Source organism: Coregonus lavaretus, assembly GCF_964263955.1.
Source record: "Coregonus lavaretus genome assembly, chromosome: 18".
Classification (NCBI taxonomy): domain Eukaryota; kingdom Metazoa; phylum Chordata; class Actinopteri; order Salmoniformes; family Salmonidae; genus Coregonus; species Coregonus lavaretus.
This window is the reverse complement of record NC_140005.1, coordinates 49,558,085-49,702,263: the sequence shown is the minus strand read 5'-3', so window position 1 is coordinate 49,702,263 and position 144,179 is coordinate 49,558,085. Positions and strand designations below refer to the sequence as shown.

Below are 144,179 nucleotides of genomic sequence, written 5' to 3'. Positions count from 1 at the left end.
AGATACAGAAATATAATTGTTTACCTGCGTGTATCATTGGAGCAGAACTGTATCCTGTGAACTGTATATCTCTCGAGGGATTAGATATTATGCTGGATTTCAAGCAGATGACCCATGAGGAGCTGAATGGCAGTTTGATCATAACCACCTCTCCCATCATCTGGTTGATCACCAGTTCTCTTAGCTACAGATTGTTACACCAGATGTGATTTAACTAAATATTTTTGGTGTCCATTACTAGGAGTTACAGGATATGTACTGTTTGGTGTAGGACAGAGAATTTTCGACCAACCTCAGCAATGCCGTCTTCGTCCTCGACTCCGGGAAACAGGAGTCTCATAAAATGTCTGTGTCCAGTTGCAGGGGGTCAGTTAGAATTTAGAAAATGGTCTTGGCAGGGGAATTTTGTAGACATGTCTTTGTATTGTGTTTTGAGAATCTGCAAAGAGAAGAATAAGGTGGTAGTGTCACTAGTTGTAGTCTTGAGTATATACCTTTCAGTGTCCCTTGCTGGTTTCTGTCCCACAATCTTGTTGTGCTCCATAGCCGCAAGGTGTGTCCGCTCACTCATGCTTGTGTACCCAAAATGCCCCTGCTTTGGGGCATTTTTCAGCAGGGCACTGTGGAATGACTCCAGATAACCTGAGCTTTACGAAAAGAAGAGGTCAAAAGAGGGGTAGACTCAATTGATTGCATGGTCTGGAAGGTACTCTGTGGTCCTCAGGCTTCCTCTAACCACCAATAACACAAACACAAACCATACAAACACTACCCAATTCAAGTTTATACCATGCGTACTGTAAATTGAGCTATCTTAGCCGTCAGCTTGGAAATATTTTGGCCAACTTACCTTCACCTTGTGCAGAGCTAGGGGTTGGAAGCGCATGTTTGTGGAATCAGATTCTGTACCGCCTACAACAAAATACAATTTAACCACTAATTGTATTGATCTCTATTACACTGGCTAGCTAAGCATACCTAACATGGACATTTCAATATTGTCAGGTTGCTGTTAGCTAACTAGCGTCACTAAATTGGCAGCAAGATTGCTAGCCAGCTGAGACTGGCTGAGAACCAACTACCCAACCATAGACGACTTATACACATTCATCATTGCTACCAACACACAAACAGAGAGTGAGTTAGCTATAATCGACAATTCTATTTTTAGTAACAGAGTGTTTTCCAGGCAAGGGTGGAATAGATGGCTACCAAATTAAGATACCAAATAAGAGTAGCATTACCTAGCTTACGTTAGCTAACGTCAGTCAAAGATAGTATAAATAAACAAACATGTTTACTCTAAAGGAAGCTACCAGTCTAGTAGTAACTACCATGGCATAAGGGAAATTGATTGACAGTGTATATACCAAAAGATACGATTTAGCTGATGACTTTCAGAGTTCAATACAGGACTGTAACGTTAGCTAGCTGGCTAACTTTCCCAGCTAGTCCAACTAGGCTAGCAAGCTAGCTAACCTTAGGTTACCTCTAACTGAGAATATTATGTTTTGTTGTGAATGCAAACAAAATGGTATCACATCACTTACATTTTAGTCATTTAGCAGACGCTCTTATCCAGTGAATACATATATATACAGTGAGGGAAAAAAGTATTTGATCCCCTGCTGATTTTGTACGTTTGCCCACTGACAAAGAAATGATCAGTCTATAATTTTAATGGTAGGTTTATTTGAACAGTGAGAGACAGAATAACAACAAAAAAATCCAGAAAAACGCATGTCAAAAATGTTATAAATTGATTAGCATTTTAATGAGGGAAATAAGTATTTGACCACCTCTCAATCAGAAAGATTTCTGTCTCTCAGGTGTCTTTTATACAGGTAACGAGCTGAGATTAGGAGCACACTCTTAAAGGGAGTGCTCCTAATCTCAGCTTGTTACCTGTATAAAAGACATCTGTCCACAGAAGCAATCAATCAATCAGTTTCCAAACTCTCCACCATGGCCAAGACCAAAGAGCTCTCCAAGATGTCAGGGACAAGATTGTAGACCTACACAAGGCTGGAATGGGCTACAAGACCATCGCCAAGCAGCTTGGTGAGAAGGTGACAACAGTTGGTGCGATTATTTGCAAATGGAAGAAACACAAAAGAACTGTCAATCTCCCTCGGCCTGGGGCTCCATGCAAGATCTTACCTCGTGGAGTTCCAATGATCATGAGAACGGTGAGGAATCAGCCCAGAACTACACGGGAGGATCTTGTCAATGATCTCAAGGCAGCTGGGACCATAGTCACCAAGAAAACAATTGGTAACATACTACGCCATGAAGGACTGAAATCCTGCAGCGCCCGCAAGGTCCCCCTGCTCAAGAAAGCACATACACAGGGCCGTCTGAAGTTTGCCAATGAACATCTGAATGATTCAGAGGAGAACTGGGTGAAAGTGTTGTGGTCAGATGAGACCAAAATCGAGCTCTTTGGCACCAACTCAACTCGCCGTGTTTGGAGGAGGAGGAATGCTGCCTATGACCCCAAGAACACCATCCCCACTGTCAAACATGGAGGTGAAAACATTATGCTTTGGGGGTGTTTTTCTGCTAAGGGGACAGGACAACTTCACCGCATCAAAGGGACGATGGACGGGGCCATGTACCATCAAATCTTGGGTGAGAACCTCCTTCCCTCAGCCAGGGCATTGAAAATGGGTCGTGGATGGGTATTCCAGCATGACAATGACCCAAAACACACGGCCAAGGCAACAAAGGAGTGGCTCAAGAAGAAGCACATTAAGGTCCTGGAGTGGCCTAGCCAGTCTCCAGACCTTAATCCCATAGAAAATCTGTGGAGGGAGCTGAAGGTTCGAGTTGCCAAACGTCAGCCTAAAAACCTTAATGACTTGGAGAAGATCTGCAAAGAGGAGTGGAACAAAATCCCTCCTGAGATGTGTGCAAACTTGGTGGCCAACTACAAGAAACGTCTGACCTCTGTGATTGCCAACAAGGGTTTTGCCACCAAGTACTAAGTCATGTTTTGCAGAGGGGTCAAATACTTATTTCCCTCATCAAAATGCAAATACATTTATAGCATTTTCTACATGCGTTTTTCTGGATTTTTTTGTTGTTATTCTGTCTCTCACTGTTCAAATAAACCTACCATTAAAATTATAGACTGATCATGTCTTTGTCAGTGGGCAAACGTCCAAAATCAGCAGGGGATCAAATACTTTTTTCCCTCACTGTATATATTTTTTTATACTGGCCCCCCGTGGGAATCGAACCCACAACCCTGGCGTTGCAAACGCCATGCTCTATCAACTGAGCTACATCCCTGCCGGCCATTCCCTTCCCTACCCTGGACAACTTGTGCGGCGCCCATGAGTCTCCCGGTCGCGGCCGGCTGCGACAGAGCCTGGATTCGAACCAGGATCTCTAGTGGCACAGTTAGCACTGCGATGCAGTGCCTTAGACCACTGCGCCACTCAGGACACTGCTCAGCTGTTTTCGAAATAATGGATTCCCCATTAATTTAGTCTGAAAATCCCTCTGTTAATCTTTGGTCACCGCATCATTCTTCAAGCCACTGGCAGCATCGGGGTGAATCTCTGGTAGGTAGAAAGGTGAAAGGTAATTCATGTTTGTAATTAGCACAGCCAGGCACAGAACACCACATGGGCATGATGACAAACATTAGTGAAAAAGTTGTGAGATTACTGTGTGTTGGTCGTTCGAAGTAAACAACGGCATTATTCAAGTTTGTGGGCATTCCCCTTCTACCTAGCGGACGGTATCAGAGTTCGCTATGAATGCCGGAATCTGTGGTTCACTATGAGCAGACAAATACACAGGGAGTCGAAACATCCCAATTCTACCAGTGAAATGAAAATGTGCGAGTTCTAGATTATGGTTTGGATAATTGTGATGTTTATGATAAAAACCTAATGTTGTTAATATAGTAAAACTATATGCTGTGGCAGAGCCAGGGTGAAATTCCCCTTTAACCCTACCACCCTGAGCCTCTGTGCCCCCTTCTGGTCTAGGGCAGTGACCTCACCCATGTCTCTGCCACACTATATTACCGTAGTGTTTCCCAGAGGCATTTGGCTCTGGTGTTTCCTAAATCATTCATGCAGGAATTGTTTGTCTAGCCCAGCACTAACACACCTAATTGAATAGTTAAATAGTCAAACCAGGTATTCATGCACTGGGCTTGAACCAAATGTGCTTCCACATGGGGCTCTCACGATTGGATTGAGAAACACCATATTATAGTATAATAGAGACATACTAGGGTAAATGTCCTGGTAAACATACTCACTAGCTACAAAGCAACCACCGAATTAAGAAATGCAAATGACAGCCATTCAAGCAATGGATTAAATTTTGTGAGTGGAGTGGCTGGACTCTGTGTATAGAATGTAGGCAACTGAGCTGCTAATAAGTGGACGTGTACATGTGGGTTCCGAAAGCAGACTAATCAACAGGTCACTGAGTCCAACACCCCACATTGCTATTCCCCGCTCGTGCGTGGGTATTATCAAGGATGGTTTACCATGGTAACAGGCTCACACAGACACAAGATCAATGAGTGAGGACAGTGGTAAAGAATAACAAAGTCAAGGAGGCTTTAATATGACTGGTTGCACTCAGCAGAGGTGAACAATGTCGCCTTCACCGACAGGGCCCCAGTGATGTCTGAAGTAGCACACCTATGCATTCATTATGAATAGACTTTCTTTGTAACAAACGGCTGCAGTGGTTGTAGCTTACATTTTCAAGTTACAATCTTGAGGAGCTTGTGTTAGGATAGTTGTGGTATATTGATCATATACCACAAACCGCTGAGGTACATTATTGCTTTTATTTCAGTAAAAACGTTATTTTGTGAAGTAAATCCATACTATTTCATACTTCCACCAGAGGATATAGTCCGACCAAATCTGGTCGCTTATTCCATTGTTGCTATGCAGGCTGGCTTACGTTCTTCTCCCTTGCGAGCTAGCCAACTACACTCTTAGCAAAAAAGGTTTCAATTTGTTCCTAAAGGGGTACAAATACTTGTCACTGGGGTGGTACCCTGTAAGGTACGTCCTTTGTACCTTTAAATCAAATCAAATCAAATGTTATTTGTTACATACATGTGTTTAGCAGATGTTATTGCGGGTGTAGCGAAATGCTTGTGCTTCTAGCTCCGACAGTGCAGTAATATCTAACAAGTAATATCTAACAATTTCAAAACATATACCCAATACACAAAAATCTAAGTAAGGAATGGAATTTAAGAATATATACATATATGGGCAAGCAATGACAGAGCGGCATGGACTAAGATACAGTAGAATATTATAGAATAGAATACAGTATATACATATGAGATGAGTAATGCAAGATATGTAAACATTATTAAAGTGACTAGTGTTCCATTTCTTAAAGTGGCCAGTGATTTCAATAGGCAGCAGCAGCCTCTAATGTGCTAGTGATGGCTATTTAACAGTCTGATGGCCTTGAGATAGAAGCTGTTTTTCATTCTCTCGGTCCCAGCTTTGATGCACCTGTTCTGACCTCGCCTTCTGGATGATAGTGGGGTGAACAGGCAGTGGCTCGGGTGGTTGATGTCCTTGATGATCTTTTTGGCCTTCCTGTGACATCGGGTGCTGTAGGTGTCCTGGAGGGCGGGTAGTTTAACACCGGTAATGCGTTCGGCAGACCGCACCACCCTCTGGAGAGCCCTGAAGTTGCGGGTGGTGCAGTTGTCGTACCAGGCGGTGATACAGCCCAACAGGATGCTGTCAATTGTGCATCTGTAAAAGTTTGTGAAGGTTTTAGGTGCCAAACCAGATTTATTCAGCCTCCTTAGGTTGAAGAGGCTCTGTTGTGCCTTATTCACCACATTGTCTGCGTGGGTGGACCATTTCAGTTTGTCAGTGATGTGTACGCCAAGGAACTTGAAGCTTTCCACCTTCTCCACTGCAGTCCCGTCGATGTGGATAGGGGGGTGCACCCTCTGCTGTTTCCTGAAGTCCACGATCATCTCCTTTGTTTTGTTGACGTTGAGTGAGAGGTTATTTTCCTGGCACCACACTCCCAGAGCCCTAACCTCCTCCCTGTAAACTGTCTCGTCATTGTTGGTAATCAAGCCTACTACTGTTGTGTCATCTGCAAAGTTGATGATTGAGTTGGAGGCGTGCTTGGCCACGCAGTCATGGGTGAATAGGGAGTACAGGATGGGGCTGAGCATGCACCCTTGTGGGGCCCCAGTGTTGAGGATCAGCGAAGTGGAGATGTTGTTTCCTACCTTCGCCCCCTGGGGGCGGATCGTCAGGAAGTCCAGGACCCAGTTGCACAGGGCGGAGTTCAGACCCAGGGCCTTGAGCTTGATGATGGGATTGGAAGCTACTATGGTGTTGAATGCTTAGCTATAGTCAATGAACAGCATTCTTACATAGGTATTCCTCTTGTCCAGATGGGATAGGGCAGTGTGCAGTGTGATGGTGATTGCATCGTCTGTGGATCTATTGGGGTGGTAAGAAAATTGAAGTGGGTCTAGGGTGACAGGTAAGGTAGAGGTGACATGATCCTTGACTAGTCTCTCAAAGCACTTCATGATGACAGAAGTGAGTGCTTGTAGCTCAGCTGGTAGAGCACGGCGCTTGTAACGCTTGTAACGCCAGGGTAGTGGGTTCGATCCCCGGGACCACCCATACACAAAAATATATGCACGCATGACTGTAAGTCGCTTTGGGTAAAAGCGTCTGCTAAAATGGTATACTATTATTTAGTTCAGTTACCTTTGCTTTTTTGGGTACAGGAATAATTCATTTACATTTGAGTAATTTAGCAGACGCTCTTATCCAGAGCGACTTTACAGTTAGTGAGTGCATACAATTTTTTTTTTTTTCATACTGGCCCCCTGTGGGAATCAAACCCACAACCCTGGCGTTGCAAGTGCCATGCTCTACCAACTGAGCTACACAGGGCCTTATGGTGGCCATCTTGAAGCATGTGGGTACAGCAGACTGGGATAATCACATAATCACACATTGCTATTGGGGAACTACCCTGGAGTGGGCCAACGCGGTGTAGAACGAGGGAGGAGCCGCGTTGGAGGATTACGGGGAGTTTGCTCGCCTCTTCAGGGCGGTCTTCGATCACTCGCCCGAGGGTCGAGAGGCGGGCGAGCGGCTGGTCCACCTGAGGCAGGGGACGAGGACCGCGCAGGACTTCGCGTTGGAGTTTCGGACTCTGGCAGCGGGGTCCGGATGGAACGAGTGGGCCCTGATCGGGTCTGACGGGAGCTAGCCTGCCGGGACACCATGTTGTGGTATTAGGTATCCCTTGGCTAGCACTCCACAACCCCACCTTCTCATAGCCACAGAGGGCTCTCACGGGGTGGTCGCGAGAGTGTCAGGGTAGGTGTTTCCGTTGGTGCAACCACGGTGGGAAGTCCAGACGGTACCTCCACCGTGCGCATTCCCCCCGAATACCTCAACTAAATTACCACCTCATTGGGCGGGGGATTGCGCGATAAACCTACGGGTAGACGCTGTACCTCGCAGGAGTCATGTGTACCCCCTGTAGCAGGCTGAAACGAAGGCTATGGAAACATGCGTCACCGAGTCCCTGGGCCAGGGGTATATACATCCCACGAAAGACGGCGGTCTTCGCCTGTGCATTGATTATCGATCACTGAACAAGGAAATGATTAGATTTAGTTATCCTCTCCCCCTCATTCCTTCAGTGATTGAGTCAATGCATGGAGCGTGCTTCTTCACTAAACTAGATCTCAGGAGTGCATACAATCTGGTGCGTGTTCGTGAGGGGGATGAGTGGAAGACAGCATTCAGCACAACCACGGGGCATTATGAATACCTGGTGATGAATGCTCCATCCGTCTTCAAGTCCTTTGTGAACGAGGTGTTTCGGGACATGCTTGGTCGCGGTATGGTGGTCTGCATCGTTGACATCCTGGTGTATTCCGCTACGCGCGCCGAGCATGTGTCCCTGGTTCGCAAAGTGCTGGCCTGACTGTTGGAAAATGACCTTTATGCCAAGGCAGAGAAGTGTATGTTTTCCCAGCAGTCCGTCTACTTCCTCAGATACCGCATTACCACCTCAGGTGTGGAGATGGAGGGAGATAGCATTTCAGCCGTGCGTAATTAGCCAACTCCAACCAGAGTTAAGGAGGTTTATTTATTATTATTTATTTATTGTTATTTAACCTTTATTTAACCAGGTAAGCCAGTTGAGAACAAGTTCTCATTTACAACTGCGACCTGGCCAAGATAAAGCAAAGCAGTGCGATAAAAACAACAACACAGAGTTGTGCAGCGCTTCCTTTGATTTGCCAACTACTATCTGAGGTTTATCCGGGGCTTTGGCGAGGTCGCAGCTCCCATTACCTCCCTGTTGAAGGGTGGGCCGTCCCGGCTCCGCTGGTCTGCTGAGGCTGACCTGGCCTTCAGGAGACTGCGGGGTCTGTTCACCGCAGCCCCGGGACTGGCCCACCCCGATCCTACACTACCGTTCATAGTGGAGGTGGATACGTCCGAGGTAGGGATAAGCACTGTCCTATCCCAACGCTCGGGCACGCCACCCAAGCTCCGCCCCTGTGCCTTCTTCTCTAAGAAGCTCAGCCCGGCGGAGCAGAACTACGACGTTGCTGATCGGGAGATGTTGGCTGTTGTCCGAGATTTGACCGTGTGGAGGAATTGGCTCGAAGGGGCGAAACACCCTTTCCTCGTCTGGACGGACCACCGTAACCTGGAGTACATGCGGGCAGCGAGGAGGCTGAAGAACGTGAGGAGAGGCCCAGAGACAACAACCCCATCCTCCCGGCCTCCTGCATTGTGGCGCCGGTAGTATGGGCGATGGACGCGGATATAGAGCAGGCATTACGCACAGATCCATCTCCACCTCAGTGTCCAGCTGGGATGCGGTACTTGCCTGCTCTTATCCGTGATCGGCTGATCTTCTGGGCACACACGTCACCCTCCTCTGGTCACCCAGATATCGGTCGTACAGTGTGCTGCCTGATCGGAAAGTACTGGTGGCCTACCTTGGCTAAGGACGTGAGGGTGTACGTCTCCTCCTGCTCGGTGTGCACCCAGAGTAATGCACCTAGGCACCTCCCAGCGGGTAAGTTACAACCTTTACCAGTTCCACAACGACCATGGTCTCACCATAGTGTTGATTTCTTGACTGATCTTCCCCTCACCCAAGGTAACACCACCATCCTGGTCGTTGTGGACTGCTTCTTCAAGTCCTGCCGCCTCCTTCCTCTGTCCTGTCTCCCCACGGCCCTGCAGACTGCGGAGGCCCTTACTCACGTTTTCCGGCACTACGGGGTGCCAGAGGATATAGTGTCCGACCGAGGTCCCCAGTTAACGTCCAAGGTTTGGAAGGTGTTCATGGAACGTCTGGGGGTCTCGGTCAGCCTGACCTCTGGGTTCCACCCCGAGTCTAATGGGCAGGTGGAACGGGTAAATAAGGATGTGGGTAGGTTCCTGCGGTCCTAGTGCCAGGACCGGCTGGGGGAGTGGTCGGTGTTCTTGCCATGTGCAGAATATGCCCAGAACTCTCTCCGCCACTCCTCTACTAACCTAACGCCATTCCAATGTGGCACCGTGGCACCAGAGCCAGACCGAGGCTCCTATGGTGGATGACTGGTTTCGGCGCACAGAGGAGACGTGGGGCGCTGCCCACGTTCACCTCCAGCGCGCTGTGTGTCATCAAAGGCCAACACTGACCGTCACCACAGTGAGGCCCCGGTCTTCGTACCGGGGGATCGGGTCTGGCTCTCGACCCGGAATCTGCCCTTCCGCCTGCCCTGCCGGAAGCTGAGCCTGCGGTTTGTGGGGCTGTTCAAAGTCCTGAGGAGAATCAACGAAGTCACGTATAGGTTATTACTTCCCCCTGATTACCGTATTAACCCCTCATTTCATGTGTCTCTCCTCAGGCTGGTGGTGGTTGGTCCTCTCCAGGAGTCTGAGGTGCAGGAGGTTCCTCCACCTCCTCTGGACATCGAGGCCGTCCCCGAGGCCGGGGTCGGCGCGCTGCTGGAGCTGCGCGTCAAGGGGGGGGGGGGGGGGGGTACTGTCACGACTTCCGCCGAGGCTGCCTCCCCTCCTTGTTCGGGCAGTCTTCGGCGTTCGTCGTCACCGGCTTACCATTTTTCATCATTCCATTTGTCTTGTCTTGTCAATCACACACACCTGGTTCTTATCCCCTCATTAGTCCGGGTATGGCCCCCTTGTCCTTGTGGGTGATTGTTGTTTAATTGTGAGAGTAGTGTAGCTCGGGGTGAGCTACTCGTACCATTTTGTTGCCAGGGTAGATATTTCCTGTGCCTATGTATTGTTGGATCTACCGTTACAGTGTATTGCCAGGGATGATAGTTTCCCCTGTGCCTGTTTTGTTTGTCACTATTCCAGTGCATTTGTGTGTAAAGACGGAAAAAACTCTGTATTCGGTGATTACCCTCCTGCGCCTGACTCTTTCCATCACACTCATCACAGCTATTTATTACTGACCAGCAGATATCACTAATGTGCATTGTGAACGTAATGGCGCCGGAGGAGATGGCTGCTGTTATATGGGCTCCTAACCAATTGTGCTATTGTGTGTGTTTTTTCGCGTTATTTGTAATTTATTTTGTACATAATGTTTCTGCCGCCGTCTCTTATGACCGAAAATAACTTCTGGAAATCAGGACAGCGATTACTCACCTCAAACTGGACGAAGATTTTTTCTTTAATGAGCCGGACGCGAAGGATTTACTACAGACACCCGACATGGCCCAAATCCCCGTCATTCACAGGAGAAAGATATCGGGGACGTAGGTCGGGGTGCCTTGTAAGGTTCGGACGGCGAGTGGGTAATCTGCCTCTACCATCAGTCCTATTATCCAATGTACAATCATTGGATAACAAAATAGACGATCATGAATATCCTACCAACGGGACATTTAAAACTGTAATATCTTATGTTTCACCGAGTCGTGGCTGAACGACGACATGGATAACATACAGCTGGCGGGATTTACGCTGCATCGGCAAGATAGAACAGCAGCCTCCGGAAAGACAAGGGGTGGCGGTCTGTGTATATTTGTAAACAACAGCTGGTGCACAAAATCTAATATTAAGGAAGTCTCGAGGTTTTGCTCACCTGAGGTAGAGTATCTCATGATAAACTGTAGACCACATTATTTACCAAGAGAGTTTTCATCTATATTTTTCGAAGCTGACTATTAACCACCACAAACCGATGCAGGCACTAAGTCCGCACTCAATGAGCTGTATAAGGCCATAAGCAAACAGGAAAATGCTCATCCAGAGGCAGCACTCCTAGTGGCCAGGGACTTTAATGCAGGGAAACTTAAATATGTTTTACCTAATTTCTGCCAGCATGTTAACTGTGCAACCAGAGGACAAAAAATTCTAGACCACCTTTACTCCACACACAGAGACCCATACAAAGCTCTCCCTCACCCTCTGACCATAATTATATCCTCCTGATTCCTGCTTACAAGCAAACACTAAAGCAGGAAGCACCAGTGACTCGGTCAATAAAGAAGTGGTCAGATGACGTAGATGCTAAGCTACAGGACTGTTTTTCTAGCACAGACTGGAATATGTTCCGGAATTCTTCCGATGGCTTTGAGGAGTACACCACATCAGTCACTGGCTTCATCAATAAGTGCATCGATGACGTCGTCCCCAAAGGGACCGTACGTACATACCCCAACCAGAAGCCATGGATTACAGTCAACATCCGTACTGAGCTAAAGGGTAGAACTGTCGTTTTCATGGAGAGGGACTCTAACCCGGACACTTATAAGAAATCCCACTATTCCCTCCGACAAACTATCAAACAGGCAAAGCATCAATACAGGACTAAGATTGAATTGTAATACACCGGCTCCGACGCTCGTCGGATGTGGCAGAGCTTGCAAACTATTACAGACTATGAAGAGAAGCACAGCCGTGAGCTGCCCAGTTACACGAGCCTACCAGACGAGCTAAATGACTTCTATGCTCGCTTCGAGGTAAGCACCACTGAAGCATGCATGAGAGCATCAGCTGTTCCGGACGACTGTGTGATCACGCTCTCCCGTTGCCGATGTGAGTAAGACCTTTAAACAGGTCAACATTCACAAGGCCACATGGCCAGACGGATTACCAAGATGTGTACTCCGAGCATGCGCTGATCAACTTGCAAGTGTCTTCACTGACATTTTCAACCTGTCTCTGACTTAGTCTGTAATATCAACATGTTTCAAGAAGACCACCATAGTCCCTGTGCCCAAGAACACTAAGGTGATCTGCCTAAATGACTACAGACCCGTAGCACTCACGTCTGTAGCCATGAAGTACTTTGAAAGGCTGGTCATGGCTCACATCAACACCATTATCCCAGAAACCCTAGACCCACTCCAATTCTCATACCACCCCAACAGATCCACAGATGATGCAATCTCTATTGCATTCCACACTGCCCACCTGGACAAAAGGAACACCTACGTGAGAATGCTATTCATTGACTACAGCTCAGTGTTCAACACCATAGTGCCCTCAAAGCTCATCACAAAGCTAAGGACCCTGGGACTAAACACCTCCCTCTGCAACTGGATCCTGGACTTCCTCACGGACCGCCCCCAGGTGGTAAGGGTAGGCAACAACACATCTGCCACGCTGATCCTCAACACGGGGGCCCCTCAGGGGTGCGTGCTCAGTCCCCTCCTGTACTCCCTGTTCACTCATGACCTCAACACCATCATTAAGTTTACCGACGACACAACAGTGGTAGGCCTGATCACCGATAATGATGAGACAGCCTATAGGGAGGAGGTCAGAGACCTGTCCGTGTGGTGCCAGGATAACAACCTCTCCCTCAACGTGATCAAGACAAAGGAGATAATTGTGGACTACAGGAAAAGGAGGACCGAGCACGCCCCCCATTCTCATCGACGGGGCTGTAGTGGAGCAGGTTGAGAGCTTCAAGTTCCTTGGTGTCCACAACACCAACAAACTATCACGGTCCAAACACACCAAGACAGTCGTGAAGAGAGCACGACAAAGCCTATTCCCCCTCAAGATTTGTCATGGGTCCTCAGATCCTCAAAAAGATCTACTGCTCTACCATTGAGAGCATCCTGACTGGTTTGGCAGCTGCTCGGCCTCCGACTGCAAGGCACTACAGAGGGTAGTGCGTACGACCCAGTACATCACTTGGGCCAAGCTTCCTGCCATCCAAGACCTCTATACCAGGACCTGAAAAAAGACTCCAGCCACCCTAGTCATAGACTGTTCCCTCTGTTACCGCACGGCAAGCGGTACCGGAGCGCCAAGTCTAGGTCAAAAAGGCTTCTTAACAGCTTCTACCCCCAAGCCATAAGACTCCTTAACAGCTAATCAAATGGCTATTTAGATTGTCCCCCCCTACCCACCCCCTCTTTTCCGCTGCTGCTACTCTCTGTTTATTATCTATGCATAGTCACTTTAAGAGAGAGGCCTGTAATTTTCATCATAGGTACACGTCAACTATGATAGACAAAATGAGAAAAAAAATCCAGAAAATCACATTGAAAATCCTACAATGTGATTTTCTGGATTTCTTTTTCTCAATTTGTCTGTCATAGTTGACGTGTACCTATGATGAAAATTACAGGCCTCTCTCATCTTTTTAAGTGGGAGAACTTGCACAATTGGTGGCTGACTAAATACTTTTTCCCCCCACTGTATATAGTTGTAGCTGTTTGAGAAGGCATGCAAAATTGAGCAAGACTGGGGAGATTTGATTAACACAAAAACACACACCACACCTTCCATCACAATACACCCACACATACCCACATACTTTGCCTTCTATGTCCTCTGTTTGCTGTGTTTTTATCCCTACTGTAATGAATACTCGGACAGAGTGGTAAGATCCAATCGCAGAATAGCGATGCTTTATTAGAGTACAGACAAGGGAATAGCTTAATCGTGGTCAGGCGGGCTGTGGTCAAAACCGGGCCAGGCAGAGGTACCAAGGGAGTGGGCTTAGTCGTAGTCGAGGGCACATGCACAGGATCAGAGGACGGTAATCACTGGGATAGACAAGCAGAGGATTAAGCAATTCGGGGAGTCAAACAACGAGGCACAGGTCGGGTACACGGGTAATCAAAACAACGAACTCTCTCTCTCTCTCTGAACAAAACGCTTAGCAAGTCACAAAGGAACAATACCTCGCGCCGACTAAGCTTCTGAGCACACCTTAAATCCTACACTAATTACTGACAGGTGTGGTCAGAACTCAGGTGAACCAGATCGAGTCTGATGACTCCCCCTCTCTGTAGATCGGGGAAGTGTCAGACTCTGTCTAGACCCTGCCAACCCCCGATCCCTTACACCTACCATGTTGATTCCTACCTAATGTCGTGGTTTTAAGTACTTTTGTGTTCCAGTTCCTTATATTTGAAGATGTATTATTTCAATAATTATCGTTTCTTCTAATGCTGTCTTTTATCTATTTATAAATACTATGAATACAAAGTAGAAAACTCATTATTTTACAACATTCCCTATCTTGAATGGTATAGTGTATTTGTAGTTTATTTCTTTATCAATTGTTGTACTTTATTGTTTTCCATTAAAAAAAATATTTTTTTACAATACCTACCATGTATAGTTTTGGGTGTTCCATTATTCCACTTCTCTATGGGAACTTTTGCATTATTTAGGATTGCCATGGAGTAGTCTTGGTGTCTCGGAACAGTTGGTTATCAATGTACAGTTTATTGACTACAACAGCTACATGTTTCCCTTTAAGTCTATTCACTTTGAAGAGTGGGAATTGCCGTTCTGCAATTTCCTTCGGGAACTGATCATTCATTCCTATTATCGTGCCAGCAAGTCTTTTGCCCAGGCTTTTAACCATTGTTTTATCTTTAAAGAATGCAAACTTGGCAACGATTGGGCGCTTGTATAGCTGTCCTCTCTGTCTGAAAAGGTGTACACGTTTGAATTAGATTTTGTCGACAGCATCACCTGGGATCTGTAGCGCTTTAAGGAGGAATTCTTTCACCACGCTTTCAGGCTGTTCACCCTCATTTTCTTTAATACCAGTAAATACCAGATTTTCTCACATGGATCTAGTCTGTATTCCATGTAAGGCAAACATGTTCTCCTTTTTAAGTTCATTAACGTCCGCAATTTCTCATGAGGCGTTCTGCACCGCCATCTTCAGTCCGCCATCACATCCACCATCTCCTCGCCTCCTTCTCAAAACCCATTGGATAAGAAGGTGAGAGGGGAGGGACTTCTGACGAGGAGAGAGGATGCAACGAATCAAGGAAATGGAATTGAGGACAGAGGAAGAAAAAAAAAACTGTGACAGACTGACTGTGCTACCATAATAACCATGGCCTGTCCATTAACAACCCCTAGCCCCTACTGCCCAGAGTCTAGACACTTGTGGAGATCTGAGAGGGAATGATAGGTGGTGACATGGTGAGAGCTACACCTTACCCTCTGATAGGGGTATTGCTTACACCTGTCCAATTCTCTCAGATCTCCACAAATGTCTATGGGTAGGGGCTAGGGGTTGTTGCTGGACAGGACCCCACAACTCTTCGGGTTTGTGGTGGACCTACAGCACGACACTTGAGGCATTGGTTGGATGTTTAATTCCATTGTTATACACACAGAGATTTGCACAGCTGGACACACCCACGGCACCCTTTCAAGTTGATCAGACAGATCTGGGTAGCTGAAGACCTGCTTAAAACAGTGAAATAATATATTTACATGTCTACTATTCACACCCTTGCTTCATTCCAGCTAGTTAGATGTGCAACCACTGACTAACTACATATAGGGCCTCTAGTCTAGCAGTAGATACAGTGGGGAAAAAAGTATTTAGTCAGCCACCAATTGTGCAAGTTCTCCCACTTAAAAAGATGAGAGAGGCCTGTAATTTTCATCATAGGTACACGTCAACTATGACAGACAAATTGAGACATTTTCTTCCAGAAAATCACATTGTAGGATTTTTTATGAATTTATTTGCAAATTATGGTGGAAAATAAGTATTTGGTCACCTACAAACAAGCAATATTTCTGGCTCTCACAGACCTGTAACTTCTTCTTTAAGAGGCTCCTCTGTACTCCACTCGTTACCTGTATTAATGGCACCTGTTTGAACTTGTTATTAGTATAAAAGACACCTGTCCACAACCTCAAACAGTCACACTCCAAACTCCACTATGGCCAAGACCAAAGAGCTGTCAAAGGACACCAGAAACAAAATTGTAGACCTGCACCAGGCTGGGAAGACTGAATCTGCAATAGGTAAGCAGCTTGGTTTGAAGAAATCAACTGTGGGAGCAATTATTAGGAAATGGAAGACATACAAGACCACTGATAATCTCCCTCGATCTGGGGCTCCACGCAAGATCTCACCCCGTGGGGTCAAAATGATCACAAGAACGGTGAGCAAAAATCCCAGAACCACACGGGGGGACCTAGTGAATGACCTGCAGAGAGCTGGGACCAAAGTAACAAAGCCTACCATCAGTAACACACTACGCCGCCAGGGACTCAAATCCTGCAGTGTCAGACGTGTCCCCCTGCTTAAGCCAGTACATGTCCAGGCCCGTCTGAAGTTTGCTAGAGTGCATTTGGATGATCCAGAAGAGGATTGGGAGAATGTCATATGGTCAGATGAAACCAAAATAGAACTTTTTGGTAAAAACTCAACTCGTCGTGTTTGGAGGACAAAGAATGCTGAGTTGCATCCAAAGAACACCATACCTACTGTGAAGCATGGGGGTGGAAACATCATGCTTTGGGGCTGTTTTTCTGCAAAGGGACCAGGACGACTGATCCGTGTAAAGGAAAGAATGAATGGGGCCATGTATCGTGAGATTTTGAGTGAAAACCTCCTTCCATCAGCAAGGGCATTGAAGATGAAACATGGCTGGGTCTTTCAGCATGACAATGATCCCAAACACACCGCCCGGGCAACGAAGGAGTGGCTTCGTAAGAAGCATTTCAAGGTCCTGGAGTGGCCTAGCCAGTCTCCAGATCTCAACCCCATAGAAAATCTGTGGAGGGAGTTGAAAGTCCGTGTTGCCCAGCGACAGCCCCAAAACATCACCGCTCTAGAGGAGATCTGCATGGAGGAATGGGCCAAAATACCAGCAACAGTGTGTGAAAACCTTGTGAAGACTTACAGAAAACGTTTGCCCTGTGTCATTGCCAACAAAGGGTATATAACAAAGTATTGAGAAACTTTTGTTATTGACCAAATACTTATTTTCCACCATAATTTGCAAATAAATTCATGAAAAATCCTACAATGTGATTTTCTGGATTTTTTTTCACATTATGTCTGTCATAGTTGACGTGTACCTATGATGAAAATTGCAGGCCTCTCTCATATTTTTAAGTGGGAGAACTTGCACAATTGGTGGCTGACTAAATACTTTTTCCCCCACTGTGCTGTTGTTTTGTCTGTATAGCATCATTTAATAAGATAACCAATAGATAGCTAGGATATATCAGTCAGCTAACCATTTACAGTAACAGCAATTAATTAATAAGTGGAATCACACTAAATCTTATGCAGAAATGGATCAATCTTACCTTATCTTGGCACTGTGGCACTTTATGGGTAGCTATTAATTATTATTATTATTATTATTATTCCAATTTTCTTTTGTGTTACAGCCTAAATTCAAAATTGATTAAATATATTTTTTTCTCAACAATCTAAAACAAAATACCCCATAATGACAAAGTGAAAACATGTTTTTATACATTTTTGCAAATTTATTCACACCTGAGTCAATACTTTGTAGAAGCACGTTTGACAGCAATTACAGCTGTGAGTCTTTCTGGGTAAGTCTCTAAGAGCTTTCCACACCTGGATTGTGCAACATTTGCCAATTATTATTTTAAAAAGACAACTATCTTCAGGTCTTGCCATAGATTTTCAAGCAGATTTAAGTCAAAACTGGAACTCGGCCACTCAGGAACATTCAGTATTTTTGGTAAGCAACTCCAGTGTAGATTTGGCTTTGTGTTTTAGGTTTTTGTCATGCTGAAAGGTGAATACATCTCCCAGTCTCTTGTGGAAAGCAGACTGAATCCGGTTTTCCTCTTGGATTTTGTCTGTGCTTAGCTCCATTCCGTTTCTTTTTGTATCCTGAAAACCTCCCCAGTCGTTAACGATTACAAGCATACCCATAATATGATGCAGCCACCACTATGCTTGAAAATATGGAGAGTGGTGCTCAGTAATGTGTTGTATTGGATTTGCCCCAAACATAACACTTTGTATTCAGGACAAAAGTAAATTGCTTTCCCACATTTTTCTGCAGTATTACTTTAGTGCCTTGTTGCAAACAGGATGCATGTTTTGCCATTTATTTTTGTGGAATATTTTTCACTCTGTCAATTAGGTGAGTATTGTGGAGTGACTACAATGTTGATCCATCCTCAGTTTTCTCAATCCAAATGTATCAGCTATTTATAAGGGGCCCATTAAAAGGTTATTCACGTCGGATAAAAACATAAATAAATACATGCAGTTCATTGTTGGGTCTTCTAGCAGAGCCCATCAAAGGAATTTCGTGCTGGGATTCTTAAATGGAACTATGCACTGATATGGCATAGATTGTCACTCATCAGGCTGAGTCTAATGAAAAGGAATGTGACATCATGGGGCTTGTAAATGTGACGGTTTCAGCAGCTAGTTCATCAACATGGTGTTTGTGGGCTGATAAGTCCTCACTGGGCTCTGCATGCTGTTCTCAATTGTACGCGCACACACACACACAGAAAATGAAATGACAAACATCGTAGAAGGATATAGTACCCAAATGTTCCTCAACGGCAACAAAGCAATAATGGTCAAATATTAATCTCAAGTAAATCTCACAATTGCTTTTTGATGTTTATTTCATACACAGAGGTATAATATAAATATAGATATATTGTGCTATTTATTTCAAAACTGGCAAGACATCATTTGTGTTGAACAGTTCAGGTCGACCTTGACTGGTTAATGCAGTTTTAACAAACACAAAACAGTCAAGATTGGGGGCAATTCCAATTTCAGTCAGTCCGTTTACTGAACACATCAAATTGAAAAGTGCCTATTGTTTTCCATTGGGATATTTCAATTTGTGAATTGAATTTCAATTAATATCTTGGACAGACCGGAAGTGAAATGGAATTGACCCCAACCATACATACAGTGCCCCCATAAATAAGATACTGAGAAAAGAAAACACATCTGCACCAATGCAGAAATTGCATAATATTCCATATCCAACATAGTTATTGTTATTCAAACAAACAAAATAACAAACCGGACAGTTTCACAGTTTATGAATGAACAGAGTCATGGTGTGTTAATGTTTTATTTTTTCACATGCTCTTGGTTGGGCTTCTTCAGTGAGAGTCAGAAAGTAAAGTATTGGGCGAACAGCTCCTTTTGTTCCTCCGATCTGTTTGGTTCCATGGTTGCCTCGTCAGCCTCAGGAAGGCTGCAGGAGAAGGTTGAAACGACAGCTGTTACACAATGCCAAACACAACAACAAAGAGTTTCAAAGAGCCAACACAGAGGTTAATGAACACACTCAACATACAGTACATCCCATAATGCAATGCAGCTACGTAAAGAGGCTGCACAGTCTTCATAACACTAAAAGTGCATTGGCTCAAACCCTTTGGCTCTCTTGATCCTAAAATCAGTTACTTCACCTTTCCACAATATTGTCCTTAAGCATTTTCAAAATCTAGTTTCTTATTTCTCAGTGATGGTGTGAATCAAGGCCAGACAGCATTCCCTCTTTTAATGATAGCTATTAGAGTAGTAAGTTCATTCTGAATACGACGTGTATATACAAGCGAAGTGTCATAGTTATATTCATATAAACGTAACTATGGCTGAGGCAGAGTGAGTGTAATGATGCTGAATAAATGTCAGCCAGCCAGGCAGTGTGCACCCGTGACGCAAGCATCCACTCCCAATGGAAAGCAGCCCCATTTAAGGAGCTTATTCATATTCAAAGCAACATGCTAATGCCCATAAAAGCGTTCGAAATAAACACTGCCATCCATTTCCTCTGGGTCTCCCCTGACAATGAGCCTAATTGAGCACTAGCAACCATCTCTGTGCAGTTACACTAATTACTTTTTGTTATTACAGAGCCTGGATTCGAACCAGGTCTCCCGAATGGCACAGTGGTCTAAGCCACTGCATCGCAGTGCTAGCTGTGCCACTAGAGATCCTGGTTCGAATCCAGGCTCTGTCGTAGCCGGCCGCGACCGGGAGACCCATGGGGCGGCGTGCAATTGGCCCAGCGTCGTCCAGGGTAGGGGAGGGAATGGCCGGCAGGGATGTAGCTCAGTTGATAGAGTTGTGGGTTCGATTCCCACAGGGGGTATGAAAAAAATAATGTATGCACTAACTGTAAGTCGCTCTGGATAAGAGCGTCTGCTAAATGACTAAAATGTAAAATGTCAGTAAAAGGCACATGACAGCCCACTTGGAGTTTGCCAAAAGGCACCTAAAGGACTCTCAGACCATGAGAAACAAGATTATCTGATCTGATGAAACCACAATTGAACTCTTTAGCCTGAATGCCAAGCGTCAAATCTGGAGGAAACCTGGCACCATCCCTACGGTGAAGCATGGTGGTGGCAGCAACATGCTGTGAGGATGTTTTTCAGCGGCAGGGACTGGGAGACTAGTCAGGATCGAGTGAAAGATGAACGGAGCAAAGTACAGAGAGATCCTTGATGAAAACCTGCTCCAGAGTGCTCAGGACCTCAGACTGGGGCGAAGGTTCACCTTCCAACAGGACAACGACCCTAAGCACACAGCCAAGACAACGCAGGAGTGGCTTCGGGATAAGTCTCTGAATGTCCTTGAGTGGCCCAGCCAGAGCCCGGACTTGAACCCGATCTAACATCTCTGGAGAGACCTGAAAATAGCTGTGCAGTGACGCTCCCCATCCAACCTGACAGAGCTTGAGAGGATTTGCAGAGAAGAATGGGAGAAACTCCCCAAATACAGGTGTGCCAAGCTTGTAGCATCATACCCAAGAAGACTCGAGGCTTTAATCACTGCCAAAGGTGCTTCAACAAAGTACAGAGTAAAGGGTCTGAATACTTATGTAAATGTAATGAAACCTGTTTTTGCATTGTAGTTCTGGGGTATTGTGTAGATTGGTGAGGACTTAAAAAAAATAAAAAACATTTTTAGAATAAGGCGTAACAAAATGTGGAAAAAGACAAGGGGTCTGAATACTTTCCGAATGCACTGTATACACACAGCTCAAACTCAACCAAAACCAAACGTCCGCTGCTTTGGATGATCAGGACTTCAGAAGAAAAAACGCAATCAAACCGGTGGCAGACGACAAGTTGTGTGGGGAGGTTTACTTCCTGTTACCATGGTGACGGTATGTGTTGGTTGGACAGTCGGTGGATGACAGGGGGGGGGGGGGGGGGGGGGGGCGAGGGTGGTGTGTCTGGTGCTCTGGCTGTGGAGCACCAGGCCCCGTGTAGCTCAGTTGGTAGAGCATGGCGCTTGCAATGCCAGGGTTGTGGGTTCGTTTCCCACGGGGGGCCAGTACGAAAATGTATGCACTCACTAACTGTAAGTCGCTCTGGATAAGAGCATCTGCTAAATGACTTAAATGTAAATGAGTTGGAGGAGAGCCCGATGGTGGTAGAGGTTTAATACAGTGGGGTACAGCGGTGTGAAGGGGCGAGGGGGGGGGGGGGTGGGGCAGACCTTAAGAGTTAACCAACCCTGTGAACGGGTTTGGTAACTCATGTTTTTATACTTCAACAACAAAGTTAGGTAAATCGGAAGCTTGTGTAGTAGAGCTTTGTAAACAAAAGGGAATAGTGAAGTGATCTGCGGGACTTTAATGAGGACTAGCCAACCTTTTGATACGTATTAAAACTGTCACTTGTGATAAAGCAAAGGGCGCTATAGTAAACAGCATCCAAAGATTTAAGAGTAGTGGCTGTTGCATTCTGGTAAATGGTGTCACCATAGTCAAGAACTGGCAGGAAAGTTGACTATACAATCTGCTTCCTGCTGTTTAGGGAGAGAGGCAAGATATATTTCTAAAAAAGAAGCCCACTTTAAATCTTAGCTTTTTAACTAGCTCATCAGTTTGTTTTCTAAACGTTAAATCCTTGTCAATCCAAATGCACAAATATTTATAGGCGGGAACCCAATCGATGGGAGAATCATTCAATGAATAAATATGTAGTCCATCTGTTATTATGAGTTTCTGGTGTTGAGAAGTTCAGGATGCAAGAGAGCAGTTACACAGATGGAGATTGGATTCAGTCATTATTTAATGGTCACAATATTGGATTCAATGACAGGGGGTACATGCTTTGCCTCTTGTCAAAATCTCTTTATATAATGCCCTTCCAATCTACTTTTATCCCACACAGTTGCTAACCATCATTGAGTGTCACTCATCTACCACCATATCATCCACCTACTTGGTGTCGTGTGGCACCCTAGCCAGGCCATTCCATCACGCACCCATCCTAAGATTAGCAACAGTGGCCCCCAATCTATCTTGGCACACTGACCTTCTGTTACTCACTCGTGACACCAATAACACATGGTGTGTCCTTCTCCTCTGTCCCTCATCTAGCTTAGGAGTTTACACACATTAATGAATCCTATATCAAAACTCGTTATAACACCATCTGAAACAAGTTTTAACCAACCACAGCTTTTGCAGCTCTAACCAGGCATTATCTAAAGTTGGGGCAATGGCATACATTACAGTATCGAATGCATTCAGATCAATATTACAAGTTTTAACAGATGGACCAATATTTATATAAATAGTAAAGAGAAAAGGTCTCAGGTCCCCTGCCATACACCTTTCATAATATCCAGGAAACTTAACACCATCAGAAATCACACTTTGTATCTTGTCTGACAGATAATTCTCACACCACTTGCAAGAAGCCTGATCCAGCAGCTGAAACGGTGCTATGTCCAGGTCTAAATACGGATTGGTGCACATTAAGAATAGAGTTAGAAGTTATTTAAGGTACAATTATGTACAGTGGCTTGCGAAAGTATTCACCCCCTAGACATTTTTCCTATTTTGTTGCCTTACAACCTGGAATTAAAATTGATTTTTGGGGGGTTTGTATCATTTGATTTACACAACATGCCTAACACTTTGAAGATGCAAAATATGTGTTATGGTGAAACAAACAAGAAATAAGACAAAAAAACTGAAAACCTGAGCGTGTATAACCCCCCACCTCCCTCCAAAGTCAATACTTTGTACAGCCACCTTTTGCAGCAATTACAGCTGCAAGTCTCTTGGGGTATGTCTCTATAAGCTTGGCACATCTAGCCACTGGGATCTTTACCCATTTTTCAAGGCAAAACTGCTCCAGCTCCTTCAAGTTGGATGGGTTCCGCTGGTGTACAGCAATCTTTAAGTCATACCACAGATTCTCAATTAGATTGAGGTCTGGGCTTTGACTAGGCCATTCCAAGACATTTAAATGTTTCCCCTTAAACCACTCAAGTGTTGCTTTAGCAGTATGCTTAGGGTCATTGTCCTACTGGAAGGTGAACCTCCGTCCCAGTCTCAAATCTCTGGAAGACTGAAACAGGTTTCCCTCAAGAATTTCACTGTATTTAGCGCCATCCATCATTCCTTCAATTCTGACCAGTCCTTGCCGATGAAAAACATCCCCACAGCATGATGCTGCCACCACCATGCTTCACTGTGGGGAGGATGTTCTCGGGGTGATGAGAGGTGTTGGGTTTGCGCCTGACATTTTCCTTGATTGCCAAAAAGCTCAATTTTAGTCTCATCTGACCAAAGTGGTGCCCCTTGCTTAGTGGTGTTGCAGACTTTCAGAACAGGTGTATACAGTGAGGGAAAAAGTATTTGATCCCCTGCTGATTTTGTAAGTTTGCCCACTGACAAAGAAATGATCAGTCTATCATTTTAATGGTAGGTTTATTTAACAGTGAGAGACAGAATAACAACAAAATAAATCTAGAAAGAACACATGTCAAAAATGTTATAAATTGATTTGCATTTTAATGAGGGAAATAAGTATTTGCCCCCCTCTCAATCAGAAAGATTTCTGGGTCCCAGGAGTATTTTATACAGGTAACGAGCTGAGATTAGGAGCACACTCTTAAAAGGGAGTGCTCCTAATCTTAGCTTGTTCCCTGTATAAAAGGCACCTGTCCACAGAAGCAATCAATCAATCAGATTCCAAACTCTCCACCATGGCCAAGACCAAAGAGCTCTCCAAGGATGTCAGGGACAAGATTGTAGACATACACAAGGCTGGAATGGGCTACAAGACCATCGCCAAGCAGCTTGGTGAGAAGGTGACAACAGTTGGTGCGATTATTCGCAAATGGAAGAAACACAAAATAATAAATCTCCCTCGGCCTGGGGCTCCATGCAAGATCTCACCTCGTGGAGTTGCAATGATCATGAGAACGGTGAGGAATCAGCCCAGAACTACACGGGAGGATTTTGTCAATGATCTCAAGGCAGCTGGGACCATAATCACCAAGAAAACAATTGTTAACACACTTCGCTGTGAATGACTGAAATCCTGCAGCGCCCGAAAGGTCCCCCTGCTCAAGAAAGCACATATACAGGCCTGTCTGAAGTTTGCCAATGAACATCTGAATGATTCAGAGGAGAACTGGGTGAAAGTGTTGTGGTCAGATGAGACCAAAAATCGAGCTCTTTGGCATCAACTCAACTCGCCGTGTTTGGAGGAGGAGGAATGCTGCCTATGACTGTAAAATGCTGCCCTGCCTTGTCTGGACACTCACATTAAAATCATTTTAACTTCTCATCGTTACCATTTTCAAAACAATTATATGCATGAGAGATTCACAAGACTATAACATTGGAATGTTGTTAAGTGCTGCGAGGACACAGGTAAAAATCTTGAATAAAATGAGTAACAAGGAAATAAAGCTTTTTAACATTTAAGCCTGTTTTAAAAATGCTATAGGCCAAAAATGTTTGCCTGTATACAGTGGGGAAAAAAAGTATTTAGTCAGCCACCAATTGTGCAAGTTCTCCCACTTAAAAAGATGAGAGGCCTGTAATTTTCATCATAGGTACACGTCAACTATGACAGACAAAATTAGATTTTTTTTCCTCCAGAAAATCACATTGTAGGATTTTGAATGAATTTATTTGCAAATTATGGTGGAAAATAAGTATTTGGTCAATAACAAAAGTTTCTCAATACTTTGTTATATACCCTTTGTTGGCAATGACACAGGTCAAACGTTTTCTGTAAGTCTTCACAAGGTTTTCACACACTGTTGCTGGTATTTTGGCCCATTCCTCCATGCAGATCTCCTCTAGAGCAGTGATGTTTTGGGGCTGTCGCTGGGCAACACGGACTTCAAAGCAATTCAACTCCCTCCAAAGATTATCTATGGGGTTGAGATCTGGAGACTGGCTAGGCCATTCCAGGACCTTGAAATGCTTCTTACGAAGCCACTCCTTCGTTGCCCGGGCGGTGTGTTTGGGATCATTGTCATGCTGAAAGACCCAGCCACGTTTCATCTTCAATGCCCTTGCTGATGGAAGGAGGTTTTCACTCAAAATCTCACGATACATGGCCCCATTCATTCTTGCCTTTACACGGATCAGTCGTCCTGGTCCCTTTGCAGAAAAACAGCCCCAAAGCATGATGTTTCCACCCCCATGGTTCACAGTAGGTATGGTGTTCTTTGGATGCAACTCAGCATTCTTTGTCCTCCAAACACGACGAGTTGAGTTTTTACCAAAAAGTTCTATTTTGGTTTAATCTGACCATATGACATTCTCCCAATCCTCTTCTGGATCATCCAAATGCACTCTAGCAAACTTCAGACGGGCCTGGACATGTACTGGCTTAAGCAGGGGGACACGTCTGGCACTGCAGGATTTGAGTCCCTGGCGGCGTAGTGTGTTACTGATGGTAGGCTTTGTTACTTTGGTCCCAGCTCTCTGCAGGTCATTCACTAGGTCCCCCTGTGTGGTTCTGGGATTTTTGCTCACCGTTCTTGTGATCATTTTGACACCACGGGGTGAGATCTTGCGTGGAGCCCCAGATCGAGGGAGATTATCAGTGGTCTTGTACGTCTTCCATTTCCTAATAATTGCTCCCACAATTGATTTCTTCAAACCAAGCTGCTTACCTATTGCAGATTCAGTCTTCCCAGCCTGGTGCAGGTCTACAATTTTGTTTCTGGTGTCCTTTGACAGCTCTTTGGTCTTGGCCATAGTGGAGTTTGGAGTGTGACTGTTTGAGGTTGTGGACCGGTGTCTTTTATACTGATAACAAGTTCAAACAGGTGCCATTAATACAGGTAACGAGTGGAGGACAGAGGAGCCTCTTAAAGAAGAAGTTATAGATCTGTGAGAGCCAGATATCTTGCTTGTTTGTAGGTGACCAAATACTTATTTTCCACCATAATTTGCAAATAAATTCATAAAAAATCCTACAATGTGATTTTCTGGATTTTTTTCTTCTCAATTTGTCTGTCATAGTTGACGTGTAACTATGATGAGAATTACAGGCCTCTCTCTTCTTTTTAAGTGGGAGAACTTGCACAACTGGTGGCTGACTAAATACTTTTTTTCCCCACTGTAGTTTGGACTATACTTTTCATAATGTATGAGACATCAAAACATTCTATAAAAAGCTGGCGTGCTATCACAACAACTGTTCACTCTACTGTCATTCTGGAAAAAAAGACAAATCTGAATTAGCTGATTGTTGAAACAGGGTTCAAGTTCAAAGTCTATTTTCAAAATGTCTAATGTCTAATGCTTATTATATTGATAAGTAAACAACACTGCCATTAATACAAGCAATGAAAGGTGTTTTATGTCACAATTTTGGACAAGTAAAATGTTATTAGAATGTATTAAAACGTTACATTCCCATGACGCCCAAAAGACAGTTCTAGTATTGATAACCTTTGACACCAGCCTCTTTGATCTGCTGGATCTGAATAAATTGGTTGGTTGGATGGCTTCAATAGTCCAGAATACGAATTGCAAGTCATTCATATGCTAATCATCCAAATATTCTGCTTAAAATGATCTTGCACTGCTATCCTCAGCATTCATTATTCTTAGAGGAGGTCAGAACAAGCAATGGAACCAAATCTAAAATATCCTGCCACATGAAGGCTACTCCTACAGACCGGAACGACAGATCGCGAATAAGTCCTTATGATGCTTTCATTGGCGTCCCATCATTCAGGGCAGGTGGTGGGGAGTTCCCAGTTGTCTTGAAAGCACCATAAATCCAGAGAATGCCAGACTTTGATGAGAAAGTTTCATGACAAAATTTGCCCACAAGAAGGACCGCCGTGCCACCTTCCTGTTCAAGTGAGCACAGCACAATGGTGAGTCCAAAAATGTATTGTATGCTGCTGCATAAATGATGTAATATGCCAGGAATATATGTATACTGTAGCTAAGAAAGTCATACTAGGTGTATGTTGTGTAGTAAGCTGTTAGTAGCCCATGTGCCTCACCCTAATAATTTAGTCCCTTTCCCCCTTATAACTTACTGTTCTGACTTGGTGGTGCATATCTAGCCTATAGCATGTTTCAGAGAAATGCCATCATCAAATTTTGTAAGAGCTTTCATTGTCTGCTTATATGCCCCCGCTAATGCAAGTAACAGAAGGATCTGAAGTCAGTGGTGGGAAGTACACCACGACTCAATGGCTGGAGCCTTACCTGAGGAATGAATATTCCTAAATTAATCTGAGAAAAATTAGCACCTAGCCTATTTGGACACTTCTTCGTGACACTTATCAATTCCAACCCCTTCAATAACTCCAAAATCCTTATGAGACCAGAACACTAAGCACATTCTTGGACAATTTGTTTGTGAACTTGTTTTTATGGTGCTGCATTGTCATGTAGCCTACTCTTGTATTTTGGTTAATTTGAAATAAATGTTTTAGGCCTACTTATTTTTGCCCCATATTTTTTGTATTTTGTAAGAAACTAGATATAGGCCTAGATATAGTATAGGCTGTTTTTAGCCTTCAGCATTTATATAACCATATGAACTAATTTATATGCAATATTCTGCCCATATGAACAAATGTATATAGACCTAGGCGACGATATTCTGCCCTTATGAACCAATACAATATTTGTAGCCATAGCCTATGTGATTTAATGAAAAGCAGTAAACGTACACATTTAATAACACTCTAATACAATCACGCAATAGTAAACATACACAACATTGTTTCACATTCTTTATTAACACTCATAAACACAATCACGCAATAGGTTACAGCTCGCTTCACAGCTTCCCCGGGAAACTTGACGTATTGTAGCCTCACTTGGATGAAAGAGTAGCAGAGGAAGGAGTTCGCTTCTGCTTTGTATTTGTATTTATTTGTATTTATTAAGGATCCCCATTAGCTGCTGCCAGCAACATTAAGACAGTTGTATACAGTTTAAAATATTACACGACATTACATTTCATAACACTTTACATTTAGTGTGTTCCCTCAGGCCACTACTCCACTATCACATATTTACAATACAACATCCATGTGTACGTGTGTGTAGAGTGCGTGTCTTATCATGTGCATGTGTGTCTGTGCCTGTGTGTGTCTCTTCACAGTCCCGCTGTTCCATATGGTGTATTTTTATCTGTTTTTTTGTAATCCGATTCTACTGCTTGCATCAGTTACCTGATGTGGAAGACAGTCATGGCTCTATGTAGTACTGTGCACCTCCCATAGTCTGTTCTTGACTTGGGGATTGTGAAGAGACCTTTGGTGGCATGTCTTGTGGGGTATGCATGGGTGTGTGCTAGTAGTTTAAACAGACACCCCGGTGCATTCAGCATGTCAACACTTCTTCAAAAAACAAGTAATGATGAAGTCAATCTCTCCTCCACTTTGAGCCATGAGAGATTTCCATGCATATGATTAATGTTAGCTGCTGCAGTGTTCACGGTAGAATATTACGCGGTGCTTCGGGGCCATCATCACCCTTTCTATGACTTGTACTGTTGAGATACTCTTCTCCACTACAGGCTGTTTCAAAACATCGATCAGATCTTGCATGCTGACTGCACGTCTCAACAATTTATCCCTGTTGTCCTTTGAAAGGGAACTCCGTGACTCTTTGGACAATGATGAAATAATCTCCATCTTCAACACCAAGCCTAGGCGTCTACGCCTTGTGCTGTAAAATGTGAAACAAACAAGAAAGGTAAGCCTGAATACTGTTTATTTCTGATTTAGCCGGTTGTCATGCCTGCCTTGGTAGGCCTATACGTGCTTGATTCAAAGTGTGCTACTTTACTCATACCTACTGTGATATTAGGCTATGTATGATGATTTCATGTTTTCATGCCTGCCTTGGTAGGCCAAGTATATGTTTGCTGCTTCAAGTGAGCTATTGTATTCATACCTGCCATGGTATTATGTATAATGATTTTATGTTTTCATGCCTGAATGCCTACAGAGTAGCGTTTGCTTATTCAAAGGGTGCTATTCATTTCATACCCGCCGTAAAGCTCAAGATCGGCCTAAAGTGTTTGTATTGTATTGTGTGTGGCTGTTTTCATATGGCAAAAAGTGTGCACTTTTGGGCTTAATGAAAACACTTTCAGGGCTTTCTATTCTTCCTTGCTTCTTCGTGCAATAATCTGTTTGTTCATATTCCAAACCAGTGCTGGTGTCCGGACGATGCGCTGACCATGGTCCTGAATCCACCTGTTATGTCTGTACTGTAGATCGCTCCTTTGAGTGGGAGTGGTCGATCTGATCTGATAATATGTTGATTATTTCATGAGGTTGGACTGTCGGACTGAACACTTCATCCATTATCAGTATTTTGTGACAGTATAATTTTTCCCATTTTATCACTGCACTTGTCTGCTGGTGTAGACTCGCTCTTGCGCTCTCTGCAAATATGTCCCAAAAATATTTGTGCGTTTTTGTGTAGCTTAATTCGTGTGAAAATATACTTTTTTGTGCGACTTCATTCATATGAAAATACTTTTTTGGGGGGGCAAACTTCGGAACTATCTTTTGAAAGTTATTAGAGCAATGCATGATGGGCAATGGTATTCTACACTGCCTTTTTCTTGTGTCCCACATTTATTTATATATTTAAAAAAGTGTTAACAACCCAATATTGTTAATCAACCATCATGGACATTTTATTAATAGTTTTATTCTGTGTTGTTACAGCATTCAACCCACATAATGCATAGTACAGTTAATAAAAAATAAAAAATTGAAGCGTAATTAGAAAACCATGATTATTTTGTAATAATCGAACCGAAATCGAACCGACCGCAAAAGCTGTTATGTACAGTGCCTTCAGAAAGTATTCATACCACTTGACATTCCATATTTTATTGTGTTACAGCCTGAATTCAAAATGGATAAAAAAAAAAAAATCTTACCCCTCTACACACAATACCCCAAACTCAAAACATGTTTTTAGAAAATGTTGCTAAGTTATTGAAAATGAAATACAGAAATATCTAATTGACATAAATATTCACACCCCTGAGTAAATACATGCTAGAATCACCTTTGGCAGCGATTACAGCTGTGAGTCTTTCTGGGTTAGTCTCGAAGAGCTCTGTCATGTTGGTTGTTGAGTATTGCTAGACAGCCATTTTCAAGTCTTGCCATTGATATTCAAGCCGATTTAAGTCAAAACTGTAACTAGGAAACTCAGGAACATTCAATGTCATCTTGGTAAGCAACTCCAGTGTATATTTGTCCTTGTGTTTTAGGTAATTTTTCTGCTGAAAGATGAATTTGAAAGAGGTAGGCTAGGACATCTACATAAAAGGCTATATATCAATCTAGAACAGGATTATCAATTTTGGATGCAATTTGAATGAGTTGATGGAGAGAGAGAGAAAGACAAATCCGAGCACTCTAAAGCAATGATATTCGAGTGATAGGCTGTTTTAAAACTCTGCAGCTGCAATAATAAAAAAAAAAGGTGATCCAGTAAGCAAGATGGAGATAGGTAAATTATACCGCATTCAGTCTTTATATTACAGTAGCATAGGCTATGCTGCAGCAAATGTAGGCTTACCTGTCACAAGAAAAAAAGTTACCATGATGAGATGATAGGAATACATGCTATGTGAACTACGCTCCATACTGAGACGGGCTATCTGTCCCCACCCTGAGTGTTGATGATTCATCATGCAGAGGCCGTAGAGAAGCCTGATTAGACATTGCATATCATTTAACAGTTCCATTCCACACCATGCTGTTCATATAAATAATGTATTATAATTTACCGGTTTCTAGCAGTTATTTATCCCGGGAAAAGGGAGTGGTTTTGGGTTGTAAATCCCGGTAAATCTTGGTAACCGGGTTCCTGCCATCTAACCCTAGGCTTTTTTTTTTTTTTTACTAGACATTTACACAATCGTATTTATTTCACCTTTCAGGAAAGATTACCCCTGTGATGCAACCTCTCTCCTGGATGACAAAGAATAGAAGTACTACTACTCACCGCAGCTGTGTCCCTGACCAGAGCTCCCATTTGCATGCTGATAAAAACATCCAGGCTTGAAACCCCACCTCTTTAAGGAATACCTGGGGTAGGATAAAGTAATCCTTCTACCCCCCCCCAAAAAAATAAAAAAAATAATACATATTGTAAAGTGGTTGTCCCACTGGCTATAAGGTGAATGCACCAATTTGTAAGTCGCTCTGGATAAGAGCGTCTGCTAAATGACGTAAATGTATCTGTACATCCTCTTTACTGTGACATGAACCCAGGGTAGCTATATTCCCTTTCCTGTCTTTTGTGTATATAGGTCTTTCTTTATAATAGGGCCAATGTGTGACATTGGGATAAACATTTCAAAATGGTTTGAAACAAAAATAAAGAAGATTTTCATGCAGTTCCACATGTGTACTTAGAGGAATATAAGCAAATTGGCCCATAACTCCACTAACAACATAGGCCTAGGACTATACATCCTTTAAGCAGAGTTCAAACAGACATTGGAAAGTCAAATTCAAGGACTGCAAGGAATGTATATAGGGGCCTAATACAGAACCCCCCCCCCTTGCCAATGCATTGATATTTAAATTATTATTACATTCTAAGATATGTGAGAATAATGTGGACTTGCCTGACTAAATACATAGAGCCGATTTTTCTGTAGCCTATGTGGCAGACGCAGGCACACATAATAAAGCCATGAATAGTGGTAGCATTAATCTCACCATCGCTGTTTTTATCATGAGAAAGTGACCAAAAACCAGGTTCCTTTTGTAATGGAAGGATTAGTATGGAAAGCCATGTTGAAGCCAGCATTAGATGTTATTGTCCTCATAATTACCGCACATGGTTTTACTGCAACAGAGCAGCACAACACCCTTCAATTGGCGGGAAACAAACTAAAGTGACCACATCTCTCACAAAAACTGATAGAAAATGAAATCACAGATAATTATAAGGGAGCAGGAAAACGTATAAATTGGCTACAATAATTACAAGGACTTTCAGATTTTCAAGGTAGGCCTATTCCAGTACTTGAATTTCTGAGATCCAAATTATAGTTCAAGTAGGCTACTTCAAGCCCCTTGTACTGTTTAAAATTGCAGGTGTAACATGGACACCAAAATGTATTTGTCATGTTATTTTATTCACAGATCATATTGTGAAGAAGCCCACTAGGCTATGTAATTTGGTGTTATTATATACATTATATACAGCGGTGGGTGTCGCGCAACAGTCTTTCCTACACAATTGCACACAGTAGACTTGGTGTCCAATCCGAAGCACAAAAACATATGAAAACATTAACTCATTAGCTTGATGCTTTCTGACCCTGCTGTAAATCAAGCAGGCAACAACAGATGACCAACATCAATTCGCTAGGGATATTAGATCCAACGTGGATCCATGTACAACTGTCTTCACCGGCGTAACGAATGAGACATCAAAATATTCTATGGATATTAGATCCAACGTGGATCCAAGCAGAATTGTCTTCACCGGCGTAACGAATGAGACAACACCAAAATATTATTGACATTCCTTGCGAACATCTTTTTTTCCAGCACTTGGGATGTTGTTGCATCACATGCACTATCACAACAGCTGTTCGTCACTTGACTGTCATTCAGAAAATTCTTAATTAAAACAGCTCAAAACCAAATGCGCATCCAACAAGTATTATGCATAATTATTGAAGAACCACATTAATGACAGTATCGATTTGGGTTTTAAGTATCAAGGTAAAGTGACTTTCGGTTGGAAGCATTTGATTTTGCAATCGCATATATTTTGGGGGATTTGTGTGCCCATGAAAACGAGTTTCACCCCGTAACAAAGGAGACACGTAATGTTACGTAGTTATACTGCATTTCTGAGATCTAAATACAAAAGACTGTCCGACAGCTAGATCCAGGATTCTTACACGGTTCAAGTTCAATGTCTAATTTAACTGATTAATGCTTAATATATTATAAAACGACAACTTACACTAGAATAAATGCAAAGACAGTTTTTGGACAAATCCGTCAAGACACCAACCCACGAGAAAGGGTTAAACATTAGGTTTTAAATCAACACATGAATTTGATTGAATATAGCTATGTTCCCCCCTTATACAGTATCTTAATGTAATGACATGAAGAAAATTGGCAGATTATTACCAATAAGTTATCAACAGCTGTAACAAGTTGTCCAGTGTAGGAATTCTCACTGGTATCCTAGTTTATAGAAAGACCCATATGTTGAGTGTCGGCAACAAATGGGCTGTGGGCCTGTGTTCGTAACTGCTACTAATAGGTCTTTGTTTCAGGAATATGGATTTGCCTGGCCCGTGCATTGACACCTCTCCAATAGATGGGAGTGATTCACTTTTTGTTGGTGATATAGGTTGATGTGTTCAAGTGGAAACAGAGTGTAATGTCCATATGCTACAGGACTGCTTTGCTAGCGCTGACTGGAATATGTTGAGACTCCGCCGATAACATTGACGAGCTAACCACCTCCATCACCGGCTTCATTAGAAAATGTATTGGCGACGTTGTCCCCACGGTGAGGGTTCCCCAATCAAAAGCCCTGGATTAACACAGAGGTTGGCGCTAAACTAAAGAACAGGGCTACCGTACACAGAGCTATCATAGACAACCCTGAGGCTATGGGCGAGGACAAGAATAAGTACAAGAAGTCCCGCTATGACCTCCGAAGAGTCATCAAACGAGCAAAAGGACAATATAGGAATAAGGTGGAATCATATTACACAGGCCCCGACGCCCGCCGCATGTGGCAGGGGCTACAGTCCATTACGGATTACAAAGGAAGACCCAACCATGATCTGCCCAACGATGCATCTCTACCAGACGAACTCAATGCATTTTATGACACCCTAGACCCACTCCAATTTGCATACCACCCCAACAGATCCATAGATGACGCAATCTCAATTGCTCTCCACACTGCCCTCACCCACCTAGATATGAGGAATACCTCTGAACACCTCCCTCCGCAACTGGATCCTGGACTTCCTGACAGGCCGACCCCAGGTGGTGAGGGTAGGCAACATCACCTCTGGAACGCTGACCCTCAACACAGGGGCCTGTCACGACTTCCGCCGAGGCTGCCTCCCCTCCTTGTTCGGGCAGGTTTCGGCGTTCGTCGTCACCGGCTTACTAGCCACTGCCGCTCCATATATCATCATTCCATTTGTCTTGTCTTGTCAATTACACACACCTGATTCATATTCCCTAATTAGTCTGTGTATAAGTGTTCCCTCTGGCCCCTTGTCCTTGTGGGTGATTGTTTTATGTGAAGATGAGTGTAGCTCGGTTGAGCTACCCGTACTTTGTATTGTCAGGGTCATTTCTCCCCGTGTGCTTGTATTGTGTTCCAGTGCGCCTGTATTACGCCCTGTGCTGTTGACGCTATACAGCTCAACTGTGTACTACAAAATAAACTCTGTATTCAGTGATTTACTCTCCTGCGCCTGACTCCTTCAAATCACACTCTCACAGAATCACCCACCTTGCAATGGAGTCAGCAGGAGAGGAGCGCATGCCTGGAGTCATGGCAAGGGTCCAGGAGCATTCTACGATAATGGCCAGCTTGGGAGAAGTGATGGATCGGGTTCTTCAGGTCGTCCAACGCCTGGAGAGGAGAGGACTCGATCTGTCGAGACCAGCTGGCCAACCGGATCCAGCCACCCACACCCCAGCACCCGGAGGGATCCAGATATCCTGACCACGGGAGTTCGACGGGACGGCGGCTCTCTACCTAGGATTCCTCCTCCAACTGGAGCTCTATTTCTCCAGCACCAGGCCGGCCCCATCGGAGCGGGAGAAGGTGTCCGCCCTCATCTCCTGCCTCTTGGGGAAAGCCCTGGACTGGGCCAACGTGGTGTGAAACAAAGGAGGAGCCACGTTGGAGAACTACGGGGAGTTCGCTCGCCTCTTTCGGGCTGTCTTCGATCACCCGCCCGAAGGGTGAGCGGCTGGTCCACCTGAGGCAGGGGACGAGGACTGCACAGGACTTCGCCTTGGAGTTTCGGACTCTGGCAGCGGGGTCCAGGTGGAACGAGTGGGCCCTTATCGACCATTTCTGGTGCCATCTGCGGGAGGACGTCCAACGGGAGGACGACAGCGACAGTGTCACACTGGTGGCACGAAGGGACAGTACACCACACATTGTTGTCAGCGCTCTTTTGGGTCTGGAGGCGGCAGGCAGGGCATTCTCGCATAACCCCAGGTATCGAACACCCACACTCGTTCAGAGCCCTCTGCTGCGCACTGTTCCCTACCCATCTACTTTCCCGATCACATGGTGGTTCCCCAGTGTAAGGCGCTAGTCGATTCAGGCGCAGCTGGGAACTTTATGGACAGGGCATTCTCACACCGGCTAGGCCTTTCATTGGTTCCCCTATCCATTCCACTCCCCATCAGAGCACTTGATAGTCGACCATTAGGGTCCGGATTTGTTAAGGTGGTTACTGCACCAGTCACCATGATTACCCAGGAGACTCATTGTGAGCAGGTCACTTTTTATATTATTGAGTCTCCTGATTTCCCTGTGGTATTAGGTCTCCCTTGGTTAGCACTCCACAACCCCACCTTCTCATGGCCGCAGAGGGTTCTAACGGGGTGGTCGCGAGAGTGTCAGGGTAGGTGTCTAGGTGTTTCCGTTGGTACAACCATGGTGGAAAGTCCAGACAGTACCTCCACCGTGCGCATTCCCCCAGAATACCTCGATTTGGAGCACACGTTCTCTAAAATGCAGGCTACCAAGTTACCACCTCATCGGGCGGGGGATTGCGCGATAAACCTCCGGGTAGACGCTGTACCACCCAGGAGTCATGTGTACCCTGTCGCAGGCTGAAACGGCGGCTATGGAAACATACGTTGCCGAGTCCCTGCGCCAGGGGTATATACGTCCCTCCACTTCACCTGCCTCCTCGAGTTTCTTCTTTGTGAAGAAGAAAGACGGTGGTCTGCGCCCTTGCATTGATTATTGACCACTGAACAAGGAGACGGTAAGATTTAGTTATCCTCACCCCCTCTTTCCGTCAGTGATCGAGTCAATGCATGGGGCGCACTTCTTCACCAAATTAGATCTCAGGAGTGCGTACAACCTGGTGCGTGTTCTAGAGGGGGGTGAGTGGAAGACAGCATTCAGCACAACCACGGGGCATTATGAATACCTGGTGATGCCCTACGGTTTGATGAATGCTCCATCTGTCTTCCAGTCCTTTGTGAACGAGGTGTTTTGGAAAATGCTTGGTCGCGGTGTAGTGGTCTACATCGATGACATTCTGGTGTATTCCGCTAAGCGCACCGAGCATGTGTCCCTGGTTTGCAAAGTGCTGGCCCAACTGTTGGAAAATGACCTTTATGCCAAGGCAGAGAAGTGTATGTTTTTCCAGCAGTCCGTCTCCTTCCTCGGATACCGCATTACCACCTCAGGTGTAGAGATGGAGGGGGATCGCATTTCAGCTGTGCGTAATTGGCCGACTCCCACCACCTTTAAAGAAGGTGCAGTGCTTTCTGGGCTTCGCCAACTACTATCAGAGGTTTATCCGGGGCTTTTACAAGGTTGCAGCTCCCATGACATCTCTGTTGAAGGGTGGGCCATCCCGGCTCTGCTGGTCTGCTGAGGCTGACCTGGCCTTCAGGAAACTGAGGGGTCTGTTCACCTCAGCCCCGGTACTGGACCACCCCGATCCATCACTACCGTTCATAGTGGAGGTGGATGCGTCTGAGGTAGGGATAGGCGCTGTCCTATCTCAACGCTCGGGCACGCCACCCAAGCTCCGCCCCTATGCCTTCTTCTCTAAGAAGCTCAGCCCGGCGGAGCAGAACTACGACGTTGGTGATCGGGAGCTGTTGGCGGTTGTCCGAGCTTTGACCATGTGGATGCATTGGCTCGAAGGGGTGAAACACCCTTTCCTCATCTGGTCGGACCACCGTAACATGGAGTACATATCCGGGCAGCGAAGTGGCTGAATCCTCGCCAGGCCAGGTGGGCCTTATTCATCACCCGGTTCGATTTTTCACTCTCATACATCCCGGGTACAAAGAACGTGAAGGCAGACGCATTGTCACGGCTGTATGACACAGAGGAGAGGCCCAGAGACAACACCCCCATACTCCCGGCTTCCTGCATTGTGGCGCCGGTAGTATGGGCGATGGACGCGGATATAGAGCATGCATTACGCACAGATCCATCTCCACCTCAGTGTCCAGCTGGGCTGCAGTATGTGCCTGCTCTTATCCGTGATCGTCTGATCTACTGGCACACACGTCACCCTCCTCTGGTCACTCAGGTATCGGTCGTACAGTGTGCTGCCTGACCGGAAAGTACTGGTTGCCTACCTTGGCTAAGGACGTGAGGGTGTATGTCTCCTCCTGCTCGGTGTGCACCCAGAGTAAGGCACCAGGCACCTCCCAGCAGGTAAGTTACTACTTTTACCAATTCCACAGCGACCACGGTCTCATTTAAGTGTTGATTTCCTGACTGATCTTCCCCTCTCCCAAGGTAACACCACCATCCTGGTCATTGTGGACCGCTTTTCAAAGGCCTGCCGCCTCCTTCCTCTGCCCGGTCTCCCCACGGCCCTGCAAACTGTGGAAGCCCTGTTTACACACGTCTTCCGGCACTATGGGGTGCCAGAGGATATAGTGTCTGACCGAGGTCCCCAGTTCACATCCAAAGTCTGGAAGGCGTTCATGGAACATCAGGTGGTCTCGGTCAGCCTGACCTCTGGGTTCCACCCCGAGACTAATGGGCAGGTGGAACGGGTCAATCAGGATGTGGGTAAGTTCCTGCGGTCCTACTGCCAGGACCGGCCGGGGGAGTGGTCGGTGTTCTTGCCATGGGCAGAATATGCCCAGAACTCTCTCCGCCACTCCTCTACTAACCTAACGCCATTCCAATGTGTTTTAGGTTACCAACCGATTCTGCCACCATGGCACCAGAGCCAGACCGAGGTCCCTGCGGTGGATGACTGGTTTCGGCGTGCGGAGGAGACGTGGGATGCTGCACACGTTCACCTCCAACACACTGTGTGTCGTCAGAAGGCCAACGCTGACCGCAACCTGGCCCCTTGTCCTTGTGGGTGATTGTTTTATGTGAAGATGAGTGTAGCTTGGTTGAGCTACCCGTACTTTGTATTGCCGGGGTTATTTCTCCCCGTGTGCTTGTATTGTGTTCCAGTGTATTACGCCCTGTGCTGTTGACGCTATCCAGCGCAACTGTGTACTATGAAACGCGCCTGACTCTCACAGGGCCAAACAGGGGTGTGTGCTTAGTCCCCTCCTGTATTCCCTGTTCACCCACGACTGCATGGCCACGCACGACTCCAACACCATCATCAAGTTTGCTGACGACATGACGGTGGTAGGCCTGATCACCGGTGAAAATGAGTCGGCCTACAGGGAGGAGGTCAGTGACCTGGCAGTGTGGTGCCAGAACAACAACCTCTCCCTCAACATCAGTAAGACCAAGGAGTTGATCATGGACTACAGGAAACAGGGGGGTGAGCACACCCCCATCCACGGGGCTGCAGTGGAGCAGGTCGAGAGCTTCAATTTCCTCAGTGTCCAAATCACTACATTTACATTTTAGTCATTTAGCAGACACTCTTATCCAGAGCGACTTACAGTTTAGTGAGTGTATACATTTTTTATACTGGCCCCCCGTGGGAAACGAACCCACAACACTGCCGTTGCAAGCACCATGCTCTACCAACTGAGCTACAGGGGACTTAAAGACTTAAAATGGTCCAAACACACGCGCACAGTCGTGAAGAAGGAGCGACAGTGCCTTTTCCCCCTCAGGAGGTTGAACAAGTTGGGCATGGGCCCTCCAATCCTCAAAAGGTTCTACAGCTGTACCATTGAGAGCATCTTGACTGGCTCCATCACTGCCTGGTATGGCAATAGCACCGCCCTCGATCACATGGCGCTACAGAGGGTGGTGCAGACAGACCAGTACATCACTGGGGCCGAGCTCCCTGCCATCCAGGAGATCTATATCAGGCGGTGTGGTAGGAAGGCCAGGAAAATCGTTAAAGACCAACCACTCAAGACATAGACTATTCTCTGCCTCTGCACGGCAAGTGGTACCAGTGCATCAAGTCTGGCACCAACAGGCTCTTGAACAGCTTCTATCCCCAAGCAATAAGACTGATAAATAGCTAACAAAATAGCTACACGGACTATCTGAGTTAACCTTGAATCTTTATTGACCTTTTATTTTTATTTTTGCACTCTATGAACACTCACTGGGCCTTACACATTCACACCCACTCCATCATCTGCTTAGTCACAAATAATATGCACATACATTTATACTGACTCCATACACACGCACACCCACTCACACACACACTGCTGCTACTCTGTTTCTCCTGTTGCTTAGTCACCTTATACCTATACATAACTACCGCCATCACTCCAGTATCCCTGCACATTATAAATATGTTATTAGAACTGACCCTGTATATAGTATGCTTACTTACTTACTTACTTATTGTGTTCTTCATATTTATTTCTCGTGTTTTTTCTTCTTCTAGTGAATGAATGAATGAATAAATGAAATTGTGTTATTGTGTCAAATCGCCAGTTGGCAAACCTTCCTTTATGGGATTAATTGACACATAAACAAACATTACAATAATTCACTGTGATAATTCATTGAAAATTCTTCTTCCGGTGTTCTCTGCAGTGCGCATCGCATAAAGAGTGAAGAAATGTAAAGCTAAAAATAAAATGTAAATAATAATAAATAAGGTAATCCAAACAATAATTATATCCCTAGAGCAGCAAAGAATATGCAAAGAATATTCATACACTACCAGTCAAAAGTTTGGACACACCTACTCATTCAAGGGTTTTTCTTTATTTTTACTATTTTCTACATTGTAGAATAATAGTGAAGACATCAAAACTAAGAAATAACACACATGGAATCATGTAGTAACCAAAAAAGTGTTAAGCAAATCAATATATATTTTATATTTGAGATTCTTCAATTAGCCACCCTTTGCCTTGATGAAATCTTTGCACACTCTTGGCATTCTCTCAACCAGCTTCATGAGATAGTCACCTGGAATGCATTTCAATTAACAGGTGTGCCTTGTTAAAAGTTAATTTGTGGAATTGATTTCCTTCTTAATGTGTTTGAGCCAATCAGTTGTGTTGTGACAAGGTAGGGGTGGCGCACCCCTGCGTTCTCGAGTTGCTCTCTTGCGAAGGTGTGAGCCGCTTCTAACCGGTTCTGCAGACGACTAACATAGTTCGGGCCAGGCAAAACGTCAGTTCGGCTGGGGTGCGCAACTCAGTTCGGCTGGGGTGCGCAACTCACGACCTAACATTAGTAGCACTGGGGAGCACGCAGTCGATTCTTGAACAGCCGACGTACATGCCATAAGAATAAACGGTAAGTGGGTGTCCCAATCTCTCTGGTGTTTTGAGTTAACGATGGCCAGCTGCTGCGCAAATGTTCTGTTAAATCTTTCCACCAGCCCATCACTCTGGGGGTGAAGCGGAGTAGTGCGCGTCTTCTCCGCGCCTAACCGTCTACACAACTCTGAGAACACCCGTGACTCGAAGTTTCTCCCCTGGTCGCTGTGAATAGACTGTGGCACCACAAACCGACTGATTATTCCCCCTACCAATGCATCAGCTACTGTTTCTGCCTCCTGGTCTGGGAGAGTGTAAGCCTCTGGCCACTTGGTGAAGTAGTCCATAGCAGTTAGAAACCACCTGTTACCGCTGTCTGTGGTTGGAAACGGCCCCACTATGTCTACCCCCAGTCTCTCCATGGGCTCCCCTACTGGGAATTGTTGTAGGAGGGCGTGTGACTGACCTGGAGGTCCTTTTTTAGCAGCACACTCATCGCAATGCCTACAAAAGTCCTCCACATCCCTCCTGTGCCTGGCCCAATAGAAGCCTTTACGCACGCGCTTTAACGTTTTGGAGACCCCAAAATGCCCTGCGCCTACTCCCCCGTGAAGCTGCTGTAACACGCTCCCCTGCAGCCTTTAGGGCACCACTACCTGCCACGTAATTTCTCCAGTAGCTGGCTTTTTCCATTTCCTCTGGAGCACTCCCTCAGCCATTCTAAAGACTGTAAATTTAGCCCACAGTCCTTTGGTGACTGGTGATATAGGGGCTACTTCCCCCCATGGCGGTCATCTTCTCTCTTCCACCCACCGCAGCACAGGACGCAGCTCTGCGTCCTCCTCCTGGTGACGCCTCCACTCCCCGACGTCCACAGCCTCGAACTCCCGGCACTCTGTCACACTCAGCTGACTCACTGTGGCGGTGACTCCCTCCTCCATGCACAGTTCTCTCTCTCGCTCCACCCGTTTGGCGCAGTACCCACAGCCGTCCTCAGCACACGGGCGGCGGGACAAGGCGTCTGCATTGCTGTGGCGAAGGCCAGCTCTGTGCTCCACCTGGAAGTCGTAGGGTTGCAGCTCCTCCAGCCAGCGGGCGATCTGACCCTCTGGCTCCTTGAAGGAGAGAAGCCACTGCAGGGCGGAGTGATCTGTCCGGACCACAAACGGCAGGCCCCCCAGGTAGTACTTGAAATGGCGTACTGCTGCCACGACAGCCAAAAGCTCTCTCCTTGTCACGCAGCAGCGTTTTTCAGCCTTATCAAAAGTTCTGCTGTAATAAGCTACTACGTGCTCCCCATCAGGACCACGCTGAGCCAGCACAGCCCCCAAACCCTCATTGCTTGCGTCGGTGTCCAGGATGAACGGACGGTTCTGGTCTGGTGAGGCCAGGACAGGGGCCTCCACCAGGGCACGTTCGAGGGCTTCAAATGCACGCTGGTGCTCTTCGGTCCACTGAAAAACAGTGTCCTCCTTGAGAAGGTGGTTTAAAGGAACCGCTACCCCCGCAAACCCCTTCACAAACCTACGATAGTAGGATGCCAGCCCCAGGAAGCTCTTAACCTCGTTTTTTCCCCCTGGAACTGGCCAGCCCCTCACAGCCTCCACTTTGTCTGGAATCGTGCTGATGCCCTCAACACCCACCTCCCTTTGCATGAAATGGCACTTTCCCGGATGTAATTTTTGCCCCGCCCCCGAGATCCTCTCCAACACTCGCCTAAGTGCCCCCAGTGCCCCCTCGAACGATGTGCCATGCACCAATATGTCGTCTAGGTACACGACACACTCGTCTCTAGGAACCTCAGCCAGCACTCTGTCCATGAGCCTCTCAAAGGTGGCAGGAGCATTACATAGCCCGAAGCACAGCACCTTGAACTGCCAATGGCCCCTATCCGTGGAGAAGGCAGTTTTTTCACATGCCCCTGGCGAGAGGGGCACCTGCCAGTAGCCACTGCGCAGATCAAGGGAGGAGAACCACGAGGACCCTCTCACGTGGTCTAGCGACTCATCGATCCTCAGTAGGGGGTAAGTCTTTAGTGGTGACAGAATTTAGGCCCCTGTAGTCAACACAAAACTTAAGTTTACCCCCTTTCTTAGGCACCATGACGACCGGCGCAGACCATGGGCTATCTGATGGCTCAATGAAATCAGCCCGCAACATGTCAACAATAGCTGTGTATGCTGCTTCCCTCCTGGCAAGGGGAATACGACGGGGCCGAATTTTTATGGGTCGGGCGTCCCCAGTGTCTATTTCGTGCTGAACTAGGTGCGTTTGCCCTACCTCATCTTCTCCCCAAGCGAAGCTATCTTTAAAGTCCAACAGCAGCTGCTTTATCCAGACCCTGACAGTTTTTCAGCCACACAGCTTCGACGGTGTGATAGCTTCCTCCTTCCCCCCCATCGGGCTGATGGGGTGAAGAAGCCAGTGTGTTTTGGGCTACTGGGCTGTCTGTGCTTGCACTGTTATGGGGAGTGAAGGCCGTCGCCGCCGGAGACAGCTGCTGGGATGGCACAACGACCAAGGGAGCAGCCGGGACGACCTGTGGAGTTTCGGCAAGCTCCCGAAGGCGACATTCCCACTGTGGGCCCCCCCGACTGCCTCAAAGTGCCCGAAGCTAAGTCCAACTGAGCCCCACAGTTTTTCAAAAAGTCCATTCCCAGCATAAAGGGGGCCTGCACCACTGCTACCCACACCGGACACCCCACAGTTCTCCCCCCCACAGTCACAGACAGCTGACACTTCCCTAACATGGGGGCTAGCTCCCCCGTGACAGTCCGCAGCTGGACAAGGGTCGGCTCCACCCGCACCCCAACAGGTAGTATCTCTGGTCTCACCAGGGTTACTGTAGAGCCTGTGTCGACCAGGGTCAAACATTCCACCCCCTCTACCTTGACGATGACATTGCAGAAGTCCCCAATGGTGGTACGTCCCACCACAACTACCGGACTAGGAAACACGGCGGCAGCTACACCCTGGGGGAGCACCAATGTAATGACCCGGCTGGGTCATAAAGGAAAAAGAGACGGACACCAGGTGTGCATGGGCAGAACACAGGTTTGTTCCTAAACTGGGCTATTGTTCAGGCCACAGCCCACGCCGCTAAATTCCGAATGTACACAAATATACAATGTCAAGTTAAGGGCAGACTCATAGGAGCAGATCAGGATCCCGAATAGAAGAGAGAGAGAGATGAGACAGCAACCCCTATTTATGCATTTCAAAACCCCGCGGGATTACCCATCATACCCCCTCAACCTTTCTGTCTGCCCTCGCATATTTAACCCCTGCTAGCACCCATGAGAACAATAACACACCCACGAACACAGAACACAATACCGGGTCGTTACAATATGTCTCCCTTATTTTGGTTTTCGAACAGATATTCACAGTGATACTGTTGGAAAAGGTCAGACATTTCAGTTGCCCAGGCTCCCCCTATGGATAGCTCTCATTGAAAAACTTTACTAGCTATGCTGGCAGTTGGCATATCCAACAGTCTATTCCAAAGTCTCCCCATACATGCTTTCCATCTCACCTCACAGGGTTCCCAGCCCATGTCCCCAGTTATTGCAAGTATAGGTGCAAACTTGTGGACACCTAAAAAGTAACGTACTACTCTGTTATGGACATGTTCGTTTTTGAGATACCTCTTAGCACCCCACACTCCTTCTGAATAGTCCAGAACAGGACACACACGTCTGATACAGTTTGGAATACGTAGCATAACCAATATCTTTGAGTGTTTTTGTAATTCCCCCAAGAGCTCTACTTGCTGAGTCGGCCAGGGCAGATGTTCCATATAGAAAGATAATATTTATAATTGCTAGTAAACTCAAGAATGTCTTCACCAAAACAAAACTGAAAAACACTTCTCTTAGTACCTGGTTGTCTAAAAGTATTATCTGTGTTTTTGTCTGGTTGATCCTGAGTCTCAATCTTTTACACCAATTGACTGCAAATAATAACATTTTCTGCAGGTCTTGTTCAGTTTCTGCCTGAAGGTAAGGAGGTGCCATTCCCCTCACAGCTCCGTAGGCAAGCACCATGGTCTTGTAGCAGATGCGAGCTTCAACTGGAAGCCAGTGGAGCGTGCGGAGGAGCGGGGTGACGTGAGAGAACTTGGAAAGGTTGAACACCAGACAGGCTGCAGCGTTCTGGATGAGTTGTAGGGGTTTAATGGCACAGGCAGGGAGCTCAGCCAACAGCGAGTTGCAGTAATCCAGACGGGAGATGACAAGTGCCTGGATTAGGACCTGTGCCGCTTCCTGTGTAAGGTAGGGTCGTACTCTGCGAATGTTGTAGAGCATGAACCTACAGGATCGGGTCACCGCTTTGATGTTAGCGGAGAACGACAGGGTGTTGTCCAGGGTCACGCCAAGGTTCTTTGCACTCTGGGAGGAGGACGCAACGGAGTTGTCAACCGTGATGGCGAGATCATGGAGCGGCAGTCCTTCCCCGGGAGGAAGAGCAGCTCCGTCTTGCCGATTACATTGTTATTGATTGTTGTATTGTTGGGTTTTGAGTTTGCAAGAAAGACTGTACTTGTGCATGTGGGGCCCCGTATAGCTCAGTTGGTAGAGCATGGCGCTTGCAACGCCAGGGTTGTGGGTTCGATTCCCACGGGGGGCCAGTATGAAAAATGTATGCACTCACTAACTGTAAGTCGCTCTGGATAAGAGCGTCTGCTAAATGACTAAAATGTAAATGTGATATTAAAATTGAAACTTGAAACTGTCAAGCCTCCTTACTCCTGATTGGTCAGTTCAGTGGAGCCAGATCATTATCACTCCTTCTGGCTGTTGGAGAGGGGAAAAGATATTAAGTGAGTTGGGGCCTTTTTTGGCCCTGCCTCTGGGAGCCTGTCAGCCTTTTGCCTGTCAGCTTTTGACATGATGAGAAAGAGTGAGAGAAGTCCTACATGCAAGATATTTTGTGAGTAGTGCTATAAACGTACTTGAAGAGGTTGTTTTTTTTACCATTCAGGGACCTCATCTCAAACACTCATGAAAACATGACAACATTATTGTCTACACTAAATAATGTGACTTTGGTCATAAAAAATGCATATGCATGAAAACAAAGACTTTTAATTCTGGAGAGAATTCTGGACACTAGGGGACACCTAGGCCTTGTTATGGATAAAAGTCTATAAAAGATAGATTGGTATAAGATACCTGCTCCATTTTTTGGGCACATGTTGATAAGATATTGGGGAATCACTGGAGGGGAATATTGACCCACTGAGCATCTCTGAATAGTCACCTCAGTGTACAGGTAAATAAACACACTAGGCGTTTTGTTATATTTCAGTCTTCTGTGATGTATATAAAGTGTAATATTGTGATGCAAACTCAAAATTGAATACATTTCAACTCTATATCTGATATGGTACAGGTGTCTTATTTTATTATGCCGGCTCTGTGTGACCCTGATTTAGCCCACTGCAGTAAAAGGTTTTAATGAAACGGTGTCCCTTGTAACAATTGTTGTTACCAGGTCCTAGCCTATTTATCAAACCTGGTATTACATGTGGATTCGATGGTTGTGGCACCTTGTAGTTACATATAACAAGGTCATATTTTAGCTTGAGTTATTAACATGGTAATTCACAGGTGACATTCAAATGTGTAATTACATTAGTTACATAGTGGAACAAGAGAATATGTAATAATATCAGTAGTTACACATGTGGAATAACCTTCAGCAAGTGAATAACTGATCCCTCAACAACCCCATTACCATGTAATTACATTATCTATGTAACTGCTATGTTGTTTACATAGTTATTACTGTGTTACTTACATAGTAATAGGGGCAAATTAATGTAAAGTGTTACCAAATATGGTGGTGGATCTTTGATGTGATGGGGCTGTTTTGCTTCCACTGGTTCTGGGGCCTTGTTAAGGTCAATGGCATCATGAACATCACCCAGTACCAGGTTATTTTTGCCAAAAACCTGGTTGCCTCTGCCAGGATGCGGAAACTTGGCCGCATCTCAGTCTCCAGACATGAACCCCATTGGATATCAAGGGTCTGGAAAGATTCTGTATGGAGGAATCCCTCCCAATGTGTTCTCCAATCATAAAACATCTGTGACCGACCGCAAAATTGAAATTGTGTTTTTTCTACATTGGATAAAAGTAGAGACTCAGAGCTAGAAAATGGTATATCATACACTACAATTGAGGAACAATGGGAAAGTAATTCTGCTTTGAAAGTTGATAAACTTGTAACCCCACTTTTGAAAAAATGGCACTTTAATGTTTTGGTACACCTACTGGAGACCTCTTCTTTGTCTACACGCATTCAGCATCGTTCACACCCTCTTAAGCATTAGCCCCACCCATCTCTTTAGGGATTCACATGTGAGGCCATGTGCTAAACAGTGAGTACGGTAGTGTACTAAACAACCAAAGATTTCAAGACTAAAGGCTGGTTTATACTACATCTATCGACATGCCTATACAGTTGTAAAATATATACCTTACGTTAGCCTAACGTTATATCCTAATTTGACTTTGGTGCAGGTCATGTTGTTCTTCATGTTACCGTCTCTGGTAAACACACACTATATCAAATAAAATCGATGTTATTTGTCACATGCACAGGATACACAAGGTGTAAACAGTACAGTGAAATGGTTACTTGCATAGTGGAGTCTTTTGTTTAGACATGTAGCTAGCTAGCTAGCTAAACAATTAACCATAATCCCAACTCATAACGTTACTACCCTGCATGAATCTACAGGTAGCTAAAACTAAACAACTAGATTCAATGTTAGCTAGCTAGCTAACATTAGGCTATAACTAGCAATGCAAATGGCTCTGAGATACGAATAATATTACTACACAGATCATACACATAATGTTAGCTAGGGAGCCAGCCAGCCAGCTAAGGTTAGCTAGGTAGCTAACAGTACGCTTCAACTTGCTAAGAAAACAACTTTCGGACAAAATTAGAAACGTATAATATCAGAGAATTTAGCTAGCTATACTCTCTTACCCGTATACATGGATGAACGCTTCTCCCTCTCTGTCACAGATGCCATGGTTGCCCTTAGTTTGAAGATGTCTTCCGGAGACAGGTCTTATATATAACTGTGTTCTCTTTTCGACTCCCTCCGCATTTGCAATCAAACGCCAGAATTTTCTCCATCTCCTTAGCTATCATACTCTGCTTCCACCGGGCATTCCACTGATTTCAAAACTCAGTCCTCCAGAAAGTGGAGAGCTTTGGCAACACATTTGCAGTTCTTCGTGATATCTTTCAAAAAAAGCTGCGTTAGAAAGGATTACCTACACATACTGAGCAGCTCATGTTATAGACAGAAGCATGCTACATGGCAGACCAATCCGAACTGATCTCTCGGCATGTCCAGCCCTATTTGACCCTATTTGACCAAGAAGGAGAGTGATGGAGTGCTGCATCAGATGACCTGGCCTCCACAATCACCTGACCTCAACCCAATTGAGATGGTTTGGGATGAGTTGGAAGGAAAAGCAGCCAACAAGTGCTCCGCATATGTGGGAACTCCTTCAAGACAGTTGGAAAAGCATTCCTCATGAAGCTGGTTGAGAGAATGCCAAGAGTGTACAAAGCTGTCATCAAGGCAAAGGATGGCTATTTGAAGAATCTCAAATATAAAATCTATTTTGATTTGTTTAACACTTTTTTGGTTACTACATGATTCCATATGTGTTATTTCATAGTTTTGATGTCTTCACTATTATTATACAATGTAGAAAATAGTAAAAATAAAGAAAAATCCTTGAATGAGTAGGTGTGTCCAAACATTTGACTGGTACTGTATGTTCAAATGCCTCTCTTGTGAAGTAGTGACACGCGACATCTGCCTAGTTTCCTGAAACAAGTCACATTTCAGAAAAAAGCTCAGTGCCGTTACCCTTGCAAAGGGAGGGTGCCGTAGTACTGAAAACAGGGGTGCCAATAATTTGGACCCCTATCTTTTTGAGAGAACAAAAATATGACTCTCTTTCTCTAAGTAATTATATAAAATAATTCCCCCCCCCCCTCCCCCTTTTTTTTATACATACAGTATAGCTATTTTTTGCTCATTTTTATCAATGGTGCCAATAATTTTGGACCTGACTGTTTATTATGTACCTATTAAATATCAACCTTAAAGCAAAAAACGTATCAGTTGTGGATCAGTTGTGTACAACAATTTTATGTATGTCTTTTGGTATGCATACCAGATTCAATCAGTATATTGTTGATCAAGTTGATCAGTATATTGGTGTTTCTAATTGAATTAGTATAACCTGAGCAGGTGTTCAGTGGATAACTAACCTTGATGAGAGGGTTAATGACTCCAACATTAGGACTGGCATTGAACACTTTGTTGAAGCCAGTCTCTCTGTTGACCAGCTCCAGCTGATAGAACTTCTTGTCGTCCTACAAAAAAAACAGGAAAGACTGGTCAGTTCATGTCTGTAACAACTTCTTGTTGTCCTACAAACAAAACAGGAAAGACTGGTCAGTTCATGTCTGTAACACAAGGACCACTTTGGAAACAAGCGTTTTAATTACTGCTTTGAAGTGGGGATCCAATGGACATCTTGTTGTATTATTTCATACCCAAATAAATAACATTCTAAATGTTAGTTAGAGGACTGACACGGATAGAATGAGGCCACACTCAGAGCCACATATACCAAGGTCCCAATTTAAGTCAATGAAAGAAACGCCCACTGTAGGTTCACTTAGAATGTTTATGCTGTATTTTATGGTAAAGCTGTTCCTCTGGCATATAATGTCATTGGCTATTGACAGGAATCCACGCCACACCTGTCCTTAAAATACAGTGTTAACATTCTGAGTTAACCCTCAGTGCGGATTTCCTTTACCTGCAACTGATTGAATTGAGTTAGGGCCCTTAAGTGTTTGCATCAGTACAATGTGTTGTATTATTCACAGGGAATGTTGGTAAAATCATTAGAAGTTGTAAGAAGGTAAAATAAACTCCACTAAAAGGAGGAAATCTTAAGGTAAAGTGTATATAAATTTAAAAAGAATTTAATGATTTCAGCTTTTTTTTTGGTTCTAATTTCCCCTTATAGCAGGTGCAAACACTTAAAATAAGACCATCTGATTTGTAGCTAGATGGTAGATATTCAAACTCAAAAACTTTAGTCAAGAAATCCTCTAGTCACATCTTGGCCACAAATGCTGAGTGGGTATTTTTCTATTTGTTTGATGTGTAAATTCAGATATTCCACACATTGAAATAAATCAAGGGTTAATAAAAATCCATGAATCATGGCATACAATCAAAGAATGTCAGTGCTTGTTCACGGTTTGAAGCTCCCATTATGAGTGTCAGTGAGAGGGTATTTGTTTAGTGAGCTTAAAAACCCAGCTAAGTGATGGAGCTAGCTGGGGGGGTTCATGTTGATGCCTCTTACACTTTTGCGCTATCCTTAGTTGGTTCCCAAAATGTTTCTGGTAGGTTCAGAAACTAGTGCTGCAGTCCAATTCTCTCCCTTTCTCCATGGAGTGTGCACTCATTCACTCTCCCTCATTGACTTAATATCATTGGATAGGTGTGTACATGGGCTAGATATGTATTTCTTACACCATGCTTTTAAATCCATGTGGGGGAGTGAACGAGTGTGAGAACTGCCAAGAAAAGGTTTATAAAGATTCTGTCATATACGATTTCAGGAGCATTCATGACTATGGAAATTAGTTTTTCCAGACCATGTGATCTAACCAGGGACCTAGTTACTGCAATAGTTGACTATAACAGTATATACATTTTAGGGCCTATGAGGACATCGTGGACAATTGGGTAATATTTGGTTGAGACGCTGATCAATGAGTTATTCACCCACTCAAGTAAACAGGAAAAAGTTTGTTGAATTCCCAATGTGTTTTCACTATGCTTTCAACCATCTAAAAGCAAAACCAAATTCCAATGGAAAAACATTGTCTGCTCCTGTAAGTCGCTCTGGATACGAGTGTCTGCTAAATGACTCAAATATAAATGTAAATGTAAATGTATGGTTTAGTTGTCACCTAAATGTGTTATCACTGTGCTTTCAACCATTTAAAAGCACAACAAAGTTCAAATGGGAAAACAATGTCAGATGTAGCTCAGTTGGTAGAGCATGGCGCTTGCAACACCAGGGTTGTGGGTTCGATTCCCACGGGGGACCAGTATGAAAAAAAAAGAAGGAAAAAAAAGGAAAAAGGATGCACTCACTAACTGTACAGTGAGGGAAAAAAGTATTTGATCCCCTGCTGATTTTGTACGTTTGCCCACTGACAAAGACATGATCAGTCTATAATTTTAATGGTAGGTTCATTTGAACAGTGAGAGTCAGAATCACAACAAAAAAATCCAGAAAAACACATGTAAAAAATGCTCTAAATTGATTTGCATTTTAATGAGGGAAATAAGTATTTGACCCCCTCTCAATCAGAAAGATTTCTGGCTCCCTGGTGTCTTTTATACAGGTAACGAGCTGAGATTAGGAGCACACTCAGTTTGTTACCTGTATAAAAGACACCTGTCCACAGAAGCAATCAATCAATCAGATTCCAAACTCTCCACCATGGCCAAGACCAAAGAGCTCTCCAAGGATGTTAGGGACAAGATTGTAGACCTACACAAGGCTGGAATGGGCTACAAGACCATCGCCAAGCAGCTTGGTGAGAAGGTGACAACAAGTTGGTGCGATTATTCGCAAATGGAAGAAACACAAAATAACTGTCAATCTCCCTCGGCCTGGGGCTCCATGCAAGATCTCACCTCGTGGAGTTGCAATGATCATGAGAATGGTGAGGAATCAGCTTAGAACTACACAGGATGATCTTGTCAATGATCTCAAGGCAGCTGGGACCATAGTCACCAAGAAAACAATTGGTAACACACTACGCCGTGAAGGACTGAAATCCTGCAGCGCCCGCAAGGTCCCCCTGCTCAAGAAAGCACACATACAGGGCCGTCTGAAGTTTGCCAATGAACATCTGAATGATTCAGAGGAGAACTGGGTGAAAGTGTTGTGGTCAGATGAGACCAAAATCGAGCTCTTTGGCATCAACTCAACTCGCCGTGTTTGGAGGAGGAGGAATGCTGCCTATGACCCCAAAAACACCATCCCCACCGTCAAACATGGAGGTGGAAACATTATTCTTTGCGGGGTGTTTTTCTGCTAAGGGGACAGGACAACCTCACCGCATCAAAGGGACGATGGACGGGGCCATGTACCGTCAAATCTTGGGTGAGAACCTCCTTCCCTCAGCCAGGGCATTGAAAATGGGTCATGGATGGTTATTCCAGCATGACAATGACCCAAAACACAAGGCCAAGGCAACAAAGGAGTGGCTCAAGAAGCAGCACATTAAGGTCCTGGAGTGGCCTAGCCAGTCTCCAGACCTTAATCCCATAGAAAATCTGTGGAGGGAGCTGAAGGTTCGAGTTGCCAAACGTCAGCCTCGAAACCTTAATGACTTGTGCAAACCTGGTGGCCAACTACAAGAAACGTCTTACCTCTGTGATTGCCAACAAGGGTTTTACCACCAAGTACTAAGTCATGTTTTGCAGAGGGGTCAAATACTTATTTCCCTCATTAAAATGCAAATCAATTTATAACATTTTTGACATGCGTTTTTCTGGATTTTTTTGTTGTTATTCTGTCTCTCACTGTTCAAATAAACCTACCATTAAACGTATAGACTGATCATGTCTTTGTCAGTGGGCAAACGTACAAAATCAGCAGGGGATCAAATACTTTTTTCCCTCACTGTAAGTCGCTCTGGATAAGAGCGTCTGCTAAATGACTAAAATGTAAAATGTAAAAAATATTTTATTCATTATACAACAACTGAATGCGTTATCACTGTTCTTCATCTAATAGCACAACCAAATGACCTGTACAAGTAGATGTATCTACTGCTTGGATAGTTCCATCTGTGCTAACTCAACCAAAAATCAAAGTTAAAGAATAGGATTAAGCTAATCCTATTCTTTAACTTCGATCTTTGGTTGAGTTGGAGATATGAATCCAACACATTATTTGTTGACCTGTCATCAAGTTATTAGGCTATTTACTGTATTGAAAAAGTGATACTGAATTGTGTTTGGTTGTCAACAAACCAAATATCAACATTTGAAGGAGATGTATCTACTACTTGGACAGTTTCATCTGTGCCACTGGCTTAGTCCTATTCTTTAACCTTTGATTTTTGGTTGAGTTGGAGACATAAATCCAACATGTTAATTGTTAACTGCTATTTAGGCCGGGACTCAATCTGATACGCATTATAGCGCCCTTGACATTTAAAGGTAATTTCCATTGCATTTACCGTGAATGCGATCTCTGTGAATGTCAGGGAAAATGCCTTTAAAAGCCGAATTGTCTGCTGTCCAGCGCGCTGTGCTGTAAATTAAATCCTGGGCTTACTGTATTGCAAAAGTGATATCTAATTGTATTTGGTTGTCAACAAAACCAAATATTAACATTTGAAGGAGATGTATCTACTACTTGGACAGTTTCATCTGTGCCACTGGCTTAGTCCTATTCTTTAACTTAGATTTTTGGTTGAGATGGAGACGTGAATCCAACATATAGAGTGCCTTTTATATCCCTCAGGCATTATGTGTGTACATTTTGCACATACACTCTAACTCAACTCTGTTTTCATTCAAATTAATTGTGTTTTCACTGAAAATCTAAATGTTGGCATGTCCCAGGTCATGTTTTTCCAACTTCTAGGAAGATTTTAACCCACTTAACCACAATATTTCACCATCATTGGTAAAGCCCTAGTTCTTTGTTGCTTTGGGAAAGTAATTTCTGAAGATTTTTACTTAAGATAATGTGATTCCTAATTAATTGACATTTGTCACTCAGGTTTAAAGATGTAATCGGCAGTAAGGGGAATCAGTGCCACTGGCCACCACCGTTGTTATTGTTTTTGTTGCCGAGCTGAGGAGCATGGTAAAAAAAATTGCTGTTCATATTGTGCTCTTCCATCGCGGATGATACAATGATGTCCAAGGGGTAAAAACGTGTTTGTTGTTGTAATATCGCAAACGGACGTGGCAGTTTCACCATTTAGGGGAAGGGGATACCTAGTCAGTTGCACAACTGTATCCATTCAACTGAAATGTGTCTTCTGCATTTAACCCAACCCCTCTGAATCAGAGAGGTGCGGTGGGCTGCCTTAATCAACGTCCAGGTCATCGGCGCCCGGGGAGCAGTTGTTGTGGGGGTTAACTGCCTTGCTCAAGGGCAGAATGGCAGATTTTTCCACCTTGCCGGCTCAGGGATTCGAATAAGTAACCTTTTGGTTACTGTCCCAACGCTCTAACCACTGGGATTCCAGCTTTAAGGTCAACCCTGTAACGTGAACAGAACTCTCGTATTCCTTTAATATATTATTTTTGTCAAAACAGACATTGAGCTGGTTCTAATATTTTTGGCCATTTTCTGGTGTTTTGTGGTGGAAAACTGGGCCCATCGAGCATAACACGTCAACGCTGTTACCCATAGATAGATAGGCTAGAAATGTTTTAACAATTTCAACAAAAAAGTGCACACAACAAGCTTCTATTTCCTCTGTCACAAGGGGAGATGAAATCTAAGATGAAATCGTCAACCCTGTCACTTTAATAGTCACTTTTCCTGTTCTTCATTTAACCTCTTGAGATGGGAAAACATGTTTGTTATGAAGTTGAACATGTGCTCTTTGTGACAGAATGTTAAAATTAGGTGAAATAGTTATTGTTGACTAAATTAAATGACCAAAAATTCACTCTACTTGTGGAATAACACAATAATGTAAAAATAATGTTCAGGGACAACAGTGCTCAACCAAATGGAAATTACTTTATGTTCTGGGAAGGTTTCTTGTTAGTTGACCGACTACCACCCATTTCCTGAGAATTACTTTTCTACTGAATTCTACTGTGTCAGATCTCAAAAATGGAATTGTGTAATTGCATACAATTATAATGGGATTAATTGAATGGTAGCAATGACAATGTCTCCCCTAGTCAAATTTACTTAAAGTCATGTTTATTGTCCCCCCAATGTTCAAGTGAAACCTACGCCCTTGAGTTGACCACCCACCACCAGTTTCTTGACAAGGGCCTCTCGCTCTGTCACCATGTCCTTGAGCTCAGCAATGACCTGTAGGTCCTCATGACGACTCTCTCTGTTCCGAAACTTATCCTCTGTCCCCTCCAATCTAGACCAGGGTGACACACGAAAACAAAAAATCTGCATTAGTTAACCATAAAAAGTATAAAATTGCCATCTAGATGCCACACAGTACCTTATGTGGCGTCTAGATGGCGCACACATTGAAAGATATCTAAATTAGGTCACCACAGACTGCATTAAGTATGTAAGCAGAACAACGGGAGAGGATTGTACATCTGTGTATCAACATTTCAACAGCGGCATAACATTCTTGCACACATCATCGGACAAAAATTACATTTGAGGAGAGATCACTGGCATTTGATTGCTCACACACGCGCACACACACACACACAGTGCCCTTACAGTATCTGGAGGGCAGAGATCTTGTCCCTCAGTAGCTCCTGGGCTTTGTTGAAGTCTGAGAGCATGATCTGAGTCTCTCTATGGTGAACAGCACTCAGCTCCCCCAGCTCTCTCTCATGTCTCTTTGTCAGGTCCTGTTCATAAGCCCTGAGGCACAGAGAGAGAGACAGAGGTCAGTCACATATTAATACAGTAGTACCACACTGTTAAGTTTAAACCAGGGTTGTGTTCATTTCTATTTCAGCAAATCTGAAATGCCATTTCAGTTCTGTCCTGAGTTTTTGTGTGCAGTCATCAGTCATCGGTTTAAATGCCCACGTAAATGATGCACACATATGTACCCAAAGTGAAGGCATGGCCTTCCACGAAGTGTGAAAACACCATAGAACATCTTAAAAATCTAATCCATTTAATCTGACTAGATCTGAAATTATCCCCAGTGGCTGAACGTAAACAAAGCTTGGCAGCCAAGCCATGTTAAAATGAGCCTCTTTACACTCTCCAGTTAAAGCAAGCTAAAAATAACAATAATGGATTTATATAACAGGCACTGGGAGCTCCACTCCTGTTAGATTTGTACCTCTCTTCCCATATCTAATGATGGAATTTATCCTAACACAACACTGCCTTTCCCCAAATCCTAACTGCAATACAGTCTCTGCTTAACTGGTTGTGGATGTTGTTGAATTCAAGTGGAATAAAAGAGGGATGTGTATGTTAGTCACCTCCAGAAGATACACCTAGCATGTCCTGGGAGATGGGACTTTATTTATATCTTGAGAGGAGGGAGACTTAATACTATAGGATGCGCCACAATCAAGTCTGAATAAATCTAGCCACAGAGCATATCATTGTGCCAGAGATAGAAGTCTTCAGTAATCTCTGGCTACATACAGTGCATTCGGAAAGAATTCAGATCCCTTCCCTTTTTCCACATTTTGTTACGTTACAGACTTATTCTTAAATTGATTTTTTTTTAAATTCCCCCTCATCAATCTATACACAATACCCCATAATGACAAAGCAAAAACAGGTTTTTAGAATTTTTTTGCAAATGTATAAAAAACAGATACCTTATTTACTTAAGTATTCAGACCCTTTGCTATGAGACTCGAAATTGAGCTCAGGTGCATCCTGTTTCCATTGATCATCCTTGAGATGTTTCTAAAACTTCATTGTAGTCCACCTGTGGTAAATGTTTTGGAAAGGCACACACCTGTCTATACAGTTGCAATGCATGTCAGAGCAAAAACCAAGCCATGAGGTAGAAGGAATTGTCTGTAGAACTCTGAGACTGGATTGTGTCGAGGCACAGATCTTGGGAAGGGTCCCAAAAACTGTCTGCAGCATTGAAGGTCTCCATGAACACAGTGGCCTCCATCATTCTTAAATGGAAGAAGTTTGGAACCACCAAGAATCTTCCTAGAGCTGGCCGCATGGCCAAACTGAGCAATCGGGGGAGAAGGGCCTTGGTCAGGGAGGTGACCAAGAACCCGATGGTCACTCTGACAGAGCTCCATAGTTCCTTTGTGGAGATGGGAGAACCTTCCAGAAGGATAACCATCTCTGCAGCACTCAGGCCTTTATGGTAGAGTGGCCAGACGGAAGCCACTCCACAGTAAAAGGCACATGTCAGCCCGCTTGGAGTTTGCCAAAAGGCACCTAAAGGACTCTCAGACCATGAGAAACAAGATTATCTGATCTGATGAAACCAAGATTGAACTCTTTGGCCTGAATGCCAAGCGTCAGTTTGTCAAATTTCTGCCCTGCTAGAGCTGCCCCGGTCAACTGTAAGTGCTGTTATTGTAAAATGGAATTGTCTAGGCGCAACAATGACTTAGCCGCGAAGTGGTAGGTCACACAAGCTCACAGAACGCTGAAGCGCATAAAATCGTGTGTCCTCGGTTGCAACACTCACTACCGAGTTACAAACTGCCTCTTGAAGCAACATCAGCACAATAACTGTTAGTCGGGAACTTCATGAAATTGATTTCCATGACCGAGCAGCCACACAAAAGCCTAAGATCACCACGTGCAATGCCAAGCCAATCACTAAGGACCCTGGGACTAAACACCTCCCTCTGCAACTGGATCCTGGACTTCCTGACGGTCGCCCCCAGGTGGTAAGGGTAGGCAACAACACATCTGCCACACTGATCCTCAACACGGGGGCCCCTCAGGGGTGCGTGCTCAGTCCCCTCCTGTACTCCCTGTTCACCCATGACTGCATGGCCAGGCACGACTCCAACACCATCATTAAGTTTGCCAACAACACAACAGTGGTAGGCCTGATCACCGACAACGATGAGACAGCCTATATGGAGGAGTTCAGAGACCTGGTCGTGTGGGGCCAGGATAACAACCTCTCCCTCAACGTGATCAAGACAAAGGAGATGATTGTGAACTACAGGAAAAAGAAGAGGACCGAGCACGCCCCCATTCTCATCGACGGGGCTGTTGTGGAGCAGGTTGAGAGCTTCAAGTTGTCCACATCACCAACAAACTATCATGGTCCAAACACACCAAGAAAGTCGTGAAGAGGGCACGACAAAGCCTATTCCCCCTCAGGAGACGGGAAAAATGTGGCATGCGTCCTCAGATCCTCAAAAGGTTCTACAGCTGCACCATCGAGAGCATCCTGACTGGTTGCATCACTGCCTGGTATGGCAACTGCTCGGCCTCCGACCGCAAGGAACTACAGAGGGTAGTGCGTACAGCCCAGAACATCACTGGGGCCAAGCTTCCTGCCATCCAGGACCTTTATACCAGGCGGTGTCAGAGGAAGGCCCTAAAAATTGTCAAAGACTCCAGCCCCCCTAGTCATAGACTGTTCTCTCTGCTACTGCACGGCAAGCGATACCGGATCGCCAAGTCTAGGTCCAAAAGGCTTCTTAACAGCTTCTACCCCCAAGCCATAAGACTCATGAACAGGTAATCAACTGGCTACCCAGACTATTTGCATTGTGTGTCCCCAATGGAGAATGCTACCTGCCCCAATGCATAGTGCCAACTGTTATGTTTGGTGGAGGAGGAATAATGGTTTGGGGCTGTTTTTCCATGGTTCGGGCTAGGCCCTTTAGTTCCAGCGAAGGGAAATGTTAACACTACAGCATACAATGACATTCTAGACGATTCTATGCTTCCAACTTTGTGGCAACAGTTTGGGAAAGGCCCTTTCCTGTTTCAGCATGACAATGCCCCCGTGCGCAAAGCGAGGTCCATACAGAAATGATTTGTCGAGATCGGTGTGGAACAACTTCACTGGCCTACACAGAGCCCTGACCTCAACCCTATTGAACACCTTTGGGTTGAATTTGACCTACATCAGTGCCCGACCTCATTAATGCTCTTGTGGCTGAATGGAAGCAAGTCCCCACAGCAATGTTCCAACATCTAGTGGAAAGTCTTCCCAGAAGAGAGGAGGCTGTTGTAGCAGCAAAGTGGGGACCAACCCCATATTATTGCCCATGATTTTGGAATTAGATGTTCGACGAGGAGGTGTCCACATACTTTTGGTCATGTAGTGTAGTTTGAGAACTGCTGAACACTGTACAATTCTATATTTTGACATCTTAAATGTATCAATATACAACAATTTATGTTGGAAGGTAAAACCAAATTATATGTGGATGTGGCTGTAAATACTTAATAATCCTCCTCCATCAGTCAGTGTGCTTCAATAGGACAAAGTGGAAAGAGTCACTCTATGTGATACCATTGGGAATTATAGTGTAATGTACAATGCACTGCTGAAATACCTGGGTTGTACAGTATATAGTAATATATTTCACTAATTATCAGCATTTCATTGATACGCTGTAAGCTGATTAATTTTGTCAAGCAGAGAGACAGGTGATACTATATTAGTTGACAAGTCATATAGAAAAAGTGATATTGTGCAATGTTGCATGGGGCAGAAATGGAATACACTACACTCCCCCAAAATATTTTGGCTGCCCTTAAATTTTGGTAACTTCCATAATTTCTATCCCTTGTGTGATCAAAGGTGTGATCATTGAAGACATATTTCACAATGTAATCGAATGAAATAAATGAAATAAATATCATGTTTAGCAGGCAGTAGTTTCCATCAAGCCTGTCTTGAGCATTTGGCCATAGGTTCTCATCGACATCGCAGTAAATGTCCTCATTGTTCATGCACCTGGGGTAAAGCCTTTTGGCTTGGCGAATTCAAGCCTGACATAGGTCTGGATTGATGTCATTGCATGCCTCATCCATGGCCTGAAGGAGGGTGGTACACTCATGGGGATGGCAATCATACATCTTCCACCTGTATTGCAATTGTGTATTGTTTTTAACAGTCTTGTATTGTACTTATGTATTATAGTTGTCTTGTACGTGGCTTAGTTCATAAGAGCATGGCACTAGCAAGACCAGAGTTGTGGGTTCGATCCAAAATCGCACCAATGCGAAAGAAAAAAGCTAACTTTACCAATTCTTTTTGGGGGGCAGAGCTCATTAGAATAATACCCAGCATACTTTGCAACCTTACATTCGTACATTTACATTTTGGTAATTCAGTCAGTGCATTCAACTAAGGTAGATAAACAACCATATGTAAAAAGTTTATGTAACAATGAGGATGTCATTGTATTTAAACTGGTCTGTTGGTTAGCTGGTGGAGAAGCTCATGGATGAGCAAGAAGCAGATGGGAGCACAAAGCTCCCTACTGAATCTCCACTATACCATTGTTAATCAGAAATAAAACCTTTTAATGTAAAGTGCTTTTTTCATTTAGTAGTTAGGATGAATGCAACTCAAAGAGCTAGAACTGACACAATTGTGTCATTTTGGAGGTACAGTACTTGCTCTAATTGAGTTGAAACATGTTTACCTGAATACATTTAGTCAATCTGACAATCATTTCTAACTATTATTTGTCAATTCAATAGTGTTTCGATAACACAATTCAATTAAGTAGATCTGTATTAATAATTTCATCTAAAAAATTACCTGTTTCCATTAGGTGTAACTACTGACAAAAAATGAATTAAGTAGATCCAAATACACCAATAGCATTTTACTGTAGGCTACTGGTTTACAATACATTCTACCCCTTTATCTGATGATTTATTCTACATTTAAGGATACTGCAACTGTAAGACAGACATGTTTCTCATCATGCTCCAAACCTACCTACGGTAGGATTTTTTATTTAAATTTTTACCATTATTTCAACAGGGAGTCCCATTGAGACCAAGGTCTCTTTTACAAGGGAGCCCTGCATTTTACAATTTACACATTTTATAGAAGACAGGCAACAGTTAAAATACACAAAAATACACAAATCTAAAATACAATCATAGATAACATCTACATCTCTCAGCTACCAGGTTTTCAATCAATACCCTAAACTGCCTGAGCAGCACCAGAACATCCGATTTCAATGAGATCTGCAATTTGTTCCAGCATGTGCGGCGCATCATAACGAAAATGATTACAAATGATTCAAACATTGGTTTGCTGTAAACTTAAATAGGGGTATTGTAAAACAGTTGCCTACTGTAAAAACGTAGCATGGTGTTGTATGCCATTTCTGCCCCATTTCTGCCCCAACATTGTACAAGATCACCTTTTCTACGCAACTTGCCAACTGGTACAGTATCACCGGTCTCTCTGCTTGAAATTCATCAGCTTAAAGTGTATAAATGAAATTCAGATTATGAGTGGAACATATTGTTATATACAACCCATGTATTTTACCAGTGCATTGTACACAACAATTCCAAATGGTAACACATACTGTAGAGTGACTCTTTCCATTTTGTACTATTGAAGCATACTGGCTGATGGAGAATGATGATGTGGTATTTACAGCCACATCCATATATGATTTGGTTTTACCTTTCAAAATACAGGTGTTTTTTTATTGCTTTGGTACTATTTTCACAAGTATAATGTCAAATTTCACAACTCTTAGTACAAAACTCAAAACAGATAATCAAAAAGGCATTTTTTTCTCAACTTTAAGCACATTTTCATTTGACTAAGTACAACACACAACATCACATAGTAACTTTTTCACCAGACCTAATCAGTGTTTCATCTATAAATACCTTTCATATAATGTAATTGCCTTCCACAATGCAATGCTCACAATACTTTTCATATGATTCTCTTCTCATTTGTTTAAATACATTTGACCATCACTTAATCCAACTGCGCTTAATGGTTAATCAGTTAACCATTTGGTAAACCTATAGATGTTAAACTGGTTTGTCTACTATATATGGATTTTGAGAACTACAGAGATAAAATGTGTGTTTGTAAAGTATAAACATCTAAATTACATGTATGACACATGATAACCATACATAATGACTACTCGTTATTTGTAATTGATTTCACATAGTGGTAACCACAATTGGTCACCATATAAAAGAGGATGTGTGAACACTGGAGCAGGATAGACAGAAAGAGAGAGAAAGAAATCGAAGAGCTCGTGGTCTAGGAGCCCGTCAGAGAGGTGGGTATGGGCCCTGTCAAAGAGATGGGCATTGGCCTTGTCAAAGAGGTGGACATCAGAGAAAGGGAGGCAGGCAACTGTTCTGTCTAATGAAGTCCGGGCCATCGTCGTTGACCATGTATTTTTGTATTTGTATTTATTATGCATCCCCATTAGCTGCTGCGAAGGCAGCAGCTACTTCCTGGGGTCCAGCAAAATTAAGGCAGTTATGCAATTTTAAAAACATTGCGATACATTCACAACAGATTTTAAAACACATTAAGTGTGTGCCCTCAGGCCCCTATTCTACTACCACATATCTACAACACAAAATCCATGTGTACGTGTGTGTATAGTGCGTATGTTATTGTGTGTGTGTGTATGCATGTGTCTGTGCCTATGTTTGTGTTTCTTCACAGTCCCCGCTGTTCCATAACGTGTAATGTTATCTGTTTAATATCTGTGGTAAACAGAGGCCTTTTAGTTCACCCCAATCAGAAAAGATCAACTGTCAATTTTATACTGAGGACATTTCGCCAAGAAAACTGGTAAGTCTGCAGGATATGCACTATGCTTTACCATGACATTTACAGTAAATTACATATTGTAATGCATGTAAATTCATAAAACATGTTACAGTATTCTTATAGTATGATCTATTGACAGTATACTCTGTTCTACCCTCAGAATTTACAGACGACCCCATGGTGGTGGCCAAGGCCGTGTGCTGACCGACCAGCAGGAGTGGGCAGTGGTGGAAATGGTGAGGGCCAGGAATGACATACGGCTGTCTGAAATAAAGCAGGCCATTGAGGAGAACGATGAACCCTTTGCCAATGTGGCATCCATCAGCCTACCAACAATCGCCTGCCTTTTGAAGAGGCTCCAGGTATCTATTAACCACATTTACCTGGTGCCTTTTGAGAGAAACAACAACCGGGAGAAACAACTGCGAGCCGAGTATGTTCAGGTAGAGCACTCATTACTGTATTACTGTTACTATTTGATGCACATGCTACTTCACAATATCATATTGAATCTATACTGTAAAAAAAAAAAATCAGCATGGAGGTGGAAGGTGTACGATCGCCATCCCCATGAGCGTGCCACCCTCCCTCTGGCCATGGATGAGGCATGCGACGACATCAATGCAGACCAATGTCAAGCTTGGATTCGCCATGCCAAAAGCTTTTTCCAGTGTGCAGCTACTTTGAAGAACCTCAAATATAAAATATATTTTGATTTGTTTAACACTTTTTTGGTTACTACATGATTCCATATGTGTTATTTCATAGTTTTGATGTCTTCACTATTATTCTACAATGTAGAAAATAGTACAAAATAAAGAAAAACCCTTGAGTGAGTAGGTGTTCTAAAACTTTTGACCAGTAGTGTGTTTTGCATTGTTGCTTTTGGATTAACTGGTAGTTAAAATGACTAAATTGAAACAATATCATTATGTTGTGTTTTAGTGATTAAACCAATGATCTCATTACATTTCACAATAAACATATATTTTTAATCAATGGTTGTGTGGTGAGATATGTTTACAATCCAAATGAATGCACAATGACAGGTTTTGAAAGAAAGACTGGCCAGTTTGGAGTTTTGTACTAAGAGTTGTACCACATAGTGAAAATAGTACCAAAGCGATAGAAGAAAATAGTAAATTGATGTCAAATTGATACATTTATGAAGTAAAAATATTGACTTTAACAGTGTTCAAACTATGACCCCTTATTGATGTCACCTGTTAAATCCACTTCAATCAGTGTAGATGAAGGGGAGGACGCAGGTTAAAGAAGGATTTTTAAGCCTCAACAGATTCCTGTGTGTATCAACAATGGTCCACCACCCAAAGGACATCCAGCCAACTTGACACAACTGTGGGAAGCATTGGAGTCACCATGGGCCAGCATCCCTGTGGAATGCTTTCGACACCTTGTAGAGTCCATGTCCGACAAATTGAGACGGTTCCGAGGGCAAAAGGGGGTGCAACTCCATATTAGGAAGGTGTACATTAACTAGGCACTACATAATTTAGGTTCAGTAGTTATCCGTTTTGAGCAGTTTGATTAAGTGATAGTTCATTGTATTGTTAACAAATGACAAGAAAATCATATCAAAAGTAAAGTGAATATTGCATTTTGAAAAGAAGATACTTTGATTGAATATGTATCCAAATTGAAAGAGTGATTTGGTGCAGTGAACAAGAGACTTTGTGAAATTGTTTGTTGTACTCACTCAATTGATAATGTGCTTAGAGTTTTGAAACATGAGCCATTTTGATGATTTCTTTAGATTTTTGTGCTTAGAGTTTTAAATCTATACCACTTACATCAAAAAAAAAAATGCACCAAAGTGATTGGGGAAAAAACAGTAAAGCACACCTCACATGATAATGTGGGCTCTTGAAAAAGATAAGACTATTTTTCATGTCAATCTAGCATTTCTAAGACCATGACGGTCCACATATACTGAGAGATTTGGACGACCTGGGTACTACCTCACTCCAGGGGTCACTGAAAATAGATGCCAGTTTATGGGTCCCAGTACCTGATCTGCTGGTTGGCCTCGCTGCGGACTCGGAGCACCTCCTTGCCCTTGAGCTCCAGCTCTCTGGTGAGGGTGCTGATAGTCTCATTGAGGGAGTGGATCTCGTGGTCCAGGTCTGTGATACGGTTGGTTCTGCAGGACACCTCCTGCTGCAGGTCTGATATACTACCCAGCAGGTCCTCCTCCTGGTTCCAAGTCAGACAAGATAATAAAGACATAATCATAATTGTTGGGGTGACAATTCCAATCTAATTCAGTCAATTTAGGACGTGAATTGAAATTCCAAATTCCCACATTTTCAGGGACTATTTTTATGACCCCAACTCTAGGGATAGCTATCAATAAGAATATTGTATTTGGTAAGAATACTGCCATCGGTAAGCATCCAATGGCCACCACAAAGTGAATTAATCCTATTGGTACAGAGCTTAGTGCACCTGCTCTAAAAACATAGGGGGGCTGGTTTGATTCCACCCATAACTAGTCCCACAACTTTGCTACAGCCAATTCAATACTAATGGCCAGTATACCTATTACCAGCAGCTATACAATAATCTGCATCATTACATCCACTGTCCAATGAGTGTGTGTAAAGGGTTGCACCAAGAAACAAACTTGTTTCCCCTCTCTCTCTTCATTGAAGTGAGTTTGTGACAGCCAGGTATTACTCGAAACAAAAACAATAAGGTTACAACAATACTTCAACATTTCTAAAGCGGTTTACAGACTGTGTGTCCCAATATATAAATATTTGATTTGCGACCCTATACCTAATTAGTTTAATTTGGAAGAGATGTTGTAGAAGCTGCTTGGGGAGGCATGGGTAGATGCCAGCCCTAAGGCGCAGTCTACATTTCTAACTGGGGCATGTTAAAAGGCATAGCACTACATTAACTGAAACGAGTTGTCCTTGTATTTCTGAGAAATAAAAAAGAGAGCAAGGGAAGGAAAAAGAGAGAGGAGGGAAAGAGAGAGTGTGGTCCAACATAGGAAAATTATGCAATCGAAGTGCTCAGAAACGTATATAGAAATGCGTACACAGGAACCTTTCAGATCCTTTGTTGTTCTTCACTTATGTATTATGATTCACCCTAAAGTTTAAAGCACAGACTATGAGAAAATGGGTAATCTTGGACCTCTGGACAGTTTGCTTATCTGTACCACTTAGTATGTATCATCCTGCCCTATTATGTTTGTGTTAAGGAAATACCCGAATTTGCCAATGAAAAAAGCAACACTGAAAGCAGCATTTATTTTTAAATCGCAGTCTCAGTCTGTATATGAGATGCACACGATATGATCACTAGCTGTTGTATTTCAAATATAATTATAATATTGTTTTGGCTACATCACAGATGCTTGGCAAACAGTGAGCTTCAGCTCCCAAGGGGTGAGTCCCAAATAACAATTTAGTAAAAAGAAAACACAAACACACCCAAAAAGTCCTTCTCTGGTCCTTTCTAGCCATGTGGTCAGGGGCTATGTGTATCAAGCATCTCAGAGTACGAGTACTAATCTAGGATCAGGCTAAACTGATCCTAGATCAGCACTCCTACTCTGAGACGTGTAATACATACACCTCAAGATATAATTTCACCCCCCCTAAATTGTTATGGTTATGATTAAGAGTGTGGTTAGGGGCAACTTCTACCTCAAGCAGCAACAAATACCATTAAGTAGTACAAGTGTCAACTCATGACTGACCTGTTGCTGACTCTGCTCCAGAGCACCCTCTAGCTCCAGTTTGGCAGCAGTATTCTCCTTCAGGTGGATCTGGCGCAGATGCTCTATGGCTGTTGCATGGAGGTGGTTCAGCTCAGAGCGCAGGGAGGCTACAGGGGAGGAAGAGGAGGAAGGGTGGGGGAACATGAAAGTCCTGTGTGGCTCAATTGGTAGAGCATGGCATTGAAAATACCTATTTTATGGACGTAGGAAATATGGCTAAATTTCAACCGTACTTACATTCACTTATATCTATATATGTCAATGAAGAAAACATTATATCACATTCAAAATGTTTTTATTCCAATTAAAATAGTAAAATGTAGCTAACTGAAGATTGCAGTATGGAATATGTATTATTGCTCCCATCTGTCATATGCACTTATGTTAGCCTTTTCAAAAGCTTTAGAACTGGCAGCGATCAAGTTCAAAGTTTTCAGACGAACAGAAAAAATAAACAGAACACTTCGATTACAATAACATTCTCAGTAATGGTTACAGATACGCTTTTCTGGCTGAGACTGTGATATGTGGTTGTGTATCTAACTTGAATGCACCGACTAAGTCGCTACATTTTTATGGTTAGGAATAAGAGCATGGTTAGGGGCAACTTCAACCTCAAGCAGCAAAAACATATGTATTATTGGTCCCACAGTACAGTACAGTACAGTTTAGTTCAGTAGAGTAAAGTATAGTATTTAGTATTTTATTAGGATCTTCCTGGGGTCCAAACAGGAAACAACACATAAAATACATAATATACATAAATATACAGTACCAGTCAAAAGTTTGGACACACCTACTCATTCAAGGGTTTTTCTTTATTTTTTACTATTTTCTACATTGTAGAATAATAGTGAAGACATCAACACTATGAAATAACACATATGGAATCATGTAGTAACCAAAAAAGTGTTAAACAAATCAAAATATATTTTATATTTGAGATTCTTCAAATAGCCACCATTTGCCTTGATGCAACTTTGCACACTCTTGGCATTCTCTCAACCAGCTTCACCTGGAATGCTTTTCCAACAGTCTTGAAGGAGTTCCCACATATGCTGAGCACTTGTTGGCTGCTTTTTCTTCACTCTGCTATCTGACTCATCCCAAACAATCTCAATTGGGTTGAGGTCGGGGGATTGTGGAGGCCAGGTCATCTGATGCAGCACTCCATCACTCTCCTTCTTGGTAAAATAGCCTGGAGGTGTGTTGGGTCATTGTCCTGTTGAAAAAGAAATTATAGTCCCACTAAACCCAAACCAGATGGGATAGCATATCGCTGCAGAATGCTGTGGTAGCAAATGCTCATTAAGTGTGCCTTAAATTCTAAATAAATCACAGACAGTGTCCCCAGCAAAGCACCCCCACACCATAACACCTCCTCCTCCATGCTTTACGGTGGGAACTACACAAACGGAGATAATCCGTTCACCCACACTGCGTCTCATGAAGACACGGCGGTTGGAACCAAAAATCTCCAATTTGGACTGCAGACCAAACAACAAATTTCCACCGGCCTAATGTCCATTGCTCGTGTTTCTTGGCCCAAGCAGGTCTCTTCTTCTTAATGGTGTCCTTTAGTAGTAGTTTCTTTGCAGCAATTCGACCATGAAGGCCTGATTCACACAGTCCCCTCTGAACAGTTGATGTTGAGATGTGTCTGTGACTTGAACTCTGTGAAGCATTTATTTGGGCTGCAATTTCTGAGCCTGGTAACTCTAATGAACTTATCCTCTGCAGCATAGGTAACTCTGGGTCTTCCATTCCTGTGGTTGTCCTCATGAGTGCCAGTTTCCTCATAGCGGTTGATGGTTTTTGCAACTACACTTTCAAAGTTCTTGAAATGTTCTGTATTGACTGACCTTCATGTCTTAAAGTAATGATGGACTGTCATTTTTCTTTGCTTATTTGAGCTGTTCTTGCCATAATATGGACTTGGTCTTTTACAAAATAGGGATAACTTCTGTATACCACCCCTACCTTGTCACAACACAACTGATTGGCTCAAACGCATTAAGAAGGAAAGAAATTCCACAAATTAACATTTAAGAAGGCACACCTGTTAATTAAAATGCACTCCAGGTGACTACCTCATGAAGCTGGTTGAGAGAATGACAAGAGTGTGCAAAGCTGTCATCAAGGCAAAGGGTGGCTATTTGAAGAATCTGTTTAACACTTTTTTGGTTACTACATGATTCCATACGTGTTATTTCATAGTTTTGATGTCTTCACTATTATTCTACAATGTAAAAAATAGTAAAAATAAAGAAAAACCCTTGAATGAGTAGGTGTGTCCAAACTTTTGACTGGTAGTGTACATACATAGCACTACATTTACATTACAATTTTGCCATTCAGCAGATGCACCCATCCAGAGCGACCCACAGCTAGAGCATTTATCTTAAGATAGCCAGGTGAGACAACCACATATCACTGTTGTATCCCAAACCATGTATCACATACATAATACAATAAATAATACAATACAAAATACAATACAAAATGCATAAAAATGTCTGTGTCTCTTCACAGTGCCTGTCGTGCCATAAGGTGTTCTTTTATCTGTTTTGTTAATTTGGTTTCATTGCTAGCTTGAGCTCTATTTAATACTGTGTGTTTCCCAACCTCTGTTCTGGACCTGAGGACTGTGAAGACACCTCTGATCGCATGTCTTGTGTGATACCGATGAGTGTCCAGCCTGTGTGCCAACTGCTTGAACAGACAGTTTGGTACCTTCAAGACCTCGCACAAAGACCAATATTGATGCAGTCAATCTCTCCTCAACTTTGAGCCAGGAGAGATTGACATGCATGTTATTAACATTTGCCCTCCGTGTACATCTAAGTGAAATATGTGCTGCTCTGTTTTGGACCAAATGCAATTAGCCTATGTCCTTATTTGCCGCACCTGACCACACAACTGGACAGTAGTCCAGGTGCGACAAAACTACGGCCTGTAGGACATTTCTGGTTGACTGTGATATCAAGAAAGCAGAGCAACGTCTTATCATGGACAGACCTCTTCCCATTTTAGTAACCATTGAGTCTATATATTTTGACCATGATAGCTTACTATCTAGGGTGACACCCATCAGTTAAGTCTCTTCAACTTGCTCAATAACCACATTATTCAATAATAGATCCAGATGAGCTCAGTGAGTGATTTGTCCCAAAAATGATGCTTTTAGTTTTTTTAAAATATATTTAGCACCAGCCTATTGCTTGTTACCCATTTTAAAACGGACTGGAGCTATATGTTAAGAGTGTCAGTTATTTATTTTACTATTGCAGCCGACGTGTATAATGTTTATTCAAGGTCAGTGGAAGGTCATTGGTAAACACAGAAAACAACAATGGTCCAAGCTGGCTGCCCTGCGGTACACCACACTCAAACAAATTTGCATTAGAGAGGCTTCCATTAAAGAAAACCCTCTGTGTTCTATTGGATAGGTAACTGTCCATCCATGATAAGGCAAAGGATGTTAATCCATAACACTTAAGTTTTTTCTGCAATATGTTATGATCAAAGATATCAAAGGCTGCACTGAAGTCTAACAAAACAGCTCCCACAATCTTCTTATTATCAATTTATTCAGCCAATCATCAGTCATTTATGTCAGTGCCGAGCATGTTGAGTGCCCTTCCCTATAAGCATGCTGTAAGTCTGTTGTTAATTTGTTTTCTGTAAAATAACATTGTATTTGGTCGAGCATGATTTTTTCCAAAAGTTTGCTAAGCAATGGAAACAGTCTGAATGGTCTGCTGTTTGAACCATTAAAGGGTGCTTTGCTATTTTTGGGCAGCAGGATGACCTTTGCCTCCCTCCAGGCCTGTGGGCACACTCCGTCTTCTAGGTTTAGATTGAAGATGTGGCAAATAGATGTCGTAATGTATTCCACTACCAACCTCAGTAATTTACCATCAGGTTGCAATACTTTTTTCACCTCTTCCACACTAACTTTGCGGAATTCAAAGCTACAGTGTATGTTATTATTTGGTCCTTTATGCATGAATATGAAGGCTCAGCATTCGTTTTTTTGCATGAAATACCTAAGTTTGCCAATCTTGTAAAAAAATAAGTAATTAAAGTGGTTTTGAATATTGAATCAACCATCAGCCTCAATGAAGGATGGAGATGAGTTAGCTTTTCTGCCTAGAATTGTATTTAAATTACTCCAGAGCATTTTACAATCATTCTTTGTATCATTTATCTTTGTTCCATAGTACAGTTTCTTCTTCTTTCTGTATAAGCACATTGTGACATCTGCTGATGTAAAAAGAGCTTAATAAATACATTTGATTGATTGGTTTAGTTTAGTTACGTGATTTCTCAATTTACTGTATGTTTGCCAATCTGCTGTGAGCCAGACTTATTTGCCATTCCCGTAGCCTCATCCCTCTCAGCCATACAGTTTTTAATTCATCATCTGTCTATAGGGATTTGGCAGTTTTAACAGTCAATTTCTTTATGGGCGCATGCCTGTCAGTAACTAGAAGAAGCAATTTAATAAATGCTTCAAGTGCAGCGACAGGATGTTCCTCATTACACACAACAAACCTACAACTATTTTTCACATCTTCAACATACAGTGAGGGTAAAAAGTATTTAATCCCCTGCTGATTTTGTATGTTTGCCCACTGACAAAGACATGATCAGTCTATACTTTTAATGGTAGGTTTATTTGAACAGTGAGAGACAGAATAAATTAAAAAAAATCCAGAAAAACGCATGTCAAAAATGTTATGAATTGATTTGCATTTTAATGAGGGAAATAAGTATTTGACCCCTCTGCAAAACATGACTTAGTACTTGGTGGCAAAACCCTTGTTGGCAATCACAGAGGTCAGACGTTTCTTGTAGTTGGCCACCAGGTTTGCACACATCTCAGGAGGGATTTTGTTTCACTCCTCTTTGCAGAGCTTCTCCAAGTCATTAAGGTTTCGAGGCTGACGTTTGGCAACTCGAATCTTCAGCTCCCTCCACAGATGTTCTATGGGATTAAGGTCTGGAGACTGGCTAGGCCACTCCAGGACCTTAATGTGCTTCTTCTTGAGCCACTCCTTTGTTGCCTTGGCTGTGTGTTTTGGGTCATTGCCATGCTGGAATACCCATCCACGACCCATTTTCAATGCCCTGGCTGAGGGAAGGAGGTTCTCACCCAAGATTTGACGGTACATAGCCCCGTCCATCATCCCTTTGATGCGGTGAAGTTGTCCTGTCCCCTTAGCAGAAAAACACCCCCAAAGCATAATGTTTCCACCTCCATGTTTGACGGTGGGGATGGTGTTCTTGGGGTCATAGGCAGCATTCCTCCTCCTACAAACACGGCGAGTTGAGTTGATGCCAAAGAGCTCGATTTTGGTCTCATCTGCCCACAACACTTTCACCCAGTTCTCTTCTGAATCATTCAGATGTTCATTGGCAAGCTTCAGATGGCCCTGTATATGTGCTTTCTTGAGCAGGGACCTTGCGGGCGCTGCAGGATTTCAGTCCTTCACAGCGTAGTGTGTTACCAATTGTTTTCTTGGTGACTATGGTCCCAGCTGCCTTGAGATCATTGACAAGATCCTCCCGTGTAGTTCTGGGCTGATTCCTTACCGTTCTCATGGTCATTGCAACTCCACGAGGTGAGATGTTGCATGGAGCCCCAGGTCGAGGGAGATTTATAGTTATTTTGTGTTTCTTCTATTTGCGAATAATCGCACCAACTGTTGTCACCTTCTCACCAAGCTGCTTGGCGATGGTCTTGTAGCCCATTCCAGCCTTGTGTAGGTCTACAATCTTGTCCCTGACATCCTTGGAGAGCTCTTTGGTGTTGGCCTTGGTGGAGAGTTTGAAATCTGATTGATTGATTGCTTCTGTGGGCAGGTGTCTTTTATACAGGTAACAAGCTGATATTAGGAGCACTCCCTTTAAGAGTGTGCTCCTAATCTCAGCTTGTTACCTGTATAAAAGACACCTGGGAGCCAGAAATCATTCTGATTGAAAGGGGGTCAAATACATATTTCCCTCATTGAAATGCAAATCAATTTATAATATTTCTGACGTGTTTTTCTGGATTTTTTTGTTGTTATTCTGTCTCTCACTTTTCAAATAAACCTACCATTAAAATTATAGACTGATCATTTCTTTGTCAGTGGGCAAACGTACAAAATCAGCAGGGGATCAAATACTTTTTTACCTCACTGTAGGAATCATTGCAAAACCTCTCGTATGATCGCTTATACACCATTTTAGGACCAGTCTTTGGAACTTTGATTTTCCTGGATATGGCTATTATATGTGACTCGTTTCAGGAAACTAGGCGTATGTTGCGGGTCACTACTTCACAGGAGAGCCATTTGAACGTAAACTTGTTTTGGCAGAAATGCCTTCTGGAACATTTGAACATTCATGTGCCTTAATAACAAACTTGTATGCCATCTGTAAATACGAATAAAATTGTTAAATTACGAGCCTTGTTGGTAAAGCCACAGAAAAAAATAAAATAATAATAATAATAATAATATGCCATTTAGCAGACGCTTTTATCCAAAGCGACTTACAGTCATGCGTGCATATATTTTTTATGTATGGGTGGTCCCGGGGATCGAACCCACTACCTTAGCGTTACAAGCGCCGTGCTCTACCAGCTGAGCTACAGAGGACCTTCCCACTAGCCATGATTGGCTGAGATAATGAGTGGGCTGGACATGCCCAGAGAGGAGTTCGGATTGGTCTACAGTATGTGTAGGGAATCCTGTCTAATGCGTTTTTTAAACAAATGTATCATGTAGTGGAGCTGCATAAGTGTTGCTCTCCTCTTTATGGAAGATCAAGTTTTAAAATCAGTGGAATTAGAGTATGATAGCTAAAGAGTCTCCGGATTACATCTTCAAACTAAGGGCAACCATGGCATCCATGACAGGGAGACGCGTCCATCATGCATGATGTATACGGGTAAGATAGTCTAGCTAGCTACATTTTCAGATATTACATGTTTCTAATTTTGACAGAAAGTGGTTTCATTTCAAGTTAAAGTGCACTGTTAGCTAGCTAGCTAATGTTAGCTGGCTGGCTCGCTAGTTAACGTTACGTTTATGATCTTATTATTCGTATCTCACAGCCATTTGCTTGGCTAGTTATAGCCTAATGTTAGCTAGCTAACATTGAACCTGGTTGGTTAGCTACAGTGGGGGAAAAAAGTATTTAGTCAGCCATCAATTGTGCAAGTTCTCCCACTTAAAAAGATGAGAGAGGCCTGTAATTTTCATCATAGGTACATGTCAACTATGACAGACAAAATGAGAAAAAAAATTCCAGAAAATCACATTGTATGATTTTTTATGAATTTATTTGCAAATTATGGTGGAAAATAAGTATTTGGTCAAAAACCAAAGTTTCTCAATACTTTGTTATATACCCCTTGTTGGCAATGACACAGGTCAAACGTTTTCTGTAAGTCTTCACAAGGTTTTCACACACTGTTGCTGGTATTTTGGCCCATTCCTCCATGCAGATCTCCTCTAGAGCAGTGATGTTTTGGGGCTGTCGCTGGGCAACACAGACTTTCAACTCCCTCCAAAGATTTTCTATGGGGTTGAGATCTGGAGACTGGCTAGGCCACTCCAGGACCTTGAAATGCTTCTTACGAAGCCACTCCTTCGTTGCCCGGGAGGTGTGTTTGGGATCATTGTCATGCTAAAAGACCCAGCCACGTTTCATCTTCAATGCCCTTGCTGATGGAAGGAGGTTTTCACTCAAAATCTCACGATACATGGCCCCATTCATTCTTTCCTTTACACGGATCAGTCGTCCTGGTCCCTTTGCAGAAAAACAGCCCCAAAGCATGAAGTTTCCACCCCCATGCTTCACAGTAGGTATGGTGTTCTTTGGATGCAACTCAGCATTCTTTGTCCTCCAAACACGATGAGTTGAGTTTTTACCAAAAAGTTATATTTTGGTTTCATCTGACCATATGACATTCTCCCAATCCTCTTCTGGATCATCCAAATGCACTCTAGCAAACTTCAGACGGGCCTGGACATGTACTGGCTTAAGCAGGGGGACACGTCTGGCAATGCAGGATTTGAGTCCCTGGCGGAGTAGTGTGTTACTGATGGTAGGCTTTGTTACTTTGGTCCCAGCTCTCTGCAGGTCATTCACTAGGTCCCCCCGTGTGGTTCTGGGATTTTTGCTCACCGTTCTTGTGATCATTTTGACCCCACGGGGTGAGATCTTGCGTGGAGCCCCAGATCGAGGGAGATTATCAGTGGTCTTGTATGTCTTCCATTTCCTAATAATTGCTCCCACAGTTGATTTCTTCAAACCAAGCTGCTTACCTATTGCAGATTCAGTCTTCCCAGCCTGGTGCAGGTCTACAATTTTGTTTCTGGTGTCCTTTGACAGCTCTTTGGTCTTGACCATAGTGGAGTTTGGAGTGTGACTGTTTGAGGTTGTGGACAGGTGTCTTTTATACTGATAACAAGTTCAAACAGGTGCCATTAATACAGGTAACGAGTGGAGGACAGAGGAGCCTCTTAAAGAAGAAGTTACAGGTCTGTGAGAGCCAGAAGTCTTGCTTGTTGTAGGTGACCAAATACTTATTTTCCACCATAATTTGCAAATAAATTCATTAAAAATCCTACAATGTGATTTTCTGGACTTTTTTTCTTCTCAATTTGACTGTCATAGTTGATGTGTACCTATGATGAAAATGACAGGCCTCTCTCATCTTTTTAAGTGGGAGAACTTGCACAATTGGTGGCTGACTAAATACTTTTTTTCCCCACTGTACCTGCAGATTCATGCAGGGTAGTAACATCATGAGTTGGGATTATGGTTCATTGTTTACCTAGCTAGCTAGTTACATGTCTTAACAAAAGACTCCACTATGCAAGTAACCAGTTGCAGTCACCAACGCTCTGGATAACATCAAAACAGCTTAACGTTCGTAAATTCAGTCTGAGTATGCCAGAGCACAGTATAACTGAAGAATTTACGAACGCACAACACCCGTTGAATATGGCCGGTGTCAGTAAACGTCGGCAAAAAAACTTAATTAAATTGTTGCCAGTAGCACAGTTACAGTCACCAATGCTCTGGATAACATTAAAACAGCCAGTGGGGTGTTCTCTCATTTAATGAGAGAACACCCCACTGACCATTTTACTCACCCTAGCAGAGCTGGTTAGGCTGTTTTCATGTTATCCTGAGGTAAAGACGTGTTTAATACAAGTGGATGATTTAGTTCCTGTTCTGTTTGTAAATACCCTGGTAGGTTGACTGATAACCTGAACCAGGTTGCAGGTACTGGTTACAGTTAGAGGCTTTTTCTTGAGTGGTCAGCTTGATGAAAACCAGTCAATATTTAGGTCACCCAGAAAATATACATCTCTGTTGATATCACATACATTATCAAGCATTTCACACATATTCTCCAGATACTGACTGTTAGCACTTGGTGGTCTATAGCAACTTCCCACAAGAATAGGCTTTAGGTGAGGCAGGTGAACCTGTAGCCAAATTACTTCAACAGCATTTGACATGAGATCCTAAGCTTTACAGGATTATGATTCTGAATATAACACCAATACCTCCTCCATTGGCATTCCTGTCACTTCTGTAGATGTTATAACCATTTTTGCTACCACTGGACATGGCGAGAGAGGAGTTCGGATTGGTCTGCCATATAGCATGCTTCTGTTTATTTGAGCTGGTCAGTATGTGTAGGTAATCCTGTTGTCACACCCTGATCTGTTTCACCTGTCCTGTGCTTGTCTCCACCCCCCACCAGTTGTCTCCCATTTGTCCCCATTATCTCCTGTGTATTTATGCCTGTGTTTTCTGTTTGTCTGTTGCCAGTTCATCTTGTCCCTTCAAGGCCTACCAGCATGTTCCCGTGTTTCCTGTGCGCTAGTTTTTGCTTTTCCCAGTCTTCCCAGTTCTGACCTTTCTGCCTGTCCTGATCCTGCCTGCCGTCCTGTACCTGCCTGACTCTGATTTGGATTACGACTCTTTGCCTGCCTGGACTTACCTTTTGCCTGCCCCTTGTACTATAATAAACTCTGAGACTCGTACTATCCGACTCCTGTGTCTGCATCTAGGTCTTAGCCTGAGCCGTAATACCTGTCTAACACTGCTTCTTTTTTTAAACAAATATATAGCTTAGTAGAACTGCATAAGTATTGCTCTCCACTTTCTGGAGGACCGAGTTTTCAAATCAGCGGAATTAGAGTATGATAGCTAAGGAGATGGAGAAAACATTTTCTACATCTTCAAACTAAGGGCAACCATGGCATCCGTGACAGGGAGAAGCTTCCAAACATGATGTATACGGGTAAGATAGTCTAGCTAGCTACATTTTCAGAGATTACACGATTCTAATTTTGACAGAAAGTCGTTTTCATTTCAAGTTAAAGTGTACTGTTAGCTAGCTAGCTAACGTTAGTTGGCTGACTCGCTAGCTAACGTTATGTGTATGATCTTATTATTTGTATCTCAGAGCCATTTGCTTTGCTAGTTATAGCCTAATGTTAGCTAGCTATCATTGAACCTTGTTGGTTAGCTACCTGCAGATTCATGCAGGGTAGTAACGTCATGAGTTGGGATTATGGTTCATTGTTTACCTAGCTAGCTAGCTACATGTCTTAACAAAAGACTCCACTATGCAAGTAACCAGTTGCAGTCACCAACGCGCTGGATAACATCAAAACAGCCTAACCAGCTCTGCTAGGGCAAGTAAAATGGTCAGTGAGCGGTTCTCTCATTTGTGTCAGGAAGTAGCTAGCAAGCTAGTCAACATTAGCCAGTTAGCTTGGGTGCTTGACTGCTGTTGTTAGGACAGAACGCTCGGATCAACCCTTAAAGAGATGGGTGTGGCTAAAGCTTAAGAGGGTGTGAACGATGCTGAATGGGTGTAGACAAAGAAGGGCTCTCCGGTAGGTACCAAAACATTCAAAGGCCATTTTCTCAAAAGTGAGGTTTCAAGTTGATCAACTTTCAAAGCAGAAATACTTTCCCATTGTTCCTCAAATGCAGTGTATGCTATACCATTTTGTAGCTCTGCTTTTATCCAATGTAAAAAACACAATTTCAAATTTTGCATAGAAGTAGCTTATTTGATAAAAATGCGCACTCTCTCTTTAACCAGTAATGACATCATTCATGAGCGTGATGGGGGCGGCCAATCAGAGCCGTATTCACACGTGAGAGGCTAGTTAAAACTTGTGAAAGAAAGTTATGTTTATTTCGATGGGCAAGGGAGAAATAACTTATAGTATTGGTCACCATCTAGATTTGGTCACCATCTCCAATTTGTTCCATCCCACTTGACTTTATTTCGAGTAGGATAGCAGCCTACAAGAGAAAAAACATGTAATATTGGTAGTAACCATTTAGATGGCACCGTGATACAGTCTACACTGCTCAAGTAGCTAGACAGTGTAGCCAATATCAGGCCAAACTGTTACACATTTATAACTAGGTATCGCTCACTCGACATACATTATCGCTTTGAATATTATGCCTTGGTTCATTAAAAAGAGCTTTGGAGTGTGTGTTTGTGTGTGTGTTCTTTCAAAAGGTGGCTTTTGTGATAGAATAGTCCAGTGTGGTGGCTTAGGGTTTTCTAGCGGTTTAAGCTGTTGCCTCCGGATCACATATACCACTGCAGCATGGGTTCTACCTCTACCTCTATCCTATCCAATAAACAAAAAATATGTGAAGAGTGAAAAGAAAATAGTCCAGTGTGTGAGACTCTTACCCAGCATGGCCTTGCCTTCGTCCTCCAATTCAAAGCGCAACGTCTGCAGCTCCTGTTCTGACTGCTGTCTGAGGATGTCCAGTGTGCGTCTGTGGGCATCCTTCAGCGCCAGCACCTCCTCCCTCTGCTCCTGCTTCAAACGCTCCTCCAAAGCCTAGACCACCCCCCCACAAACACACACACACACAGAGATTGTGTTTAATCATTCAACAAATCATTGTACAAATGGTAGCAACATACAGTACATTACCTAAAATTACAGTACCAGTCAAAAGTTTAGACACACCTAGGGTTTTTCTTTATTTTTACATTGTAGAAAAATTGTGAAGACATCAAAACCATGAAATAACACATGGAATCGTGCAGTAACCAAAAAAAGTGTTAAACAAATCAAAACATATTTTATATTTGAGATTCTTCAAAGTAGCCACCCTTTGCCTTGACAGTTTGCCAGATCGGCACACCCGTATAATAGGCACACATACACACTAGGGTTGGGTGATATTTGGGGAGACCTCTTCTATGATATGCTTCTCCAAATATTGCGATATCCGATATAATCCTTTTTGCGCCGTTAGTGTGGCTTGAATTCTAAATAAATCACTGACAGTGTTTATTTATTTATTTATTTCACCTTTATTTAACCAGGTAAGCCAGTTGAGAACAGGTTCTCATTTACAACTGCGACCTGGCCAAGATAAAGCATAGTAGTGCAATAAAACAACAACACAGAGTTACATATGGGGTAAAAAACATAAAGTCAGAAATACAACAGAAAATATATATACAGTGTGTGCAAATGTAGCAAGTTATGGAGGTAAGGCAATAAATAGGCTATAGTGCAGAATAATTACAATAGTATTAACACTGGAATGCTAGATGTGCAAGAGATTATGTGCAAATAGAGATACTGGGGTGCAAATGAGCAAAATAAATAACAATATAGGGATGAGGTAGTTGGGTGGGCTAATTTCAGATGGGCTGTGTACAGGTGCAGTGATCGGTAAGGTGCTCTGACAACTGATGCTTAAAGTTATTGAGGGAGATAAGAGTCTCCAGCTTCAGAGATTTTTGCAATTCGTTCCAGTCATTGGCAGCAGAGAACTGGAAGGAATGGCGGCCAAAGGAGGTGTTGGCTTTGGGAATGACCAGTGAGATATACCTGCTGGAGCACAGACTACGGGTGGGTGCTGCTATGGTGACCAATGAGCTAAGATAAGGCGGGGATTTGCCTAGCAGTGATTTATAGATGGCCTGGAGCCAGTGGGTTTGACGACGAACATGTAGTGAGGACCAGCCAACAAGAGCGTACAGGTCACAGTGGTGGGTAGTGTATGGGGCTTTGGAGACAAAACGGATGGCACTGTGATAGACTACATCCAATTTGCTGAGTAGAGTGTTGGAGGCTATTTTGTAAATGACATCGCCGAAGTCAAGGATCGGTAGGATAGTCAGTTTTACGAGGGCATGTTTGGCAGCATGAGTGAAGGAGGCTTTGTTGCGAAATAGGAAGCCGATTCTAGATTTAACTTTGGATTGGAGATTCTTTATGTGAGTCTGGAAGTTGAGTTTACAGTCTAACCAGACACCTAGGTATTTGTAGTTGTCCACATACTCTAGGTCAGACCCGTCGAGAGTGGTGATTCTAGTCGGGTGGGCGGGTGCCAGCAGCGTTCGATTGAAAAGCATGCATTTAGTTTTACTAGTGTTTAAGAGCAGTTGGAGGCTACTGAAGGATTGTTGTATGGCATTGAAGCTCGTTTGGAGGTTTGTTAACACAGTGCACCCCCACACCATCACACCTCCTCCTCCATGCTTCCCGGTGGGAACCACATGCAGAGATCACCCGTTCACCTACTCTGCGTCTCACAAAGAGATGGCGGTTGGAACCAATAATCTCAAATTTGGACTCATCAGACCAAAGGACAGATTTCCACCAGCCTAATGTCCATTGCTTGTGTTTCTTGACCCAAGCAAGTCTCTTCTTATTATTGGTATTCTTTAGTAGTGGTTTCTTTGCAGCAATTTCGAATATTAAGGCCTGATTCACGCAGTCTCCTCTGAACAGCTGATGTTGAACTCTGTGAAGCATTTATTTGGGCTGCAATTTCTGAGGCTGGTAACTCTAATGAACTTATCATCTGCAGCAGAGGTAACTCTGTGTCTTCCTCTCCTGTGGCGGTCCTCATGAGAGCCAGTTTCATCATAGCGCTTGGAGGTTTTTGTGACTGCACTTGAAGAAACGTTCAAAGTTATAGAAATGTTCCGGATTGACTGAACTTCATGTCTTAAAGTAATGATGGACTGTCCTTTCTCTTTGCTGATTTGAGCTGTTCTTGCCATAATATGGACTTCGTCTTCTACCAAATAGGGCTATCTTCTGTATACCACCCCTACCTTGTCACAACACAACTGATTGGCTCAAACGCATTAAGAAGGAAATAAATTATTCTAACTTTTAAGAAGGCACACCTGTTAATTGAAATGCTTTCCAGGTGACTACCTCATGAAACTGGTTGAGAGAATACCAAGAGTGTGCAAAGCTTTCATCAACGCAAAGGGTGGCTACTTTGAAGAATCTCAAATATAACATATATTTTGATATGTTTAACAGGTTTTGGGTTACTACATGTGTGTTATTTCATAGTTTTGATGTCTTCACTATTATACTATTAAAAAAAAAAAAAAAAAAAATTCTACAATGTAGAAAATAGTAAAAATAAAGAGTATGAGTAGGTGTGTCCAAACCTTTTACTGGTACTGTACTCTCTTTACAATTGCAACGAATTTGGCCTTCGGAAACAGGTGCTGGTAGATACAGTATACTGCACTGTATTCACAAATGAAATAGATTTAAATGTTAGGTAAGAGGCCAGTAGTGTTATTAAGGTCCCAATTCAATCGAAGTTAGTAACTGGGTTTCCGACAAAAACAATATCCTTACTGGGCAAAGATAGAGTATTATCTGAATGCTTATGCAGACTAACTTCCTTTTGTCTCCCACTACAGTATAAACACTGCTTTGATGCATACTTGAATTTCAATTACTATACCTGCAGCTCCATGATTTTTCTTTAGAGCCTGAAGTCTTTCTTGAAGAAGCCCACATTCATATAATGGGCAACAATTCAGCAGTGGTTTTAAATTGGGATTATTTGCAATTACATCAGCAGGTCTGGTAGCAGCAGCAGTGGACTCACTGCTCTGTGGTTTGGTGCCTGAGGTTTGAGGTCAGAGGACACATCCAGATGGTGACATGGACACAAGGGTGGGAATGGGAATGAATCCAACTGGACAGGGACTAATGGAGGGAGGCAGCGAGGAAGGGTGGTGAGAGGAAGAAAGGAAAGGGAGCAGGGGTAAGGATAAATTAGGTGAAGAGAGGGGCAGAAAAAGAGAGGGAGGAGCCAGCTGGAGGAAATGGAAAGGTGTAAGAAAGAGAAGAGATATACACTCAGTGGCCGGTTTATTAGGTACACCCATCTAGTACCGGGTCGAACCCCCTTTTGCCTCCAGAACTGAATTCTTCAGGGCTAGGATTCTACAAGGTGTAGCATTCAAACGATGCTCAAATGGTTTCAAGGGACATAACATTCCCCACACCATTATACCATCGCCACCAGCCTGTACCGTTGACACCAGGCAAGATGGAGCCATGGACTCATGCTGATTACGCTAAATGCTGACCCTTCCATCAGCATGACGCAACAGGAACTGGGATTTGTCAGACTAGGTGATGTTTTTCATGAATGGGGTGGTGTTCCTAATAAACTGGCCACTGAGTGTATATACTGTAGAGAGGCAGATAAAAAGGGAGGGGAGAGAGTGAGGGAGGGAGATAAAGAGGGAGAGTGAGACAGACAGTGACAATGACAGATGATTGACAGTAACATACTGTATCTCTCCCGTGTAGCTCAGTTGGTAGAGCATGGCGCTTGCAACGCCAGGGTTGTGGGTTTGATTCCCATGGGGGACCAGTACAACAACAACAACAACAACAAAAATAATGAAAATGTATGCACTCACTACTGTAAGTCGCTCTGGATAAGCATTTCTGCTAAATGACTAAAATGTAAAACATTTATATATCTGATGGGATATGGAGACACAGAGTAGTGAACTGGTAGGTGATGGTAAATAGTACATGCTGTCTTATATCACAAAAGCTATTGGCGAAACAATGGTGAATGAGTAAGGTGTATGGGGTATAAAGTATCTACAATGCCTTCAGAAAGTATTCACACCCCTTGACTAAAACATTTATTACAATTTAGATTTTTTGTCACTGGCCTACACACAATACCCAATAAGTGGAATAATGTTTTTAGAAATGTTTACCAATTAATTAAAAATTAAAATCTGAAATATCTTGAGTCAATAACTATTCAACCCATTTGTTATGGAAAGCCTATATAAGTTCAGGAGTAAAAATGCATGGAATAATAGTGTTTAACATGATTTTTGAATGACAACCTCATCTCTGTACCCCAAACATACAATTATCTGTAAGATTCCTCAGTCAAGCAGTGAAATTCAAACACAGATTCAACCACAAAGACCAGTGAGGTTTTCCAATGCATCGCAAAGAAGGGGGCCTATTGGTAGATGGGTAAAAAAAAAGCAGACATTGAATATCCCTTTGAGCATGGTGAAGTTATTAATTACACTTTGGATGGTGTATCAATACATCCAGTCACTACAGTTGCCGGAGAGGAAGGAAACCGATCTGGGATTTCACCATGAGACCAATGGTGACTTTAAAACAGTTACATAGTTTATTGTCTGTGATAGGAGAAAACTGAGGATGGATCAACAACATTGTAGTTAGTCCATAATACTAACCTAAATGACAGAGTGAAAAGAAGGAAGCCTGTACAGAACAAAAATATTCCAAAACATGCATCCTGTTTGCAATTAGGAACTAAAGTAAAACTGCAAAAAATGTGGCTAAGAAATTAACTTCATGTCCTGAATACAAAGTGTTATGTTTGGGACAAATCCAACACAACACATCACTGAGTACCACTCATCATATGTTCAAGCATGGTGGTGGCTGCATCATGTTATGGGTATGCTTGTCATCAGCAAGGACTAGGGAGTTGTTTTTAGGATAAAAAGAAACGGAACAGAGCAAAACACAGGCAAAATCATAGAGAAAAACCTGTCTCCGTCTGCTTTCCAACAGATACTGGGAGATAAATTCACCTTTCAGAAGGACAATAGCCTAAAACATAAGGCCAAATATACACTGGAGTTGCTTACCAAGATGACATTGATGTTCCTGAGTGGCCTATTTACAGTTTTGACTTTAAATCGGCTTGAAAATCTATGGCAAGACTTGAAAATGGCAATCAACAACCAACTTGACAGAATAATTTTTAAAAGAATAATGTGCCAATATTGTACAATCCAGGTGTGCAAAGCTCTTAGAGACTTATCCAGAAAGACTCGCAGCTGTAATCACTGCCAACGTTGATTCTAACATGTCTTGACTCAGGGATATGAATACTTATGTAAATGAGATATTTCTGTATTTCATTTTCTATAAATTAGCAAAATAAGATTTTTACACGGGGTATGGTTGAGATAAAATAAAATATTGAATCAATTTTGAAATCAGGCTGTAACACATCAAAATGTGGAATAAGTCAAGGGGTATGAATACTTTCTGATGGCACTGTACTATCTATACACTATATATGTGAGGTGTGTGTGTGTATTATTCCCTCACCCTGAGCTGGTGCTGGCGGGCGTCTTCCACTGTGCCCAGGGCGCAGCGTTGGGCCTCCTGCAGCCGGTGCTCCCTGCGCTGGTGCTCCAGCTGCAGCTCCTGGAGCTGCTGGCTAAGGTGCTCTCTCTCCTGGCTGAACTGGGCCTGCAGCTGCTGCAGCGCGCCCTGGGACTGGGAAAGCTGCAGCTCCAGACTCTGCTTCAGCAGCGAGATCTAGAGAGAGAGGGATGAGAGGGAGGGGTATGTTATATTGTGTGTCTCCCTAATGGCACGCTATTCCCTTTGCAGTGCACTACTTTTTGCACTACTATGGGCCCTGGTCAAAGGTAGTTCACTACAGTGGGGAGAACAAGAATTTGATACACTGCCGATTTTGCAGGTTTTCCTACTTACAAAGCATGTAGAGGTCTGTCATTTTTATCATAGGTACACTTCAACTGTGAGAGACGGAATCTAAAACTAAAATTCAGAAAATCACATTGTATGACTTTTAAGTAATTAATTTGCATTTTATTGCATGACATAAGTATTTGATCACCTACCAACCAGTAAGAATTCCGGCTCTCACAGACCTGTTAGTATTTCTTTAAGAAGCCCTCCTGTTCTCCACCATTACCTGTATTAACTGCACCTGTTTGAACTCGTTACCTGTATAAAAGACACCTGTTCACACACTCAATCAAACAGACTCCAACCTCTCCACAATGGCCAAGACCAGAGAGCTGTGTAACGACATTAGGGATAAAATTGTAGACCTGCACAAGGCTGGGATGGGCTACAGGACAATAGGCAAGCAGCTTAGTGAGAAGGCAACAACTGTTGGCGCAATTATTAGAAAATGGAAGAAGTTCAAGATGACGGTCAATCACCCTCGGTCTGGGGCTCCATGCAAGATCTCACGTCGTGGGGCATCAAATGATCATGAGGAAGGTGAGGGATCAGCCCAGAACTACACGGCAGGACCTGGTCAATGACCTGAAGAGAGCTGGGACCACAGTCTCAAACAAAAGCATTAGTAACACACTACGCCGTCATGGATTAAAATCCTGCAGCGCACGCAAGGTCCCCCTGCTCAAGCCAGCGCATGTCCAGGCCCGTCTGAAGTTTGCCAATGACCATCTGGATGATCCAGAGGAGGAATGGGAGAAGGTCATGTGGTCTGATGAGACAAAAATATAGCTTTTTGGTCTAAACTCCACTCGCCGTATTTGGAGGAAGATGAAGGATGAGTACAACCCCAAGAACACCATCCCAACCGTGAAGCATGGAGGTGGAAACATCATTCTTTGGGGATGCTTTTCTGCAAAGGGGACAGGACGACTGCACTGTATTGAGGGGAGGATGGATAGGGCCATGTATCGCGAGATCTTGGCCAACAACCTCCTTCCCTCAGTAAGAGCATTGAAGATGGGTCGTGGCTGGGTCTTCCAGCATGACAACGACCCGAAACACACAGCCAGGGCAACTAAGGAGTGGCTCCGTAAGAAGCATCTCAACGTCCTGGAGTGGCCTAGCCAATCTCCAAACCTGAACCCAATAGAAAATCTTTGGAGGGAGCTGAAAGTCCGTATTGCCCAGCGACAACCCCAAAACCTGAAGGATCTGGAGAATGTCTGTATGGAGGAGTGGGCCAAAATCCCTGCTGCAGTGTGTGCAAACCTGGTCAACACCTACAGGAAACGTATGATCTCTGTAATTGCAAACAAAGGTTTCTGTACCAAATATTAAGTTCTGCTTTTCTGATGTCTCAAATACTTATGTCATGCAATAAAATGCAAATGAATTACTTAAAAAATCATACAATATGATTTTCTGGATTTTTGTTTTAGATTCCGTCTCTCACAGTTGAAGTGTACCTATGATAAGAATTACAGACCTCTACATGCTTTGTAAGTAGGAAAACCTGCAAAATCGGCAGTATATCAAATACTTGTTCTCCCCACTGTATATAGGGAATAGGGTGCCATTTGGGACACACCCATGATCAATGTGCACTTTGTCTTAATTTTTCAACCTGCAGTGTAATAATAATAAAATAAAATAAATAACAATAATAATAATAAAAATAATTATATTTGTATAGTGCTTTTCATTACAAAGTCATCTTAAAGATCTACCTAGGACGGGAATAATATATATATACAGTGTGGAAAAAAAGTATTTAGTCAGCCACCAATTGTGCAAGTTCTCCCACTTAAAAAGATGAGAGAGGCCTGTAATTTTCATCATAGGTACACGTCAACTATGACAGACAAAATGAGAAAAAATAATCCAGAAAATCACACTGTAGGATTTTTTATGAATTTATTAGCAAATTATGGTGGAAAATAAGTATTTGGTCAATAACAAAAGTAACTCAATACTTTGTTATATACCCTTTGTTTGCAATGACACAGGTCAAACGTTTTCTGTAAGTCTTCACATGGTTTTCACACACTATTTTGGTTTCATCTGACCATATGACATTCTCCCAATCATCTTCTGGATCATCCAAATGCACTCTAGCAAACTTCAGACGGGCCTGGACATGTACTGGCTTAAGCAGGGGGACACGTCTGCCACTGCAGGATTTGAGTCCCTGGCGGCGTAGTGTGTTACTGATGGTAGGCTTTGTTACTTTGGTCCCAGCTCTCTGCAGGTCATTCACTAGGTCCCCCCGCGTGGTTCTGGGATTTTTGCTCACCGTTCTTGTGATCATTTTGACCCCACGGGGTGAGATCTTGCGTGGAGCCCCAGATCGAGGGAGATTATCAGTCTTGTATGTCTTCCATTTCCTAATAATTGCTCCCACAGTTGATTTCTTCAAACCAAGCTGCTTACCTATTGCAGATTCAGTCTTCCCAGCCTGATGCAGGTCTACAATTTTGTTTCTGGTGTCCTTTGACAGCTCTTTGGTCTTGGCCATAGTGGAGTTTGGAGTGTGACTGTTTGAGGTTGTGGACAGGTGTCTTTTATACTGATACCAAGTTCAAACAGGTGCCATTAATACAGTTAACGAGTGGAGGACAGAGGAGCCTCTTAAAGAAGAAGTTACAGGTCTGTGAGAGCCAGAAATCTTGCTTGTTTGTAGGCGACCAAATACTTATTTTCCACCATAATATATATACACACACTGCTCAAAAAAATTAAGGGAACACTTAAACAACACAATGCAACTCCAAGTCAATCACACTTCTGTGAAATCAAACTGTCCACTTAGGAAGCAACACTGATTGACAATAAATTTCACATGCTGTTGTGCAAATGGAATAGACAACAGGTGGAAATTATAGGCAATTAGCAAGACACCCCCAATAAAGGACTGGTTTTGCAGCTGTTGACCACAGACCACTTCTCAGTTCCTATGCTTCCTGGCTGATGTTTTGGTCACTTTTGAATGCTGGCGGTGCTTTCACTCTAGTGGTAGCATGAGACGGAGTCTACAACCCACACAAGTGGCTCAGGTAGTGCAGCTCATCCAGGATGGCACATCAATGCGAGCTGTGGCAAGAAGGTTTGCTGTGTCTGTCAGCGTAGTTCCAGAGCATGGAGGCGCTACCAGGAGACAGGCCAGTACATCAGGAGACGTGGAGGAGGCCGTAGGAGGGCAACAACCCAGCAGCAGGACTGCTACCTCCGCCTTTGTGCAAGGAGGAGCAGGAGGAGCACTGCCAGAGCCCTGCAAAATGACCTCCAGCAGGCCACAAATGTGCATGTGTCTGCTCAAACGGTCTGAAACAGACTCCATGAGGGTGGAATGAGGGCCTGACGTCCACAGGTGGGGGTTGTGTTTACAGCCCAACACCGTGCAGGACGTTTGGCATTTGCCAGAGAACAAAAAGATTGGCAAATTCGCCACTGGCTCCCTGTGCTCTTCACAGATGAAAGCAGGTTCACACTGAGCATGTGACAGACGTGACAGAGTCTGGAGACGCCGTGGAGAACGCTCTGCTACCTGCAACATCCTCCAGCATGACCGGTTTGGCGAAGGGTCAGTCATGGTGAGCCCTCCATGTGCTCGCCAGAGGTAGCCTGACTGCCATTAGGTACCGAGATGAGATCCTCAGAACCCTTGTGAGACCATATGCTGGTGCGGTTGGCCCTGGGTTCCTCCTAATGCAAGACAATGCTAGACCTCATGTGGCTGGAGTGTGTCAGCAGTTCCTGCAAGAGGAAGGCATTGATGCTATGGACCGCCCGTTCCCCAGACCTGAATCCAATTGAGCACATCTGGGACATCATGTCTCGCTCCATCCACCAACGCCACGTTGCACCACAGACTGTCCAGGAGTTGGCGGATGCTTTAGTCCAGGTCTGGGAGGAGATCCCTCAGGAGACCATCCGCCACCTCATCAGGAGCATGCCCAGGCATTGTAGGGAGGTCATACAGGCACGTGGAGGCCACACACACTACTGAGCCTCATTTTGACTTGTTTTAAGGACATTACATCAAAGTTGGATCAGCCTGTAGTGTGGTTTTCCACTTTAATTTTGAGGGTGACTCCAAATCCAGACCTCCATGGGTTGATAAATTTGATTTCCATTGATAGTTCTTGTGTGATTTTGTTGTCAGCACATTCAACTATGTAAAGAAAAAAGTATTTAATAAGATTATTTCATTCATTCAGATCTAGGATGTGTTATTTTAGTGTTCCCTGTATTTTTTTGAGCACTATATATATATATATATATATATATATATATATATATATATATATATATATATATATATATATACATACATACATACATACATACATACATACATACATACATACATACATACATACACACATTCGTGGTCAAAAGTTTTGAGAATGGCACAAATACTAATTTTCACAAAGTGTGCTGCCTCAGTTTTGATGATGGCAATTTGCATATACTCCAGAATGTCATGAAGAGTGATCAGAGGAATTGCAAAGTCCCTCCTTGCCATGAAAATGAACTTAATCCTAAAAAAAACATTTCCACTGCATTTCTGCCCTGCCACAATGGGACCAGCTGCCATAATGTCAGCGATTCTCTCGTTAACACAGGTGAGAGTGTTGACGAGGACAAGGCTGGATATCACTCTGTCATGCTGATTGAGTTAGAATAACAGACTGGAAGCTTTAAAAGGAGGGTTGTGCTTGAAATCATTGTTCTTCCTCTGTTAACCATGGTTACCTGCAAGGAAACACGTGCTGTCATCATTGCTTTGCACACAAAGGGCTTCACAGGCAAGGATATTGCTGCTAGTAAGATTGCACCTAAATCAACCATTTATCGGATCATCAAGAACTTCAAGAAGAGAGGTTCAATTGTTGTGAAGAAGGCATCAGGGCGCCCAAGTAAGTCCAGCAAGCGCCAGGACCGTCTCCTAAAGTTGATTCAGCTGCAGGATGGGGGCACCACCAGTGCAGAGCTTTCTCAGGAATGGCAGCAGGCAGGTGTGAGTGCATCTGCACGCACAGTGAGGCGAAGACTTTTGGAGGATGGCCTGGTGTCAAGAAGGGCAGCAAAGAAGCCACTTCTCTCCAGGAAAAACATCTGGGACAGACTGATATTCTGCAGAAGGTACAGGGATTGGACTGCTGAGGACTGGGGTAAAGTCATTTTCTCTGATGAATCCCCTTTCCGATTGTTTGGGGCATCCGGAAAACACCTTGTCCGGAGAAGACAAGGTGAGCGCTACCATCAGTCCTGTGTCATGCCAACAGTAAAGCATCCTGAGACCATTCATGTGTGGGGTTGCTTCTCAGCCAAGGGCGTGGGCTCACTCACAATTTTGCCTAAGAACACAGCCATGAATAAAGAATGGTACCAACACATCCTCCGAGAGCAACTTCTCCCAACCAAGAACAGTTTGGTGACGACCAATGCCTTTTCCAGCATGTTGGAGCACCTTGCCATAAGGCAAAAGTGATAACTAAGTGGCTCGGGGAACAAACATCAACATTTTGGGTCCATTGCCAGGAAACTCCCCAGACCTTAATCCCATTGAGAACTTTTGGTCGATCCTAAAGAGGCGGGTGGACAAACAAAAAAAAACAAATTTTGACAAACTCCAAGCATCGATTATTCAAGAATGGGCTGCCATCAGTCAGGATGTGGCCCAGAAGTTAATTGACAGCATGCCAGGGCGGATTGCAGAGGTCTTGAAAAAGAAGGGTCAACACTGCAAATATTGACTCTTTGCATAAACTTAATGTAATTGTCAATAAAAGCCTTTGACACTTATGGAATCCTTGCAATTATACTTCAGTATACCATAGTAACATCTGACAACAATTTATCATAACACTGAAGCAGCGAACTTTGTGAAGACCAATACTTGTGTCATTCTCAAAACTTTTGACCACGACTTGCGAAAGTATTCACCCCCCTTGGCATTTTTCCTATTTTATTGCCTTACAACCTAGAGGGGGGGGGGGGGGGGGGTGGTTGTATCATTTGATTTACACAACATGCCTACCACTTTGAAGATGCAAGAAATAAGACTAAAAATAAAATAAAAAAACTTGAGTGTGCATAACTATTCACCCAACCCACCCCCAGCCACCTTTTGCTGCAAGTCTCTTGGGGTATGTCTCTATAAGCTTGGCACATCTAGCCACTGGGATTTTTGCCCATTCTTCAAGGCAAAACTGCTCCAGCTCCTTCAAGTTGGACGGGTTCTGCTGGTGTACAGCAATCTTTAAGTCATACCACAGATTCTCAACTGGATTGAGGTCTGGGCTTTGACTAGGCCATTCCAAGACATTTAAATGTTTTACCTTAAACCACTCGAGTGTTGCTTTAGCAGTATGCTTAGGGTCATTGTCCTGCTGGAAGGTGAACCTCCGTCCCAGTCTCAAATCTCTGGAAGACTGAAACAGGTATCCCTCAAGAATTTCCCTGTATTTAGCGCCATCCATCATTCCTTAAATTCTGACCAGTTTCCCAGTCCCTGCCGATGAAAAAACATCCCCACAACATGATCAAATCAAATCAAATCAAATTTTATTGGTCACATGCGCCGAATACAACAGGTGCAGACATTACAGTGAAATGCTTACTTACAGCCCTTAACCAACAGTGCATTTATTTTAAACAAAAAAGTAAGAATAAAACAACAACAAAAAAGTGTTGAGAAAAAAAGAGCAGAAGTAAAAATAAAGTGACAGTAGGGAGGCTATATATACAATAGAATAAAGTGACAGTAGGGAGGCTATATATACAGGGGGGTACCGTTGCATAGTCAATGTGCGGGGGTTTTGGTGGGCGGCCCTCTCTTGGCACCACCATGCTTCACTCTTCGGATGGTGTTCTCGGGGTGATGAGAGGTGTTGGTTTTGCGCCAGACATAACGTTCACCTTGATGGCCAAAAAGCTCAATTTTAGTCTCATCTGACCAGAGTAGTCTCCCACATGCCTTTTGGCGCACACCAAATGTGCTTGCTTATTTTTTTCTTTAAGCAATGGCTTTTTTCTGGCCACTCTTCCGTAAAGCCCAGTTCTGTGGAGTGTACGGCTTAAAGTGGTCCTATGGACAGATACTCCAATCTCCGCTGTGGAGCTTTGCAGCCTTCAGGGTTATCTTTGGTCTCTTTGTTGCCTCTCTGATTAATGCCCTCCTTGCCTGGTCCGTGAGTTTTGGTGGGCGGCCCTCTCTTGGCAGGTTTGTTGTGGTGCCATATTCTTTCCATTTGTTTATAATGGATTTAATGGTGCTCCGTGGGATCTTCAAAGTTTTTGATATTTTTATAACCCAACCCTGATCTGTACTTCTCCACAACTTTGTCCCTGACCTGTTTGGAGAGCTCCTTGGTCTTCATGGTGCCGCTTGCTTGGTGGTGCCCTTGCTTAGTGGTGTTGCAGACTCTGGGGCCTTTCAGAACAGGTGTATATATACTGAGATCATGTGACAGATCATGTGACACTTAGATTGCACACAGGTGGACTTTATTTAACTAATTATGTGACTTCTGAAGGTAATTGGTTGCACCAGATCTTATTTAGGGGCTTCATACCAAAGGGGTGAATTCATATGCACTCACCACTTTTCCGTTATTTATTTTCTTCAAATTTTTTGATAACAAGTTTTTTTTTTTTAATATCACTTCACCAATTTCGACTATTTTGTGTATGTCCATTACATGAAATCCAAATAAAAATCCATTTAAATTACAGGTTTTAAAACACAATAGGAAAAACCAAGAGGGATGAATACTTTTGCAAGGCACTGTACATTTAGAATCAAGGCAGGTAAAATAGCAATAGGGGCTAGATGCTACAAATTCCATTCAGATTGGGCCTAGGCCTATGAGAAATAGTCTGTAGAAGTGGGTTTTAAGGCCTGTTTTAAACGATTTGATTGATGAAATGGCTCTCAGACGGTCAGAGAGAGCATTCCATAGGCGAGGGGCAAAGGAGCAGAAGGCTGGGTCCCCCATAGTTCGGATACGTGTCTTGGGGACTTGAAGCGGTGGGGAGTGGTAGGAGCGGAGAGTCCAAGGTGGCTTGCTGATTGAAATTAGGTCGTATGATCTAGTATGTCACCCATACTTGAGGGGAAAGGGAAATGTGTGATCATTGTGGACCACACAGAGATTTTTTGTGTTTGATTCCGTTATTATTACTACAGCATGGCAGGTGGTATTCATCAACAAAGGTTTAAAAACCCTAAAGAATGCACTGCGTTGCCGAAACGTTGGTTATTGGGTATACCCATTAAATTGTCGGGAGCATATATAAAGAGTACGACTTTCTTTGTTTTTATGCTATAAAACTGAAGAATGTGTTTGTTTCATATGATTGTGTTTTGCTTTTCATGTATTGTGTAATTGATGTGTATGTAAAGTGTCATTGATGTTTATTGCAGGGCTCCCTGGCTAAATAAAGGTTAAAAAAAATAAAATCAAAATAAGCATTCTGCAAAACTGTATTTCTGAACCTCACCGAAAATAAGCTCAAGCATGGAATTAAGTAGAGTAGGTGGCATTGAACAGGAAGGTCTGTATGTGAGATATATCCAACCGTTTGTTCAGGTACACCATATCTTCAGATGCTGTGCAGTGGTGCAGGGTGGGGGAAAAACAGCTCTAGAAGTAGGACAGAACAGCTATTGATATGCTAGGCTAGCAGCACACAAGGCCAGCTCCGATTTACTCGATTCCCCCAACACGTAAAATTAACTGCAATCATGATTAGGATTAAATAAATGAAAAGACGCACTTCAGTGAGAACCAGGAGCTCAAATAAACACAGAGGACAAAGACGAAGCAGCAAAACTCCCAGCGTGCACTGAGTGAAGCCTGGAAATAGAAAGCGTGAAGACAACACAAACAAACAGCATTACTGCGCCGACTTGATAGAGGATGACATCACCATTGCTAAGCTATTGCGGTCTCAGGCAGCTTTGCCTTGGAAGATTAGTGGTGAGTGACGAGGCAATTCAGTTTTGAGCTTAAACCAAAAGGGAAATGTGCTATAATGAGGCCTTAAAGACCAAAGTGGCTTCCTCTCCTCATCACCTACCCTTAATCTCCACTGGTCTGAAAACGAAGGATTGGTAAAAAGGAATATGGTGAATGCCCTCCAGGTATTTGCTTTGATCTGTAATATTATTGGTCATGTCTGTGCAGATTAAGGAAAGGAGAGAAGGAAAGGAAGCCACGTTAGACTTTTCAGCATGTTGTGAACTCGATATAAAACAAAATATATCTTCCAAAATCAGACAAATACTGGATACTGTACCATACGTATTATGATTAGTCATATCATAATACAATATGTACTGTATGTTGCAAGAATAAGAGAAGCAAAAGAAGCATAGAGTTTGTGTAAGTGGATTTCACTTACGTTCCCAATAGACATGCAAAGCTCCACCAAGTGATTAGCGCTATGGGGGAGAAATCACATTAATGAAGGGAAAACATGATGGTGGAAAATCCACTTAAAACACACAACCTGAGAAAAATGTTTTTTTCTGCAGGCTTGATTTTCTTTGGGACAAAAATAAACGTCCACATAATTTCAGATAAATTCTTCCTCTTTGAAGTCAACTTAACATATTGTAATGATGAATTATGAAACATGTGCTTTCAAGGACTCCAATTTCATTACATTTCATAGGTTGAGTAGGACTGAAACATTTAAGGCCATAGAGAGAAAGAGAGAGCACAATCGACAGAGCTCCAGTTTAAGGGATTTCAGAGGACCCATCGTGCTACCCCAAGTCGTAGATCTCTGTTCGGCTCCGCTAGAGTATCTTTATCTCCTGACTCATATGAGTGCAGCAGACAGGATGATACAGTTGAAGTTGAAAGTTTACATACTCCTTAGCCAAATACATTTAAACTCAGTTTTTCACAATTCCTGATATTTAATCCTAGTAAAAATTCCCAGTCTTAGGTCAGTTAGGATCACCACTTTATTTTAAGAATGTGAAATGTCAGAATAATAGTAGAGAATGATTTATTTCAGCTTTTATTTTTTTCATCACATTCCCAGTGGGTCAGAAGTTTACATACACTCAATTAGTATTTGGTAGCATTGCCTTTAAATGGTTTAACGTGGGTCAAACGTTTCGGGTAGCCTTCCACAAGCTTCCCACAATAAGTTGGGTGAATTTTGGCCCATTCCTCCTGACAGAGCTGGTGTAACTGAGTCAGGTTTGTAGGCCTCCTTTCTCGCACACATTGTTTCAATTCTGCCCACAAATGTTCTATAGGATTGAGGTCAGGGCTTTGTGATGGCCACTCCAATACCTTGACTTTGTTGTCCTTAAGCCATTTTGCCACAACTTTGGAAGTATGCTTGAGGTCATTGTCCATTTGGAAGACCTATTTGCGACCAAGCTTTAACTTCCTGACTGATGTCTTGAGATGTTGCTTCAATATATCCACATAATTTTCCTTCCTCATGATGCCATCTATTTTGTGAAGTGCACCAGTCCCTCCTGCAGCAAAGCAACCCCACAGCATGATGCTGCCACCCCCGTGCTTCACGGTTGGGATGGTTTTCTTCGGCTTGCAAGCCTACCCCTTTTCCCCCAAACATAACGATTGTCTGCAATACTTCATTGTCCAGTGTGTTGGTTTACAGTGCCTACAGAAAGTATTCATACCCACTGACTTATTCCACATTTTGTTGTGTTATAGCCTGAATTCAAAATGGATAAAAAAATTCTCAACCATCTACAAATAATACCCCATAATGACAAAGTGAAAAAAAAAAATTATACATACAGAAATATCTCATTTACACAAGTATTCACACCCCTGAGTCAATACTTTGTAGAAGCACCTTTGGCAGCGATTACAGCTGAGTGAGTCTTTCTGGGTAAGTCTCTAAGAGCTTTCCACACCTGGATTGTGCAACATTTGCCTATTATTCTTTTCAAAAACCTTCAAGCTCTGTCAAATTGGTTGTTGATCATTGCTAGACAACCATTTTCAGGTCATGCCATAGATTTTCAAGCAGATTTAAGTCAAAACTGTAACTCAGCCACTCAGGAACATTCACTGTCTTCTTGGTAAGCAACTCCAGTGAAGATTTGGCCTTGTGTTTTAGGTTATTGTCCTGCTGAAAGGTGAATACATCTCCCAGTCTCTTGTGGAAAGCACACTGAACCAGGTTTTCCGCTAGGATTTTGCCTTTGCTTAGCTCCATTGCGTTTCTTTTTTATCCTGAGAAACTCCCCAGTCTTTAACGATTACAAGCATAACCATAACATGATGCAGCCCCCACTATGCTTAAAAATATGGCGAGTCGTACTCAATAATGTGTTGTATTGGATTTGCCCCAAACATAACAGTTTGTATTCAGGACAAAAAGTTAATTGCTTTGCCAATTTTTTTGCATGTTTTGAAATATTTTTATTCTGTACAGGATTCCTTATTTTCACTCTGTCAATTAGGATAGTATTGTGGAGTAACTACAATGTTGTTGATCCATTCTCAGTGTTCTCCTATCACAGCCATTAAACTATGTAACTGTTTTAAAGTCACCATTGGCCTCATGATGAAATCATTGAGCGGTTTCCTTCCTCTCCGGCAACTGAGTTAGGAAGGACGCCTGTATATTTGTGGTGACTAGGTGTATTGATACATCATCCAAAGTGTAATAAATAACTTCACCATGCTCAAAGGGATATTCAATGTCTGCTTTTTATTTTATACCAATCGACCAATAGGTACCCTTCTTTGCGAGGTATTGGAAAACCTCCCTGGTCTTTGTGGTTGAATCTGTGTTCTAAATTCACTGCTTGACTGAGGAACCTTACAGATAATTGTAGAGATGAGTTAGTCAATAGAAAATCATGTTAAACACCATTATTGCACACAGAGTGAGTCCATGCAACTTATGTGACTTGTTAAGCAAGTCTTTACTCTTGAAGTTATTTAGGCTTGCAATAACAAAGGGGTTGACTACTTATTGACTCAAGACATTTCAGCTTTTCATTTTTTATTAATTAGTAAATATTTCGAAAAACATCATTACACTTTGACATTATGGGGTAAGCCATTGACAAAAAAAACATTATTTAATCCATTTTAAATTCAGGCTGTAACACAACAAAATATGGAGGCCAGCAACTAATGGCAGCTACTGTCATACTGTGTTCAAATCTTTGCGATCCGGCTGAATTCATTCATTTTCAGTGGAGGCAGAACGCACTGCTGCTAGCCTGCGTAGCTTTGCAGCAAATCTGCATGTGTTACCCCATTTTAGGAAATATAATATGAATTGCCATATTAGGCATAACAACATTTGACCTAAGCCTTATACACCTGAGTAAGGAAAAAGAGACAACTAGTAGACAATCGGCTCTTAATAATGAAGACCTCAGTCTAGATTGAAGATTGGCGTGCACCGAGGAATTGTCATGGACCAACAACACCACCACTATTGTCAAGAGGACGCAACAGCGTATCTACTTCCTAAGGCGGCTGAAGAAATTTGTCATGGCACCCCGGGTCCTCTCCAAATACTACCGCTGCACCTTGCATCACGGCCTGGTACGGGAATTGCGCCATCCATGACCAGAAGGCCATCCAGTGGGTGGTGAAGACGGCCCAGTACATAATTGGGACCTTGCTCCCACCGATCCAGGACATCTACTCGAAACGGTGCCTGAGGAAGGCACGTAGCATCATCAAAAACCCCACACATCCCAGCCACGAGCTGTTCACTCTCTTACCGTTAGGCAGACGGTATCAGAGCATGAGGTCGGATACCAACAGGCTCAGAGACCGTTTCAATATACAAGCCATCAGACTGCTGAACAAATGAACAGGACTGACCACCTGCTCTGATTCTCCACACACATGCACTCACTCGCACACAAACACACACACACACATACAGTGGGGAAAAAAGTATTTAGTCAGCCACCAATTGTGCAAGTTCTCCCACTTAAAAAGATGAGAGGCGCCTGTAATTTTCATCATAGGTACACGTCAACTATGACAGACAAATTGAGAATTTTTTTCTCCAGAAAATCACATTGTAGGATTTTTTATGAATTTATTAGCAAATTATGGTGGAAAATAAGTATTTGGTCACCTACAAACAAGCAAGATTTCTGGCTCTCACAGACCTGTAACTTCTTCTTTAAGAGGCTCCTCTGTCCTCCACTCGTTATCAGTATAAAAGACACCTGTTCACAACCTCAAACAGTCACACTCCAAACTCCACTATGGCCAAGACCAAAGAGCTGTCAAAGGACACCAGAAACAAAATTGTAGACCTGCACCAGGCTGGGAAGACTGAATCTGCAATAGGTAAGCAGCTTGGTTTGAAGAAATCAACTGTGGGAGCAATTATTAGGAAATGGAAGACATACAAGACCACTGATAATCTCCCTCGATCTGGGGCTCCACGCAAGATCTCACCCCGTGGGGTCAAAATGATCACAAGAACGGTGAGCAAAAATCCCAGAACCACACGGGGGGACCTAGTGAATGACCTGCAGAGAGCTGGGACCAAAGTAACAAAGCCTACCATCAGTAACACACTACGCCGCCAGGGAATTCAAATCCTGCAGTGCCAGACGTGTCCCCCTGCTTAAGCCAATACATGTCCAGGCCCATCTGAAGTTTGCTAGAGTGCATTTGGATGATCCAGAAGAGGACTGGGAGAATGTCATATGGTCAGATGAAACCAAAATATAACTTTTTGGTAAAAACTCAACTCGTCGTGTTTGGAGGACAAAGAATGTTGAGTTGCATCCAAAGAACACCATACCTACTGTGAAGCATGGGGGTGGAAACATCATGCTTTGGGGCTGTTTTTCTGCAAAGGGACCAGGACGACTGATCCGTGTAAAGGAAAGAATGAATGGGGCCATGTATCGTGAGATTTTGAGTGAAAACCTCCTTCCATCAGCAAGGGCATTGAAGATGAAACGTGGCTGGGTCTTTCAGCATGACAATGATCCCAAACACACCACCCGGGCAACGAAGGAGTGGCTTCGTAAGAAGCATTTCAAGGTCCTGGAGTGGCCTAGCCAGTCTCCAGATCTCAACCCCATAGAAAATCTTTGGAGGGAGTTGAAAATCCGTGTTGCCCAGCGACAGCCCCAAAACATCACTGCTCTAGAGGAGATCTGCATGGAGGAATGGGCCAAAATACCAGCAACAGTGTGAGAAAACCTTGTGAAGACTTACAGAAAACGTTTGACCTGTGTCATTGCCAACAAAGGGTATATAACAAAGAATTGAGAAACTTTTGTTATTGACCAAATACATATTTTCCACCATAATTTGCAAATAAATTCATTAAAGATCCTACAATGTGATTTTCTGGATTTTTTTTTCTCATTTTGTCTGTCATAGTTGACATGTACCTATGATGAAAATTACAGGCCTCTCTCATCTTTTTAAGTGGGAGAACATGCACAATTGGTGGCTGACTAAATACTATTTTCCACCACTGTATATATACACAGTGCATATACAGTGGTGAGAACAAGTATTTGATACACTGCCGATTTTGCAGGTTTTCCTACTTACAAAGCATGTAGAGGTCTGTCATTTTTATCATAGGTACACTTCAACTGTGAGAGACGGAATCTAAAACAAAAATCCAGAAAATCACATTGTATGATTTTTAAGTAATTAATTTGCATTTTAATGCATGACATAAGTATTTGATACATCAGAAAAGCAGAATTTAATATTTGGTACAGAAACCTTTGTTTGCAATTACAGAGATCATATGTTTCCTGTAGGTCTGGACCAGGTTTGCACACACTGCAGCAGGGATTTTGGCCCACTCCTCCATACAGACCTTCTCCAGATCCATCAGGTTTCGGGGCTGTCGCTGGGCAATACGGACTTTCAGCTCCCTCCAAAGATGTTCTATTGAGTTCAGGTCTGGAGACTGGCTATGCCACTCCAGGACCTTGAGATGCTTCTTACGGAGCCACTCCTTAGATGCCCTGGCTGTGTGTTTCGGGTTGTTGTCATGCTGGAAGACCCAGCCACGACCCATCTTCAATGCTCTTACTGAGGGAAGGAGGTTGTTGGCCAAGATCTCGCGATACATGGCCCCATCCATCCTCCCCTCAATACGGTGCAGTCGTCCTGTCCCCTTTGCAGAAAAGCATCCCCAAAGAATGATGTTTCCACCTCCATGTTTCACGGTTGGGATGGTGTTCTTGGGGTTGTACTCATCCTTCTTCTTCCTCCAAACACAGCGAGTGGAGTTTAGACCAAAAAGCTCTATTTGTGTCTCATCAGACCACATTACCTTCTCCCATTCCTCCTCTGGATCATCCAGATGGTCATTGGCAAACTTCAGACGGGCCTGGACATGCGCTGGCTTGAGCAGGGGGACCTTGCGTGTGCTGCAGGATTTTAATCCATGATGGCGTAGTGTGTTACTAATGGTTTTCTTTGAGACTGTGGTCCCAGCTCTCTTCAGGTCATTGACCAGGTCCTGCCGTGTAGTTCTGGGCTGATCCCTCACCTTCCTCATGATCATTGATGCCCCACGAGGTGAGATCTTGCATGGAACCCCAGACCAAGGGTGATTGACTGTCATCTTGAACTTCTTCCATTTTCTAATAATTGCGCCAACAGTTGTTGCCTTCTCACCAAGCTGCTTACCTATTGTCCTGTAGCCCATCCCAGCCTTGTGCAGGTCTACAATTTTATCCATGATGTCCTTACACAGCTCTCTGGTCTTGGCCATTGTGGAGAGGTTGGAGTCTGTTTGATTGAGTGTGTGGACAGGTGTTTTTATACAGGTAACGAGTTCAAACAGGTGCAGTTAATACAGGTAATGAGTGGAGAACAGGAGGGCTTCTTAAAGAAAAACTAACAGGTCTGTGAGAGCCGGAATTCTTACTGGTTGGTAGGTGATCAAATACTTATGTCATGCAATAAAACGCAAATTAATTACTTAAAAATCATACAATGTGATTTTCTGGATTTTTGTTTTACATTCTGTCTCTCACAGTTGAAGTGTACCTATGATAAAAATTACAGACCTCTACATGCTTTGTAAGTAGGAAAACCTGCAAAATCGGCAGTGTATCAAATACTTGTTCTCTCCGCTGTATATACAAAGTACCCCATAATGACAAAGCAAAAACGTGTTTTTCGACATTTTTACAAATGTATAAATAAATATTTAAAAATACCTTATTTACATACGTATTCAGACCCTTTGCTATGAGACTCGAAATGTGCATCCTGTTTCCATTGATCATCCTTTAGATGTTTCTACAAGTTGATTGGAGTCCACCTGTGATAAATTCAATTGATTGGACATGATTTGGAAAGGCACACACCTGTCTATATAAGATCCCACAGTTGACATTGAATGGCAGAGCAAAAACTAACACATGAGGTCGAAGGAATTGTCCGTAGAGCCCCTCGGGGAGAAGGGCCTTTGTCAGGGAGGTGACCGAGAACCCGATGGTCACTCTGACAGAGCTCCGGAGTTCCTCTGTGGAGATGGGAGAATCTTCCAGAAGGACAACCATCTCTGCAGCACTCCACCAATCAGGCCTTTATGGTAGAGTGGCCAGACGGAAGCCACTCCTCAGCAAAACTATGAAATAACACATATGGAATCATGTAGTAAACAAAAAGGTGTTAAACAAATCCAAATATATTTTACATTTTAGAATCTTCAAATAGCCACCCTTTGCCTTGATGACAGCTTTGCACACACTTGGCATTCTCTCAACCAGCTTCACCTGGAATGCTTTTCCAACAGTCTTGAAGGAGTTCCCACATATGCTGAGCACTTGTTGGCTGCTTTTCCTTCACTCTGCGGTCCGACTCATCCCAAACCATCTCAATTGGGTTGAGGTCGGGGGATTGTGGAGGCCAGGTCATCTGATGCAGCACTCCATCACTCTCCTGCTTGGTAGAATAGCCCTTACACAGCCTGGAGGTGTGTTGGGTCATTGTCCTGTTGAAAAACAAATGATAGTCCCCCTAAGCCCAAACCAGATGGGATGGCGTATTGCTGTAGAATGCTGTGGTACCCATGCTGGTTAAGGGTGGCTTATATTCTAAATAAATCAGAGACAGTGTCACCATCAAAGCACCCCCACACCATAACACCTCCTCCTCCATGCTTTAAGGTGGGAAATACACATGCGGTGGTCATCCGTTCACCCACACCGCTTCTCACAAAGACACGGTGGTTGGAACCAAAAATCTCAAATTTGGACTCCAGACCAAAATACAAATTTCCACCGGTCTAATGTCCATTGCTCGTGTTTCTTGGCCCAAGCAGATCTCTTCCTCTGATTGGTGTCCTTTAGTAGTGGTTTCTTTGCAGCAATTCGACCACGAAGGCCTGATTCACACAGTCCCCTCTGAACAGTTGATGTTGAGATGTGTCTGTTACTTTAACTCTGTGAAGCATTTATTTGGGCTGCAATTTCTGAGGCTGGTAACTCTAATGAACTTATCCTCTGCAGCAGAGTTAACTCTGGGTCTTCCATTCCTGTCGCGGTCCTCATGAGAGCCAGTTTCATCATAGCGCTTGATGGTTTTTGCAGCTGCACTTGAAGAAACTTTCAAAGTTCTTGACATTTTCCGGATTGATTGACCTTCATGTCTTAAAGTGATGATGGACTGTCGTTTCTCTTTGCTGATTTGAGCTGTTCTTGCCATAATATGCACTTGGTATTTTACCAAATAGGGCTATCTTCTGTATACCTCCCCTACCTTGTCACAATACAACTGATTGGCTCAAACACATTAAGAAGGAAATAAATTCCACAAATTAACTTTTAACAAGGCACACCTGTTAATTGAAATGCATTCCAGGTGACTATCTCATGAACCTGGTTGAGAGAATGCCAAGAGTGTGCAAGCAAAGCTGTCATCAAGGCAAAGGGTGGCTATTTGAAGAATCTCAAATATAAAATATATTTTGATTTGTTTAACACTTTTTTGGTTACTACATGATTCCATAGGTGTAATTTCCCACGGGGGGCCAGTATAAAAAAATATGTATTCACTAACTGTAAGTCGCTCTGGATAAGAGCGTCTGCTAAATGACAAAAATGTAAATGTAAATGTAAATTTCATAGTTTTGATGTCTTCACTATTATTCTACAATGTAGAAAATAGTAAAAATAAAGAAAAACCCTGGAATTAGTAGGTGTGTCCAAACTTTTGACTGGTACTGTATATCTTTTTTTGTACACATATTTAACCCCTTTTTGGGTAGCCACAAAACTACCTTCATACTTCCATTCATTTTTTTAACCGGTACCGGTTACCTTCAGATGAGTCCCGTGACACTTGTGGGGAAGTAGATAAAGGGCTTCATTGGCAAAATCCTGAAGTATCCCTTTAATTCTTTAGAGTCTAAGATGTTGGGGGATGGTGGGGAGGCGGGGGTGTTTGCTGACAGATTGATGTTTTTTTTTCTTTTCTTTTTTTCTAGTTTCTACAATTCTAATAGTTCACCTAATTTCCGTTTTATTTGAATTACACAACTTTCCCAGGCCTTTATATCCTATCAGCTATAAAACAGAAAATAATTTGTTTTGTGATAACTGCACTGTGATTTTAATTAAGTTTTTTAAAAAAAGTGTTTTTCAGTTAGGGATTTTTCTTAACATTAAGGATCCCAGCTTTGTTTAAACGTTTTAACATTTAAACGTTCACACCCCTATTCTATATAATACTGTACGTTTTCTTGAACTTGTTCTGGATTTGAGGACTGTGAAATGTGACATGTCTGGTGGGGTAAATGTGTGTCAGTGCTGTGTGTAAGTTGACTATGCAAACAATTTGGAATGAATGTTTCTTATAAAAACAAGAAGTGATACTTTTAGCCAAGAGAGACTGTCATGCATAGTATTGATATTAGCCCTCTGATTACAGTGAAGAGCAATACTTTTCTGGGTGCAGTGTTTCTAGATCCTTCTTTGCAGCACCTGACCATATGACTGGGCAATCAAGATAAGATAAAACTGGCATGTCTCAGGCTGGACACACTGGCATTCAGGTCTCCACCGAGAGTGGTTAACACCTCATGTTCCTCTTATCCTACAGTCGGTAGAGAAAGCAACTTTTGAGTGTTTAGAGATAAAACACTTAAGTTCTTCCGACTGGCATGGAAGTGGCTAGAATCTTAAGAGGTGTAAGGATAATTAGGAGTCTGAAACTAGGTTAGTGTGTGTGAGTGTGTGTGACGTGTTTAATAGGGTGTAGTGTTGTCGCAATCCCAGTATCGTGATAATATGATACTCAATTTTCCATGGCAAAAAAAGAAAACAAGACACAGACTGAACTCCATTGTCATTTATAAACCTGCTTCAAATAAAATAGTGTGAGCTATAGCTTCAAACATTTACAAACGTGACAACCTAAATCCACATTTTAACATTAAAACCGTTTTCCTCGGGAAATTCAGTCTGCTTCATGTTTTCTTTCCTTACTCAAAAGTATTGTGGTCCTGAATATCATGACAACGTGACACTACCTGTTCCAGCAGGTCCTCCACTTTCCTCTGCCAGCCCTCCCTGGCAGCCATCAACTCCAGCTCCTTCTGCTGAGACAGCTGGGACAGAGAGGCCTGTCTGTCGGCCTCATATTCCTCTGTCAACTCCTCCTTCAGCAACCTCAACTCCTCCCTATAGAGTGGGTGAGGGGGAGGAAGGGGTAGAGAGAGAGAGAGAGAGAGAAAGAGAGACGTTGATCATCCTGATGCCTGAAACACTACATCTCAGATTCTGGGTTGCACAGCCATCCTTGGTTATCTCGTTCACCAGACACTTCAACCCAATGCTTGAAAGGTCTACTGGATCAACACGTCAAACATGGCCTTTGTAAACCCAATAGAAAGAGTGGGGAAAAGTCCTGGTCCAATAGAAAAAGTACCAATCTATAGGGAAAGGGGATACCTAGTCAGTTGCACAACTGAATGTATTCAACCGAAATGTGTCTTCCACATTTAACCCATCTGATCAGAGAGGTGCAGGGGACTGCCTTAAATCGACGTCATCATGCCCGGGAAGCAGTAGTTGTTGTGGGTTAACTGCCTTGCTCAAGGGCAGAACGGCAGATTTTTCCACCTTGCAGGCTCGGGGATTCGAACCAGCAATCTTTCAGTTACTGGCCCAATGCTCTTAACTGCTAGGCTACCTGCTATAGCCATTGTCATTAACTCTAATCAATCATCTCCCTCCGAACCCCTCCCCCTTGGCTTTATCTCTAATGAATAATCTCCCTCCGAACCTCGTAACCCATTCCCCTATCTTGTGTACCTCTGATTCGGAGCCACGACTTGCAGTCATGTGATTAGCTAAAATCAAATTATGCTAAACAATTTTGATATATTTAGTTCACTACCACATAGGCCAGATTTGAGTTGTTTATCTGCACTATGCACAATAGCTTAGGGACAATGTTACCTACTGGGTGATATAAAGGCCTACCTCAGAGCATCTGTCCATTTTTGGTCCAGGTCTTCAGCCATTTTGTCAATTTTCTGCTTCTCCTCTGTCCTTATTGACATTACCCTGGCTTCATGCTGCTGTTTCTGGGTCTCAATCTCCTCCTGGACACGTGGGCAAACCAGAGACCAGTTCAGGGAAGCTGAGGCATGATACAGCATTAGTCATGAGTACAGTCTGAGGGTAATGGAGTTAAACATTTGGTTAAAAAAATATATACATACTATTTGCTTCTCAATGAGGATAATCTGTAGTTTAGACTGACATCAAAAGCAAGATTATAATGATTAATTATATACTCTGTACTTACACATCAACCCGAGCTATTAACCAGGGACAGGTTTGCCAAAAGTATCTTAAGGCAAAGCTCATCGTCAGAATCTTCATAGAAGCATCGTAAAATTTAAAGGCCGTTTCCCTAAACCATCGTAATTTACGTTGCACTTGAAAACGCTTGTAATCTAACAACTGCCTCAGACTACAACTAAGTGCGTTGTTAGATTATTTTTTGCCCTCCTCACTTTACACACAGAAGATATCCACTAAAAACAGAATCAAAATGTTTATCTGTCTCTCTGTGTCCACCAATGACTTTGTTGAATCCAAATAAGAAGTTTGCAATGTTAAAAACAAACTAAGGATTTAAAAGAAAGTCTAATGAAAACTGAGATGACTGCATTATAAGATAGCTATATAGGTTACATATTTCAATCATATTGCAATCACTTTTATATTTAAAGGTGCAATATGCAGAAATTGCTCCGCCATTTCCTGTTTGCTAAAATTCTAAAAGTTCGCCTAATTTCAGTTTATGTGACAAAACAAGCATAGAGAATCATTGCACCATTTAAACCGCTGTGAAATATATTTTTGTGTGTGCAATGATGTACCAACTGTGATTTGACTCCAAATCCAATATGGCGTCCAAAATCCAATATGGCTGCCACAATACCATTAACACTAGAACCATCTGGACTTTCAGCCTATAAGTACCCGCTAGAGAACGTTGCCGGACGTCTCCTTTAGCATATGCATCAGATGCATATCAACCCGCAAGATGCAGCAAACATAAGCACCAACGCTTGATAAATAGTGCATCAACTATTTTAAAGGATTAATTGCATGAAGAAATTAGTGGAAATATATAAATAAATAAAAAATAACCACAAAAGTCAAGGATATGTTTTGTATAATTCTAAAAAGTCCTAGAAAAAACAGAGGCCTATAGCCTATTTTTGTTTCCCTTACAATAAAAAGATTACAGTGTAACCCATTTGAACAACTTTATTTGTACAGTGAGGGAAACAAATTATTTGATCCCCTGCTGATTTTGTATGTTTGCCCACTGACAAAGAAATTATCAATCTATAATTTGAATGGTAGGTTTATTTGAACAGTGAGAGACAGAATAACAACAAAAAAATCCAGAAAAACGCATGTCAAAAATGTTATAAATTGATTTGTATTTTAATGAGGGAAATAAGTATTTGACCCCTCTCAATCAGAAAGATTTCTGGCTCCCAGGTGTCTTTTATACAGGTAACGAGCTGAGATTAGGAGCACACTCTTAACGGGAGTTCTCCAAATCTCAGCTTGTTACCTGTATAAAAGACACCTGTCCACAGAAGCAATCAATCAATCAGATTCCAAACTCTCCACCATGGCCAAGACCAAAGAGCTCTCCAAGGATATCAGGGACAAGATTGTAGACCTACACAAGGCTGGAATGGGCTACAAGACCATCGCCAAGCAGCTTGGTGAGAAGGTGACAACAGTTGGTGCGATTATTTGCAAATGGAAGAAACACAAAAGAACTGTCAATCTCCCTCGGCCTGGGGCTCCATGCAAGATCTCACCTCGTGGAGTTGCAATGATCATGAGAACGGTGAGGAATCAGCCCAGAACTACACGGGAGGATCTTGTCAATGATCTCAAGGCAGCTGGGACCATAGTCACCAAGAAAACAATTGGTAACACACTACGCCGTGAAGGACTGAAATCCTGCAGCGCCCGCAAGGTCCCCCTGCTCAAGAAAGCACATATACAGGCCCGTCTGAAGTTTGCCAATGAACATCTGAATGATTCAGAGGAGAACTGGGTGAAAGTGTTGTGGTCAGATGAGACCAAAATCGAGCTCTTTGGCATCAACTCAACTCGCCGTGTTTGGAGGAGGAGGAATGCTGCCTATGACCCCAAGAACACCATCCCCACCGTCAAACATGGAGGTGGAAACATTATGCTTTGGGGGTGTTTTTCTGCTAAGGGGACAGGACAACTTCACCATATCAAATGGGACGATGGACGGGGCCATGTACCGTCAAATCTTGGGTGAGAACCTCCTTCCCTCAGCCAGGGCATTGAAAATGGGTCGTGGATGGGTATTCCAGCATGACAATGACCCAAAACACACGGCCAAGGCAACAAAGGAGTGGCTCAAGAAGAAGCACATTAAGGTCCTGGAGTGGCCTGGCCAGTCTCCAGACCTTAATCCCATAGAAAATCTGTGGAGGGAGCTGAAGGTTCAAGTTGTCAGACTCGAAACCTTAATGACTTGGAGAAGATCTGCAAAGAGGAGTGGGACAAAATCCTTCCTGAGATGTGTGCAAACCTGGTGCCAACTACAAGAAACGTCTGACCTCTGTGACTGCCAACAAGGGTTTTGCCACCAAGTACTAAGTCATGTTTGGCAGAGGGGTCAAATACTTATTTCCCTCATTAAAATGCAAATCAATTAATAACATTTTCGACATGCATTTTTCTGGATTTTTTTTGTTTGTTTGTTATTCTGTCTCTCACTGTTCAAATAAACCTACCATTAAAATTATAGACTGATCATATCTTTGTCAGTAGGCAAACATACAAAATCAGCAGGGGATCAAATACTTTTTTCCCTCACTGTAGATTAAATTAGTAATAGAGTTACAGTAATTAATAAAGTCCAGTTACAGCTTCTTTTGACAAAGTAGAAATGAAAAATATAATAATAATATAACCAGCCAGGTGCACAGGTTAAATTATTTGCTGTATTCCTAAACATAAGCACCAGTGCATGAACAATTGTAAAGGATGAATTGCATAAATAAATAGCATATTTTAATTGTGGGGCTTGCGCAGCAAGCGCCCCAGCTTAGATATTCGACATACTTCTTCTTATTATTCTTCTTCTTCTTCCGCACGCTACTCCTCCTACACAGTTTAAGCTAGAAACGCCATTCAATGTTCAAAACGTCCGGAATGGTCTCACTCGAGTTGTTTGTATACAACTTTTTGATATCTGTTATACTTGATATCTGTTATACTTTTTACGTTATTAAACTTTTAGTCCGTTTTTTGGCCTAAATCCACTCTCATGGCATTTTATCCAGATTCTAAATATCCCCATTGTGACATCCTCACTTCAAACTGCCATTCTCTAAGTGAAATCATGCAACTTTTGACACAAATCAGCTAATTATTCCACTTTGCAACAATTTAGACAAAAAGTTAGAGCGTTCTCTGGTACTCAACGCCATTCAATGTTCAAAACGTCCAGAATGGTCTCACTCGAGTTGTTTGTATACAACTTTTTGATATCTGTTATACTTGATATCTGTTATACTTTTTACGTTATTAAACTTTTAGTCCGTTTTTTGGCCTAAATCCACTATCATGGCATTTTATCCAGATTCTAAATATCCCCATTGTGACATCCTCACTTCAAACTGCCATTCTCTAAGTGAAATCATGCAACTTTTGACACAAATCAGCTAATTATTCCACTTTGCAACAATTTAGACAAAAAGTTAGAGCGTTCTCTGGTACTCAAATCTGGCATTTGAACAAAAAATTATATTCGGATAAAAAGTTACAGCAGTTTAAGTAACTGCATCAACAACATTTTCTGTAACATTTTGCAAACAATTGCCATTTCGACCACTACCCCAACAATATTTGTCTACTTCTCTGCTATTCATATCTGTTCACGGAATCAAAATATTCACTACAGAACTTACAGTACAGCTGTTTTAGTAACTGCATTACCACATCTTCTTCCAACTTTTCCCAAAAACTGCAGTTTTGACCACTAACACAATAAGTTAAGGGACATTTTTTCAAATGTGTGATATCTTCCGCTACTTCTCTAATTGTCAAATCCAAAATTGGATTAGAAATCGTGTGTACCAATCTCTAGATAGAGCAGTTTTAGTTACCCATCGCCTGCTCTCTTTGTAGCAACAGCTCTCTGTGTCATTGAGATTCCAAAACGGAGCCGTTGCTAGGATACTCACAGACACAGATGGCAAAAATTATGAGGAGAGTGAAGAGTGACCACAACAACTGAACCACACAACTACAGACTATAACTACTGAACCGCATAACTACTGACCACTACTACTGACCACAATTTCTGACCAAATCTACTGACTATCGATGGGAATTTAAAATGATTTCACTATTTCAATAATATAATCAAAGTGCAACTTTTTAAACTTCTTTCACTACCACAAAACAACTTTTAAAAGAGCTTTAGCAAGCCCCATAACTTCACTTGTAAAGTTACCATCTAGTTTTAAGTTTATTATGTTACACATTTTTGCTTAGTAGCCAGAGCAATGCTGCTGCACGAGTGGTCATGTGCTGAATGCATGGACAGCATGGATATTCTTGGAAAAAGTTAAATTTGAAAATAGAGCTGCACCTCTTCAATTATAAGTGTTATTTGACAAAGGTTAGTGTAATAGAAACTGCAGAACATGCTCTTTCTGATACATATAAAAATGTTTTACCTGCATGTGACTCTGAAGGAGGAGTTGATAAAATTATTATCCTTTCCCTGCATCTGTATATTACAAGATGTGCCCATCTTTTTATGTACAATTTGACAACTGATAGACCTAATAGTGTCACTCATCAGATTATTGTCAATTTAATCTTATCTATAGGCTAACTCTTATCATGTGTGAAATTAGTTTCGGTATAGTTTAGGTGTAGTTTCGATGGGCCGGCTGTGCAGGCTGACTGGCATCGTTGGTTTCCCGCTCATCAAGTTGGAAAGAGTCAAGGATATGTTTTGCATTATACTAAAAGGCCTATTGCAACATGTAGCATGTTTTCGTTTCCTTTACAATAACTGTGATTAGTAAGAGTAATAATCAATAAAAGAGTCCCACATAGCAGCTTCTTTTTACCAAGTAAAACGTAAAAGAGAATGGTATCAACCCCCAAGGCGTGCGGTCAAATTATTTGCTGCTGATACAGTGCATTCGGAAAGTATTCAGACCCCTTTACTTTTTCCACATTTTGTTACGTTACAACCTTATTCTAAAATGGATTAAATTGTTTGTTTTTCTCATCAATCTACACACAATACAACATCATGACAAAGCGAAAACAGGTTTTAGAAATATTAGCAACTGTATAAAAAATATACCTTATTTACATAAGTATTCAGACCCTTTGCTATGAGACTCGAAATGGAGCTCAGGTGCTTCCTGTTTCCATTGATCATCCTTGAGATGTTTCTACAACTTGATTGGAAAACACCTGTGGTAAATTAAATTGATTGGACATGATTTGGAAAGGCACAACACTGTCTATATAAAGGTCCCACAGTTGACAATGCATGTCAGAGCAAAAACCAAGCCATGAGGTCGAAGGAATTGTCCATAGAGCTTCTGCAGCATTGAAGTTCCCCAAGAACACAGTGGTCTCCATCATTTTTAAATGAACAAGTTTAGAACCACCAAGACTCTTCCAAACTGAGCAACCGGGGGAGAAGGGCCTTGGTCAGGGAGGTGACCAAAAACCTGATGGTCACCTGATGATCCTCTGTGGAGATGGGAGAACCTTCCAGAAGGACAACCATCTCTGCAGCACTCTACCAATCAGGCCAGACGTAAGCCACTCCTCAGTAAAAGGCACATGACAGCCCGCTTGGAGTTTGCCAAAAGGCACCTAAAGGACTCTGACCACGATAAACAACATTCTCTGGTCTGATGTAACCAAGATTTAACTCTTTGGCCTGAATGCCAAGCGTCACGTCTGGAGGAAACCTGGCACCATCCCTACGGTGAAGCATGGTGGTGGCAGCATCATGCTGTGGGGATGTTTTTCAGCAGCAGGGAGTGGGAGAGTAGACAGGATCGAGGGAAAGAGGAACGGAGCAAAGTACAGAGTGATCATTGATGAAAACCTACTCCAGAGCACTCAGGACCTTAGACTGGGGCAAAGGTTCAGCTTCCAACAGGACAATGACCCTAAGCACACAGCCAAGACAACGCAGGAGTGGCTTTGGGACAGGTCTCTGAATGTCCATGAGTGGCCCAGCCAGAGCCAGGACATGAAACTGATCGAATCTCTCTGGAGAGACCTGAAAATAGCTGTGCAGCGAAGCTCCCTATTCAACCTGACAGAGCTTGAGAGGATCTGCAGAGAAGAATACTAGAAACTCCCCAAATACAGGTGTGCCAAGCTTGTAGTTTCATACCCAAGAAGTCTCTAGGCTGTAATCGCTGCCAAAGGTGCTTCAACAAAGTACTGAGTAAAGGGTCTGAATACTTATGCATATTTGATATTTATTAACTAAGCAAACATTTCTAAAAACCAGTTTTTGCTTTGTCATTATGGGGTATTGTGTGTAGATTGATGAGGGGAAAAAAACAATTGAATACATTTTAGAATAAGGCAGTAACGTAACAAAATGTGGAAAAAGTGAAATGGTCTGAATACTTTCCGAATGCACTGTAAATATTAACACACATTGAAAAGCTATTTGGCTTCACATATTCAAAAACAAAGAGCCTCATGAAACCCTTTTAAAGACAGAATAGCATATTCAAAACAATATAAATATATGCAGGCAAAGGTGTTCGAGTGTAATCATGCTGTCCATATTAGATTCAAAATAAAATTGATTTACACCAAAATAGTCTTCATGGGCATGATTGTTGTACACAATTCTGAAAAAATGCCTCTTATATACAAAATTCATATTTACATGTGATTTAACCTCCATCAAATGGTATTATGGCATCCATATTGGATTTTGGACACCATATTGGATTTGAGGCAAATCCATGGTGGCCCCAACGATCATCTGTGGTGGCCCCCGACTTAATTACAAGAGTATGGGCTAATAATACAAAATCCATCAAGGAACCTTGGACCCTAAAGAAATCGAATTCTGATGTCTGAACCCACTTGTTTTCCTCAGAGCAGATTACACTAGCCACTACATAAAAAAAAAAACATGTGTAACTGTATGTATTTCTGTCAGGCAGAATTTGACTTGGAAAGTTGCCTATTAATCAGCTACCAAAAAGTAAAGCTTACATTCATCATAAATATTAATAGTTGACATTTCTGCCTATGGTATCTCTGTGTTTACAGGTCTATATTTCCAAGATGCATTAAGATATCCTGATGCTCTTTGTTTGTGTATGTAGGGCAGACAACTGACTACTTGTATTCCCCATTTTTGCCCATCCCCCTTCCAGCCAGGTATTATTCTGCATGTTTTCAGTTTAGGGTTTCACAATATCTATAAATGTAACCACTTTTGCAGTAAAATAGTTTTACACAGCCATTCATTTCATATACTTTGTGAGACAATAGGGATGTGAAAAAATATGCTTGTGTTTTGTTCTAGGAGGGCTTTGCCACTAGCCTATTTGAAGAACCCTTTTTGGAAGACAACGGTTCTTTTTAAGAACCTTTTTCATCCTAAGAACCGTTTTTGGAAGAAAAGGTTATTTGATGATTCTTTAGAAGGCAAGAAGGGGTCTACATAGATCTTCCTTTTAAATAGTGCCTGAGCATTAGTGTTTACCTCAGTGTTTAAACTTTAACATCAAGAGTTTGAGTAATCTGATTAATTTAAAAAGATAGGTGTGAGAATGTTTTAAACTGTACCTATATAGGAATATTTGTGCATGTATGTGGTATTCCCATTTTACATGTACAGTAGTGGCATAGTTGATATCTTATTATATTAATATATTATTATATCTTGCCATGATTTCTGTATTTCAGATTTGTGATTTTATTGAGCAGAGTAAGAGAATACCAGGGAGTATGAGTAAAGCAGCAGTTACCTAGTGTTAATTTAGGAATTAAATTAACTGGAAGTAAATTAATCAGACATTTTGTAATAGAATTTGAGGGTATGCACATATTAGTGTGTGAGGATTTGGTGAGGGAAGCTGATCGTAGATCTGAGCATAAGGCACAAGAAGCCTTACCTGCAGGTCAGTGAGCAGGTTGCTGGTCTCTCTCACTCTGGCTCTGGTGGTGTCCAGCTCAATGCATAGTTTCTCCTGGGTGTCCTTCAGACTGGAGATGTGGCTGTGTGCAGATCCAAGATTCTGCTCCCCTTCCTTCACCAACTCCTGAAGGTGAGACACCTGCAGTGGACGGGAAATTAGGTCAGATGTCGTGCAACTCAAGGACCAATCAGGTAGGAGTGACAGAGAGGAATGGCCATGCCTAGGGTTGCAAAGGGGAGGGTATACCAGCAAACTACCAGAATTGTTGTATCTTTAAGGATTTTATGTAATCTATCACAGGACATCTAGTGGCTGTTTTGGGTACTTCAGATTATCACACGTGTCTAATGATCTCTGGCCCTCTGTGTGGCCTTATCACAAAATATATGAAATAACTACATATGATGTTTTAAAACAAAAAATAATAAAATGACAAAGCTGTAAAACATTATCCTAAATATAAACCATCAACTAACTTTGTGAATACCATTGGTGTTTAATATGAGGGTTTCAGCATTAAATATCCTTTATATAATTTTTTTCACACTTATTTATTTTACTAAACTCAGCAAAAAAAAAAAAAGTCCTCTCACTGTCAACTGCGTTTATTTTCAACAAACTTAACATGTGTAAATATTTGTATAAACTGAACAAGTTCCACAGACATGTTACTAACAGAAATTGAATAATGTGTCCCTGAACAAAGGGGGGGGGGGTCAAAATCAAAAGTAACAGTCAGTATCTGGTGTGGCCACCAGCTGCATTAAGTACTGCAGTGCATCTCCTCCTCATGGACTGCACCAGATTTGCCAGTTCTTGCTGTGAGATGTTACCCCACTCTTCTACCAAGGCACCTGCAAGTTCCCGGACATTTCTGGGGTGAATGGCCCTAGCCCTCACCCTCCGATCCAACAGGTCCTAGACATGCTCAATGGGATTGAGATCCGGGCTCTTCGCTGGCCATGGCAGAACACTGACATTCCTGTCTTGAAGGAAATCACACACAGAATGAGGAGAATGGCTGGTGGCATTGTCATGCTGGAGGGTCATGTCAGGATGGAGGAGGATGTCTTCCCTGTAACGCACAGCGTTGAGATTGCCTGCAATGACAACAAGCTCAGTCCGATGATGCTGTGACACACCGCCCCAGACCATGACGGACCCTCCACCTCCAAATCGATCCCGCTACAGAGTACAGGCCTCGGTGTAACGCTCATTCCTTCGACGATAAACGCGAATCCGACCATCACCCCTTGTGAGACAAAACCGCGACTCGTCAGTGAAGAGCACTTTTTGCTAGTCCTGTCTGGTCCAGCGACGGTGGGTTTGTACCCATAGGCGACGTTGTTGCCAGTGATGTCTGGTGAGGACCTGCCTTACAACAGGCCTACAAGCCCTCAGTCCAGCCTCTCTCAGCCTATTGCGGACAGTCTGAGCACTGATGGAGGGATTGTGCGTTCCTGGAGTAACTCGGGCACTTGTTGTTGCCATCCTGTACCTGTCCCGCAGATGTGATGTTCGGATGTACCGATCCTGTGCAGGTGTTGTTACACGTGGTCTGCCACTGCGAGGACAATCAGCTGTCCATCCCGTCTCCCTGTAGCGCTGTCTTAGGCGTCTCACAGTAAGGACATTGCAATTTATAGCCCTGGGCACATCTGCAGTCTTCATGCCTCCTTGCAGCATGCCTAAGGTACGTTCATGAGGATGAGCATGGACCCTGGGCATCTTTCTTTTGGTGTTTTTCAGAGTCAGTAGAAAGGCCTCTTTAGTGTCCTAAGTTTTCATAACTGTGACCTTAATTACCTACGACCGTTCCACAGGTGCATGTTCATTAATTGTTTATGGTTCATTCAACAAGCATGGGAAACAGTGTTTAAACCCGTTACAATGAAGATCTGTGAAGTTATTTGGATTTTTACGAATTATCTTTGAAAGACAGGGTCCTGAAAAAGGGACGTTTCTTTTTTTGCTGAGTTTATGTAAATATATATTTGTTGTCGATGTTTTTGCGTCAAACTGGTGGCAGTTCAGAAAAAAGTCAATAGTTGGACAAGTAGCAGAGGTAATTGAAAATAATGGCATTGTTGATTAGATGCTTTTTTAATTAATTAGGCTATTTTCTCTTGAACCATATGGTGTATCTACTAGAAACTCATAGACAATATGGACACAGATATAAACAATAAATACATGTTTTAAAAGTTATTAAAGTATAAGTTATCAAAGTAAATGACCGTTGTCTAGCCTATTTTGTTTTGTCGACGTTTAGGAAATGTACTGACAATTTGACAGTTTTCATCTGACCTGTCGTGAGTTTTTTTATCTGACAGATACTTTACTCACATAATTGGATGGAAACCTGGTTTGTGTCAAAGACTTTCCTTACCTCTTGATTGGCTATGTTGAGCTTGGCAGAAAGCTCCTCCTTCAGGTTGTCCAGTTGCTGTTGGAGACAGTTCTTCTGCTCCTCCAATGAGAGTCGCCGAATCTCAAACTCCTGCCCCATTTCCTAAAGTGATGGTCAATACCCAGGTGAGTTTGAGATCAAACAAAAGACGCTGAACTTTGCACTGAGCACTGTGTTAGCACTGGCTTTCTCAACATATATTTATGGGAGGTTACATGCATCATCATGCTAAAATAACCTTGATTGCAATGCAAAACCCACAAGAACAAACAGGTGATTTAACTGATCTCACATTGATACCGGACAGCTGCAACTTTCGTCGTCTAGGTTTTCAATTCCCGCCCCCAATGAAATAACGACTTTTCAGGAGCACTGGAAATCGCAAGGCTGATGAATGTAAAATACTTAAAGAATATAGGGCTAGTCGGTCTATATTTCATTAAAACGTTTAATCTAAAATGGCACATTTTCATTTGATAAAAATTATAGATTATATAACTGAGACTGCTGTTTGAAGTAGAACTTTAATATGCCTGAGAGTCATTGACATTTATGTGCTTAACTTGAGAGAGAGGGACAGAGCTTTGGTGAACAATAGAGACGTGATTGTGAGCTTACATAACCCAGCGGGCCTCGTGTCTAGTCATCTTTATATTAAGTATGCTTTTATCGGGGAAGAAATGAAATCCTCAGTGAGGACTACTTTATTGAGCACTGGGTTGAATCAAGGCTTTACATCAACCTAATTAAAAACAATGTGTATTCATGTAAGAGGAGCTTTGCTGTTAATTTCTTACATATACAGTACAAGTCAAAAGTTTGGACACACCTACTCATTCAAGGGTTTTTCTTTATTTTGATTACTTTCTACATTGTAGAATAATAGTGAAGACATCAAAAATATGAAATAACACCTATGGAATCATGTAGTAACCAAGAAAGTGTTAAACAAATAAACATATATTTGAGATTCTTTCAATAGCCACCCTTTGCCTTGATGACAGCTTTGCACAATCTTGGCATTCTCTTAACCAGCTTCATGAGGCAGTCACCTGGAATGCATTTCAATTAACAGGTGTGCCTTGTTAAAAGTTAATTTGAGCCAATCAGTTGTGTTCTGACAAGGTAGGGGTGGCATACAGAAGATAGCCCTATTTGGTAAAAGACCAAGTCCATATTTTGGCAAGAACAGCTCAAATAAGCAAAGAGAAACGACAGTCCATCATTACTTTAAGACATGAAGGTCAGTCAATCCGGAACATTTCAAGAACTTTTGCCAAAAAGTGCAGTCGCAAAAACCATCATGCGGACCGCCACAGGAATGGAAGACCCAGAGTTACCTCTGCTGCAGAGGATAAGATCATTAGAGTTACCAGCCTCAGAAATTGCAGCCCAAATAAATGCTTCCCAGAGTTCAAGTAACAGACATCTCAACATCAACTGTTCAGAGGGGACTGTGTGAATCAGGACTTCATGGTTGAATTGCTGCAAAGAAACCACTACTAAAGGACACCAATAATAAGAAGAGACCTGCTTGGGCCAAGAAACACGAGCAATGGACATTAGACCGGTGGAAATGTGTCCTTTGGTCTGGCGTCCAAATTTGAGATTTTTGGTTCAAAATGCTGTGTCTTTGTGAGACGCGATGTGGGTGAACGGATATTCTCCGCATGTGTATTTCCCACCGTAAAGCATGGAGAAGAAGGTGTTATGGTGTGGGCGTGCTTTGCTGGTGACACTGTCTATGATTTATTTAGAATTCAAGGCACACTTAACCAGCATGGCTACCACAGCATTCTGCAGCGATACGCCATCCCATCTGGTTTGTGCTTAGTGGGACTATCATTTGTTTTTCAACAGAACAATGACCCAACACACCTCCAGGCTGTGTAAGGGCTATTTGACCAAGAAGGAGAGTGAAGGAGTGCTGCATCAGATGACCTGGCCTCCGCAATCCCCTGACCTCAACCCAGTTGAGATGGTTTGGGATGAGTCGGAAGGCAGAATGAAGGAAAAGCAGCCAACAAGTGCTCAGCATATGTGGGAACTCCTTCAAGACTGTTGGAAAAGCATTCCAGGTGAAGCTGGTTGAGAGAATGCCAAGAGTGTGCAAAGCTGTCATCAAAGCAAAGGGTGGGTATTTGAAGAATTTAACACTTTTTTGGTTACTACATCATTCCATGTGTGTTATTTCATAGTTTTGATGTCTTCACTATTATTCTATAATGTACAAAATAGTAAAAATAAAGACAAACCCTTGAATGAGTAGGTGTGTCCAAACTCTTGACTGGTACTGTATATTTTTCTTGAACATGACAAATTGAGCTCAATTGGAAACTGAATTGTGGCATTTATGTAACATTGGCTTACTGTTTATGTGCTCCTTAAAAATCTGTTGTATTTATGAAAATAACATAGACGTCTTATAAAAAGGATGTCAAATTCCAACCCCCACACGTGACTAAGTAAATGTAAAGACAAGCTACAGGCACTATGATTCACCATCTGTGTCTAAATACAGACATATCTCATTTAAATAAGTATTAACACCCCTGAGTCAATACTTTGTAGAAGCACCTTTAGCAGTGATTACAGCTGTACGTTTTTGGGGTTAAGTCTCTTAAGAGCTTTCCACACCTGGATTGTACAACATTTGCCCATTATTGTTTTTAAAATTCTTTAAGCTCTGTCAAATTGGTTGTTGATCATTGCTAGACAACCATTTGCAGGTCTTGCCATAGATTTTCAAGTAGATTTAAGTCAAAACTGTAACTCAGCCACTCAGAAACATTCACTGTCTTCTTGGTAAGCAACTACAGTGTAGATTTGGCCTTGTGTTTTAGGGTATTGTCCTGCTGAAAGGTGAATCTCCCAGTGTCTGGTGGAAAGCAGACTAAACAGGTTTTCCTCCTTAAAGTAATGATGGACTATCATTTCTCTTTGCTTATTTGAGCTGTTCTTGCCATAATATGGACTTGGTCTTTTACCAAATAGGACTCTCTTCTGTATACCCCCCCCCCTACCTTGTCACAACACAACTGATTGGCTCAAACGCATTAAGAGGGAAAGAAATTCCACAAATGAACTTTTAAGAAGGCACACCCGTTAATTGAAATGCATTCCAGGTGACTACTTCATGAAGCTGGTTGAGAGAATGCCAATAGTGTGAAAAGCGTGGCTATTTGAAGATTCTCAAATATAAAATATATTTTTGATTTGTTTAACACTTTTTTGGTTACTACATGATTCCATAGGTGTTATTTTATAGTTTTGATGTCTTCACTATTATTCTACATGATTCCATAGGTGTTATTTAATAGTTTTGATGTCTTTCTTCACTATTATTCTACAACGTAGGAAATAGTAAAAATTAAGAAAAACCCTTGAATGAGTAGGTGTTCTAAAACTTTTGACCGGTAGTGTACGTCGGCCCTGCTGAAAATGTCCCCTACCTGGGAGAGCCTCCACTCCTAAGAGAGAGGGTCCCACCTAGATAAAAGATCTGCACCTGAGTTGAGGCAACCGGGGACATGCGACACCCAATGTGAAAGCATGTGCGCACTGCTCCTCAGCAATAGGGAGCAAGCCAAGGTTAGGAGGGAGAGAGACAGTCTCTCCCCATCTGTTGATGCACGCCACCACTGACATATTTGTCTGTTCTGACCAGAACAAGCCGGCCCTACAAAAACGGGGAAGCGCCAGATAATCCGGTTAATTGACATGCAGAGCGTGCCGCACCAGTGTCCATACACCCCGAATCGAGTTGCCTTCGTACAGCGCACCCCACCCTCGTGGGATGCGTCTGTCGTGATCACCTTGTGGGACACAACTCAGCCCATGGGAGACCCCTGACAATAGCAGAGGGTCCCACCACTGGGCCATGGCCCGTAGTCCTGACAGGGACACCCGAAGCGACAGGCTTAGTGCCTAGCACTCAGCGCTGGAAGGGCTGTATCAATAATAGCCCCAAGGGAATGACTTCCATCACAGAAGCCATCATCCCCAGTAGGCATAGGCACTGGCGAAAATGCACTGTGTGAACCAGCCAAAATTTGGCTAAGAAGAGCCGGAACCCAGACACCCTCCGTGGGGATTGAAAAGCGTGATACGTTGAGTTAGTCTAGCTCGAGACCCAGCAACGGAATGCGCTGAGCTGGAGTCAGACAGTGGTCGTGTCCAACCCTGCTCGTTCCCTCGACTCCGCTACCAACAACTAACCGCCTACAGAGCCCATAACCTGTATCACTAGACACCTCATAGGGACTAGTGAGCTACAGGCAGGAATGAGAAACCTATGGGGGAGGAGTGCCCCCTTGTGGACAGTGACCCAACTTGTCAATCTCACCCTGGGGAGATTGATATACCCCTTTGAACTCTGTGAACACCGTGGAACACGGGGTAACAGAGGGGGCAGCATTAAACATGGACAAGCTTCCATCATACACTGAGTGTACAAAACATTAGGAACACATTGCTAGTATTGAGTTGCGCCCCCTTTTGCCCTCAGAACAGCCTCAATTCGTCGTGGCATGGACTCTACAAGGTGTCGAAAGCGTTCCACAGGGATGCTGGCCCATGTTGACTCCAATGCTTTCCACAAATGTGTCAAGTTGGCTGGATGTCTTTTGGGTGGTGGACCATTCTTGATACACACTGGAAACTGTTGAGAAAAACACAGCAGTGTTGCAGTTCTTGACACACTCAAACCGGTGCACCTGGCACCTACTACCATACCCTGTTCAAAGGCACTCTTTTCTCTTTCCCATTCACACTCTGGCACACATACAATCCATGTCTCAGTTGTCTCAAGGCTTAAAAATCCTTCTTTAACCCGTCTCCTCCCCTTCATCTACACTGATTGAAGTAGATTTAACAGGTGACATCAATAAGGGATCATAGCTTTCACCTGGATTCACCTGGTCAGTCCATGTTACGGAAAGAGCAGGTGTTCTTAATGTTTTTTATACTCAGTGTACATTGTGCTTCCGTGAGACTGTATAGCCTGCATGAAGCACGGCCTCTTTACGGGCACAGGGGGCTCTGGCAATGGCTGACGTAGTACCCCGTAATACCCATACCAAAGCCCCTTGATCCGGGGTCATAGTTAGAAGGGATCCAGCTTTTGTCAAATTAACATTTTAGCTAACCCTAACCCTTTTCCTAACCTCAACCTAATTCTCCTAACCTACTACATTAATTATCCTAAACTGCTCCGGAAAATGTTCCTAACCTGCCATGAAACCTCAAATCTGATGTAAATTTGACAAAAGCTGGATTCCTTCTAGCCATGACGTTGCTGCGGGGATCACCCCAGCCAAGTGCTCGAGGGGCTGCTTCTTCATCGGAGGTGCACGCAACCCCGTTTCCTTCACTCCCTCCAACTCCCGGAACTGAAAATAGGAATAGGGTTGCTATAACGCCGGGGGAAAGCTAGTAAGTTTCACTTGCCGGAAGTTACGCATGCTAGCCAACGTTAGCCAGGAGGCTTTTTAGCATAAGCTAGGCTAGCTAGCCTCTTTGACCGCAGCACGGTCCGTTTAGAATAACCAAGCGACTTAACGCTACATATACTAAACAAGAGAGCTACCTCACCGTGGAGAGGCAGGAATAGCTAGTAATTGCTAGCTCGACACACTAAGCAGCTCTTGTTTAGCTAGCCCAGTCTCGAAAGTCCACATAGGACTGGATCACTGGGGTGGGACCGGACTCTTCATCAACAAGTCTGGGAAGAGAGGCAAGCGGTGCTTGACCGAGGCAGACACAGGTGGCGGGTGGTACCTACCAAACCTGGCCGCCCTCTCTCTTCGAGTAGCCTCCCGTAAAAGGCAACAGAGCGCACAGGAGCCAGGTTGGGCGCAGGCAGCCACCGAATACCCCACGCCCAGGCAGACAAGACATTCATTCCGACCACCCAATCAATCTCCACTTCCTGCACTTCGGTCCCAGCCGAGGTAACGGCATCCGGGAAAGGAAAGTCGCCATCGGAAATTACAAGCTTTCTCAAGTATTCTACACGTCTTTCCAGGGAGTTTGTATGCAGTAAGTGGCAATGTACAGGCGGACTGGTTCGAGTGAACGCCGCCTGAGCATGCTCCAAGCTGAGACAAACTATACATTGATTGTGAGTATCTTTCAGAGAAATGCTATAACCGCAAGACAGGGGGCATATGATTAGAAAACGTATGAGAACAAGTACAACCTTTAGCACACAACGTCCAGGGGGTGAGCACGTTCTACCACTATGGGACAGTTTAGTTGGAGCAACGTATGACAGTCTCATTTTCCAATTGTTTGTTTTAGTAGCGTGAATCGTTACCGTTCACACCAAGGTGAAGAGAGGAATAATTGAAGGAATGAATCCGAGCCTCTCGCTTATCACCTGTGTAAGGCGGGGCTTCCAGCAAGGTGCAGATTTCATTGGCCTTGTCAGGAGTGATTGTAGATCCTTCAACCGAAGTCGCGAGAGTATGACTCCCCATAGTATGTTGTACAGAAGTTGACTGACTAAAAGGGAACTACAATGTTGTTGATCCATCCTCAGTGTTCTCCTATCATAGCCATTAAAATATGTAACTGTTTTAAATTCACCATTGGTCTCATGGTGAAATCCCTAAGTGGTTTCCTTCCTCTCCGGCAACTGAGTTAGGAAAGATGCTTGTGTCTTTGTAGTGACTGGGTGTATTGATACACCATCCAAAGTGTAATTAATAACTTCACCACGCTCAAAGGGATATTCAATGTCTGCTTTTTTTATTTTTACCCATCTACCAATAGGTGCCCTTCTATGTGAGGCATTGGAAGACCTCCCAGGTCTTTGTGGTTGAATCTGTTTTAAATTCAATGCTCCAATGAGGGACGACCTTACAGATAATTGTATGTGTGGTGTACAGAGATAAGGTAGTCATTCAAAATTATGTTAAACACTATTATTGCACACAGAGCGAGTCCATGCAACTTATTATGTGACTTGTTAAGCTAATTTTTACTCCTGAACTTATTTAGGCTTGCCATAACAAATGGGTTGAATAAATATTGACTCAAGATATTTCAGCTTTTAATTTTTAATACATTTGTAATCATTTTGAAAAACATGATTTCACTTCGACATTATGGGGTATTGTGTGTAGGCCAGTGACAAAACATCTCAATTTAATCCATTTTAAATTCAGACTAACACAACAAAATGTGGAAAAAGTCAAGGGGTGTGAATACTTTCTGAAGGCAATATATGTACTGTAGGTATGGGGGTGTGTACTCAGTTCATTGTGTATATGAATGTATGAATAAACACTGGGCTTGAGTATGGTTGTGTGTGTGTGTGTGTGCGTGTGTCTGTGTGTCTGTGTCCATGTGTCCGTGTGTGTTGTGTGTACAGAGTGTAGCATGGATAGTGTATTAAATAGTGTGTATACAACAGTGTGTAGGGCAGTGTGGGTGCACTATACTCACAGCCATCAATAGATTCTTCTCCTTCTCTGCAGCGTTCTGTGCACTCTCCTGCGTCGCCCTGTGTTTCTCCGACAGCTCCTCCAGGGCCTGTGCCTGGGCCTCTTTGAATCTCACAGCCTCCTCTTCATATTTGGCCCTCAGCCTTGCTAGCTCCTTCTCATAGCCCTGCCTCTCCTCACGAAGGGACTTGTCATGGGGGGGGCAAAAGACACATGAAAAATGTACATGTGATGGCTGTAATGAAATGAACCACAGCTGAAATCTAATAGATGAATGTACCCTCCCCTTGGAGAGCAGATGGTCCACCTTCATCATAGCACAGCAGTTTATGCAGTGTTACTAGTGGAACCACATGTTTTTAAAATTCCGCTAAAGAAATCATAAACTATGTACACTACATGACCGATGGGGTTGAGGTCAGGGCTCTGTGTAGGCCAGTCAAGTTTTTCCACACCGATCTCGACAAACCATTTCTGTACAGTGAGGGAAAAAAGTATTTGATCCCCTGCTGATTTTGTACGTTTGCCCACTGACAAAGAAATGATCAGTCTATCATTTTAATGGTATGTTTATTTGAACAGTGAGAGACAGAAAAACAACAACAAAATCAAGAAAAACGCATGTAAAAAAAATTCTAAATTGATTTGCATTTTAATGAGGGAAATAAATATTTGACCCCCTCTCAATCAAAAAGATTTCTGGCTCCCAGGTGTCTTTTATACGGGTAACGAGCTGAGATTAGGAGCACACTCTTAAAGGGAATGCTCCTAATCTCATCTTGTTACCTGTATAAAAGACACCTGTCCACAGAAGCAATCAATCAATCACATTCCAAACTCTCCACCATGGCCAAGACCAAAGAGCTCTCCAAGGATGTCAGGGACAAGATTGTAGACCTACACAAGGCAGGAATGGGCTACAAGACCATCGCCAAGCAGTTTGGTGAGAAGGTGACAACAGTTGGTGCGATTATGAGCAAATGGAAGAAACACAAAATAACTGTCAATCTCCCTCGGCCTGGGGCTCCATGCAAGATCTCACCTCGTAGAGTTGCAATGATCATGAGAACGGTGAGGAATCAGCCCAGAACTACACGGGAGGATCTTGTCAATGATCTCAAGGCAGCGGGGACCATAGTCACCAAGAAAACAATTGGTAACACACTACGCCGTGAAAGACTGAAATCCTGCAGCGCCTGCAAGGTCCCCTGCTCAAGAAAGCACATATACATGCCCGTCTGAAGTTTGCCAATGAACATTTGAATGATTCAGAGGAGAACTGGGTGAAAGTGTTGTGGTCAGATGAGACCAAAATGGAGCTCTTTGGCATCAACTCAACTCGCCGTGTTTGGAGGAGGAGGAATGCTGCCTATGACCCCAAGAACACCACCCCCACCGTCAAACATGGAGGTGGAAACATTATGCTTTGGGGGTGTTTTTCTGCTAAGGGGACAGGACAACTTCACCACATCAAAGGGACGATGGACGGGGCCATGTACCGTCAAATCTTGGATGAGAACCTCTTGGATGAGAACCATGGATGGGTATTCCAGCATGACAATGAACCAAAACACACGGCCAAGGCAACAAAGGAGTGGCTCAAGAAGAAGCACATTAAGGTCCTGGAGTGGCCTGGCCAGTCTCCAGACCTTAATCCCATAGAAAATCTGTGGAGGGAGCTGAAGGTTCGAGTTGCCAAACGTCAGCCTCGAAACCTTAATGACTTGGAGAAGATCTGCAAAGAGGAGTGGGACAAAATCCCTCCTGAGATATGTGCAAACCTGGTGGCCAACTACAAGAAACATCTTACCTCTGTGATTGCCAACAAGGGTTTTGCCACCAAGTACGAAGTAATGTTTTGCAGAGGGGTCAAATACTTATTTCCCTCATTAAAATGCAAATCAATTTATAACATTTTTGACATGCGTTTTTCTGAATTTTTTTGTTGTTCTTCTGTCTCTCACTGTTCAAATAAACCTACCATTAAAATTATAGACTGATCATTTCTTTGTCAGTGGGCAAACGTACAAAATCAGCAGGGGATCAAATACTTTTTTCCCTCACTGTATGGACCTCGCTTTGCGCACAGGGGCATTGTCATGCTGAAACAAGTAGGGCCTTCTCCAAACTGTTGCCAAAGTTGGAAGCACAGAATCGCCTAGAATGTCACTGTATGCTGCAGCGTTAAGATTTCCCTTCACTAGAACTAAGGGGCCTAGCCCGAAGCATGAAAAACAGCTCCAGACCATTATTCCTCCCCCACCAAACTTTACTGTTGGCACTATGCTAAACACCACTCCAGTCAACGCTTTGCATTGCGCATGGTGATCTTAGTCTTGTGTGCGGCTGCTCGGCCATGGAAACCCATTTCATGAAGCTCCCGACGAACAGTTATTGTGCTGACGTTGCTTCCAGAGGCAGTTTGGAACTTGTTAGTGAGTGTTGCAACCGAGGACAGACAATTTTTAAGCCCTTCAGCACTCCCGTTCTGTGAGCTTGTGTGGCCTACCACTTCGCGGCTAAGCTGTAGTTTCTCCTTGCATTTACAGTTGACCTGGCAGCTCTAGCAGGGCAGAAATTTGACGAACCGACTTGTTGGAAAGGTGGCATCCTATGACGATGCCACTTTGAAAGTCACTGAGCTCTTCAGTAAGGCCATTTTACTGCCAATGTTTGTCTATGGAGTTTGCATGGCTGTGTGCTTGATTTTATACACCTGTCAGCAACGGGTGTGGCTGAAATAGCTGAATCCGCAAATTTGAAGGGATGTCCACATACATTTGTATATATTGTGTATCTTGCCAATAAATAACTGCCGGGACATTGTATCGTTATTTTATCAGATGCAAATAAATCCCAGGAGTTTGACCTCATATATGCAGTGTGAATAAAGATAGAGATGTAGAGGGTTTGCCAGACAATCAGGGTTGGGAAGTTATTTCTCCTTTTCGCTTTCTTGAGAAATAAAAATAGCATTTTTTTCAATTATTTAATTGGAATTTCTGTTTAATTTCACCACTAGCTGGGAGGTCAGATCGCTAACATGTATCAACTATTGCATCTGCCATCTGTCATACCATTGCCACAAATGACTAAATGTAAAAAATATATATAAATCTACAGTCTAAGCCCTAGGGGGCTATCAAAAACAACTGATTTGATGACAAGCCCATACAAATGCATTGAATAACAGATTCACTACATGGTACAACTGAGAGTCCTCCAAAAAATCTAAAGGAAATTTGTTCTGAATCGTTATTTTTGTTTTAAAAAATTACATGTACAGTATTTAACCGCTTTTTTTTGGCAGCTTACGGTCTCCATATACAGTCATACAGTACTTCCATTCATTTTTTCAACAGGTACCGGGGGGACCTTCAGACGAGTCTTGTGAGGCCTGTGGGTGCCCTAGAGCAAAACAGAGAACACCATCGTGTTCGCGAGAGTCTCATCTTTCCACAGAGGGGTCATAATAGGCCAAACCGTGCAGATGCTAAAGACGATTTTGTAAGAAGACCGATATGTGGGATGTCTGATGGTTTGACAAAGACCGCTCTAGCGCTGTCACCTTTCACCGCAGATGCGGAAGTGCGACATCGGTGGATGCGGTGGATTGAGACGCATCCAATGCAAAAAAACTGATATCTCTAGCTTAAACTGAAATATTTGTATTATGCTAATTCGATTTCCATGGGGCCACGGAAATCGACTCTAGGGGGTTTTAAACATAAGATAGAAGGGCTAAGCTTCTTCGCTAAACTTCCCCCGTTGTTTGGATCTACTGTGAAACTTGAGATGTTTCACTGTATCTGGCCCAGCATCAATATCTACAATGAATATTACATAATAAGAAAAGGGTTGAGATACAGAACTCTTCTGTTTTGTACTTGCTCCCTGGCGGGTACCTGCCTGAGGGGACAGCTAACCTAGAACGCAAGCATACGTTCTGCAAACATTGGCATCATCGAAAACAGAATTCCACAGTTGCATAAATATTGGCAAAATGACAGCTAACAACCTTTGACAATGCCATGCCAATCAATATACAGTGGGGAGAACAAGTATTTGATACACTGCCGATTTTGCAGGTTTTCCTACTTACAAAGCATGTAGAGGTCTGTCATTTTTATCATAGGTACACTTCAACTGTGAGAGACGGAATCTAAAACAAAAATCCAGAAAATCACATTGTATGATTTTTAAGTAATTCATTTGCATTTTATTGCATGACATAAGTATTTGATACATCAGAAAAGCAGAACTTAATATTTGGTACAGAAACCTTTGTTTGCAATTATAGAGATCATACGTTTCCTGTAGGTCTTGACCAGGTTTGCACACACTGCAGCAGGGATTTTGGCCCACTCCTCCATACAGACCTTCTCCAGATCCTTCAGGTTTCGGGGCTGTCGCTTGGCAATACAGACTTTCAGCTCCCTCCAAAGATGTTCTATTGGGTTCAGATCTGGAGACTGGCTAGGCCTTGAGATGCTTCTTACGGAGCCATTCCTTAGTTGCCCTGGCTGTGTGTTTCGGGTAGTTGTCATGCTGGAAGACCCAGCCACGACCCATCTTCATTGCTCTTACTGAGGGAAGGAGGTTGTTGGCCAAGATCTCGCAATACATGGCCCCATCCATCCTCCCCTCAATATGGTGCAGTCGTCCTGTCCCCTTTGCAGAAAAGCATCCCCAAAGAATGATGTTTCTACCTCCATTCTTCACGTTTGGGATGGTGTTCTTGGGGTTGTACTCATCCTTCTTCTTCCTCCAAACATGGCGAGTGGAGTTTAGACCAAAAAGCTCTATTTTTGTCTCATCAGACCACATGACCTTCTCCCATTCCTCCTCTGGATCATCCAGATGGTCATTGGCAAACTTCAGACGGGCCTGGACATGCGCTGGCTTGAGCAGGGGGACCTTGCGTGCGCTGCAGGATTTTAATCCATGACGGCGTAGTGTGTTACTAATGGTTTTCTTTGAGACTGTGGTCCCAGCTCTCTTCAGGTCATTGACCAGGTCCTGCCATGTAGTTCTGGGCTGATCCCTCACCTTCCTCATGATCATTGATGCCCCACGAGGTGAGATCTTGCATGGAGCCCAACACCGAGGGTGATTGACTGTCATCTTGAACTCCTTCCATTTTCTAATAATTGCCCCAACAGTTGTTGCCTTCTCACCAAGCTGCTTGCCTATTGTCCTGTAGCCCATCTCAGCCTCGTGCAGGTCTACAATTTTATCCCTGATGTCCTTACACAGCTCTCTGGTCTTGGCCATTGTGGAGAGGTTGGAGTCTGTTTGATTGAGTGTGTGGACAGGTGTCTTTTATACAGGTAACGAGTTCAAACAGGTGCAGTTAATACAGGTAATGAGTGGAGAACAGGAGGGCTTCTTAAAGAAAAACTAACAGGTCTGTGAGAGCCGGAATTCTTACTGGTTGGTAGGTGATCAAATACTTATGTCATGCTATAAAATGCAAATTAATTACTTAAAAATCATACAATGTGATTTTCTGGATTTTGTTTTAGATTCCGTCTCTCACAGTTGAAGTGTACTTATGATAAAAATGACAGACCTCTACATGCTTTGTAAGTAGGAAAACCTGCAAAATCGGCAGTGTATCAAATACTTGTTCTCCCCACTGTATATAATGTTTTTTGCCAAATATATGCTTGCTATCTGTGAAACTTCCCACTGTTTTCCCAGTGTCCGGATCTACTAAACACTGAGACACTATGAGAAGCTAAAGATAAAATTCAGCACATCTTACAAACTGAGAGAAGTTGAATACCTGCTCCAGGGAGAGGACCTGCTGTTTGTGCTGCTCGTCGGTGGCCTGGCTCTGGTTGAGCAGGCTCTCCCTCTCCTCCTCCAGCCTGAGGATCTTCTCCCTCAGGCGGCTCTGTTCCAAGTCTAGGTCCCTGATTGTGGCCTCGTGGCTCATATGGGTGGCCTGTAGAGAGCCTATCTGACCTGGAGGCACACATGGCCAGAAAGGGAAGTTAAATGGGCAATGCTTCATATCAGACACTGAACATCTGTTCTGTCAGAATATTCGAAAGTGGGATGAACACTGAGCCAGCACTCAAAAGTCCACGAAGTGTCCTTGTGGTTAAAATCTCACTGTAAAGTTAAGTAAAGTGCTAAATTAGCTTAAAAGTTAAATAAAACAATGCATTTTTTCCAACAATGTCTTACTGCTTTTACTGCATTAATTATTCAAAGCACTGCAAAGTGAAGTACAAAATGAAGAAGGACTTGGCACTTTGATGGAGAATATAAAAGGCTGATCAAACTGGCCTCGAATAACCCTTGTCAATCTGCATAACAACCTTTTCTCAAAGGTAAAAGCACATTGCCCCACTTAATTTTTTCAGCCTATCCCTCTTGGTAAAAAAAATATTATGTTCTCTTATCTGACCAGCCAAGCTTAGACGTATTCGCACAAGATTAGTTTTACTGGGGGAGATACACGAGCACAAATCACCACATCCGTAATTCAAGTCCCATCTGAATCTGCCATGTCGGTCATTTTTACATAGCAGGAGAGTAATAATTCCAAATGAAAAAAAAAGGTTTTTCGACTAACTCCAAGGTCCTTTGATAGTACTAGTCCTGTGCGAATCGACATCCCTGTATTTTGAGAGAAATGTCGGAGTTTGACAGGTGTTGTGCGCTGTTTGAGCAAGAAAACAATAACTGATTCGATAAATGTTGTATGCTTACATGTATCAACTTTCGCAGTGAATGCTTTGTTTATACGTTTTGTGCCAATAAATTGAACATCGGCAAAAACATCTCAAGTGCTAGTGCACTGTTTAGCTCACATCTGCAGGCTGGGGGGCAATTAGGATGTCCACTACGGATCGCTGAAATAATGATTATGATCACACTTCCTCAATTCAAATAGTATGGCGACACTATAGCAAAGATGGTTTGGTATGGTTTAGAAACTTGGGAGCCAAGCTCGAGTTATCAGTGTAGCCTGTTATCGCCAGGACATGTTGAAATATCTTTACGCCTACAATAAAAACCAGGCAATTTATTGAAAAACATTAGAAAGGGCCTCCCGAGTGGCGCAGCGGTCTAAGGCACTGCATTGCAGTGCTAGAGGCGTCACTCCAGACCCAGGTTCGATCCCAGGCTGTGTCACAACCGGCAATGATCGGGAGTCCCATAAGGCGGCGCACAATTGGCCCAGCGTAGTCCGGGTTAGTGGAGTGTTTGGCCTGGGGGGCTATACTTCGCTCATCGCGCTGTAGCGACTACTTGTGGCGGGCCGGGCGCCTGCAGGCTGACCTCGGTCGTCAGTTGAATGGGGTTTCCTCTGACACATTGGTGCGGCTGGCTTCTGGGTAAAGTGGGCGGGTGTTGAGAAGCGCGATTTGGCGGGTGAAGTTTTGGAGGACGCATGACTCGGGCCCGTTTGGGAGTTGCAGCAATGAGACAAGATCGAAAAAGGGGTTAAAATAAAAAATTATATATATATATATATTGAATTACAGGGGGCAGTTTGGAAAAAACTATCCCGTACAAATCGTCCTCTGGAATAACAGATATTCTGGGGTAATAATTACATAACCAATGTTCTCTAGTAATACTAGTCCTGTGCGAATAAGGGGGAAAAAATAAGCACACAAAAAACTATTAAAGAAAGAAAACGTACATAGGCTTCTTTCGTCAAAAAAGAACATGTTCTTTTATCTGGCCAGACAAGCTTATATTCACTATCCCCCCCTATGCCAGGAAAACGTACAGTTACAAACCAACAGGCAGCATTATGCCAATTAGCAATGCATATTAGTATTCTCTATCCAAACCCTCAAGCAAAATGGAGGTTTAATATCTCACTGGCTTTGTGGAGGATCTCAGTAGCCTGCTGCTGCACTCGATCTCGGCTCCCCTCCAGCTCATACTCCGTGTCCTTCAGCTGCATCACCCAGATCTCCCCATCCTGGATGGCTTCCTCCAGCTGCTTGTGCAAGTTCTGAGACATCAGGTCAAGGATCAGGTCAAGGAACAGCAACAAGAACGCTTTAATACTGTAGTTTAGTTTGTAGTACTGTAGTATAGTTTGTCAAATCTTTTGAGGTCAAAAGTATTGCTGGTTTTCATTCTTCCCATATAATCAATTATTATTTCACAGCTGGTAAATGGAATCTCTGGCCAATCAGTGACATGAATCAATCAATAAACTACCAGGGATAAAAGAGAACCATCAGTACTCTGGACTCCAGAGCTCCAGGTAGAGCTGCATTCTTGCGGATACCGCAGGCCCAGACAGACATTATTGCGGCACAATCTACATTTTTCATGCTGCAGGCAGGAGCTGGCGGTCAGACCGCACTATTCACAAACTCTCAACATTCGATGCTTGAAGTTCAGTACCCTACTCTCCTCTCCTAGTCGGGCATGCGAGATCAAGTGTGCCTATATGTGTGGTCTCAATTAAATAGAGTAGGCTATATGCATTGGCGGAGAAGCACAGGGCAGTTTAGTTCTTTCCAAGGAAATTCACTTCTTAAATATGATTTGGCTATAGTTTACTACATTGTCTGGAAATAAATATTGATAACGCATTTATTTGTCTCTGCCTGCAAATCGTCCAGCTCCTAAAAGGTACAGTATATGCCAAACATAGCTTAAGTCAAGTGTCTACTCTCTTAATGGGCGTGCGAGATCGAATACGCCTGTGTGGTCTCAATTAAATAGAGTAGGATACATGTATATGAATGGAAGGAGGAGCACGGGGCAGATATCTTTCCAAGGAAATTAACTTCCAAAATATGATTCGGCTGTAGCAGGGCTGCCCAACCATCTTCCTGGAGATCTACTGTCCTGTAGGTTTTCAGTCCAACTCTGATTCAGCTAGTTAAGGTCTTGTTGAGCAGCTAATAAGTAGAATCAGGTTGGACTGAAAACCCACAGGACGGTAGATCTTCAGGAAGAGGGTTGGGCAGCCCTGGGCTATAGGCTATATTGTCTGGAAATAGGATAAATATTGATAACCCATTTATTTGTCTCTGCCTGCAAATCCTCCCGCTTCTACGTGTAGGCATTTATACCAATGTACAATGAATCATACCGGAAACATATACAAACAGGGCTGTAGACACAAAAACGCACACATGAATATGCATAAGAATTTTACCTTAATGATGCCCTCTGCATTGGTGAGGGAAGCCTGCAGCCTGTTGGTCTTGTCCCTGCTCTCTCTCGCCTCCTCCTGTGCCCTCTGCAGCTCAGCCCGGAGCTTTCCCAGTGTCCTCTGGAGCGCCGCCTCCTGCACCTGGAACTCCTTCCTCAGCTCCACCTCCGTCCTCTTCCAGGCCAGCAGTTTCTCGGCAGTCAGCTGCTGTGTGCGCCTCATGGCTTCCAGTTCGCGTTCGTAGTAGCCCTGAGCCTTGGTGAGCTTGGCTTCGTATTCCTCCACCAGACGTACTTTGCCCTTGGTCAGCTCCTCCACCCGCTCCATGAGGGCCTCCACCTCGGCCCTGTGCAGCTCAGCCAGCTTCTCCTGATCCACGGTGGAGTTGGCGCTCTGGTTCTGCTGGCTGTGGAGCAACTCCTGGACCTCTTGCCGGTGGGCGGCGCGTAGTTCGTCAATGGCCCGCCGCTTGTCCTGCTCGAACTGGGCCTGTGCCTGGCCAAAGGAGCGCAGCTTCTCCTCAAAGTCGCGGCGCATCTCCTCCACCTCGCGTGACATGGAGACCACGCGCTGCGTGTGTTGCGCCTCGGTGCACAGCTGCGAGTCCTCCATGCGCTGGCGGTACATCTCAAACTCAGCCAGTGCCTGCCGCTTCATGTGCTCGTGCAGCTCCACCGACTCTTCCAGCGATTGCAGACGGCGCTTCAGGTCAACCTCGTCGACCATCTTGCTCTTATACTGCATGATCTTGTCATGTGTCTCCGTCACAATGTGCTGCACTTCGTCCTCGTGGGCCTCCCGCAGCGACTCCATCTCGTCCTCATGCTCGTCGTTCTTCGTGTTGAGGGCGTAGATAACCTAGAGCAAGAAGAGAAGGAAGAGGAAAAATATGAGGATAGAGTTAAGGATCCTTACAGCATCAAAAGAGATTGTGATGAATATCTAATCAAAGTTAGTAAATCATAGATGACACATAACTAACAAATTAGGAAATTGTTAATTAAAAACAAAAGCTTTAGATATGAACACACCCTTATGGCTCTGCCTGTTTACCTCATCTACGATGTTGCTGATTTGTGCTACATTCCTCACTTTTGCCAGGTCACTCCATAACTAAATTCCCTGATTGGCTTTCTACTGCTGCTCAAAGGACTTGCTTCAAAGCCGAATCTTGCAGCCATGTGTCAACTGTTCTGAATGATCATAAATTCATCCTAAATGTTTTTATTTCCCAGGAAATCCACTGCTACTGGGCAGACTCACTGTTTTGCAGACTTTTCCTTCCATTAAGACTAACATTCAACTCTACCCCCCTGCAAAACATTAATTAATCCAATGTGTTTACGACTGAGATCATTAGCTAGTTTTGATTGATTGGTTGTATAATCACATTAAGCAGTTCTGACACACGATGAGAAGGGTAGTGTTGTTGAAAGTATGCCAGAGGACTGTGTACCAGTGTGTGTGTACATGAGTATGTATGTTAGTACATAGGTATGTGGGAGTGTTTATGTGAGTGAGTATGTATGAATGAGAGCGACAGAAACCAACTCTGCATCCCATATGGCGCCCTATTCCCTCTATAGTGCACTACTTTTCAAAAGTAGTGTGATAAATATGGAATAGGGTGCCATTTGGAATACATCCCGAGAAAGAGCAAGGCCAGAGCATCAGAGGACATCAAACTTTTCTCAGATCACATTAGGTTATCTCTTTAAGTGATGGGCATTGTGGGTCTCTGTCAATAAGAGAGGCCAATGGGGCACTGTTCCAAAACATGAGTGCATCATCAAACAGCAACCACACATCCCAAGATGTGAACAGAGCACGAACATACTCCATACATCCTCTTTCATTCATTTTGCTGAGATAGGAATTTCTTTGTGACTGTCCTCATCATGCAAAAACAGATAGATTTGGATAAGATGTGTAAATCGATTTTTCAATCCAAGGTGAACATCTGGCTCATACAGAATCGTGTCAACTTCCTAACACAAATGAAACACTATGCAATGATATGGCCTCACTCAGAGTTTATATAGGTGAAATTGCGTCAGTATGGTGTCTGACAGATACAGTGAGGGAAAAAAGAATTTGATCCCCTGCTGATTTTGTACGTTTGCCCACTGACAAAGAAATGATCAGTCTATAATTTTAATGGTAGTTTTATTTGAACAGTGAGAGACAGAATAACAACAAAATAATCCAGGAAAACGCATGTCAAAAATGTTATAAAATGATTAGCATTTTAAATGAGGGAAATAAGTATTTGACCCCCTCTCAATCAGAAAGATTTCTGGCTCCCAGGTGTCTTTTATACAGGTAACGAGCTGAGATTAGGAGCACACTCTTAAAGGGAGTGCTCCTAATCTCAGTTTGTTACCTGTATAAAAGACACCTGTCCACAGAAGCAATCAATCAATCAGATTCCAAACTCTCCACCATGGCCAAGACCAAAGAGCTCTCCAAGGATGTCAGGGTCAAGATTGTAGACCTACACAAGGCTGGAATGGGCTACAAGACCATCGCCAAGCAGCTTGGTGAGAAGGTGACAACAGTTGGTGCGATTATTCGCAAATGGAAGAAACACAAAAGCACTGTCAACCTCCCTCTGCCTTGGGCTCCATGCAAGATCTCACCTCGTGGAGTTGCAATGATCATGAGAACGGTGAGGAATCAGCCCAGAACTACACGGGAGGATCTTGTCAATGATCTCAAGGCAGCTGGGACCATAGTCACCAAGAAAACAATTGGTAACACACTACGCCGTGAAGGACTGAAATCCTGCAGCGCCCGCAAGGTCCCCCTGCTCAAGAAAGCACATATACAGTATCTCACAAAAGTGAGTACACCATTTACATTTTTGTAAATATTTGAGTATATCTTTTCATGTGACAACACTGAAGAAATGACACTTTGCTACAATGTAAAGTAGTGAATGTACAGCTTGTATAACAGTGTACATTTGCTGTCCCCTCAAAATAACACAACACACAGTCATTCACGTCTAAATTGCTGGCAACAAAAGTGAGTACACCCCTCACATTTTTGTAAATATTTGAGTATATCTTTTCATGTGACAACACTGAAGAAATGACACTTTGCTACAATGTAAAGTAGTGAATGTACAGCTTGTATAACAGTGTACATTTACTGTCCCCTCAAATTAACACAACACACAGTCATTCACGTCTAAATTGCTGGCAACAAAAGTGAGTACACCCCTAAGTGAAAATGTCCAAATTGGGCCAAAAGTGTCAATATTTTGTGTGGCCACCATCATTTTCCAGCACTGCCTTAACCCTCTTGGGCATGGAGTTCACCAGAGCTTCACAGGTTGCCACTGGAGTCCTCTTCCACTCCTCCATGACGACATCACAGAGCTGGTGGATGTTAAGAGACCTTGCACTCCTCCACCTTCCGTCTGAGGATGCCCCACAGATGCTCAATAGGGTTTAGGTCTGGAGACATGCTTGGCCAGTCCATCACCTTTACCCTCAGCTTCTTTAGCAAGGCAGTGGTCGTCTTGGAGGTGTGTTTGTGGTCGTTATCATGTTGGAATACTGCCCTGCGGCCCAGTCTCCGAAGGGAGGGGATCATGCTCTGCTTCAGTATGTCACAGTACATGTTGGCATTCATGGTTCCCTCAATGAACTGTAGCTCCCCAGTGCCGGCAACATTTATGCAGCCCCAGACCATGACACTCCCACCAACATGTTTGACTGTAGGCAAGACACACTTGTCTTTGTACTCCACACCTGGTTGCCGCCACACACGCTTGACACAATCTGAACCAAATACGTTTATCTTGGTCTCATCAGACCACAGGACATGGTTCCAGTAATCCATGTCCTTAGTCTGCTTGTCTTCAGCAAACTGTTTGCGGGCTTTCTTGTGCATCATCTTTAGAAGAGGCTTCCTTCTGGGACGACAGCCATGCAGACCAATTTGATGCAGTGTGCGGCGTATAGTCTGAGCACTGACAGGCTGACCCCCCACCCCTTCAACCGCTGCAGCAATGCTGCCAGCACTCATACGTCTATTTCCCAAAGACAACCTCTGGATGTGACGCTGAGCACGTTCACTCAACTTTTTTGGTCGACCATGGCGAGGCCTGTTCTGAGTGGAACCTGTCCTGTTAAACCGTTGTATGGTCTTGGCCACCGTGCTGCAGCTCAGTTTCAGGGTCTTGGCAATCTTCTTATAGCCCAGGCCATCTTTATGTAGAGCAACAATTCTTTTTTTCAGATCCTCAGAGTTCTTTGCCATGAGGTGCTATGTTGAACTTCCAGTGACCAGTATGAGGGAGCGTGAGAGCGATGACACCAAATTTAACACACCTGCTCCCCATTCACACCTGAGACCTTGTAACACTAACGAGTCACATGACACCGGGGAGTGAAAATGGCTAATTGGGCCCAATTTGGACATTTTCACTTAGGGGTGTACTCACTTTTGTTGCCAGCGGTTTAGACATGAATGGCTGTGTGTTGAGTTATTTTGAGGGGACAGCAAATTTACACTGTTATACAAGCTGTACATTCACTACTCTACATTGTAGCAAAGTGTCATTTCTTCAGTGTTGTCACATGAAAAGATATACTCAAATATTTACAAAAATGTGAGGGGTGTACTCACTTTTGTGAGATCCTGTACATGCCCGTCTGAAGTTTGCCAATGAACATCTGAATGATTCAGAGGAGAACTGGGTGAAAGTGTTGTGGTCAGATGAGACCAAAATCTAGCTCTTTGGCATCACCTCAACTCTCCGTGTTTGGAGGAGGAAGAATGCTGCCTATGACCCCAAGAACACCATCCCCACCGTCAAACATGGAGGTGGAAACATTATGCTTTGGGGGTCTTTTTCTGCTAAGGGGACAGGACAACTTCACCGCATCAAATCAAAGGGACGATGGACGGGGCCATGTGCCATCAAATCATGGGTGAGAACCTCCTTCCCTCAGCCAGGGCATTGAAAATGGGTCGTAGATGGGTATTCCAGCATGACAATGACCCAAAACACACGGCCAAGGCAACAAAGGAGTGGCTCAAGAAGCAGCACATTAAGGTCCTGGAGTGGCCTAGCCAGTCTCCAGACCTTAATCCCATAGAAAATCTGTGGAGGGAGCTGAAGGTTCGAGTTGCCAAACGTCAGCCTCGAAACCTTAATGACTTTGAGAACATCTGCAAAGAGGAGTGGGACAAAATCCCTCCTGAGATGTGTGCAAACCTGGTGGCCAACTACAAGAAACGTCTGACCTCTGTGATTGCCAACAAGGGTTTTGCCACCAAGTACTAAGTCATCTTTTGCAGAGGGGTCAAATACTAATTTCCTCCATTAAAATGCAAATCAATTTATAACATTTTTGACATGCGTTTTTCTGGATTTTTCTGTTGTTATTCTGTCTCTCATTGTTCAAATAAACCTACCATTAAAATTATAAACTTATCATTTCTTTGTCAGTGGGCAAACGTACAAAATCAGCAGGGGATCAAATACTTTTTTCCCTCACTGTACACTATATATACACAAATGTATGTGGACACCCATTCAAATTAGTGGATTCGGCTATTTCAGCCACACCCGTTGCTGACAGGTGTATACAATAGAGCACACATCCATGCAATCCCCATAGACAAACATTGGCAGTAGAATGGCCTTACTGAAGCGCTCAGTGACTTTCAACGTGGCACCGCAATAGGATGCCACTTTTCCAACAAGTCAGCGTGTCAAATTTCTGCCCTGCTAGAGCTGCCCCGGTCAACTGTAAGTGCTGTTATTGTGAAGTGGAAACATCTAGGAGCACTAATGGCTCAGCCGCGAAGTGGTAGGCCACACAAGCTCAAAGAACGGGACTGCCGAGTGCTGGAGCACATAAAAATAGTCTGTCCTCAGTTGCAACGCTCACTACTGAGTTCCAAACTGCCTCTGGAAGCAACGTCAGCACAAGAACTGTTCGTCAGGAGCTTCATGAAATGGGTTTCCATGGCCAAGCAGCCGCACACAAGCCTAAGATCACCATGCGCAATGCCAAGCGTCGGCCAACATTGGACTCTGGAGCAGTGGAAACGCGTTTTCTGGAGTGATTAATCACATTTTAACCATCTGGCAGTCCGACGGACGAATCTGGGTTTGGCGGATGCCAGGAGAACGCTACCTGCCCAAATGCATAGTACCAACTGTAAAGTTTGGTGGAGGAGGAATAATGGTCTGGGGCTGTTTTTCATGGTTCGGGCTAGGCCCCTTAGTTCCAGTGAAGAGAAATCTTAACGCAACAGCATACAATGACATTCTAGACGATTCTGTGCTTCCAACTTTGTGGCAACAGTTTGTGGAAGGCCCTTTCCTGTTTCAGCATGACAATGCCCCCGTGCACAAAGCGAGGTCCATACAGAAATGGTTTGTCGAGATCGGTATGGAAGAACTTGACTGGCCTGCACAGAGCCCTGACCTCAACCCCATCAAACACCTTTGGGATGAATTGGAATGCCGACTGCGAGCCAGGCCTAATCGCCCAACATCAGTGCCCGACCTCACTAATGCTCTTGTGGATGAATGGAAGCAAGTCCCCACAGCAATGTTCCAACATCTAGTGGGAAGCCTTCCCAGAAGAGTGGAGGCTGATATAGCAGCAAAGGGGGGACCAACTCCATATTAATGCCCATGATTTTTGAATGAGATGTTCGACGAGCAGGTGTCAACATACTTTTGGTAATGTAGTGTATATCTGGTAAAACTAGTGTCAAGTTATTGAATACAAGCCAAATATGGAAAGATGAGGGAAAGATTATTCCCCTTTTCCGCAGAAAAAACAGTTGTGGAGGGTTTCCACAATAATGATACCCAATGTCTGTATTATGTAAGATCTCAATGGCTTACTACTAACAAGGAAGCATTGTTTTTCAGATGGCGCCATTTGTATTATTTCTGCAGAACAGTAAGGGATATAATTATCTGTATTGATTCCAGTCACCAGGGTGGTATTCACTAGACACCAAACGACAGAAAATGGACCGAAAATGGGAGGGACTACATGAACTTTGCAAAATGGTTTGTTGTGCACTAATGAATATGACCCTGCCCTTCATCTATACAACCACAGAATACATGTAATGTGTACCCCACTGGCACTGGTTGAATAGCATCAGAACAATTGCCCTCATGATGCATTTTGAGAATTAGTTTGAGAGTTTGATCAGTAATCTTTGGAGGACATGAAATTAGATATTGTTACATAAATGTTCGCTTTTGTTGAATGCTTAGTCATAAAGGCTACACACAACATTGTCTTAACACTGAAACAACAGAAAACAGCCATGATAGCTGGTGTCAACTTGCCAAAGTCAGTCATCATCTGTCATGACTGTTAACGACATCCCTTACGCCACTTTTATGACCGTTTTTAGGCCAAATGTCAAAGGGTTCAAGTATAGTGTTAACATGATATGGGTATGAGGATGTGCGGAGGAGGATACACTTCCTAATCCTTTCTTAATCCTTTCTATGCTGGCTCAGGACATTCCCACTAGCCAAGCAAGCAGCTTGTTGGTGGGTGCTGCATAAAAAAACACTGTAAAGGGGTTACTTGGAATTTGACAGTAGTTTACAGGCAGCTCGGTGGCAGTAAAAGTCTGTATTTCATATTACAGTACACTTACTGTAATATAAATACGGTATCAAAGCAAGTACTGTGTAATGACACACAGTACAATACTGTAAAATGTACTGTATTATACTGTAAAAAAAAAAGTAAACGCTATCAGAATGAATGAAAGAATTGATGAATAAATTAAAGGGATTTTTATTATAAAAGGGATTGGTGCAAGCAGGTTGGCTGGCTGCTAGGTAAAGTGTTAACAAACATTACAGAATATTAATGAATATTTGGTGTTTTGTACCACTTGCATTTCTAGAGGCCTTAACAAAGGCTTCCAAACTGGCAGCAACTACAGGACAAAACAGACAAAAAGGACACAGCAAAATGCTCAACCATTTAAGGTTTAAGTCTTGCTGCCACTCCAATCTGTCCCCTATACATTTGAAATTGATGGGGAACTATAACCACATAGGAGTTAAATTGGTACAGCATTCTCACTCACGGGTGTAACAAATATATCCTCTTACAAGGCACACCTGAAAATATTTTAATGAGCCGGAAACAACAATACCATGCACCCACTAGTGGTCAAAAGGTTTTTGGCGCTCCAAATATACGGTAAGGTACTGTATTCTGTGGGGTGGAATTACAGTACCATTCAAAATATAGCAATTCTTTCCCCACCCACAACATTTTCCAACAATACACCATCATTTACAGTATGCTGCAGTAAAACGTTTCAGAGTATTTTCCTTTTGATAAAACAAAAAATTACTGCATAATTCACAATTTTCCATTACAATGAAGATACCAATAATTACACCAAATATTATCCAGTTTTTACAGTACTTATAGTAAGGTATTAGACAAAAGTTCTGTATATTTGATGGAATTCCCCTTATTAATATATCGGTCTGTGGTATGCGAAAATCTTTACTGTGTCTTCAGAAAGTATTTACACACCTTGACTTCTTACACATTTTGTTATAAGTTAAAAGTGGGATTAAAATGGATTGAATTGTCATTTTTTGTCAACGATCCACACACAATACTCTAATGTCAAAGTGGAAGAAAAATTCTAAGATTTAAAAAAAAATCATGACAAATAAAACACTAATATATCTTGATTAGATACATTTTTAACCCCGAGTCAATACGTTTGAATCAGCGATTACAGCTACATGATTGGCAGCGATTACAGCTGTGAGTGTTTTTGGGTAAGTCTCTAAGAGCTTTGCATACCTGGATTGTACAATATTTGCCCATTATTCTTTTTAAAATTATTCAAGCTCATTCAAGTTGGTTGTTGATCATTGCTAGATAGCCATTTTCAAGTCTTGCCATAGATTTTCATGACAATTTAAGTCAAAACTGTAACTAGGCTACTCAGGAACATTCAATGTCATCTTGGTAAGCAACTCCAGTGTATATTTGGCCTTGTGTTTTCAGTTATTGTCCTGCTGAAAGGTGAATTTGTCTCCCAGTGTCTGTTGAAAAACAGACAAAACCAGGTTTTCCTCTATGATTTTGCCTGTGCTTAGCTCTATTACGTTTCTTTTTATCCTAAATAACTCCCTAGTCCTTGCCGATGACAAGCATCCCCATAACATGATGCAGCCACCACTATGCTTGAAAACATGAAGAGTGGTACTCAGTGATGTGTTGCGTTTGCCCCAAATGTTGTTGATCCATCCTCAGTTTTCTCCTATCACAGCCATTAAACTCTGTAACTGTTTTAAAATCACCATTGGCCTCATGGTGAAATCCCTGAGCGGTTTCCTCCCTTTCCAGCAACTGAGTTAGGAAGGACTCAAGTAATTTCAGCTTTTCATGTTTAATTAATTTGTAAAAAATCTATAAACAAAATTCCACTTTGACATTATGGGGTAGTGTGTAGATCAGGTGACACACAATCTCAAGTTAATCCATTTTAAATTCAGGCTGTAACACAACAACATTTTGAAAAAGTCAAGGGGTGTGAATACTTTCTGAAGGCTAGTAACAGAAAACAACAATTCAAAAGTAATATCCTGTCAGTTAAATGTTTTTATTGCCTACTGTAGCTGACATGGAACGACTATTTAATCCATACAGGATATAATAACAGACCATCTTTCAGGAATTATGTAAAACAATGTATTTCCTGCTGTTCACAAATGTATCAGCCCTCAACAGAATGACAGTATTCCTAGGTAGGACAACAATAACATTGAATTGTATATTTCCTTAGCGATGAGTGACCACTCCACCAGGGACATTTAAATGCTTTTCTTCAGCATCAGTGTGATTTTCACTGTAACAACGTAGCCTTTACTAAATTCTGCTAATCATATCACACAGACACTGTAGCCTAGGTGAATCTATAGTGAATTACATAATTTCTATTGCCAGCAGGACAAATAAACGCATGAGCCTGTACTGTGACAGCTTGCAAGAAGAAAACGTGCGCATCAACAAACCTTCGTCAATTGTGCTATTTTCTTACTCATTTTCAGATGCAGGTCTTGAGTATATTCCATCGTTAAACCTGCCTCGTAAAACATGTTCCATGAATTATATTTCCCTGTACTGGTAATAATACATGGATTGCCCGATGCGGTATTGTACGGTTGCTGCCAACCCGTTCCAGTCGCCATCTTCACACACACGCTACTGTCACGACGGTCCAGCCAGAAAACGGTTCCTGGGAACCAGGTTAACTAATGTTTAGTCGTTGTGGCATTCTCTTTTGCTGTTGATAATTACTGGTGTGATAGTACTCGCAATCCCGGAATAGGGGGGTACCTAGCGCAGATTGCAAAGAGCGCGAGATAGTCCTCGCTGCGTACCGCGGAACCGGGAGAGGTTAAATGTGGGCCGGGTTAAACATTTAGCCCGGCCCATCACAGCTGTTGTCATTGGTCAAATGATCGACTACATCAGCATAACGGAATAACGCAACTTTATGCCCTGCTAGGGTGAAGGAATGTATATTTAAAAGCCAGAAAGAATAAGCAAGACCTAGCAAAAATAAATCAGTGACCTCGGCGATTTCCCTTCAAAATAAAAGTCCTGCAATGAAAATTGTAAAAAATCACACTAATGGACGAAATTCGTAACATTTTAATAATAATAATAATATGCCATTTAGCAGACGCTTTTATCCAAAGCGACTTTCAGTCATGCGTGCATACATTTTTGTGTATGGGTGGTCCCGGGGATCGAACCCACTACCTTGGCGTTACAAGCGCCGTGCTCTACCAGCTGAGCTACAGAGGACCACATTTTATTAGGAAATGTTGGCAGAATTTTGTTTAACAATGTCAAAAAAGGAAAATTGTTAATAGCCTTATTATTAAAAGTAATACAAATAACAAAACATTATTTATAATAATACTATTCATAATTATATTAATACAAAGTATTATAAATGTTAGAAAACACATTTAAATCCCATTGTTATTTAGCCCATTTGTATTGCACAATGTTCAGCATGTTTTTCATATTGGATTTGGCAACTGAAAGTGCTCCTGAGTAGAATGGATCCACTTTTACTGTGACACGATACAGGCAATTATGTGGGGTGCAGTAAATGATAGGAGTACAAACACAAAAAACATTGTTGACCATTTAGGCTTGAAAAAATAAACAAATAAATCACATCTTATAGAAATACTTTTCATTATTCTTTCTATCGTAACTAGTATAAAATATATATAACATTTTGCACATTTCCCCATAATTTTCACCCTAATTATTCATTTACATAATGATAACAATTTCTAGTATTATTACCTACAGCTGAAAATAACTTTTAGATATTAGATCGGTGGTCACTCACCAGAAATTTGTTCAGAAGTTCAACTTCCCTGACCTGGATCCTTTGTTTGAACTTCCTGAGGCAGCCCCATTCATTCCGGGTGCTACAACAAAACGTTGATGCTGGAGAAGAGGGAGGAGAAGTTGGGTTCTAGTCAGACTCAGGCAGCGAGCAAACCGTCCACCGCTTCCGAGTATATTACTCGCTAACGTTCAGTCCCTGGACAATAAAGTAGACAAGCTCAGGGCGAGGATCTCCTTCCAGAGAGACATAAGAGACTGTACATATTCTGTTTTATGGAGCTCTCTCCAGATATATTGTCCCCGTCTCCGTTCATCGCGCGGACAGGAATAAGGAACCCCCGGGAAACACAGAGGTGGAGGGGTATATCTCATTGTTAAATCATGGTGTGATTGTGGTAATGTACAGGAAATCAAGTCATTTTGATCTCCCGATCTGGAATACCTCACCATCAAATGCAGACCGCATTACCTCCTGAGAGAATTTTCCTTGGTTATTGTCACTGCCGTGTATATTCCACCCCAAGCCGACACCATGACGGCTCTCAAGAAACTACACTGGATTTTTTTATTTTTTTTTGGGGGGGGGGGGGAATGGATCAGCTTAATGTTGCAGATAGATTGTATCTTCTATCAATGTAATTGTCTGCATCACTTCCAATCCCCCATGTTTTTTTTTAAATATATATATATACTCCCCTTTATTACTTTTCAACCCCACCATCCTTTCCCTACTTGGAGAATTTTCCTTGGTTATTGTCACTGCTGTGTATATTCCACCCCAAGCCGACACCATGACGGCTCTCAAGAAACTACACTGGACTTTGTGCGAACTGGAAACCACATATCCTGAGGCAGCATTTATTGTAGCTGGGGACGTTAATAAAGGAAATCTGAAGAAAATGCTCCCTGAAATTCTATAATCTCTTGTGCTACAAGCGGAGAGAACACCCTTGAC

The 144,179-nt window shown here is 43.0% G+C and overlaps 1 protein-coding gene across 1 annotated transcript; it reads right to left on the bottom strand.

The window, feature by feature from the left end:
* Positions 1 to 28,274: 28,274 nt before the first annotated feature.
* fam184aa (family with sequence similarity 184 member Aa) lies at positions 28,275 to 142,216 on the bottom strand. Its single transcript, XM_084182127.1, has 17 exons — positions 141,862 to 142,216; positions 131,808 to 132,662; positions 130,508 to 130,643; positions 128,448 to 128,629; positions 122,661 to 122,846; positions 115,191 to 115,313; positions 112,778 to 112,939; positions 104,540 to 104,661; positions 103,585 to 103,735; positions 83,677 to 83,889; positions 77,946 to 78,099; positions 66,182 to 66,309; positions 64,478 to 64,662; positions 55,455 to 55,601; positions 55,017 to 55,134; positions 49,228 to 49,332; positions 28,275 to 29,224 (listed from the first exon to the last, which is right to left on the bottom strand). The coding sequence occupies exons 1-17, from the start codon at positions 142,036 to 142,038 to the stop codon at positions 29,213 to 29,215; spliced, it is 3,156 nt and encodes a 1,051-aa protein (XP_084038253.1). The 5' UTR covers positions 142,039 to 142,216; the 3' UTR covers positions 28,275 to 29,212.
* Between the last annotated feature and the right edge of the window lie 1,963 nt (positions 142,217 to 144,179).

Coding starts and splice junctions, on each gene's coding strand:
- fam184aa (XM_084182127.1), bottom strand. CDS start 142,038: ATGGCGACTGGAACGGGTTGGCAGCAACCGTACAATACCGCATCGGGC. Junction 115,314..122,660: donor AGAAGAATCTATTGATGGCT/GTGAGTATAGTG, acceptor CCATCACTTTAG/GAAATGGGGCAGGAGTTTGA. Junction 64,663..66,181: donor TGGAGCAGAGTCAGCAACAG/GTCAGTCATGAG, acceptor ACTTGGAACCAG/GAGGAGGACCTGCTGGGTAG.